This window comes from Somniosus microcephalus, chromosome 20 (genome assembly GCF_052327205.1).
Source record: "Somniosus microcephalus isolate GS21.2 chromosome 20, FLI_Smic_1.0, whole genome shotgun sequence".
NCBI lineage: Eukaryota > Metazoa > Chordata > Chondrichthyes > Squaliformes > Somniosidae > Somniosus > Somniosus microcephalus.
The window spans coordinates 72876605-73020783 of NC_141006.1; the positions used below are offsets into that span (position 1 = coordinate 72876605).

The following is a 144179-nucleotide window of genomic DNA, read 5'->3' on the forward strand; positions in this document are numbered from 1 at the left end:
AATGAGAAAATTAATAAAAATGTACGTTTACTGTATTTTGCTGGCGCTGATTTTCTTTAATCTGACGCGTCTGTGTTGGGCAGCAGCGATCTCTTTTCACCATCCCTCTCTACCCCCCCCCCCCACCCCCCCAACCCCTCCTTTCTCTCTGGAAGTGTTTTCTTTGTGACGGTTGACTATATTTCCTTTTCAGTTAGCGAACAACCGAACAAAAAAAAAACCACACTGGAACTGCGCGCGGGCAATGACTCCGACCTCGACTGGCAGCCCTCGCGCCCCTTTTAAAATAAATAAATAAATAAATAAACGAGAGTCACAGCAAACGGCACTTGTGCAACAGTGCGCGAAAATGATAACAAAGGGGTTTGAGGAATTCGGATGGTATAAGATGCCGCCACTTCATTAGTCCACGTCTACCACAAGGTAAAGAAGAAGACTAAAAGTGGTCCCAGGAGGTCAGAGAGTCCACTTAGCAGTTCCTGGCTTTCATGAGTACAACCCTGCATTTGTCAAAGAGGGAACTGATTTGTAAATCCTTTTGAAAATTGAACCCAAGGAGCTGCACGGGCAGTACATTAGCATGCTTATATTAGATTGATGAATGCCAAGTTAGTTGATTCCTTTTTTTTAACAATATTTTTTTTTTAACATAAATCAATTCTAATTGATGGGAACAGCTCCATTGCAGTCACAGTACATCTTGTTCGACTTGATGCTTGTTTCTGCAGTCCAGGTACTCCTTTTGTTTATAGTTTATTCCTTGGTGTCTGATTCGGTATCTTTCTCCACTGCCTGACCCTCCCAGTCTTCCTGGACTGGGACCACTGAGTGTGCACCTATCTCGCTCTTCATTATTTGGCCTGTTTATGCCGATTCCAGTAAAATCGATCGGTTCCTCACTTGAACAAGTCCAAAGCTGACCCAGCTCCCCCCTCACCATGAAAAGCATTCCAAGTCTGCATGTACAGCGATGTAGAATATTGCCTGAAGACATTGGGTTTTTTGTATTTCAGCACTAATTACTACATACCTTACAAATCTAGAAATGAGCAGCCCAGATTGTTGCACTCCCTTCTTAATAGGGTGAAGGCCCAGCTGTCAAAATTAATCAAAATCTGAGGTGGCTGAATGGGGCAACAGATTGATTTAATGATGACTGACCTTTAATGGATGTTGCTGGAAAGAACCTTTTCATATTGACAGCATGTTGATCGGGGCCCTGAATAATTGTCTCTCAGAATTTAAAAGTGGGTTTGTTTTATGAAGAATAAAGCCGAAAGACACTGTAATATGACTTGCAGTTGACCATTTACACCTACGTAAATGTCCGTGTACTTTGTGCGCAATTTTCCATGTAGGGTAGTGTGTAGTTTTTCTTCTTGCCAACCCTAGGACCTAAGTCTACATTCAAAGCGTAAGCTTCGGTTTAATTCAGACTCGACGCAGAAGAAAATTACAAAAAATAGCATGAGAATAGATTGCCTTGTGGGGGTGGGAGGGATGGGGGGGGGACACGGTGCAAAGTTCAGTAAACACTCAGTACTCGGAGTGAAGCTTACACGACAAGCAATAAATATTAAAGGGGATTTAGATCTGTGTCGTAACAGCTGCATGCTTGGAGTAGCACAGTATCTCTCTACAGGTTTACTGACCCATTTCCATTCGCAATGCCGGTAGTATCTTAGCAACTAGAACAGTCCCTATAGAAAAAAAAACAGACTTGGTACTGTTCATGTGTGAGCATTGTACAGTGGTTGTATCAAGGTTATGCTTATTCAGTAGAGATATGTAAAAGCATATATTTTTTTTTACAGAGTATGCTTCATTGTTAATATTCGAGTATCTGTTAAAGTGAAGACATTTCCCTCGCGTATTGCTCATTTTTTGGGCAGGGAAATATGCGTGGATCTTGTCTTTTGACTCTATGCTCGTAGACGACGGCTGCTCGTGGTGCTGAAGATGTCATCTGGCATGAATTTTGTCTGCGCTGGGCACCAGTTCAATTAAAGCATGTGGATTGGGGAATGAGCGCAATTTATTTGTGACATCACACAGCTCTCTGAACCTGCACTCGGATAATTAACCTTTCTACTTAGATTGTGTGTGTGTGTGTGTGTGTGTGTGTGTGTGTATATAGAGAGAGACTGTTGGTGTGATCTTTTAAAAAGGATGTTCTGGGGAGAAAGAGAGAGAATGTCATTGAGCAGTTGGTGAAATCATTCACTTGAAGCATTGAACACTGAAGAGAAACCCAGGCAGCTTTTTAGTCTTCAGGGCCTGAAACCCTCGTCCACATGACTTGGCATCGAACAACTCCCTCGACTAGAGGGAACATCATTTGGCTGAGTGTTTGTTTATATTTCAGCTTAATATTTGAATTCTGACTGGAGCAGCTGATTTCCCTTTGAGCACTTCGACCCGCGTTGCCATGGAGAAAGGATCCAAAGCAGAGCTTGTGATGTCAGAGGAATAAGAGCTGCATTTACAGAATATTGATTGAAAGGCTGCATACAGTACCACCTTAGAAATAATAACCAAAGTGTCTAGACTTGGGAAATTGAGTTCGCTGCACCATTATTTAGTGTGACATGTCTGTGAAATCTTGCGCCTATTTTTTTTTCCACACACACGTTTTTTGGGTGGGGGGGGGGTTTGTTTCTTTGCTCTGGGAGTGGGTTGATAAATTGCGCGTTGATCATAGTTGGTAGGTTTTTGCTCCCTTGGGTGAAACTCGGGAGGTTCGGGTCACCTTTTATCTTTGCCCGATTTGATTAGTTCACGGCGAGGTGAGCAGTAGTGTTAAATTGCCGGTAGTTCTCTGGAAAATAAAATGATAAAGGAGGGGTTGGGGGGAGAAAATGCAGTTTTACTCGATCGTAACTTCTACATTCACAGCACATAAACAAACCCTGTGTGTGTGTTTTTTTTCCCCCCAACCAACCACAAAATGACATATGTCTCATTTGCACTGGCAGCTGCAATACCCCAACAGAAGCAAGATTTAAAACGCTTGCCGGATCAGAGTGCCTTATGATCAGCGTCGATGTAGACCTCTTGTCTGTCTATTTGAATTTTCTCTTTCTTGTTCGCACATTTACATGTATGTGGTAATTCTGAATCAACCCTTGGAGGAATGTGGTCGCATTTTTTTTTTGCAGCTAAATTGTAATTTAGTTTCCCCCGCTCCGATCTTAAGACTCAGCATCAGAAATTTACAGAAATGTGGTTTTTTTTTGGAGGTTGGGGGTGGGGTGGGTTCTGTGTGGGAGGAGAGAGGAGCATGTATTGAAAGCTGGAAAGGGTTTTCATTCTCCAAAGGGTTAAAAGCATAGGCAGTCGGAACACCTGAGGTTGAGTTAAGATGTTATTACTGCACCAATAGTTAAAGACAATCGTTCCCATTGTTTACGTGCACCTTGAGTGTCCCAGAGCACAGCAGGTGCCCCGTTTCTGTAGCTCTCCCATCCAGTGCGGAGTGTGATCGGCAGGTTGGTACTTGTTCTTCATTTTTACAATAGGCATTTCACAGGAATCGATTTATTTTCTTTCCCCCCTCCAGTTCCCTCCCCTCCTCTCCTGAAGGCATTGATGCCCGCTTGGCGTTTGATTCAACGGATGCCAGCACCTGGCCCAGTGGTCTTTTTTTCTCGTGAGTGTTGGCAGGCTATTTGCGGCTGTGGGCGTCACGGTTAAGCTCCGGTCTGTTCTCTCCTCGGTGGGGTGGGGGAGGGGGAATTCAGTATCGCCTCGTTTGGGGCGCCGTTATCGGCCGTGCGCAAAGTTTAGCGCCTGGCGCTAATTATCGCCTCCGACGGCAAACGTGGCTTTTATCGCCCCTGGAGGTGATTGGAGCGCTAAATCAGGCGCTTCACACCTGTCTTAAGGCGCAAAGGCCGAGGAGCGAGGCGCTACCTCAGAGCGCTGGTGAAGCAAGGAAGGGCAAATCAAAATGAACCTGCAAAGTGCTGCTCAGTACCCAAAACTCCTTCACACAGCGTTGAATCTCTCCAGAAGTGTGTGTGTGTGTCTCTCTCTCTCTCTCTCTCTCTCTCTCTCTCAATGCGTGGTGCAAAAATGTCACCGACAAAAAAAGGGCAGGAAGCAGTCGCCTTTAAATAGCGCTCCCCCAGTCCCTTGCTGACTGCAAAACGCTCCCCTCAACCTGTCGTTGCTAGCGGCAGGCGGTAAGGCAGGGGGTGCCACTCAATATCCAGTCCAGGGCGTTGCGCACTCGACTAACGTCACGATCTGCCGGCGCAGGAGATCGTGGCGGTAGTGTTTAGCGCCACCGCAAAATGTCTAGTTAATTTCGCGAGCGGCGCAAACATCGCCGTGCCCGGGCGCTAGTTGCTTTGCGCCCCATTAGCGCCCTCTTAAGGCGCTAACGGGAGGCGCAAACAACTGAATTTTCCCCCCCTAATGTCCATGTGCACGTGTATTCCAGCAGACAGGGGTCGTTGATTAGGAATGGAAACCTGGCTCATTTTTACACTAGAGTCAGTTGGATTGCCTCTGTACTGATTAGTGATTTGGCTCTGAATAATTATGCGTATGTAGTCATGCCCAATCAAGATTCTTTGGAGAGAAAATAAATCAGTCATCTAGGTTCCTTTGCTGGGTTCATTTTGCCAATGTGGTATCATCTAATATTTGATCAAGCCCTACTGGGTGGAGTCTCTCTCTCTCTTAGGCTGTCCCTCGGAACCGAGGATGACTTGCTTCCACATTAAAAATGAGTTCTCAGGTGACTGATGAGTCCAATGTGGGACCTACAGTCTCTGTCACAGGTGGGGCAGACGGTGGTTGAAGGGGCGGGTGGGTGGGGGGCTTGGGTTGACGTGCGCTGCCTGCGCTTGGCTTCCGCTTGCTCCCGGCAAAGAGACTCGAGGTGTTCGGCGCCTTCCCGGATGCTTCTCCTCCACTTTGTGCGGTCTTGGGCCAGGGATTCCTAGGTATCAGTGGGGATGTTGCACTTTTTCACGGAGGCTTTGAGGGTGTCCTTGAAGCGTTTCCTCTGCCCACCTGGGGCTCTCTTGCCGTGCCGGAGCTCCGAGTAGAGCGCTTGTTTTGGGAGTCTCGTGTTGGGCATGCGGACAATGTGACCCATCCATCGGAGCTGATCGAGCGTGGTCAAAGCTTCAATGCTGGGGATGTTGGCCTGAGCGAGAACACTGACGTTGGTGCGCCTATCCTGCCAATGGATTTGCAGGATCTTGCGGAGGCAGCGTTGGTGGTACCTCACTCGGAGGTTGAACTCCAAACCATCGTCAACACCTTCACCGAAGGTTCCCGGATACGGTAGTCATTACGACTGACATTCTTCCAGCTTGTTGATTCCATTGCGCCCTCATTTCAGTTTTTAATCACATTGCTGATCCCAGTAACAGACTTGTTTATTCCAAGTTTTGAAATTAAAATTTAACTTCTCTCCCGATGACTCGCGTTGCTACTCCCATTTGATTTTGTCGGCACGTTGTCCTCTTGCAGCCAAATCACTGGTGCAAACTGACTTAAATCAGGACATTCTGCTCAAAGTGTGGAAGACGAAGTGCACCAGCATGAATGGAAATGCTAAGAAAACAAAACCAGCACCTTCCCCAAAAACTCAGCAAGTTTACTAAGCGAGTAGCTGAGGCGTCCCGATCTCCGGTCTGCAGTGAGTTGACTGATCGATCGCGGCCAAGCGATGGGGCGGTACAATTAGCATCAATGCCAATAGATTAAAGGGGGCTGGGTGAGTGGGGTGGGGGGAGATTGGCTAGCTTTTCCCATTCCTGATCTTCAGTGACCCCCTGCTGGAAGATGTGAGCAGGATAGGATCTCCACGATCTCCATCCCCTCCATCTCAACAGCTCCGAAAGTTCTCCATCAGGGTTCAGACATGAATAATGGCCACTTGGGTGAAGTACTGAAGGGTGTGAAGAACGGTATGCAAGCAAGGAGATGGTGCCGTCAGGAGAGGAACGGAGGGAGAAGTTGGCTTGGTTGGTTGAAGAGCTATATGGATGGAATATAGTCTCTCTTATTCAGCGATTGACAGCAGAAAGAAAGAAAGACTTGCATTTATATAGCGCCTTTCACGACCACCAGACGTCTCAAAGCGCTTTACAGCCAATGAAGTATTTTTGAAGTGTAGTCATTGTTGTAATGTAGGAAATGCGATGGCCAATTTGTGCACAGCAAGCTCCCACAAACAGCAATGTGATGATGACCAGATAATCTGTTTTTTAGTGAATTTGATTGAGGGATAAATATTGGCCCCAGGACACCAGGGAGAACTCCCCTGCTCTTCTTCAAAATAGTGCCACGGGATCTTTTACATCCACCTGAGAGAGCAGACGGGGCCTCGGTTTAATGTCTCATCTGAAAGACGGCACTTCCGACAGTGCAGCACTCCCTCAGTACCGCGCTGGAGTGTCTGCCTAGATTTATGTGCTCAAGTCTCATGGAGTGAGACTTGAACCCACAAACTTCTGACTCAGAGGTGAGAGTGTTAACCACTGAGCCACGCCTGACACAGGGCAGTGTTCTGCCGAGAGCGAGATTAAGCACTAAAATATTATGCAAATTGTAAAATATTGGCTTCAGCTTGTCCCAAAGCTGTAACAGTTTTCTTGTTTAAAATGAATTTAGCTCTGAGATGTACCAAAAACCAAAACTGACTAGTTCAGAGGCTATAATCGGGGAACTATTGTTCCTTGGGCAACAGGAGTGTCCTTCAATGTGTAATATTATCATTCAGATTTTATTAGACAATCAAACATTATTTTCGTCGCTTTTCTCACTTTGCAATTTTTTGTTCAATTGCTTACGTTACATTTAAAAGTAAACAGACCTTCACTATGAAAGGGGAGGGGTAAGAGTTTAACGGCCTCACTGATGATCTTTTGTTACGCTGTGCAATTCTGAAAGTTCTCACTTGCAAAGGATTTCCATTTTCACATTTTCATAATGACCTCATTGTGAGAATATATCCACAAGCACAGTGTCAGCTTCTACACGTACTGGGAGGACATCCAGTTCTATCTGTCAACCTCCTTCATTGACTCCGAAGCTGACACTGTACTCCCTGTATGGCAAAGTTCTGCGCAACCATTACACCATCCTCTCCAAGCTCCATTGATTTTTCGTGTCCCAGTGAATTGGTTTCACATTTTTCTTTCAGACCCCTCCATGGCCTCACTCCACCCTATCTCAGTGAGCTCCTCCTGCAAGGGCCCGCTTTCCCCCTGACGCCACATTACTGCTAATTCTCTGCTCGCTCGACTCCGTCATTGGAGGCTGTTCTTTCAGCCATTAGGCTCTTGCTTGCTGGAGTGCCACTCCAGAGACTTGAGCACAAAAACCCAGGCTGACACTCCCAGTGCAGTACCGAGGGAGTTCTACACTGCCGGAGGTGCCGTCTTTCGGATGAGATGTTAAAACGAGGCCCCATCTGCTCTCTCGGGTGGATGTAAAAGATCCCGTGGCACTATTTTGAAGAAGAGCAGGGGAGTTCTCCCCGGTGTCCTGGCCAATATTTATCCCTCAATCTACATCACTAAAACAGATTATCTGGTCATTGTCACATCGCTGTTTGTGGGAGCTTGCTGTGTGCAAATTGGCTGCCGCATTTCCCACATTACAACAGTGACTACACTTCAAAAAGTGCTTCATTGGCTGTAAAGCGCTTTGGGACGTCCTGAGGTCATGAAAGGCGCTATAGAAATGCAAGTCTTTTTTCTCTGGAATTCTTTCCCACCATCGCACCAGCTCAGCCTTTAAAAGTCTCCTAACCACCTTGCCCTTTGACTGTTTCTTGGCCACTTGACCCTCAAATTGAGTTTTTCCTTTCTGTTCTGCTCAGTGTGCTTGTAAAGCACTCAGCTGTTTTCTTTAAGCAAGGAATGTTCTAAAAGGGAGAGTTGTTATGCTTTGGGGAGGAGGGGTAAAAATAATCAGCCGGCGGTTCTGACTCCTGCCCGGTATCTCTGCTGGAAGGTGTTGTGCTTCAAGGATGGGGTAGGACAAGATTGGGCTTGAGTGCGACGGCCTCCTCAGTCAGTGCTTGGGATGGAAAATGGTAGAGTTAAAATGGCAATAAAAAAATTGCAGATGTTGTAACTGCACATCAGGTCAAGTTAGTATGTGAAAGAGAAAAAGTTATTCAGGTGGAGAACTGTCAAGCCAGGAAGTTATGCTACACTGATATAAAAAACATTGGTTCGGCCCCAGCTGGAGTATTGTGTCCAATTTTGGGCACCTCACCTTTAGGAAGGACATGAAGGGTACAGTAGATATTTACTAGAATGGTTCCAGGGATGAGGAATTCAATTTACGTGGATTTACTGGGGAAGCTGGTGGTGTTCTCCTTAGAGCAGTGAAGGCTAAGAGGAGATTTGATGGAGGTGTTTAAAATCATAAGAGTTTAGATCGAGTAAATAAAGAGAAACTGTTTTCAATGGCTGAAGGGTCAATAACGCAGTGGGCACAGATTTCAGGTGGTTGGCAAAAGAACCAGAGGCGACATGAGGAAAAACTTCTTCTTTACGCAGCGAGTGGTTAGGATTTGGAATGCGCTGCCTGATAGGGCGGTGGATACAGATTCAATAGCAGCCTTCAAAAGGGAATTGGATAAATACTTGAAGGAGAAAAAATTGCTGGGATATGGGGAAAGAGCGGGGGGAGCAGGACTAACTGGATTGCTCTCCGAAAGAGCCGGCGCAGACTCGATGGGCCGAATGGCCTCCTCCTGTGCTGTGCTATTCTGTGATTCTATGAGTGAGGAAGGAATAGAAGGATATATTGATAGGGTGAGATGAAGTAGGATGGGAGGAGGCTCGCGTGGAGCATAAACACCGGCACGGACCAGTTGGGCCAAATGGCCTGTTTCTGTGCTGTACTTTCTGTGTAACTCTATCAGAACTGTTAATTGAAAAGATTAGCAGGCCTTTGTAGGATGTGTAAACTTTGTTTTAGTGGACCAATAAAGTCTACACAGAGCCGGCAAAATTTACAGCATAATTCACGAGGATGTTACCAATGATGAGGGGTTCTAGTTATAAGAGAATTTAAGGATTATTTCATGAATGCAGAGAAGGTTAAGGAATGATCTAATAGAGGTCTTCAGGGTTTTGAAGGGTTCTGATAAGGTAAATAGATTATTTCTGCTGGTCAGTGAGATGGTAACAAGGGGCCATAAATTTAAGGCAACCACCAAAAGAATTAAAAGGAAGGTTATTTTATTTTAGCGAGGCGGTAGTCAGACTGCGGCATTCTCCGCCGCAAATCACTGCGAAAAACACAGTGTGGATTCTTTTAAAGGGGAATTATCTATTTGCTGGAAAATTGGGAATATTAAAGGGTGGAGAGAATGAGGATGAGTGTTGGCGTTAGACGAGGTGGCTTGTGCGGTGCAGTTTTCAGTGGGCCACGTGCCTGTTCTGTGCTGCATCGTTCTACAAATAAATCTGGTCTACCTTGTCGGATTTTGTTACAGAATAGATTGTGGGATTTGGCAGCTTGATATGTGAAATATATTCTCGATAGTGATGCGTTGTATGTTTGAGAGTTTTTGTTGTGTGTTTAACCTGAAAATATTATAACGAAGGCTATTTTACTCCGTTGCATTTTAAATTTATGTTGCTATAAAAAAAGAAAGACTTGCATTTCTATAGCGCCTTTCACGACCACCGGATGTCTCAAAGTGCTTTACAGCCAATTAAGTACTTTTTGAAGTGTAGTCGCTGTTGTAATGTGGGAAACGCGGCAGCGAATTTGCACACAGCAAGCTCCCACAAGCAGCAGTGTGATAATGACCTGATAATCTGTTTTAGTGATGTTGGTTGAGGGATAAATATTGGCCTCAGGACACCGGGGATAACTCCCCTGCTCTTCTTCGAAATAGTGCCATGGGATCTCTTACGTTTGCCTGAGAGAGCAGACGGGGCCTCGGTTTAACGTCTCATCCGAAAGACGGCACCTCTGACAGTGCGGCACTCCCTCAGCACTGCACTGGAGTGTCAGCCTAGCTTTTTGTGCTCAAGTTCCCGGAGTGGGACTTCAACCCACAAGCTTCTGACTCCGAGGCGAGTGTACTACCCACTAAGCCACAGCTGACACTATGTGCAAGTATGACATAGTTACGTGGCTGATAGAACCTTACTACGAAGGGATTACATCATTACAACAGATCTTTGTTGGATCAAAAATTTCCCTATAAAAAGATTGCTTGAACTGCGTACGAGATCAACTTTACAAAGCAAACATAGCAGTTAGATAGGGCACTTTAAAATGTGTAGAGCGCTGTTGTTTATTTTATCCAGAGGATTCAATATTCAACTCGGTAGTTTACTGAAAAATAAACCATTGGGTTATGTGGGTGTAGAGCATGAAGCCCAATTCACTGATGGTTTATTTTTCAGTAAACTGTGACATTTCGCCATGCATCTCTTTTAGCCCACTCATAACGTGCATAGTTTAGTTTAGTGGTTTTCAAACTTTCCTGCAATGAATAATCCCTTTTAAAAAATATTGACACTTTCAAAGACCCTTTCCAAAAGGCCGTGTCAATATCTAAAGCAAACAGTGCTCATTGTAGAAAATATTTAATTAGTATATAGCAAATAGCCAGTAAATATTTTTAAAAATACAGAAATCTGATGACCTCACAGACAATGTTCCCTTTTATTCACCGCCCCCCCCCCCCCGCCAGCGCACGGACTCTTTAACCGGCTGCACAGCCCGTTCAAATTTTCGCGCGCGCTCGGTTATTTCCGTTGAAGAGCCGGTGAGCGGCCTGCGTGGGACCTCCAGACCGCTGCGTGGCCGTGCAGCTTAGCGGGAACGTTGCTCCAAAGACCGCCTGGAGGTACAGGGTTCTCCGCTTGAAAATAGTCTAAGGTAAGTCGTTGCATAATTACAGGACTGTGTGTATATGCAAAGACAGCCCTATGCACGCCAAGTACACAATGGGAAGCACAGGGTGCCGTGCGCAGCTGCATAAAGTCAGCAACTGCAGAGAAAAAGGATGGCAGGCCAAATAGCGGATGATCCCGGTCGTAGGAAAAATATAGGCTGGCAGGAGAGATGGAGAGGTAACGAGGGTTGGGGAGGTGGAAAGGATTTTAAATAAATCAAGCTAAGGAGCAAACAAAACAAAAGGAATCATTGTTACAGGAGATATTTGGGATTTTCTTTCCCCCCCGTCCCAATCTTCAGTTTATTGTAGCAGGTGAGGCTGCTTGAGGGGGATGCATCTCTCTCGGGCTGTCGTGAATATTTTTGCAGTCAGACTCCAGCTGAGGGTTGACTGCTGTAGCTGGGCTTCATGAACTGCAGAAAGTCGTGCTGGATCCTGAAACAACCAACCAGACACCTGGTGTGACTTAATTACATTTAATGCACCTCCCACAAGACCCTGAAGTTGGAAAAAGAAAATTGGCTCTGATTCCTTTCAGCTCACGGGATGTAGGAATGTAAAATGAGTTGCACAGAATATGTTTATATTTTAAAACCGTCAGACAGCCGTGATAAGATCAGCATCCCGGCCCAAGACAGAATCAACAAAGCCATTAAGGGCATAACTCAACACATCCATTGATGGATTTGTATATTTTCTTCATTATGATTTCATCCCATTCTGTATCTCCTGACTTTTTGTATCTGTGCAACTTGGGTGACTGTCTGTGTGGAGTTTGCACATTCTCCCCGTGTGTGTGTGGGTTTCCTCCGGGTGCTCCGGTTTCCTCCCACAGTCCAAAGATGTGCGGGTTAGGTTGATTGGCCATGATTTAAAAAAAAAAAAAATTGGCCCTTAGTGTTAGGGGGGATTAAATATGTGGGGTTACGGGGATAGGGCTTGGGTGGGATGGCTGTCGGTGTAGGGACCGGGTGCTAGGGTTTGGATGATCAGCCATGATCTCGTTGAATGGCGGAGCAGGCTCGAATGGCCTACTCCTGCTCCTAGTTTCTATGTAACATGTAGTATTCTTAAAATCCGTGTCAATGCTATTCTTGAACTGGCCAGTAGGCAATGCAGAAATACGAGTTGACTTGACTATTCCAACGCACTCCTGGCCAGCCTCCCATGTTGGACCCTTTGTAAACTTGAGGTCATCCAAAACTGCCTGTGTCCTAACTTGCACCAAGTCCCGTTCACCAATCAGCCCTGTGCTCGCTGACCTACATTGGCCCCCGGTAAAACAACGCCTCAGTTTAAAAATTCTCATCCTTGTTTTCAAATGCCTCCATGGCCTTGCCCCTCCCTGTCTCTGTAACCTCTTCCAGCCCCACAACCCTCCGAGATCTCTGCGCTCCTCCAATTCTGGTTCTTGAGCATCTCTGATTATAATCGCTCCACCATTGGCAGCCGTGCCTTCAGCTGCCTGGGCCCTAAGCTCTGGAATTCTCTCCCTAAACCTCTCCGACTCTCTTTCTCCCTTTAAGACACTCCTTAAAACCTATCTCTTTGCCCTGGTATCTCCTTATGTGGCTCAGTGTCAAATGTTGTTAACGCTCCTGTGAAATGCCTTGGGAGGTTTTACTCCTTTAAAGGCGCTGTGTAAATACAAGTTGTTGTTATTAGGTTGATGCGTCATGCATTCCCTTCCCTCTATGCGGGGAAGCGCCTGCTTGTCTCCTTCAGCATGGTTGAGACCAAGAACTCTTACGGTAAAGATCAGTGGCGACCCATCGTGTTGCACACCTTGTCCTGCACTAACTTTCATTGATGTGCGAAGGATGCACGTTCCAGAAGAACAGGACTTGGATTGACACTGGAGTAATCAATTTGTAACTGTTTAGTAAGTGAATCGAAACATCACAATTCATTAAAAAGCAAAGCTCCTTTTATTCAAGTTCAATCTCATTGAAACTTATAACATTCTAACAGGACTAGACAGACTAGATGCAGGAAGGATGTTCCCGATGGCCGGGAGTCCAGAACCAGGGGTCACAGTCTAAGGATAAGGGGTAAGCCATTTAGGACAGAGATGAGGAGGAATTTCTTCACCCAGAGAGTGGTGAACCTGTGGAATTCTCTACCACAGAAGGCAGTGGCGGCCAATTAATTAAATATATTCAAGAAGGAGTTGGATATATTTCTTACGGCTAAAGGGATCAAGGGAGATGGGGAGAAAGCAGGGACAGGGTACTGAATTTTGATGATCAGCCATGATCTCCTTAAATGGCGGAGCAGGTTCGAGGGGCCGAATGGCCTACTCCTGCTCCTATCTTCTATGTTTCTATGAGCTTGACTGTATTTAGAAGCAACATCAATTTTTCCATTTTTGTAATTAAAATCAGACATTCGGGAAAAAAAGTAATGGTCACCGTAGGATCTTTTATGAAGCAATTACTTCCTACAGAGAGCTTCACGCAACCTCTCTTACCACAATAAAATACAGATTAATGAACACTAGAATTTAAGAATTAGCAAAGCTAATACACTGATCCAAAAGCAAAACAGTGCGGATGCTGGAAGTCTGAAATAAAAAACAGAAAATGCTGGGGATACTCAGCTGGTCAGGCAGCATCTGTGGAAAGAGAAACGGAGTTAACGTTTCAAGTCTGCACAGAGCGGTATTAAACAGAGTGGACTTAAACAAAATGTTTTATTTGGGAATTTGGAAAGAGTGCGAATTCGGAGAAGAGGGTGGTAGGAGTAGCTGCTATTTGCCGACACTTATTGTAGTGCCTTGTGTTACAGGTAGATATTTAATTTCATAACCCATAAATCAGGAAATTAGAGGCGCATGTAACAAGGGTAATACAGGAATCCCGCCCCAACTACGGTTTTGCCATACGCGGATTTCAAGTGTACACGGTCTCCTCTCTGCGACAACTTTTGCCAACTTCGGCAGTGAATTTTGTGTATACGCGGTTTTTAATTTAGGATTAAGGTAAATAACATGATTTTATTGCTTTTATATTTTTATTGTGATATTTGAACATTTATACTGTATCTGCCAACCGCGGTTTTACTAACCACGGGGGTTTTCAGGGACGTATTCCCCCGGTTGGGGAGGGATTACTGTACAGTAATCATGGGGGACTTTAATCTACATATAGACTGGGCAAACTAAATTTGCAGTAATAGTTTGGAGGACGAATTCATGGAATGTATACAAGATAGTTTTCTAGATCAGTATGTTGAAGAGCCAACTAGGGAACAGGCTATTTTAGATCTAGTATTGTGCAGTGAGAAAGGGTTAATTAATAACTTTGCAGTAAAGGGGCCTTTAGGGAAGAGTGACCATAATATGATAGAATTTTATAATAAGTTTGAAAGTGATTTAGTTAAATCTGAAACTAGGGTCTTAAATCTAAACAAAGCAAACTACGTAGGTATGAGGGGTGAGTTGGCTCAGGTAGATTGGGAAACTACATTAAAAGGTGTGATGGTAAACGAGCAATGGCTAGCATTTAAAGAATTAATACATAATTTACAACAAATATACATTCCTTTAAGGCACAAAAGCCCCACAGGAAAAGTGGTCCAACCGTGGCTAACAAGAGAAGTTAAAGATAGTATTAGATCAAAGGAAGAGGCTTATAATGCTACCAAAAAGAGCAGTAAGCCTGAGGATTGGGAGAATTTTAGAATTCAGCAAAGGAGGACCGAGAAATTGATAAAGAAATAGAAAATAGAATAAACTAGCTAGAAACACAAAAACAGACTGCAAAAGCTTCTATAGATATGTAAAAAGGAAAAGATTAGCGAGAGTAAACGTGGGTCCCTTACAGGCTGAGGCAGGAGAAATTATAATGGGGAATAAGGAAATGGCAGAGAAATTAAACAAATACTTTGCGTCTGTCTTCACGGAAGAAGACGCAAAAAACCTCTCAGAAATAGTGGAAAACCAAGGGGCTAGCAAGAATGAGGAACTGGAAGTAATTAGTATTAGTAAAAAAAATAGTACTGGTGAAATTAATGGGACTGAAAGCCGATAAATCCCCTGGACCTGACGGCACACACCCTAGGGTTTTGAAAGAGGTGGCGATAGAGATAGTAGATGCATTGGTTGTCATCTTCCAAAATTCCATAGATTATAGAACGGTTCTGTGGTAAACCACTTTTATCGTTCACTATCGTTACACTATAGTTATCACTGTTGTATTGTTCTCACTGTTCTCACTGTTGTATCACTATACGAGGTCGCCTCTTGTCGCGCTGTTATACCTGGGCTGACCACCTCCGACTCCGCCCATGGCTCCACCTACCTGCCCAGGTATAAAGGTAGTCGACTGGCTGGTATTCCTCCTTGTTGGACCCGATCACCCACGAGGGTGGGCTCTGTTATTTAGTCAATAAAAACCTTTAGTTACGTTCCTAACTCGTCGCTTTTTATTGGACGAATTGATAGGTATATCAATTTTATTGACTAAATTTTAAAGATGTCTACTACTGGCCAGCCAGAAGCCCTCCCAGAAGCACAGCCACAGCAGCTTTCAGACACCGGGCTACACCAGCCACACCAGCCGGCTTGGCTGCAAGCCCTCAAACCACCGTACCTGGATCTAAACCCACAGGCAGCAAACTCAGCCCTCGACTTCAAACACTGGCTGGGCTGCTTCGAATCCTACCTGGAAGAATCCGGCGTCCCTCAGAGATCCAAACTAAGAGTTCTGAACGCCCAAGCGAGCCCGAGAGTATACGCACTCATCCAGGACACGACTACATACGAGGCCGCTATCAACCTACTGAAACAGCAGTACCGGAGCCCGGTAAATTACATGTACACCAGGCACCTCCTAAGATCCCGCCCGCAACAGCCAGGAGAGTCTGTAGCTGAATTTTTACGGGCGCTAAGAGCACTCGGCAGGAACTGTGACTTTAAAGCGGTGACGGCTGTTGAAAATACGGAAGATAATATCCGCGATGCCTTTGTGAAAGGCCTACGGTCCGACCACTCACGGCAAAGACTGCTTGAAGCTAAAGACCTCGACCTGGACAAAGCTGAAGCCCTCGCTCTCTCCCTAGAGGTGGCCCATCAGGACCAGGAGGCGTTTTCCAGGTACTGCTCGCGACCCTGGGACTCGGGCCCGACCCCTACCGCAATACCCTTCGCAGCGCCGCCCCCGGGACCTACCTCAGCGTCGGCGTCCCGGACCCGACCGGGACCGCCACCCCCGGTACCGGCTCCGACATCGGGCACCCGCGATCGGGCCGCCGGCTGCTTCTTTTGCGGCCAGGAGAAGCACCCGAGGTCGCGTTGCCCAGCCAGGAACTCTACCTGCTCAACCTGCAGGAAGAAAGGCCACTTCTCTAAGGCCTGCAGGAGCGGATCTTCAGAGGCCAGCAGTGCCTCATGCGAACTGTGGGGGCGGCCATCTTCTTTCAAGGCAACTGAGGCCAGCATCCCCACACGTGAGTCATGGGGGCGGCCATCTTTGATCAAGGCAACCGACCCCAATAGTGCCTCATGTGAGTTATGGGAGCAGCCATCTTCTCCGCCATTTTGTCCTACCTCGTGGGAGACGCCATTTTACCCACCACGCCCGACTGCCACCGGGCCTCCGGACCCGACGACCGCCTCGCCCGCAGACGACAACGACTCGCTTACCTACACACTAGCCTCCGTCACTCTGGATCAAGCCCGCCCACACCACCTGTCCAAGTCGATGATGGACATCAAAGTAAACGGCCACGCCACGACCTGCCTGTTCGACAGCGGAAGCACGGAGAGCTTCATCCACCCAGACACGGTGAGCCACTACTCCCTCCCTGTCCTGCCAACGCGCAACCGAATCTCGATGGCATCGAGGTCCCACGCCACGGACATTAGCGGCTACTGTGTTGTGACCTTGTCGGTTAAGGGTACGGAGTATAAAAATTTTAAACTCCTCGTCCTCCCCCAGCTCTGCGCTGCCGTCCTACTAGGGCTGGACTTCCAATCCCACCTCCAAAGTGTAACCCTAGCATACGGTGGACCCCTCCCCCCACTCACAGTCGACAACCAGCGAATGTTAAATCGCCCACCGCGTAACACCTGCAGCCTATCCACCCTCAAGGTGCCGCCACCTTCCCTGTTCGCTAACCTCACCCCCGACTGCAAACCCGTCGCTACCAAGAGCAGGCGGTACAGCGCTGGGGACAGAGCCTTCATTAGCTCTGAGGTGCGGCGCCTCCTGAAAGAGGGCATTATCGAGGGGAGCAACAGCCCCTGGCGTGCCCAGGTCGTGGTCGTTAAGACCGGCGATAAAAATCGCCTGGTCATCGACTACAGCCAGACCATAAACAGATACACCCAGCTGGACGCATACCCCCTTCCCCGCATATCTGACATGGTCAATCAGATTGCACAATACCGCGTATTCTCGACCATCGACCTTAAGTCGGCCTACCACCAACTCCCTATCCACCCTGAGGACCGCCAGTACACCGCCTTCGAGGCGAATGGGCGCCTATACCACTTCCTTAGGGTCCCCTTCGGTGTCACCAACGGGGTCTCGGTCTTCCAAAGGGAGATGGACCGGATGGTTGACCAGAACGGACTGCAGGCCACATTCCCCTATCTAGATAACGTCACCATCTGCGGCCGCGACCGGCAGGACCATGACGTGAATCTGGAGAAATTCCTCCGTACGGCCCAACGGCTGAACCTCACCAACAATAAGGAGAAATGTGTGTTTAACACCTCGCGCCTTGCCATCCTTGGCTGTGTAGTAGAGAACGGACTCATCGGCCCCGACCCCGAAAGAATGCGCCCCCTCATGGAGCTACCCCTCCCCCACTGCCCTAAGGCACTTAAGAGAACCCTGGGGCTCTTCGCCTACTATGCCCAATGGGTGCCCAATTATGCGGACAAAGCCAGACCCCTCATGAAGTCCACATCCTTCCCCCTCACGGAGGAAGCGTGCGCGGCCTTCTCCCTCATCAAGGGAGACATAGCCAAGGCCACAATGCACGCAGTGGATGAGTCCATCCCCTTCCAAGTGGAGAGCGATGCATCCGACTTCGCCCTAGCCGCTACCCTTAACCAGGAGGTGAGGCCGGTGGCCTTCTTCTCAAGGACCCTACAGGGCCCCGAGATCCGACACTCGTCGGTCGAGAAGGAAGCCCAGGCAATTGTGGAGGCGGTACGGCGCTGGAGGCATTACCTGGCAGGCAAACGATTCACCCTCCTCACCGGCCAACGTTCGGTTGCTTTCATGTTTAATAACAAGCTGAGGGGCAAAATCAAGAATGACAAGATCTTGAGGTGGAGAATCGAGCTATCCACCTACGATTATGATATCTTGTACCGGCCAGGTAAGCTGAACGAACCCCCTGATGCTCTTTCACGAATTACATGCGCCAGCGCGCATATTGATAGACTTCAGACCCTCCACAACGACCTCTGCCACCCCGGGGTCACCAGACTTTACCATTTCATTAAGGCCCGCAACCTGACCTACTCCATCGAGGAGGTCAGGACCATGACCAGGAACTGCCAGACCGGCGCCGAGTGCAAACCGCACTTCTATAGGCCGGACAGAGCAAGCCTGTTCAAGGCCACCCGCCCCTTCGAGCGCCTGAGCATCGACTTTAAGGGGCCTCTACCGTCATCTGACCGCAATGTGTACTTCCTCAACATCGTTGATGAGTACTCCCGTTTCCCTTTTGCCTTCCCCTGCCCAGACATGACCAGTACCACGGTCATCAAGTGCCTGAACGACCTCTTCGCCTTGTTCGGGTTCCCGAACTATATACATAGTGACCGGGGCTCCTCCTTCATGAGCGAGGAACTCCGTCAGTTCCTACTAGCGAGAGGTATTGCAGCAAGTAGGACCACCAGCTACAACCCCCGAGGGAACGGCCAGGTGGAAAGAGAGAACGCGACGGTATGGAAGGCCGTCCTCTTAGCCTTAAAGTCTAAGGGCCTCCCAACCTCCCGCTGGCAGGAAGTCCTCCCGACAGCGCTGCACTCCATCCGGTCACTACTTTGCACTGCCGTTAACGCCACCCCCCATGAACGAATGTTTGTTTTCCTCAGGAAGTCGACTACGGGAACCACTCTACCAACCTGGCTGACCTCTCCGGGGCCCGTCTTGCTGCGAAAGCACGTGAGGGCCCATAAAACGGACCCCCTGGTCGAGAGGGTGAACCTCCTGCACGCCAACCCCCAGTACGCCTACGTGGCTTACCCAGACGGGCGGGAGGACACTGTCTCCTTACGAGACCTCGCACCCTCGGGCACTCCGGAGACACCACCTTTACCCCCCCCCCCACCACCCCCCCAATTCCAGCCCAGGTAGACGGCATGCCGGAACCCCACGAGCCTTCGCCGACCACGGAGACACCAGCATTAACACCGGATAATGCAGCACCGCCGCTGCGACGATCGGAGAGGCTTACGAGGCCTCCGGACAGACTGACGTACCAGAACTGGTAGTACACTTCACCCCGCCGGACTCAAATCTAAACAAGCGGTGAATGTGGTAAACCACTTTTATCGTTCACTATCGTTACACTATAGTTATCACTGTTGTATTGTTATCACTGTTCTCACTGTTGTATCACTATACGAGGTCGCCTCTTGTCGCGCTGTCATACCTGGCTGACCACCTCCGACTCCGCCCATGGCTCCACCTACCTGCCCAGGTATAAAGGTAGTCGACTGGCTGGTATTCCTCCTTGTTGGACCCGATCACCCACGAGGGTGGGCTCTGTTATTTAGTCAATAAAAACCTTTAGTTACGTTCCTAACTCGTCGCTTTTTATTGGACGAATTGATAGGTATATCAGGTTCCTATGGATTGGAAGGTAGCAAATGTAACCCCACTATTTAAGAAAGGAGGGAGAGAGAAAATAGGGAGCTACAGACCAGTTAACCTTACATCAGTAGTAGGGAAAATGCTAGAATCTATTATTGAGGATGTGGTAACAGGGCACTTAGAAAATAATGATAGGATTGGGCAGAGTCAACACGGATTTATGAAAGGGAAATCGTGTTTGACGAATCTGTTGAGTTTTTTGAGATTATAACTAGCAGAATAGATAAGGGGGAACCAGTGGATGTGGTGTATTTAGATTTTCAGAAGGCATTTGATAAGGTGCCAGACAAGAGTTTATTAAACAAAATTAGGGCTCATGGGATTGGGGGTAATATACTAGCATGGATTAAGGATTGGTTAACGGACAGAAAACAGAGAGTAGTAATAAATGAGTCATTTTTGGGTTGGCAGGCTGTAACTAGTGGGGTGCCGCAAGGATCAGTGCCTAGGCCTCAGCTATTCACATTCTATGTCAATGATTTGGATGATGGGACCAAATGTAATATATCCAAGTTTGCTGGTACAAAGCTGGATGGGAATGTATGTTGTGAGGAGGATGCAAGGAGGCTTCAAGGGGCTATAGACAGGCTAAGTGAGTGGGCAAGAACATGGCAAGTGGAATATAATGTGGAGAAATGTGAAGTTATCCATGCTGGTAGGAAAAATAGAAAAGCAGAGTATTTTTTAAATGGTGAGAGATTGGGAAATGCTGGTGTTCAGAGGGACCTGGGTGTCCTTGTACACGAATCACTGAAAGTTAACATGCAGGTACAGCAAGCAATTAGGAAAGCAAATGGTATGTTGGCCTTTATTACAAGAGGATTTGAGTATAAGAGTAAAGACGCCTTACTAAAAATATAAAGGGCTTTGGTGAGACCACACCTGGAGTATTGTGTACAGTTTTGGTCTCCTTATCTAAGGAAGGATATACTTGCCATAGAGGGAGTGCAACGAAGGTTCACCAGACTGATTCCTGGGATGGGGGGATTGTCCTGTGAGGAGAGATTGAGTAGACTAGGCCTATATTATCTAGAGTTTAGAAGAATGAGAGGTGATCTCATTGAAACATACAACATTCTTACAGGGCTCGACAGGGTAGATGCAGGGAAGATGTTTCCCTTGACTGGAACCAGGGGTCACAGTCTCAGAATAAGGGGTCGGCCATTTAGGACTGAGATGAGGAGAAATTTCGTCACTCAGAGGGTGGTGAATCTTTGGAATTCTCTACCTCAGAGGGCTGTGGAGGCTCAGTCATTGAGTATATTCAAGACTGAGATCGATAGAATTTTTGGATATTAAGGGAATCAAGGGATATGGGGATAGTGCAGGAAAGTGGAGTTGAGGTAGAAGATCAGCCACAATCTTATTGAATGGCGGAGCAGGCTCGAGGGGCTGAATGGCCGACTCCTGCTCCTATTTCTTATGTTCTTATGGTCGATGCCCTTTCATTAGAACACTTCCAGCTCAGAAGCAGCATTGTTAGACTTCTTGGCAGAAATGCATGGGACAGAGACAGACATAGAAAGGCAGGGAATTAAAAAGGGCGATAGAATAAGTAAGTATGTATTGGAGGATGATATCAAAAGAAACATCTCCCAAGTTTATAGATGATACTAAAATTGAAGGCAGCGCAAATTGTTAACCGTGTTGCAAACAGGGTGCCCATCTTTAAAGGACAAAAGAATCAGGAGCCTGCTCCACCATTCAATACGATCATGTCCGATCATCGACCTCAACTCTACTTCCCACCCGATCCCCATATCGCTTGATGCCCCTAGAGTCCAGAAATCTATCTATCTCAGCCTTGAATGCACTCAACGACTGAGCCTCCACAGCCCTCTGGGGTAGAGAATTCCAAAGATTCACCGCCCTCTGAGTGAAGAAACTCCTCCTCGTCTCAGTCTTAAATGGCCGGCCCCTTATCCTGAGATTATGACCCCTAGGGTCTCCAGCCAGGGGAAACAACCTCCCAAACGTAACAAATGTAAAATAATTAATGTGGGAGCAATGAACCAAAATGGGACAGTGTTCAACAGAAGAGTCACACAGTGAACGGATCAAGAAAGAGTTATGATGGAACAATCGTTGAAACCATCAGCCCAGTGTATGGCCGCAGTGAAAAAGTGATCAAGGTATTGGGTAAACAGAAAAAAAAAAAAATCAGGGAGTTCAGACAGAATTATTTCAAACACGGCGTAATAGAAATCTGCAATAAATTATGAGGGAAAGCCATTGAAGCAATATGGCTTCAGGAGACAGTCGGATGTGTTTTGGAGAAAGAGGTGATTGATGGATATGCTGAGAAGGCAACAAAGTGAGGTGGAGACCCGACAGAATAGAGTGGGCATGTTGTTCACGTGAGTTGCTGTTCCGAGAAGTTCTGTGCCCCAATGGCAGTAGCAGCTTTGCAGAAATCTGCAACCAGGTGAGCTCCCTGGCTATTTCCCAGGCTCGTCACCCCCCAGGATATTTGATTCTTCAGTTGCAATAAATTTTCAGCAGAATATCCACGTGATAAATAGGAATCCTTCACTCCTATTTTTCCAAAAGATTTTAGTTTCCCGAGCAATATCCAGCATGGTGGAGTAACGGAAGCAGTATTGCAAACACAGAATCATTGAAATCGCAGCACGGAAGCAGTTTGTGGGTGGTAGCTCCACATTCGAGCCACCTGCCATAATCCCACTTCCATATCCTTTCCCTGTACTCGCTTAATATTTTTCTTTAATACTCTGTTAAATGTTGTGATTGACTCAGCTTCAGTAGCTGCTTGTAAAAGCAAAGGGAGGACTTACAATCGTATAATGCTCGATCACATCCTCCGTACGTCCTGAAGCGAAAACCAATGATTTGTTTTTGAAATTCGGTCAATGCTGTTGTGTTGACAAACTGGACAACCAATTCGCAAGCAGCGAGAACATGAGCAGGAGCAGGAGTCGGCCCCTCGAGCCTGCTCCGCCATTCAATAAGATCATGGCTGATCCAATCTTGGCCTCAACACCACTTTCCCGCTCTCTCCCCATACCCCTCGACTCCCTCGTAGTTCAAAGGTCTGTCTATCTCCGCCTTGAATATATTCACTGACTCCGCCTCCACAGCTCTCTGGGGTAGAGAATTCCAAAGATTCACGACCCTCTGAGAGAAGAAATTCCTCCTCATCTCCATCTTAAATGGGCGACCCCTTATTCTGAAACTATGCCCCCTAGTTCTGGATTCCCCCACGAGGGGAAACATCCTCTCAGCATCCACCCTGTCAATCCCCCTCAGAATCTTATATGTTTCAATAAGATCACTTCTCATTCTTCTAAACTCCAATGAGTGTAGGCCCAACCTGCTCAACCTTTCGTCATACGTCAACCCCTTCATCCCAGGAATCAACCTAGTGAACCTTCTCTGCACTTAAATAAGGAAACCAAAACTGTACGCAGTACTCCAGGTGCGGTCTCACCAGCGCCCTGTAAAGTTGCATTAAATCTTCCCTACTTGTACACTCCATCCCCCTTGCAATAAAGGCCAACATTCCATTAGCCTTCCTAATTACTTGCTGTACCTGCATGCTAACTTATTGTGTTTCATGTACTAGGACCCCCCGATCCCTCTGTACTGCAGCATTTTGTAGTCTCATTGCATTTGCTTTTTCATTCTTCCTTCCAAAGTGGTTAACCTCAGATTTTCCCACATTATACTCCGTCTGCCAAATTTTTGCCCACTCACTTAACCTATCTATATCTCTTGCAGACTCTTTGGGCAGGATTTTCATTGGGCCATGGAGGCGGGATTGGAGGCGTGTGGGGGTTAAAATCACGAAATCGGGGGGCACGAACCCATCCCGCCTCCATGCCAGTTTCAAAGGAGGCAGATACCCGACCTGTGCTGGGAGCCGCCTCCCCGAGGCGGGAAGGGGATTAGTGCCAATTAACTGCCTGTTAACAGGTAGTTAACGGGCAGTTTTTAGCCTAATCCCTATTTTTATTCCTGAAGTGTGGGATTCCCGATGGCTCCAAACCACGGCAAGTTAGCGAGGCGGACCGTCGGGCTGAAGGGCTTGGAGGTTTCGAGATGCCCGGTGTTCAGGTGAGTGATGGGTGCATGAGTGCAGAGGTAAGTGTGTTTGGTGTGTGTAAAGTGTTTAAAGAAGTTTTACTAACCTTTACAGCCTTCCTTCCTTCAGGTCTAGGGAGTCCCTCATCTCACCGGCACAGAAAGCAGAATGGCCGCGAGCTGTCAAAAGTTGCAATATTCAGCTTTCTGTTCTGGAGAGATTTCTAAATCAGCCTGAGAGGAAGGAATTAACTTAGTGTACAGATTGTCAGTGTTTGACGGCTTCAAAGTCACCTGTTGCTGGGTGGCCCTTAATTGGCCTGCTGAGCCCGCTGGGCGGGCTCAACAAGGTCAATCAAGTGAAAATCGAGTGGGTTGGCCACAACTGGATGAAGGCGGGGCTACAACCCCAAAAGTTGTAGTTCCGCCTCCTACACGCCTCCAGTATCAAAATCCAGCCAGAGTGTCCTCCTCGCAACTTGCTAACCCACCTATCTTTGTACGGCAACTGGTATGAGTGACCAGTTGATCTGATTTTGGTGGTGCTGGTTGAGAGAGGAATGTTGGTGAGGAACCCAGACGGGCTCCTTGCCCCTCTCCAAGTAGTGCCACAGGATTTGTTATTTTTTAACGTTCGTCTGAGCAGGTTTGATGTCCCATCTGAATGACACATTTGACTCTGAATCATTCCCCTCTGCACTTCAGCGAAGTGACAGCCTGGATTATCTGTTCCAGTCCTGACTCGAAGGCGGGAGTGCACCTCAGCGCTATTTATCCCCTTGCTCCATATCCCTTGATAACCTTAACTAAAAAAAAATGTATCTATCTGTCTTGAAAATTTCAATTGACCGAGCATCCATAAACTTTTGGGGGTGAGTTCCAGACCTTTTATGTGGAAAAAGTGCTTTCCTATTTCACTAGCTCTAATTTTAAGATTATGCTCTCTTGTTCTGGATTCCCCCACCAGTTTCTCTCCATCTACCCTGTCAAATCCCTTTATCATTTTAAATACCTCGATTAGATCACTCCTCAATCGTGCAAACTCAAGACAATGCAAACCAAGCTTACGCAACCTGCCCTCATAATTTAGCCTGTTTAGCCCCGGTCTCACTCTGGTGAATCTGCGCTGCACCCCCTCCAAGGGCAATATACCTTTCCTGAGGTGCGGGGCCCAGAACTGAACACAGTTACTCCAGGTGGGGTCTGACCAAGGCTTTGTACAACTGAAGCATTGCTTCCTCACTTTTGAATTCCGACCCCCTTTGAGATAAAGGCCAACATCCCATTAGTCTTTCTGATTACCTTTTGTACCCGTACACTAACTTTCAGTGATCTGTGCGCACGGGGACCCAAATCCCTTTGCTCGTTCACAGCTCGTAGCCTCTCGCCGTTGAGAAAATATTCTTATTTGTTTTTCTCGTATCCAAACTGGATGACCTCATGCTTCTCCACATTGAACTCCCACCTGCCCACACACTTAGTCTGCCTTATGTCCCTTTGTAGCTTCCTGTTCCCACCTACACAACTTACTGTGCCTCCTAACTTAGTGTAATCTGCAAGCTTGTATAGACAACGCTCTATCCCTTCACCCAAGTCATAAATATATACAGGAAACTCTCGTTTAAATGGCACCTAAATATCCGGAATTCTCTATTAACCGGCAAAATTCATACTCCGAAAACAACACCTCAATAACCGGCAATGTTGCCGAGTCCGAGTCTCCCGCAGTGGCTGAGTTAGTCAGTGGGAGTAGTTCTCCAAACTGCCAATAATCGGCTTCTTGGTGCTGTCGGAAGTCCAAACACCTCAACAACAGGAATCTGACTCTCCTGCGCTGCCGGTAGTCTCTTCCGATCTGCCATTTTTCTGTTTACTTTATAAGTTTTGTTTTACTGTTAAGTAATTAAAGAGTTATGGATTACCCTCAACTGGCAGTACTGTACTTAATCAAGCATCTTCCACCATCCATTTAACACAACATTCTGTAGGTGAGTGCCCAATTACTGTATACTGCACATTTCTTGATTTTTTTAAATTTTTGTTTGTTAAAAATAGCCTCGGTAGATAACCCTCTCCGTCATCCGGAATTTTTAATCAACTGGCAACACGCCGGTCCCGTCAGTGCCGGATACCGAAGAGTTTCCTGTATGGTGAAAAGCTGAGGCCCCTGTATAGAGATATAGATTCCTGGGGAGCACAACTTGTCACATCCTACCAATAAGAAAATGCTCCCTTGATCTCTCTGTCTCCCACTCCCAACCAGTTACCAACCCATGTTACAAAGTTATTTCCAATTCGGTGCGCTTTCATTTTTGCTCATAATCCCTTGTGTGAAACCTTATCAAATGCCTTCTGGAAGTTCATATAGACAACATCCATAGACACTCCCCTATCCAGCATGCTCGTGACCTCCTCCAAAAAAAAAAAAAAAAAAAATGCAACTAGATTAGTTGGACGTGGCCTACCCTTCACAAATCCATGTTGACTCTCTCTGATCAACTTATACTTATCCAAGTGCTCAGTCACTCTGTCTCTGATGATGGGTTCCACTGATGTTAAACGGATGGGTCTGTAGTTACCTGGTTTCTGCCTCCCTATTTCCAATCTAAAGGAACAATTCCTGAATCTAGAGAGCTTTGGAAAATTATGACTAACACATCTGCAATTTCCTTACCTATTTCTCATAATACTCGGTTTAACGTCTCATCCGAAAAAAACAGAGACTCCTGTCTGCTCTCTCGGGTGGACGTAAAAGATCCCACGGCACTATCTTGAAGAAGAGCAGGGGGGCTATCCCCGGTGTCCTGGGGCCAATATTTATCCCTCAATCAACATCACTAAAAACAGATGATCTGGGTCATTATCACGTTGCTGTTTGTGGGATCTTGCTGTGCGTAAATTGGCTGCCGCGTTTCTACATTACAACAGTGACTGCACTTCAAAAATGCAAGTCTTTCTGGGGTGGAAATCATCAGGTTCTGGAGAATGATCTATCTTAAGTTGCATTATTTTCTCCATGACCATTTTTTAACTTGTATTAAATTCATTAATGACCTCCCCATGGCTTATTTTCAAGTACCCTTACCGCTGGTCGTTTGTAATCTTCTTCCACTTTAAAAACGGATATAAAGTACTCATTTAACAACATTTCTTTATTGTCCATTATAGTCGCGCCTGCATCTGTCTTTAATAGGTGCACATTCCCTTTTTACCACTCGCTCTTGATATATTCAGAAAAACTTTTGCTGTTAGCTTTGATATCCCTTGCAAGTTTTTTTTCATACTCCCTTTTCGTACCTCTTATTACTTTGTTTGTGTCCCTTTGTTGCTTTTTATAACTCCCCTCGTCTCCTGGATTTCCCACAAGTGTCAGTCGGTGGCTCGGTGGGTAGCACCCTCGCCTCTGGGTCAGAAGGTTGTGGGTTCAAGTCCCCACTCCAGAGACTTGAGCACAAAAATCTAGGCTGACACTGAGGGAGTGCTGCACTGTCGGAGGCGTCGTCTTTCGGAGGAGACGTTGAACCGAGGCCCCGTCTGCTCTCTCAGGTGGACGTGAATGAACCCATGGCACTATTTCGAAGAAGAGCAAGGGAGTTCTCCCCGGTGTCCTGGGCAAAATTTATCCCTCAATCAAGATGACTAAAAAAGATGATCTGGTCATTATCGCATTGCTATTTGTGGGAGCTTGCTGTGCGCAAATTGGCTGCTGTGTTTTCTACATTACAACAGTGACTCCACTTCAAAAAGTACTTCATTGGCAAGTAAAGTAAAACGCTTTGGGATGTCCTGAGGTCGTGAAAGGCGCCATATAAATGCAAGTCTTTCTTTCTTTCACTTTTCCTTGCATTTGTGTAAGTCTTCTCTTGCAGCTTGATACTGTCTCTGACCTCATTTGTGGACCATGGCTGCTTAACTATGCAACTGGAGCCTTTGGGCCCGATTTTGTGGATTGTGTGGGAAATGGTCGGATTCCACGAATGTGGGGTTCTGACACACAAAAATGTGTCAGCCAGCTGCACGCAATTTTCCCTCAAGTGGCCAATTAATTTCCAGCGTGTGGACAGCCTTGCTAATTGTCCATTTCTAGCGAGAAAGCCCCACAGTATGATGTCATCATTCATGGTGCTTTCAAGGTCCATAGCAAGCATTGCTTCCTCTGTTGGCTTCCAAACGAACCATACAGGATGGCAGAGGAGCCTGCAGCAGCTGTGGCCAGTGCCAGACCCCGAGCTGCCTCCAAATTCGACAAAGCTTCACTGCAAGCATTATTGGATGGGGTTAGGGCCCACAGGGAGGTCCTCTTCCCTAGGTCAGGCAGGAAGAGGCCTCCCACTGAGACCAAGGCTGCATGGATGCAGGTGTCAGCAGATGTCAACTCGAATGTGCTGTAACCTTGGCATCACATCTCTAACTCCTTCCTCTACTCCCCCACAGGACCATCCAGAGCCCCCGTCCCCACTGTGGAGGAGGAAGAGGCTGTGCAGCCAGACTCCTCAGAGGAAGCTCCAACCTCTGAGGGCGCAGCGTCAGCAGAAGTAAGCGCACCCAGCACCAGCGCAGACACTCTCACCTCGGGGGGACCTTTGGGACATAGAGTAGTGTTGTCACCTGGTGTTTCACAGCTCACAAGTGAGCCTCAGCAGATTCTGGAGACAGGGACAGCAGTGGAGAGTCCTCGTCGGAGGGCGCAGGACTCTGCCAGCTCAGCTGCGCTGCATGTCGACCCTCTGCCTCTGGGTCCATCCGCAAGAGAAGAGGTGATGGATCTCCATGCACAGATGCAGGAGTCTCTGGCAGGTTTTGTCTCCAGGGTCGCTGCGAGTGTGGAGCGAATGGAGGAGTCCATAGCAACCATGAGCTGAGCCTTTGTGGAGTCATTGGCGCATGAACGCATCACCATGGAAAGGTTGGCAACCTCCATGGAGGAGATAACTCGCCAGGGTACGGAAAACATGGTGAGTGCTCATAAAAGAATGACATCTCTTGAGGAGCGTTGGCCATCTATTGAACAAAGAAACCAGACCTTCATGGAAGTCCTTCTGAGCAGGACTGCCAGTGCAGAAACGGGTCCCCATGGCCCCCTGAAGCGCAGCAAGGTGCTCTCAAGCCACTTCCAAGCGCTGGCCCCTTCTGGCCTGTGCAGCTTCAGGTGAGTGAGCAACAGCCTGGTGCTCCTGGTGCTCATCCTGCTGTTCCTGGTTCTGCTACTGCTGCCTCTGCTGCTGGAGATCCTCTAATGGCAAGAAGGGAAGGAAAAAAAGGTGTCCCATGCTTCTCGTAGATGCCTCTGCTGAGGAAGCGCTGAGTGAGGGTGGCGAGAGGGGCTTCCCAGGAGATCACATTGGAGAAGTGTGTGAGGCTCCAACCTTCCACAGCTGTGCCTAAGCCTTGAAGAAGTAGCCCCAAGCCTGCAACAACAAGGTCCTTCAACATACAAATGCTCTCCGATTAAATCGCAGCTTTCCCGAATGACCTGCAGCTGAGAGCAAGCAAGCCGGCAAGCTTCACGCCAGGTTTCATCAGCGGGGTTCCCCGCAGGCGTGTTTAGCGTGGGGAACCCCACAAAATCGCAACGGCCCCTGAAAATAGGTTTAAAGATGGTAATAATTGTTGATTAGTGTTCTGACGGCCAGTCCCGCCAGCGGCGGGCGGGACTGATTCGGGTCGCAGAGAAACGGCGGTCCGAAAGTCGGACGGGGGATGGGGTTTGCGACCCTCTATTTCTGCGATTTTCGGCCCCCGCCCGCCTGAAAACCCGCCCGACGGCTGGCAGAAAATCGGGGCCTTTGTCTTTTAGGTGTATGTACTGTATTGTGGCAAATACTTGTTTGAATACTTCCCACAGTTAACAGTTCAGCCCAGTTTATTGTGGGCAATTCATTTCTCATCCCTTCAAAGTTTGCCTTTTTTAAATTTAAAACCTTGGTTTGAGACTCTCCCGTCTCGCATTCAAGCACAATATCAGATTCGATTATATTATGATCACTATTTGCAAGATGTTCCCTTCCCGCTAGATGGTTAACTATTTCTGGTTCATTACTCATCACTAGGTCTAGTGTGGCCTGTTCCCTTGTCAGTTCTAAATCATATTGGCCTGGATTTTGCGGTGCTGATGACTGCGTGCGCCGTCGTAAGCCGTCAGAAATGCCCCACGAATTCCGGGATTCTACCTGCGCCACGCATGCGCGAAAACCCAGAGCTCGCGATCTGTCAAGGTGAACCTTGACAGATAAGAAAGAAAGACTTGCATTTCTCCAGCGCCTTTCACGACCACCAGACGCCTCAAAGCGCTTTACAGCCAATGAAGTACTTCGGGAGTGTAGTCACTGTTGGAATGTGGGAAACGCGGCAGCCAATTTGTTACCAACCCACCAACCAGGAGAAATAATCTTTCACAATTTACTCTCTAAAATCTTTGAATGCTTTTATTAGTTTGCAACCCCCCTCCCCTCAACCTTCTGTATTCCACCAAATGCAGGGTTGGCTTTTCAAATGTCTCATGATAACTTTATCTTCTGAATCATCCTGGTCAAGCTGCTTTGCATTGTTTTGAGACTCCAATATCCTCTTTGGAGAACTGTGCTCAAAACTGCACACATCACTGCAGATGTGGTCTAAATAACGGCAGATTCAGCAGCAGCAGCACCTTGCTTTTGTATTCAATTTGCCTATGTTTATTTTTTTGTGTGTGTACTTCCGGTTGTGCAAATATGTGTGTGTGTGGATGTGTATATTACGGTGTAAAATGATGTCTAGAATCCAATTTGCATTTCTGGATCCACATACTTTCCATATAAACTGTGTGAGGTTGTTGAAGATGCTGTTGAAACGTATAAGATTCTGAGGGGGATTGACAGGGTAGATGCTGAGAGACTGTTTCCCCTGGCTGTAGAGTCTAGAACTAGAGGCACAGTCTCAGGATAAGAGGTCGGCCATTTAAGACTGAGATGAGGAGGAATTTCTTCACTCAGAGGGCGGTGAATCTTTGGAATTCTCTACCCCAAAGGGCTGTGGATGCTGAATGGTTGAGTATATTCAAGGCTGAGATCGATAAATTTTTGGACTCGAGGGGAAATCAAGGAATATGCGGATCGGGCGGGAAAGTGGAGTTGAGGTTGAAGATCAGCCATGATCTTATTGAATGGCGGAGCAGGCTCGAGGGGGAATGGCCGACTCCTGCTCCTAATTCTTATGTTCTTATGCAAGTGTCTTTTTATAAGGGATGTTAAATATTCATTAGTTAGAGTCCAAACACTCTGTTCAGGATCTGACACTGTGATCATTATTACAGTATTTTGCTCCCTACACGCATATATATGAATGAATGTTTTATGATACTCATAAACACAAACATAATCATTGGGCTTTTGTGAATAAAATACATTATCCGAGCTCATAATAATTACAAAGACAGTTTGTTCTTGACGTGTCATACTGTAATATTCCAACACTTTTAAACGCAGAAAATTATTGAATCTTTAAGGCAAAATATCCACCCCAAAATTCTGATTCATGTTTTTACAATCTGCCATTTCAGTACTGGATGCAAGAGTTTGGTAAAATAATTGTTGAAAACATTATAGTTGGCAACTATTTAAAGAAGCATGCCAATGTATCCATGCCCCCAAAGTGGTTAATACTGTACAGCACTCTGAAAGTAGCAACGACATTCACAGCGCAACTTCAGCTTTACTTTCAACTTCTTGTTCCAGATTTTAATTTTTTTTTTAAATAGAGTGGCATATGGTTCCGAGCGGGGAGGCACCCTGAGACTGTGTCATAGAAACATCGAAGATCGGAGCAGGAGTAGGCCATTCGGCCCCTCGAGCCTGCTCTGCCATTCAATGAGATCATGGCTGATCATCCAAACTCAGTACCCTGGCCCTGCCTTCTCCCCATATCCCTTGATCCCCTTAGCCTTAAGAAATATATCCAACTCCTTCTTGAATATATTTAATTAATTGGCCTCAACTGTCTTCTGTGGTAGAGAATTCCACAGGTTCACCACTCTCTGGGTGAAGAAATTCCTCCTCATCTCAGTCCTAAATGGCTTACCCCTTATCCTTAGACTGTGACACCTGGTTCTGGACTCCCCCGCCATCGGGAACATCCTTCCTGCATCTAGTCTGTCTAGTTCTGTTAGAATTTTATAAGTTTCAATGAGATCCCCTCTCATTCTTCTAAACTCTAGCGAATATAAGCCTAATCAACCCAATCTCTCCTCATAAGTCATTCCTGCCATCCCAGGTATCAGTCTGGTGAATCTTCGCTGCACTCCCTCCATGGCAAGAACATCCTTCCTCAGATAAGGCGACCAAAACTGCACACAATACTCGAGGTGTGGTCTCACCAAGGCGCTGTACAACTGCAGCAAGACATCCTTGCTCCTGTACTCGAATCCTCTCGCTATGAAGGCCAGCATACCAATTGCCTTCTTAACTGCCTGCTGCACCTGCATGCTTACCTTCAGCGACTGGTGCACAAGGTTCACCCAGGTCTCGTTGCACTTCCCCTTTTCCCAATCTATTGCCGTTCAGATAATAATCTGCCTTCCTGTTTTTGCCACCGAAGTGGATAACCTCACATTTATCCACATATGGCAGATGCAGTATAATCACCCAACCTGTTCAAATCGTACTGGAGTTTCTCAGCATCCTCCTCACAGCACACACGCCCACCCAGCTTTGTGTCCTCTGCAAACTTGGAGGTATTACATCTAGTTCCCTCGTCTAGATCATTAATGTATATTGTGACTAGCTGGGGTCCATGGACTGATCCCTGCGGTACCCCACTAGTCACTGCCTTCCACTCGAAAAAAGACCCGTTTATTCCAACTCTTTGCTTCCTGTCTGCCAACCAGTTTTCTATCTAAATCAGTACCTTACCCGCAATCCCATGTGCTTTAACTTTGCACGCTAGTCTCTTATGCGGGACCTTATCGAAAGCCTTCTGAAAGTCCAAATACACCACATCCACTGGTTCTCCCTTATCTATTCTACCAGTTACATCCTCAAAAAATTCCAGTAGATTAGTCAAGCATGATTTACCTTTTGTAAATCCATGTTGACTTTGTCTGATCCTGTCACTGTTTTCCAAGTGCTCTGCTATTACATCTTTTATAATGGACTGTAGCGTTTTCCCCACTACCGATGTCACATCTACTGCACTGCTCGCCTTATCTGAGGAAGGACGTTCTTGCCATGGAGGGAGCGCAGCGAAGATTCACCAGACTGATACCTGGGATGGCAGGAATGACTTGAGGGGAGATTGGGTCGATTAGGCTTATACTCGCTAGAGTTTCGAAGAATGAGAGGGGATCTCATTGAAATTTATAAAATTGTAACAGGACTAGACAGACTAGATGCAGGAAGGATGTTCCCGATGGCGGGAGAGTCCAGAACCAGGGGTCACAGTCTGAAGATAAGGGGTAAGCCATTTAGGACAGAGATGAGGAGGAATTTCTTCACCCAGAGAGTGGTGAACCTGTGGAATTCTCTACCACAGAAGGCAGTTGAGGCCAATTAATTAAATATATTCAAGAAGGAGTTAGATATATTTCTTAAGGCTAAAGGGATCAAGGGACATGGGGAGAAGGCAGGGACAGGGTACTGAATTTGGATGATCAGCCATGATCTCATTGAATGGCGGAGCAGGCTCGAGGGGCCGAATGGCCTACTCCTGCTCCTATCTTCGATGTTTCTGTGCTCGTTCTTTGAATCCTGCCCCCCCCCCCCGCAAGATTAATGAACAACGCTGCAAAGATTGATCTTCTGCCTTCCAAAAATCCTAAATAAATGATCAGATTTAAACAGTCAGTCGCACGAAAAAGCAACGTGACTCTTTCAGTACTGTGTGGTTCCAGATTTTGATGAAGTGCTTGCAGAAAATCCGGGTCTGGGCAACGTGTCGCTTCGAGTTTGCACGGCGGGGCGGCGGCGGGGGGGGGGTGCCAGGTTCATGTGTGAAAATGATAGATTCATAATTTGTTTTATTTGCTGGTGCTCCACGCTAAATGTTGATATATGTGATAAATATACACTTTCAGTCATGGATCTTTTGAAGTTAAGGAAATGAGACAGAAAATAATATTTTTTTTTAATGTTTGGGAATCTGGAAACGATCACAAGTCTTTTCAGCCCAGCTAACCGAGGATTGGGGCAGCGAGTCCTCACCTGATGATGTCCCCTGACAGCCCCACTGAACTGGAGCCATTTATATGCTCCGTCAACACCTCCAGCTTTTCACAAAGTGGTTTATACCGGATTCTAAAAGCGGTTTATACCGGATTCTATCAGCCCGCTGCTGCTTCTGTCTCTTTTTCTCTCTCTGGTGGCCCATTGCTGGCTTGTGAAGGCACCTGTCGGAGTGAGACTGTGGGTTTGAGGCCCACGATACATTGTGTATTCCGCAATTACGCAGGATCATCCGACTATCAGCGGGGTGGCCCACGCTGCCTGCTGTGCCCTGTGCAGCTCTCTGCCTGCAAGCTTGTGAAAGCTTCAGCTATTTCTTACAGGCGTCTCCGTCGCATCTTTGCAGCGATTGATCAGCAGCCGCCACCAAGATACGGAAACGTCTCCCGACTGACGCTCTTAAATGCCAGTGTAGCTCGAGATTTTTCCTTTCAACGATAATGCGATCGGTAAATAAAAATGCGCGGGGCGCTGGCACAAGTGCTTAACTTCACATCGCCGCAGCATTCCACGAGCAGCGCGGGGAATACAAGCTGGGAAAACCAATCGTACGGTTTGAGGATCCGAACGTGTAAACATAGAAACATAGAAGATAGGAGCAGGAGTCGGCCATTCGGCCCCTCGAGCCTGCTCCGCCATTCAATGAGATCATGGCTCATCATCCAAATTCAGTACCCTGTCCCTGCTTTCTCCCCCTATCCCTTGATCCCTTTAGCCTTAAGAAATATATCTAACTCCTTCTTGAATATATTTAATGAATTGGCCTCAACTGCCTTCTGTGGTAGAGAATTCCACAGGTTCACCACTCTCTGGGTGAAGAAATTCCTCCTCATCTCTGTCCTAAATGGCTTACCCCTTATCCTTAGACTGTGACCCCTGGTTCTGGACTCCCCCGCCATCAGGAACATCCTTCCTGCATCTAGTCTGTCCAGTCCTGTTAGAATTTTATAACTTTCAATGAGAACAACCAGCATTTTCTAAAAATGCGGTTGAATAAATTAACTGCCAAATGACACTGAATCTGAACAGCAATCATTATTCTGTCGTGTTTTTTTTTAAGCTGCTGATTTTCAGCCTGAGTTTTCAGTGTACCGCGAAACTAGGAGCAATCTAAACAAGTTCGGGGCCAGTGAGAGTGCTGCAAATTCTGCCCAGTGCTTTGGGTAAACTGGGTGGGACCAGTTTCTCCCAGGTCATCCGCTCCTGTACACACTCTACTAAGCGCCAAGCACTATCATATAAAAAAAAAATCTATTGATTTCTCTTCTGTAAGATTATAGACCCTGCGTTTGCTGTGTGCGAGTTAATAACCCCCCCCTTGCTGGTCTGGGGCCTCAGCCCTTGCTGAAAATGCACAGGATGCGCTGCGTGGTAGTCGGAGGCGCCGACGCCATCTCCCGTGACTGCGTTACTGGGCCTCCTCCACACTGCCAGCCAGAACTTGCTGAGGCGCTCGGAGGTGCTGCCTTGCTCAGCACCGTTGACATTTCTGGCCGTCTGCTTTTTCAATCCGACCAAAACCTAAAAGGAACATATGGGGTTGTTCTCCTTAGAAAGACAGACTTGCATTTATACAGCACCTTTCACGACCACCGGACGTCTCAAAGTACTTTACAGCCAATGAAGCACTTTTTTGGAGCGTAGTCGCTGTTGTAATGTAGGAAACGCGGCAGCCAATTGCGCACAGCAAGTTCCCACAAACAGCAATGTGATAATGACCAGATAATCTGTTTTTGTTATGTTGATAAATATTGGCCCCAGGACACCGGGGATAACTCCCCTGCTCTTGCCATGGGATCTTTTACGTCCACCTGAGAGAGCAGACGGGGCCTCGGTTTAACATCTCCTCTGAAAGACGGCACCTCCGACAGTGCAGCGCTCCCTCAGCACCGCACTGGGAGTGCCAGCCTAGATTTTTGTGCTCCAGTCTCCTCGAGTGAAACTTGAACCCACAACCTTCTGACTCAGGCGAGGGTGCTGCCCACTGAGCCATGGCTGACACTGCAAAGAAGGGATGAGGAACTACAGTTACGTGGATTTACTAGAGAAGCTGATGTTGTGCTCCTTAGAGCAGAGAAGGCTAAGAGGAAATTTGATGGAGGTGTTTAAAATCATGAAGGGTTTAGACAGAGTAAATAAAGAGAGACTGTTTCAAATGGCTGAAGGGTTGATAACGTGAGGGCACAGATTTAAGGTGATTGGCAAAAGAACCAGAGGCGACGTGAGGAAAATCTGTTTTACGCAGCGAGTGGTTAGGATTTGGAATGCGCTGCCTGATAGGGTGGTGGATACAGATTCAATAGTAGCCTTCAAAAGGGAGTTGCTCTTCGAAAGAGCCATCACCGACTCGATGGGCTGAATGGTCTCCTTTTATGCTGTACTATTCTATGATTCTATCCCAACTTTCATTTAATTAATGGCTACTTACTTTGAAAACCTCTATCTTTTGTCCTACAATGTTGATTAATTTCATAGAATTTGTCAAGCTTCCACTTTATCTGTTCCGCTAATTATTTTTAAGCCCAGTGTTAAATCTCTCGCTTGTTTTGTTAAATAAAAACAATCTGCAGTCTGACCTCATTATCTAAGTGGGGTCACCCTGTCCAGTGAACTGATAAATAATACATTTATATAACTCCTTATCACATAACATTTGCACAGATCTTGACACAATCTCGGTTAACCGGCAAAATTCAGGAGTAGGTTGAGTTAAGTTTTACTTCATATTAGTGGCCGTTCCTCAATCTGTGGCTGTGCAATCGGGGTTCCTGCACTTGTTGCTAAGCAACAGGGACGCTTGGTCTGTGGCCGGGGTTCCTGCAGCTGTTGCTAAGCAACAGGGAAGCCTGGATTTGTTGCTGTGTACGGAGCTCTCGTACCTTTTAACTATACCTCTCTGTAATCCGGACTTCTTGATAAACCGGCACCACGCCGGTCCCGTCGGTGCCAGATAATAGAGTTTCCTGTAGTTTGTAGGCAGATAGGGTAGTCATTCTGCATCAGCAATGATCTCTTCCGCCCCCCGCCCCCCCCCCCCCACTCCACCACTAACATTAATGAGGTAACTGGCCAGTTAATGGGCTTGGCGATATTTCTTGAGGAGGGAATGATGACCACGACACCAAGTAAAAGTCCTTTCTCTTTGAATCGTGATCTCTAACACCCACCTGAGGCCCCGCAACCGGCGAGGATTCAATCTGATGTTGCATCTGGAGGACGCTGTCTCTGCCAATTAAACATTTTCTCCCTCCTGCACAGGAGTTTATGGACTCGAGCCCATCACCTTCTGACCCGTAAGCAAGAGTGCCTCCAACTGAGACAAGCTGACACTCCTTTGGTTGCAGTGACCGCATTTGAACACAAAACTGTGCTCTCATTGACGCATTCTAGAGTTAGTGCGCCATCCCTGGGTGCCACTTTTCCAACAACATGCCCTGTTTAGATACCTGATAGACACGGCTGCATTGCACAAGCGAAGGTGATCTCTAATTAACAACATTTAGTGGGGGGAATTTTGCCAGCCCTGGTGAGGCGAGTATGGAAGGGTGACTGCCGGGGAAAATGGCAGAAACTGGGAGCGGGTACCGACCCTACTCCCAACCCGCCTCCGGGCCATCTTCCCGGGAGGTGGGTTCCTGAGTTACGCAGGGGCCTGTCTCCTCGAGGCGGGAAGGGGATTAGAGCCAATTAACTGCCTGTTAATGGGCAGTTTTGAGGCTTTTCCCCATTTTACGCCTGCAATTGCGGGCTTCCTGATGGCAGCGAACCTCGCCAGGGTCAGCGAGGCGAGCAGTGGGTCTGCTGGGGTGAGAGGGGTCGAAATATCAGCTGTAGAGGTGAGTGATGGGTGCAAGTGTGGACAGGTAAGTATGAGAGGCGAGTGTAAAGTGTTGGAAAAAGTTTCCTTACCTTCGCTTCTTTCTGCAGGCTTCAACTCTTGGGGATCTGGAGGTGCCTCATCTCAACGGCAGAGATGACAGAACGGCTGCTGCATTCTCAGATGCTGCAGCCATCTGCTTTCTGCTGAGGAGAGAGGTCTTGGTGAGCCTTTGTGCAAGGGCTCACCTTAGAACAGAGATTGTCAGTGTTTGACAGCTTCTCAAAGCTCAAACACTGACAATTCACCTGTCAAAAATTTTTTGGACAGATGAAGCGTCATGCGCTGACGTCTTCTGTCACCGGCCTTCCCTTAATTGGCTGGTAAGCCCGCTTAACAATGTCAATCAAGGGAAAATAGCGTGGGTTGGTCAGACATTGCTGGGGGCGGGACTGAAACCCGGAAACCAGAAGTCCCGCCTCCAGCATGCCTCCATTGAGAAAATCCAGTCCACCGTCTCCATAAACAGTGTATCCAACTATTTCATGTCAAGTGTTTCTGAATCTCTCGTTCTACAATGTAACATTTAAAATAAGTGATCTCTTCAGAAGGAATTTTGTCTCTTTTTTTCTTGCTTTGAACAGAATACTGTGATTTGGGGGTCTAGAATGCTCGGTGACTGCTGTTCGGTGTGTGGCTAGTCTTTGATTCTAAATTTGGTTATTAAACGCTTAAAATGTGCAAGTTTGTTCTCCGGAGGTCCTGGTCTTAGCCCAGTGTTGGATTCGCAGTTTTTGTCTTCTTTCTGCCTCTTGACTTAAGAATATTTCTAAAGAACCTTTTTTTTTAGAGCGGTCGCTCGCATTAAAGTATGGTCTGCAAACTGAAGCAAAAAATAGTTAAACTCTTTCACTCGGGTTACAGTTCTGTGGTTTGATGTCCTATAAAATGCTTCATGCATTTTTGCTCTGATTTCTCTTGAAATGGCTAAAGAGCCCTGTGCAACACATGTTTTCAATGATAACAGGTCGCAACATTAAGGAGGTTTTCGAGCAGGCTGTGTTCCTGGAACAGCATGCTCCAAAAAAAAACCTCTGCTGGCAGCTGAGGCAGGTTCACGCCGCTGCAGACGCTTCATCCGCAGCACCATGAGCTTTTACAGTGTGCGTCTCTTTAAAGGGTTTCTCTCAAGTTTTAAAACCTACCTCTGCGGATCTGGTTCGATAGCATCCCGTGCGGGTTGTGTGGCAACGCGCGCACTTTGGACCTACAAATGCAGCGAAATATTGCGAGGTACCTCATCGGACAGCAATACGGTGGTGTGAAGTCACCTCTCTAGAAGGAGCCGGTGATGTGGAAACCTAAGCGAGCAGGGCGAGGTCCCACCACCGACTGCTGAGCACCGGGAATGAGTTTGTTTTGGCGTGAGTTTCTGCCAGTCAGTAACAATCTAAATGCACGTGAGGCGGTCATTGTGTTTAACTGTTTAGATTTAGATAAAGAGAAAGTAAGATATCTCCCATTCATAACATCTTTTCATACATTACAAATTGTTGTTCAAAGTTAGTGTTCTCCAATATAAGAAGCTGGGGATTAGACAACTCTCCGTTTTATTAAAAAAAATAATCCTAAACAGCTGTGACTAGTGAAAAGGCTGTTCAAAGTTTGTCTTTCATCAGCCATGGAGAGGGCCTTGTGTCTCTCGGGTGGGCAACCTAGTACACAAATTATACTGATAAAACAAAGAAATCTACTGTGTGTTGCGTGATGAACAAAGTGACATCATTCCTGGTTCTTCATGGTCACAAAAAGCAAACTGGTATGCGGAGACATGGAAAAAAATTGTTTCTGTTTAAATTCTGGTTCACGCTTTAATCTGTCGTATGCCACGAGAACTTGCACTGAAGCCTGAAATGTTTCAACCAGTGTCTTTCGTGCCACATTATTTGCAAGTTTTAGGCTTGTTTTTTTGCTGATCTGTTTCACAGCAAAAATAACCAGGCATATAATGTAATTTTTTTTTAAATTCGTAAACACTGTCCGTTGTGTTCCTGTGATTTACAGTGGTTTTCAACTGTTTATACCCCTTGCAAATATTGACACACTCCTTGGGACTCCCTAACGTTTGACAGAAGAAGACATGTGGCCAAAGGAACCATTGCAGAAAGCATTTTAATTAATGTGCAGCAACATCAATAACAACAAATACAGAAAAATATAGAAATCTGAAAGTAGATGGACAAAGATCCGATGGTCTTATGGGTCCCCTCACGGACTCCCTAGAATCAAGTCCCCAGTTTGAAAATCTATGGTTTACAGGGGCTTAATTCTATATCAGCGAGTGCGGTCTACCCTTCTACAAGTGAGGCGCTTTTTTTTTTAGCTTACAAGTCTTTTTAATCATACGCCTATGCAGAATGAGTTAACTACCTTTTCTAATGCTTGGTATTTTTAAAGTAAATTTAGAGAAATGCACATACACACTCGTTTGACGATTGAAAAATCAACCGAGAGTACAGTCGCCTGCGCGCACACCCTTGCCTAGCTGCCCATTCCTCCTGTTCAACAGCAGAGAATGGTTTACAGGAGTTAAAAAGCCTCTTAGAGAATTGCAGTTTTGAGAAAATGTAAGCATGAATTTTGGCCAGACTGTCGCGGTGGATTTGGTTACGTGAGGTGCTTTTTGTGTTCTTTAGTGGCCACACCCACCCAATTCAGATTTTTAGGGAGAAGTAGGTGCAAATTTTGATGTCCTGTGTCCTCAATTTCCCTAGTACAATACATGGATACATACATTATTGTTTAGTTCACTAATAGGAATATCAACACTGGTCAGCCATTAGAATGTTTAAAACCTCTTGTATTTTCAATGTGAACATCAATATTAGAATTTTAATTAAGCCTGCTTTACACCGCTGCATAAAGATTCTGCCCACTTCTGGTAGGACTAGCGGTCAGTATAATTTTAAAATCCATTTAATTGCTATACTTAGTTTTTTTTTTAAAGCACTTACTGGATTTTATGGCAGTAATGAGCTCTCTGGTATACTGGGTATTTGTCATACTAGGGTCACTGTTGGGATTTTCACCCTTGACAGATGCGAGCCTTCCTTTAGTCTTCCTAACTAAGTGTCCTTTCAACTGTTCTGGGACTGAGATGAGGAATTTCTTCACCCAGAGAGTGGTGAACCTGTGGAATTCTCTGCCACAGAAGACAGTTGAGGCCAATTCATTAAATATATTCAAGAAGGAGTTAGATATATTTCTTAAGGCTAAGGGGATCAAGGGATATGGGGCGAAAGCAGGGACAGGATACTGAATTTGGGTGATCAGCCATGATCTCATTAAATGGCGGAGCAGGCTCGAGGGGCCGAATGGCCTACTCCTGCTCCTATCTTCTATGTTTCTATGAATAACCTACAATGCTGTGGTCCTAGTATGGAAAGAGCAATACTAAGCTTAAAAAATAAGTACGACTTCACCAAAAAATAGTGCAAGGTTCTTCGGTGCCGCCTCCTTCCCCGGAATTAAGAGCAGTTCTTCCTCACCTTGTGACGGGGGGGGGGGGGGGGGCGGGAGAGAGACTGCAACATCATTTTTAACACACCAAACTGAGAACTCCCCCTTTGACACAATTTGTCATCACTTCGAGTGTTCAGCAAACTGAACAAAGAACTCAGATGCATTGTGTATGAAGTTGGTGCCTTATTACAGGAATATTTCATCTAGTGAGGAATCGGGCCCTATTGAAACAATATGTTGGGAACATTTTTAATACTTTCCTTATCTTTTGAGAAATGAATTTTTTTAAATCAAAAATATCGTTGAAATTTAGTTCTGTTTGTGAAGCCGTATTTTCATGTCTCTTCTACTTCAGTTGTCATTCTCGCGTATGATTATAAGCGCTAAAATTTTGCTATGGTTAATGAATGTTTCGGTGTGTTTGATGCTGGAATAGGGACAGAACGCCTCGTGCTTTGAGATCGGCTTGAGTTTCTTCAGCCGAGCATAAAACGGGCTTTAAAGTTTATTATGACCATTAGTTAGACACATGGTTTAAATCATAACCACGTTCTGATACAGAGAGCCTGTCATGAGGACTGAGTAGCGCAGTGGATTGCCGCACTGTTGGTTCTACAGTGGGACCTGGACTCTGTCTCCTCCCAGCGCCGGCAAGGTGCATCCCGAGATGAGTTTGGATGGTCGCAGGCCATTTGCTAGAGAGCATCAGTTCACAGCACAAAGCCTCCCAAACTTTGGTCCCAACTTTATTCAGCGTGTGGGAAGTGGTTTAAGTGTAAATGATTACACTGGTCGACTGCTATTCTGAGTTGAAAAAGACTTGCATTTCTATAGTGCCTTTCACAACCACCGGACGTCTCAAAGCGCTTTACAGCCAATGAAGTACTTTTTGAAGTGTAGTCACTGTTGTAATGTAGGAAACGCGGCAGCCAATTTGCGCACAGCAAGCTCCCACAGACAGCAGTATGATAATGACCAGATAATCTGTTTTTAGTGATGTTGATTGAGGGATAAATATTGGCCCCAGGACACCGGGGATAACTCCCCTGCGCATCTTCAAAATAGTGCCACGGGATCTTTTACGTCTGCCTGAGAGAGCAGACGGGGCCTCGGTTTAACGTCTCAACCTCCGACAGTGCAGCACTCCCTCAGCACTGCACTGGAGTGTCAGCCTAGATTTATGTGCTCGAGTCTCTGGAGTGGGACTTGAACCCACAACCTTCTGACTCGGGGGCGAGAGTGCCGCCCACTGAGCCATGGCCGACACACATCAGTTATGTTCTGGAATGTTCCACATTATGATTTTGACAAACCTTATTTAGTCAAAAAAAGAGTTGTCAAAATCCTTTCTCCAAAATTAAAAACTCTAGATGTGTATAATAAGGAGGGTGGCTCAGTACACTGGGAGTCCATACGTGGTATTCGGCAGGTTCCCACTCCAATGTCCTCACATGATGGATGCAACAGTACCATCAGTGGAGGAGCAAAGCTTGAATAACTTGAGGGATAAATATTGACCAGGACACCGGGGAGAACTCCCCTGCTCTTCTTCAAAATAGCGCCATGGGATCTTTTACATCCACCCGAGAGAGCAGACGGGGCCTCGGTTTAATGTCTCATCCGAAAGACGGCACCTCCGACAGTGCGGCACTCCCTCAGCACTGCACTGGGAGTGTCAGCCTGGATTTTTGCGCACAAGTCTCTGGAGTGGGACTTGAACCCACAACCTTCTAACTCGGAGGCGAGGGTGCTGCCCACTGGGCCACTGACTGACACTACTGACAGTTGAGATTAAGACACCTCGTTGGAGCAGAGAACCGTGAGCCTTGCACAGTATCTGACCTATGCTATGTTTGACAGACACTGGGTGGAAAAAGAAGATGGCTGTTCCATTGCCCATTCTGATGGCCTTCATTTGACGGCCAAACTATAAGGGAAGCTCAGCATTTCCATTCTCCAATTCAATCCATAAAAGATGCCTGCAATTTTACCAAATACCCCTTCCTCTCCCCACGGATGTTGCCTGGCCGGCTGAGTTTTTCCAGCATTTTCTGTTGTTGTATCCCCTTGTACATTGTAGTTGGGCCCGTATCAAACTGTGGAGGTTCAAAATCATCTCTTTAAATGGTGTTTGTGGGGTTATTTTAGTTACTCATAGAAGCACATTTTTGAGTTAAATTCACACACAACAACCTGAATTTTTTTTTTTCCTGAAAGATTTTGTTCCTGTGCAGTCTTGCTCGTTAGTGAGTTGTCACGACAATTATTTGTGGGATCACAACAAGCGAGAGCAGTCGGCTAGCTAACCCTGCTCTCGGAATGCGAGCCTTCACCATGCATTAGTGCCTAAACTCCCAGCCAGTCGCACCTCTCGCGAGTTAATCCCAGGTATATTGCATCTTGCCTGCATAGTGGGCTCTCGGTTTAAAGCCATGTCGCCCTGGAATTTTTTTTTAAAACTTTTTTTCTCTCTCTCGGTTTCTTATTTAAACCAAATGTATATTGCAAGTTCTTTTGAAGTAATGGGGTGGGGGGGGGAGGGTTATCCTGCTTGTCATGGGCTCAGCATGCCGGAGCGAAGAGCTCGAGTAGAAAGCAGTCTGTGTATACAGATTAATGCATCATAACTCATTGTCACACATGAATGCATCCGTGTGTGTCATTACTGTTCGGTCACTGGGAGAAGGGAAAGGGAGGAGGAGGCGGGTGTGGATCTTGCTGAAATGGCCCTTTTTTTTTTGGTGGAAGGTGCGGGGAGCGGGGGGGTGGTGCGGTGGTGGGGGGTGAGGTGGAAATGTTTCCAAGATTGTAGAAGCCGATCACGCAGCTGCGAATCTCGACTGTGCCCAAAGCAAGAAGAAAAAAAAAGGAAAGCGTGTGCAGTTTTGGTATTCATTACAACATTCTTTTCAGCAAACGACTGTAGGCAGACAGCACATATGGCAGAGCAGGCTTGAGCTGCGAGCTGAATTATTTATTCATGTTTGACTGTATCTTCTTGTAGTCAATGTGGAGAATTGGGTGGAAAAGGGGTGGGGGGGGAGAAAAAAGGGGGGTGCTGGTTGAGTCTGTTTAAAGCTGAATCTTAATAGAATACAGATGCCACCTAAAAGTGTGCTGCGTGTTGTACAATAGAAAGATTAGAATTAAAATAATGTCATAAAAAGGCTAAGCTGCTCAGCTTACCATAATTATATTTCAGATTAGTTTATGGGTGGTTAATTTTTTATTAAATATTAACAATAATTCTACTTTCATTCACAGCCCCCCCTCCCCCCAATAAAAAAGTAGGGATAAAAGAGTTGAGTTGGAAGAATTATATATTTCAATTTGAAGAGCCTTTGCCAGTCTCGGATGCCAGCCCCTCCATTGTAATTTGTGAGAATTGGGGCAAAAGCTGTGCTTTAATCCGATGTAGATTGCCATGGTTACAGTCAGACCTTTACAGGAACACATTATTTGGGACTGAAAGAGACTGTGACTATTTACATATTGCTGCTTTTCAAAGTTGCAATTGATCCTAAATTGAGTTTTCGCAAGCATAATACTAACTTGATGGGTAACTACACGGTCACAGAGTCAGAACATAAGAACGTAGGAATTAGGAGCAGGAGGAGGCCATTTGGCCCCTCGAGCCTATACCGCCATTTCAAGAGGTCATGGCTGATCTGATCTTGGGCTCCGCTCCATTTCGCTGCCCGCTCCCGATAACCCTTCACTCCCTTATTGTTCAAATACCTGTCTATCTCCACCTTAAATGTATTTAATGACCCAGCCTCCACAGCTCTCTGGGGCAGAGAATTCCACAGATTTATGACCCTCTGAGAGAAGAAATTCCTCCTCATCTCAGTTTTAAATGGGCGACCCCTTATTCTGAAACTATGCCCCCTAGTTCTAGATGCCCCCATGAGGGGAAATGTCTTCTCTGCATCTACCTTGTCGAGCCCCCTCAGTATCTCTCATGTTTCAATAAGCTCACCTCTCATTCTTCTAAACTCCAATGAGTATAGGCCCAACCTGCTCAACCTTTCTTCATAAGTTAACCCCCTCATCTCAGGAATCAACCTCGTGAACCTTCTCTCAACTGCCTCCAATGTAAGTATATCCCTCCTTGAATAACAGCACAGAAGAGGCCATTCGGCCCATTGAGTCCATGCCGGCTCTCTGTGGACCAATCCAGTCAGTCCCATTCCCCCGCTCTATCCCCGTAGCCCTGCAAGTTTATTTCCCTCAAATGCCGATCCGGTCTCCCCTTGAAAACATTGTCTCCGCTTCCACCACTTCCATCGGCAGCGAGTTCCAGGTTCTCCTCACTCGCTGTGTGGAAAAAGTTTTTCCCTCGTGTCCCTCCCGTATCTCTTGCCCAAAACCTTAAATCTGTGTCCCCTAGTCCTTGTACAGTCAACGAGTGGGAACAGCCTTTCCCTGTCTAGCCTATCCACGGTTTGGTGTGGTACTCAACCAGTCAGAACAGAAAGGTCTCCAGCTTGACACCTGGTCTGTGCTAAGTTACCCTAGGGCACTGGGGGCAGGAGCTTACGTTTCAGAAAACCTTGAATGGGAAGGGGAAAATTAGTAATGTGTGCCCATGGTCGAAAAATCCATCGGGTTCACTAATGTCCTTTAGGGAAGGAAATTTGCCGTCCTTACCTGGCCTGGCCTATTTATGCTGACTCCAGGCACACAACAATGTGGTTGACTCACAACTGCTCTCTGAACTGGCCCAGCCACTCACTCGGTTGTCAAGAAGGCGGCTCACCACCACCACCTCGAGGGCAATTAGGAATGGGCAATAAATGCTGGCCTTGCCAGTGACGCCCACATCCCGTGAATGAATTAAAAAAAAAAAAAAAAAAAAATCACCACCAGAGAATGTTGAGGAAGTCGTTGAAGTTTTATTAATGAACTCTTCAGCAATTCATTTTTGCATTAGTACAGATATTTTGAATGCAAACTCTATAGGCTGGATTTTGATACTGGAGGCGTGTAGGAGGCGGGACTACAACTTTCGGGGTTGTAGTCCCGCCTCCATCGAGTTGTGGCCAACCCGTGCGATTTTCACTTGATTGACCTTGTTAAGCCCGCCCAGCAGGCTCAGCAGGCCAATTAAGGGCCACCCGCCAACAGGTGACGTCACAGATTGACATTTCATCTGTCGAGCTTTTGACAGATGAAATATCAGCATTTCACAGCTCTTTGAAACCGTCAAACACTGACAATCTGTACTCCAAGTTAATTCCTTCCTCTCAGGCTGATTTAGAGACCTCTCCAGAACAGAAAGCTGAATGCTGCAAGTTTTGACAGCTCGCGGCCATTCTGCTTTCTGTGCCGGTGAGATGAGGGACTCCGAGACTTGAAGGAAGGAAGGCTGTAAAGGTAAGTAAAACTTCTTTAAACACTTTATACACACCAAACACACTTACCTCTGCACTCATGCACCCATCACTCACCTGAACACCGGACATCTCGAACCCTCCAAGTCCTTCAGCCCGACGGTCTGCCTCGCTAACTTGGCGTGGTTTGGAGCCGTCGGGAATCCCACACTTCAGCAATAAAAATAGGGATTAGGCTAAAAACAGCCTGTTAACTACCTGTTAACAGGCAGTTAATTGGCACTAATCCCCTTCCCGCCTCGGGGAGGCGGCTCCCAGCACAGGTCAGGTATCCGCCTCCTTTGAAACTGGCATGGAGGTGGGTTGGGGGCGGGATGGGTTTGTGCCCCCCGATTTTGGGATTTTAACCCCCCACATGCCTCCAATCCTGCCTCCACGGCCCAATGAAAATCCTGCCCTATATATCTCAGCCTGTTGAAATAATGTCACTACACAGAACGAGGTGGTGTCTATCAATGAATTTTTTTTAAATGTGCAATCACTTGGTTACCACAGTTTTCCGGTGACATTTCCTTGGTCTGAGTGGGCTCTCCGATCGAACGTCGACCGAATTAGCAGCTCATGGCTTGGCCAGGGGTGGGTAGAGCTGATGAGAGTGATGTCAGCCTGTGATGACAGAGGGCCTCTGAGTTTGTGGCTCAAACCACTATATATATCTTTTTTAAACACTTTACACATTGACATTTAACGTATGAGGCTGAGCGATATTTTGTGCAATGGTTTTACATGAAAGAGTTCCTGTCGTTTGCTTCCCCCACCTGAATGATGCCACAGCCGTGTACAAGCTGACCTCTGTTGGGGGTTGGACCTGTCCCAGTTTCATGACGCACTTCCTATTTATTAATTAAAAGCATATTTTTCCCCCTGTCCTGTCTCTTGGTTTCGCTTTCTTTCTGTGTTGTTTTCTTTTTGCTTTCTAACCTTTTATGTGTCTCTTTCTTCCAGTCCATTGTCGTTTCCTAGAATGGTTTCTCTTCTCTCCCCCCCCCCCCCCCCCCCCCCCCCCACCTTGACTCCATTTCCTCTTCCTGTTTTCTTCCCCTTACACGGGATCCTTAATACTCAAGGGCATCTGACTGCTATAAATTAGATGATGTTAACTCGATATAAAAAAAGAAACACTGAACTCAGCTCAGTTTAGGTAGGGTCAGAAACAATCTTGGAAGTCGAAACAAGAGCTGGCAGGGCAGCTCCGGAATAAAGGAAGACACTGACCCAGTGACGATTGTTCCGAAAGTGGCAGAAGCTAGCAAGTACGTGGCGGTACACTGGATTCAGACCTCTTTGTAAATAATGAAGGGCTTGCCATTGTTTCTGAATTCGTCCCATTTACAATGAGGGAGGGATTTGGCGACTGACGACAATAATGGAATAACGTGGTTGCACAAGTCTTGCCCATGCGCAGTTGCTTTATGACTTTACTATTCTGTGGCATCACACTGCTGCCCCGTAAAGGCGGGCTGAGAGCTCAGCTTGCCTCCCCAACAGGTCACGGAGCCACCAATGACTCGTGTTGTCAATGCCATTTTGCCTTTGGAGGCAGAGAACAAACCCAGGTTGTGAGGTGCTGTCCCCTACTTCCTGTGGCATGTACACAACCCTCAGTGCCAGTGTTATACACAGGGGTATCAGACCACAAAGAACATTGTACTACAGGGAACTCTTTATTATCCGGGACCGGCGTGGTGCCGGTTTATCAAAAAGTCCGGATTACAGAGAGGTATAGTAAAAGGTACGAGAGCTCCGTACACAGCAACAAATCCAGGCTTCCCTGTTGCTTAGCAACATGTGCAGGAACTCCGGCCACAGACCAAGCGTCCCCGTTGCTTAGCAACAAGTGCACAAACCCCAGTTACACAGCCACAGATCCAGGAACTGCCACTAATATGAAGTAAAACTTACCTGAACCTACTCCTGAATTTTGCCGGTTAACAGAGATTTCCGGTTATTTAGGTGCCAGTTAAAAGATAGTTTCCTGTATGTCCCCAGAATACAAGCCACTTACAATATAGCAAGAGATTTTTTTTTTTATCACTCACAGCGCCAGCCTTCCCTAATGTAAATCTTACATTAGAGACTCGGTGATATTTGCATCGCCAAGTAGTCACGAAGGTGTGTCTGTGGAAACATAACTCTTTTAATTGTGTAACTAAACAAGAGATCCTTAGACTGTCTGTCTGTAGTCGATACCCTTTTTAAAAAAAAAAAAAAAATGCAAATACAGAAAATCAAACAAAAACCAGGAATATGGGACGCACACTTCAGCATCTACGGAGAGAGCAGACAAGTTATTGTTTCGAGTGTAACTTTTCATCAGGCGTGATTTTGTGTTGAACAAGCTCGAGGAGCAATATCTCGCCTTTATCTTGGGCAATCTGCAGCCCTCTGGCCTTAACATCGACTTCAATAACCTCACCTCTTTGAAGCCTCCATTTTCTTTACAACAGGAGATACTGACTGTGTGGGATGGATGTGTTGATGGGAGGGTGAGGTGGGTTAGCACTTGGGATGGGGACCCTCCACTGGAACACCATACTGGTGGAGAAGTCCGCACCCCTTGGTGTTGGTCTGCATTTCTCCTCTTCAGCCCCCTGGATCCTGCCCTTTTTGTCAGTTTCTCTTATTTTTAGGCTCCAGTGCAGTACTGAGGGAGCGCTGCACTGTCAGAGGTGCCGTCATTTAGATGAGCTGTTAAACCGAGGCCCCGTCTGCTCTCTCAGGTGGACGTAACAGATCCCATGCCGCTATTTTGAAGAGCAGGGATAATTCTCCCCGATGTCCTGGCCAATATTTATCCCTCAATCAACATCACTAAAACAGATTATCTGGTCAATATCACATTGCTGTTTGTGGGAGCTTGCTGTGCGCAAACTGGTGCTGCGTTTCCCACATTACAACAGTGACTACACTTCAAAAAATACTTAATTGGCTGTAAAGTGCTTCGGGACGTCCGGTGGTCGTGAAAGGCGCTATAGAAATGCAAGTCTTTCTTTTACCTGACTGGCCCCTCACGGCCACAGCTATTCACAGATTCTTTGTCTCTTTTGTATCTTCAGTTTCTGTTATTATCTTCTTTCCATCTTCTTAAGTTACTGTCATCTTATCCATTTAATCACCTCCCTGTTTTTATTTGAAGTGTTTAACACTAATTTTCCTGTTTTTCCTTCCCTTTGCCTTTGTTCTGATCCCATTTAGATTTTTTTTTAGCCTAATAGAGTTGCACTCAAAATGATAACTTGGCTATTTTCTCCACAGATTTACACCGCTGACTGTGTGTTTCCAACACTTTCAGTTTTTTGCTTCTTTAATCTGTGTGTTTGTTTGAAAGGAAATTGTATCTTTCTCCTTTTGACCGAGGATCTTTGATCTCCTTTAATTGCGGTGGGTTATAAGAAAAAGTCTTTTATTTGTGTCATTGTTCAGTGCAAAACACATGTTCACGTCAGTCAGAAACCAGGGCTGCAAATTAGCATGATTATAATTTTAAAAATAATCTTGGATAGTATGTTTAATATTTTTTTTTTTTAATTCTGGGAGTGAACTAAAGGCTGTAACCGAATCTCAGGCTTCAGATACTGTTCATAAACTGCTAGACCTTCACTGTCCTAGTTTATGACATTATCTGAATGTCTCGATTGGGTTACTGCCTTTAAATTGCTTCTAGGTATCTGTTATTCTTTCTGTAATCATCAAAACATTGGCTTTATGACAGGTGATGCCTTCAGGATGCGTACAGCTGCACTATATATTACCTGCCTAACCCACTCTGGCATGAAGCTATATTTGGGTCTCGACAAAATGGTTTTTAAGATCACTTGCAGTTTAAAGTACTTGCATATGTTGATGACCACCTTGTTAATTTTGTGTGATTGTTGTGTTGCACTGCAATGTTGGAGTTAGGTACGTGCGGCGTTCTCTATTTGCTTTGCAAAGATTCTGGATTATGGTGTACGATTCAGAAATCACACTGCCAAAGGCTCCTCCCCATCTGCTAAGCTTGCATTTGCCTTTGCAATAGAGAACGCATCACTGTTCCTCTGCCATCACCATCGCAGATTGCTTCGGTGTAGCACCTGCGATGGCTCTCTCCATCAGCCGAATAATGGAATTAAACAAATTCAAAATTTGCGAGAGTTTGAATTTGATTTAAGCGGTTTTCAACTTCAAATGAATATTTCTCTGCAATTGACCTCTTGAGTACTTGCAGTTAGTGCGACCATTTGGATCTAAATCCCGAGCGTAATTTAGCAATGCATTTTTGGCCTAAAGAGCATCTAAATTGCTTGATCATCCAGACCGCCCGTCGCAAAGCAGTCCGTGTCCTCCGTCCTGATCTGTGACTGACAGGATAGTCGCAAGATCCTCTCCCAGCCATCGCACACTTCCCAGTCTTTGTCAGGAAGCCCTCCAAAATTATGTTTAAAAAAAAAAAAAAAAAAATTATTGATTTCGGGGTGTGCTACTTTAAATATCATCTATTATTTTTAAACAAAACAAGTGAAAACTTTTCATTGTTAGCTCTTCACAAGTGTCTGTTGAATGTGGGATATTCAGCTCTTTCAAACACAGGCTTAACCCACAAATTGGCAGGCCACTTGAAATGTATGTATTCCAATAACCTTCCTCAATGTATTGTATTTGTGAAGTATTTTGTATTCATTACCTTCGCGCTGAAAATTAAACTGGGTCCCTTTTGCGAGGTTAGAATCGTAGAAATTTACGGCACAGAAGGAGGCCATTCGGCCCATCGTGTCCGTGCCGACCGAAAAAGAGCTCTCCAGCCTAATCCCACTTCCCAGCTCTCGGTCCGTAGCCCTGTAGGTTCCGGCACTTCAAGTGCACATCCAAGTACTTTTTAAATGTGATGAGGGTTTCTGCCTCTACCACCCTTTCAGGCAGTGAGTTCCAGACACCCACGACCCTCTGGGTGAAAACGTTCTCCTCAACTCCCCTCTAATCCTTCTACCAATTACTTTAAATCTATGCCCCCTGGTTATTGACCTCTCTGCTAAGGGAAATAGGTCCTTCCTATCCACTCTATCTAGGCCCCTCATAATTTTATACACTTAACAGTTATAGCATACTTCTGTCGAAATCCAATATTTCCTATGATTGTTTAACACAGACCAACAACAACTTGTATTTATAGAGCACCTTTAACATAGTAAAACATCCAAAGGCGCTTCACAGGAGTATCATAAGACAAAAAATTTGACACCGAGCAACATAAGGAGAAATTAGGGCAGGTGACCAAAAGCTTGGTCAAAGAGGTAGGTTTTAAGGAGCATCGTAAAGGAGGAGAGAGAGGTAGCGAGGCGGAGAGGTTTAGGCAGGGAATTCCAGAGCTTAGGGCCCAGGCAACAGAGGGCACGGCCACCAATGGTTGAGCGATTATAATCAGGAATGCTCAAGAGGGCAGAATTAGAGGAGCGCAGATATCTTGGGGGCTGGAGTAGATTACAGAGATAGGGAGGGGCGAGGCCATGGAGGGATTTGAAAACAAGGATGAGAATTTTGAAATCGATGCGTTGCTTAACCGGGAGCCAATGTAGGTCAGCGAGCACAGGGCTGATGGGTGAAAGGGACTTGGTGCGAGTTAGGACACGGGCAGCCGAGTTTTGGATGATCTCAAGTTTACGTAGGGTAGAATGTGGGAGGCCAGCCAGGAGTGCACTGGAATAGTCAAGTCTAGAGGTAACAAAGGCATGGATGAGGGTTTCAGCAGCAGATGAGCTGAGGCAAGGGCGGAGACGGGCGATGTTATGGAGGTGGAGATAGGCGGTCTTAGTTATGCTGCGGATATGTGGTCGGAAGCTCATTTGAGGGTCAAATATGACACCAAGGTTGCAAACCGTGTGGTTCAGCCTCGGACAGATGTTAGGGAGAGGGATGGAGTCGGTGGCTAGGGAACGGAGTTTGTGGCGGGGACCGAAAACAATGGCTTCGGTCTTCCCAATATTTAATTGAAGAAAATTTCTGCTCATCCAGAACTGTGTGTCGGACAAGCAGTCTGACAATTTAGACACTGTGGAGGGGTCGAGAGAAGTGGTGGTGGGGTAGAGCTGGGTGTCGCCAGCGTACATGAGGAAACTGATGCTGTGTTTTCAGATGATGTTGTCAATTACATAAAATATACGGCACAGAAACAGGCCATTGAGCCCAACCGGTCCATGCAGGCATTGATGCTCCACACAGACCACCTCCCGTCTTTCCTCATCTAAATCTATCAGCGTAACCCTCTATTCTGTAGAAAAGGGGGAAGGTGGGGTGTGGTTTTGGTTGCCCCTGGGGTTTGTCTCTGGCCAGTCAGAAGTATCTGAGCTGCTCCAGGCCCTGTGCGGTTTCAAATCACTCCCCTTTCTGGTTCTGACCACTGGACTTATTTCAGTAGCGATGTAGACAAAACGAGACTTGCCGTTGGGTGCAAAGAAGACCAGTATTTATTGAAATAAAAAAAAAATGAATTGAAAATAATGAATACAGCACACTTGCTTAATACAGCACACCTTTACTTAATACAGCACACTTTTACTTAATACAGCACACTTTTACTTAATACAGCACACTTTTACTTAACGGGGAGGAGAAACGGACACATCGAGAGAAAATTGACTAAAATTACAATTTAACAAAATTCCCCTTTTTAATTCCCACCCCTTATACCTATCTAGGTTGCCTTGTAATGGGCCAGAAAGCTTATGCTCACCAGTGAACGCCTGCTCCGTGCCCCTGCGGTCTGTCTTAGATTCTTCACCGCCCCGAAGTAGAGATACCCCAGTAATTCAAAAGTAACTGCTGGTATTCCACTTCTTTGGGCGGGCTGCTGAGCTGTTCCTCTTGTAGGCAGGGCATCGGAGGCAAGGCGGCAGAGAGAGAGAGAATGGCTTCCTGAGGGGCTATCTTTATACCCCATTGGGAGCCGTTATCTTCGCACCCAAATCTGGATGTATCTGGGCTATACAAAAGGGACCGATCTGTCCCCATTGACTGTAATGGGTTTGAATGTGTTTCCCATTCGTTCAACTGGTTTGTGCTCAGTTTAAAATGTCCCACTGATTTCTCAAGTGCTGGACAAACAAATCCTTAAGTGTTCAGTCAACAGCGCTCAAGTGCTTTGTAACCAATCCATTGTCCTGTGGTCACCGCCCAACCGCAACTGATTGACAGCTTCACGTGCTTAAGCTCTTGAGTCAACACTGTTGAGAGCTTTGTAAACAAACAATCCTTTGTTCGATGTTGAACTTCCTAAACCGCAGTTGATTGACAGTTTAAGTACCTCAAGTACTTCAACCAGTGATGGGAGATGTTCAGACAGGCAGTCTTTCTCTTTGCCACGAGGCCTGGCAGCCATCTTTGATGCCTTTTAAGGTACATTCCAATCAAGTTTTCTTTAATCAAATAATCTTCGGGGGCTGTCGAAATTTTGCGAACTTTACAATTCCCTTCTCCCTCATATGCTTGTCTAGCCTCCCGTCAAATGCATCTATACTATTCGCTTCAACCACTCCCTGTGGCAGCGAGTTCCACATTCTCACCACTCTCTGGGTAAAGAAGTTCCTTCTGCATTCCCTGTTGGATTTCTTGGTGACTATCTTCCATTGATGGCCTCTAGTTTTGCTCTTTCCCACAGGTGGAAACATTCTCTCTGTATCCACTCTATCAAAACCTCTCATAATTTTAAAGACCTCTATTAGTCACCCCTCAGCCTTTTTTCAAGAGAAAAGAGACCCAGCCTGTTCATCCTTTCCTGATATGTAGACCATTATCAAAACAGTGAGAGTGCGATATACGTACAATAGCAAAATACTGTGGATAAGTGAAATACATATGTGTGCATACTTAGTTTTTTTTAAATTACTTAAAAATAAATCAGACCACCAAAGTATTGTATCTCAGCATGTCCAGCTCTTTTTCCGAGATGTTGTCTGCCCTCATTGTATCTCATTGAAACATTAAGGGGTTCCCAGCAGCGAGGGATGGAGCCAGGATTTTCTGAAATGGAGGGCGGGTGCAGATACTTGTTTTGTGTCAACTGTGGCTCAGTGGGTAGCACCCTCGCCTCTGAGTCAGAAAGTTGTGGGTTCACAGTCTTACTCCAGAGACTTGAGCACAAAAATCTAGGTCTGACACTCCCAGTGCGGTACTGAGGGAGCGCTGCACTGTCAGAGGTGCCGTCTTTCAGATGAGACGTTAAACCGAGACCCCGTCTGCTCTGTCGGGTGGACGTAAAAGATCCCATGGCGCTATTTCGAAGAAGAGCAGGGGAGTTATCCCCGGTGTCCTGGGGCCAATATTTATCTCTCAATCAACATCACTAAAACAGATGATCTGGTCATTCTCACATTGCTGTTTGTGGGAGCTTGCTGTGCACAAATTGGCTGCCGCATTTCCTACATTACAACAGTGACTACACTTCAAAAGTACTTCATTGACTGTAAAGCGCTTTGAGACGACCGGTGGTCGTGAAAAGCGCTATAGAAATGCAAGTCTGTCTGTCTTTTGTCAGTTCTGCACATGAATTACAGAATCATGTATCTTATGAGCCTGGAACAAACAGCCCTTTTTTTGGTTCATGTACAGGCTTAGAAAGTTACAGGCGTGAAATGAAGAAGCTTTGAACCCTGGCTCATGATTTAGCCATCAATGATTTAGTCAGCCGGGGGTGGGGAGGCGAAACTGTAGCTGCTTTTTGTTTTTTGGCGGGGTGTGTGGGGACGGGGGGGGGGGGGGGCGGCAGAGGGCCACGGTAGGGAGGGAATGAGGGCAGCATCGAGAGAGCTTCAAAGCTGCATTTTTCAACTTCAAACTCAAGTGGAACTAACCAACGCCTTGAGGCTTCAAGATTAAATTTTGAAGTTTACCATCAAACTACAAAAGAAGTTGTCCTACCACGAACTGCAAAAAAAAAACAAGTCTCCTTTTCCTGTTCAAGAACAAGGCAAAGCCCTGTCCAAGATAAAAATAAATAAATCCTGCACTGCATTCTCAAATGTGTGAGGAATAACGTACTTACTCACAAGTAGTGTGCAGATATTAAACTATTAATGAACATGTAGTATTTTTGCCTACTTCGTACAAGAGAGCAGAGATCTTGTGTGTACTGTGTGCTCTCTGTCATTTTCAATAGCATCAACTCACCCATGCTTTCAGCCAGGCAGTGGGGATTTGAGATGTCCAATGGTAAGTGGCATAGCATTACTGCCACTTCATGTCCTTCCCCTCCCTTGGAGGCTGGAGGATGAGAAGCCACCAATCATTGCTGCTTCAAGCTCTGGCATGTGATCGTGCGGCGACGGCAGTGAATTTTAATTCGGCTGCGCAAATTGATGCGCTGGGTCCCTGAATTATTGTAACAAGGAGCAGAAGAGTTGTGTGAATCATGCAATCGCCTATCTTGGGAACATCACAGCAGTATCTGCGGTCAACATCTCCAGCCTCCCTATTACAGGGTTGACATGATGGAAGGTTTTGACAGTACATTGATTGTCCACTGTGTACACAGTATCATAAATCTTTAAAAATTGCCTTTTGAATTTAGCTTCCTCTGCTTAAAAAAAAAACCTTGTGGTCATTTTGACCCTTTTTCTGTTGATGTATTATTGAATTGATCGGTCAAAAGTTATACAGTATACTGAAAAATTATATTATGTGCCGCCGGAGTACATCTCCGACCCGCTTAAACATACAAACTTACCTTCAAGCTTCGGAGACTTCGGGTCCCGGGCCTGCGGGCGTGCGCCTGCATAAAGGCCCACGGATCCCAGGGGTTCGGGAGTGTCCCAGGGATCACGTGGGTCAGGTCCTCCAATCAGAAAGGAGGATTCCATTGCCGTCATTTCCGAACAGAATCCCCTAATGACATACAATGGAATCCCCCAAATAATTAAACAGTTTACACCATTCTAATAAAAATAAATGTTCTCATTTTCAATTCCTTTTCAATGCGTCAAATACAATAAAAACATTAAATTTTTTGAAAAATAATTTCAAAGATTTAAATCCGGGCCAAAATATGCATAAAGTAATTTTAAATGCGCATCATTTTTTAAATTCCATTTTTAATTTAAGATTTATATTACCCCTTACACTGGTGAAGGCAGGGCCGCAGCCTGCTTTTACCAGTCGTAAGGGTTTCGTGGGTGTAGTGTATGTGCCTTTAAGAGCCCCAGGTGTGCTGTAATGCCGGTAATTGCCACTCGGGCTATATAAGCCTGTATATTGTGTATATCCGTTGGAACCCCCCCCAGACTTTGCTTAGTAAACACCTATGAACCAACTCCTGTCTTCAGTGTCTTTATCAACACACGGACACTACAGTGGGCAATTGCTGGGCAGTAGTTTGGCAAATAGCCCAAACACTGCGCCAGCGAAAGTGAATTTACTTTCGGTGCAGAGGAGATGTCGAGGCGAAGCTTGACAGATCGCAAGTTCCAGGTTTTCGCGCATACCTGAAACATGCGGGGCCTTTTCCAAGGCTTACGACGGTGTACGCCATTGAGGCCACTGCAAAATCCGGCCCATTATTTATCATTAATAGATACCCGAGAGGAATTGTAAGCTGTTTCCTTCAGTTAAAGAACGTACAGAACTCTGAATGTTATAGTTGCTCAGAACCTTGTGATTGAACCATAGCCTTTAACTCCTTTCCAAATATTTGTTATTTTAAATAGAACACATTTTTCTGCAGTTTCTTGTTCGGCTGTGTATCTTCCACTGTTGCCACACAGAGGTTTGCCATTCGGGCTCATATCTTGGATCAACTCACTTTGTATTATGTTTGGCAAGACGATCAAGCCTGTAAAATAAACAGTGTAAGTCAGAGGTGCGTTGACGTTTTGGCTGAATGTGTATAGGATCATGTCACCAATAGCGTAATAACGAAGGGATGTCACCCACGCACTGAGCCGCTATAGGTTTCTGTATTGCATTGCATGTTAAGTATTGGGGTTTAATCACAGTTATGTGAAAGAAAGGAAGACTTGCATTTATACAGCACATTTCACAAACTCAAGCTGTTCCAAAGCGCTTTACAGGTACACTTGTCGCTGTTGTAATGTAGGAAACACGGCAACCAATTTGCGCACAGCAAGCTCCCACAAAATAGCAATGTGATAATGACCAGATAATCTGTTTTTAGTGATGTTGATTGAGGGATAAATATTGGCCAGGACACCGGGGATATCTCCCTGCTCTTCTTCAAAATAGTGCCGTGGGATCTTTTACGTCCACCCGGGAGAGCAGACGGGACCTCGGTTTAACGTCTCATTCGAAAAACGGCACCTCCGACGGTGCAGCGCTCCCTCAGCACCGCACTGGAGCGTCGGCCTAGATTTTGTGCTCGAGTCTCTAGAGTGGGGTTTGGACCCACAACCTTCTGACTCCGAGGCAAAGTGTTACCAGCTGAGCCACAGCTGACGTGTGATTTTTCTACCGTGGGTGATCTATATGTAAACAGATTGCCTCAGAGAGGAAAAAAAATTGCAAGACAGAAACTTCATGGGGCCGATTTGGGGCTTGGACTGTGGCGAAGATGAAGTTCGCTGTGATTGTCACCGTGAGGTTCTGGAAATGAGATGTGACATGGATCATAACTTTGAAACTATTCATAAACATTCTGAAAACTACCAAACCAAGCTTCCAAACCAGCTGCTACCCTCGCTAATTTCAGCAGGCCCGTGGAGTTTAGTGTCTGTGTTATGTATGTTGCGAGACGAGCAGCCTCCTTTCAGAGCTTGGAGCTGCCGTACTTCAAGTGAGTCATTGAAAAACAGATAATTAAGTGCGACTGTCTTAACCACATCCATTTTTGTTATGCTCATTTTAAGTGTTAATGCTCTTCCAATTATTGGCTAAGGGAAGAAATTGTGTAACCCTCTCCCACCCATTGACTTTTGAGAAGGGCTGCAGTACTGTGGCTCTGAGTGTCCAGGGATCTCCGTCTCGCACCACATCACTTCACTGCAAACATCAAGTAAATCAAAGTGTCTAATTTTTAAATAACTCCATCACTCAGCTCTTTGTTATTAATAAATATTTTATTACAAATTGTAGTTGATTTATTATTTAGAAGGTATTTGATCCCAAAAAGCACTGTCAGCATTCCCCCCGCCCCCCCCTCCCACCAGCTTTCCAGGGTAAAATGGAGGAATGGTTAAGTGCCGAAGGAATGTGGTGTAGATTGGCAGTCCATGCACTGTCTGTGTGGTCTGTTTTAACCGTGTATGCATTTTAATGCCTGTGTCTGAGGACAATAACAGGAAAATTGCGGTGTTTAAAATGCTGGCAGTGTTCTGAGACTTAAATTAAAAGCATGCTGTACCTCTGGGAGACTGAGGGGGGAGGAGAGAAAGATGAGGCAAACTTAATTGTATAGTCTTTTCTGGTGTCTGGCTACAGATCACACACGAATTACAAATGTGTATGTATAATATATATTGTGTGTGTGTGTAAATGTGTGCGTGTGTAAATGAGCGTATGTGTAAATGAGTGTGAGTATGTGTAAGTGAGTGTATGTGTGTGTGTGTGTGTGTGTAAATGTGTGTGTGTGTATGCATATATATCTCCCTCTCTCTCCCCCTCTCTCATTCCCTGGTTTGTACTAACTGAAGGAACCGATAAATGTTATACTCCAGCTGAAAAGTGGGACTGCAGTGCGATTCATTTGTTTACACTGCACACACAATTTATATTTGTAGAGGACTGGTCTTTTTAAGCACACGATTCAATGTGTTGAGTCTTGCTGTTCTACAGAAAGGGCTGAAACAATGACCTACAGTAACAGAAAACTGGCTGTTCCCGTCTGTATCATATATACTTTTTTTTACAGAATTCTCCTTCGTAACACAGCACTTAGAGACTTAGAGCCAGATGGCTTCAAGCTTAATGAGCATCTTTTTGTGCCAGTTTTGAGAACAAATGGTACTGGGGCTGAAGGTAATGAAACCTTTATTTTTTACAATATCTTTGTTAATGGGCCGAGTTCATTATTATTGCAGTGTGGTGATGTGTCTGTAAAGAGGGTTTGGTCATTTAAAGATTGTTATTTTAGAGTGTGAGGGGGGGAAAAGTGAAAAGGGAAAAAAAAACAGGCACTACAGTATGTAGATGAATAATGAATTTTATTCTACATTTGGTGAGTGAGTCAATGCAGGAAATTGATCTCAGATGTCACACTGATGTGCTTCAAATTAATGTTTTTCGTCCCAAGTTTTTTTTTAAGCCAAGCTCTGTGTGTTTTTTCTCCTTAATTTCCCTTTGTTTCTCCCTCGAGGGGTCTCTCTGTGTATAGCCCCCTTCATCCAGGAGATTTTCACCAACACACTTGCCAATTAATCCTCGAGCTGTTTTTTTTTTTAATTGCTCCCCTGCAATATAATTTTTTTTAAATCCACTCGCCTTTTTTTTTTGCTCTGTGGGATTCTATGCTATTCGTAAAGGAGATAATAGTCCAGGGGAAGGTGTCATTCTGCTGCGGTGGAGGATGGAGTGCATTAGCGATCGGTTGTACACCAGCAGCGCACCCATGCTAGAGCAGACCAAATGTTGCAGGGCAGGGGGCTTTACCTCGCACAACAAATGGATCGGGAGGAGGTAATAGCAACCGGAGCAAGCTCGACAGCAAAAAGAAGGCTCTTGCATTCTGTGAAAAAAATGTCTGCAACGTGCAGTGACCAGACTTGCATAACAGGAGCCAGCCACAGTACACCAGCGGACAAAGAGAGATTACATAAAAACCTGCAATAAAAAATGGATAAAACAGGGGAGGAGGGGGGAGAGAAAAAAGCAAAATATTGGGTGCAAAAAATTCCCCAGCTCCCAGCTCTCAAAATCGCGCATGTGTGTCCTTCCTGCCAGATTATTTTCCCAGCAGGTTTTTAAATGTAATCAACTGAGAAAAGGTTAGTAACACTTGCTTTATTTAGTAGGTTTTCCACACCTGTAGTTTTTCTACCTAATTGCATAATGTATATATGTGTGTGTGTGTGTGTGTGTGTGTGTGTGTGTGTAATACGTTGCGCCTGGAATATTTTGTTTAAAAGCTTAAATGTTGCTGAGTTTTTAAATAAGTCCTTGTCTCAAGTTGAGGTTTTGATTTTTGGGTCGAGAGCAGCCTGGAAGTTGGAATCCTCTCCTCCACCCAGACACTTTTGAAGATGTTGACTAATCTGTTTATGAAAGTACCTGCAATTAACCCTTTGCCTGCCAAATTTCCTTTTGCAGTTTTCCAAAGGCACAGTTTTTGCCATCCTACACATTGTGGGCTGCATGATGCTGTGCAGTTATTGCAAGGTGGAAGCCCAGAGCACCTGTTTGTTGGCCATATTCAGTAAAAATAATCTAATGCTTTGGAGGAAGGATGGGTTGATGTATAGGGGGGTGGGGGTGGGGGGAGGTGTCTTTCGTCTTGGTGTCTGCTGCAGAATTGCCCAAAAGCATCAATGTTGTGCCTTTAGGAATATGGGAAGCATTTATCAATTGTAATAAATGTCTCAATCTGATTACACACGAGGAGCCACCTTAGGGGTTTACGACAAATTTTCTTTGCCGAAGAAGCATTTGATGTTCGAGCAGGTGTACAGCGAAATGTTTTTCACGTTGAAGTCATCTTAAAAGAAAGATAACTCGCAGATCATTTGAAGCTAAGCTCCTAAACCTTTTTGTGCTTTAAAAAAAAAAAAATATTAATGTGGCAGAGCTTCAACGGTGCCAGGGCTGAGCACCGAGTGCCCGATGGCAGAAAGAAAGATACCCCTCTCTCTCAATCATCAGGTATTGTCCAGAGGTGTCGGCAGCATTGCTTAATGTTCTAGCATTGTTCAGGCAAAACAACACAAGTTTAACCCTCCTCTCCTCCCCTCCCCTCCTCCAGGTGATATCCTCTTTCAATTTCCATGTTTTTTTCCCCCATAATTTGGGTATCTCGGGAGATTTTGTGAAGGAGCTTTGGGAGTATTATGGCAGTTTTTGTCACGGTGATGCTGTTTTGAGGGGGATTATGGCCATAGCTCCTCGAAGCTACACTTAAAAACTGCCAGGATTCAGCCATTTGGTGATGCTTAAGACTTCAGCTGCTTCATCCATCTTTAGACTTCATTTGACTTGAGTTTCTTGGCTGTGTTTTAAAAAAAAAATGTTTGCGACTTGAAATATTCCAACTGTTAAAATAAATAAGATTACAATGCTTTGTGCCAAGGTTGCAGTCTGGAAAGGTTCAAATAACCATGGCAACCGTCATTTCAGTACCTGTCTTTGCACAGCTTGTCCTTTGAAGTTTGAGGAAATATTTCAACGTATTGGTTGAAACAGGCCTGCTGAGAATTAAATATCTTAAAGCCTTGCTGCTCTCTGTTTGTATCGTGCCCGCACTCTTTTTGGAGTTGTATTAATGCCTGTAGAATGACATATCTGTCAGCGCTACTATTTCATGTTTCCAGTGGAGCCACCCCACAAGTCTGTGATATGATTATTGTTCCTCAATGTAACTCCGCAGATCACGTTACCAGGCCCTGATTTGGCCCCTTCCTTGCAAGGCCTGGCCTTGCTCTCGGGCCTCTTTGACCTCTTCCAACCTAGCTCAACTCATTGACTACATACCTTGGATTGAAATCTTAAAAGCTATCAGTAAAAGACAAGTAATGGACTCTGCTTTGCCTGCCTTACAGTTTAAGAGCAAGATATAATTTTTTTTTAGAATTATCCTGAATCTGCGAGACGTTTATAAGGATAAATAGTGAAAATCCACAGTTCCTCAATTAAAGTATTATACTATTCATGTCCCAGAGAATAAAAAGCAGCCATAAAGACCAGCGTTATCATCCTTTAAGCTTAACTCCACGAGATTAAATCCTGTGACAGAAATCACCTGCAGCACTGATAGTTTGTGAAAATAATACAGATACGTCTAAAAATATCAAGCAGCTGTGAAGTTCCTGAAGGGGATTGACAGGGTAGATGCTGAGAGGTTGTTTCCCCTGGCTGGAGTGTCTAGAACTAGGGGGCACAGTCTCAGGATAAGAGGTCGGCCATTTAGGACTGAGAAGAGGAGGAATTGTTTCACTCAGAGGGTTGTGAATCTTTGGAATTCTCTGCCCCAGAGGACTCTGGATGCTGAATCGTTGAGCATATTCAAGGCTGAGATCGATAGATTTTTGGACTCTAGGGGAATCGAGGGATATGGAGATCGGGCGGGAAAGTGGAGTTGAGGTCTAAGATCAGCCATGATCTTATTGAATGGCGGAGCAGGCTCGAATGGCCGACTCCTGCTCCTATTTCTTATGTTCTGTTCACCTCCAGCCTATCGTTGATTCACGATAGCTGTACTATTCAAAATTGAATTGTTAACTGATGCGAATAAACACTAATTAAACTACTAGAGATGTTGAACTGTTTAAGATGTGATATTTAGGTAAAGGGTCCTTTTAAAAGTTTCATGTGCAAATTATATTAATTGTCACCCATGTCCTCTTCATACCCTTCAGGTGGTTCTTGTGTGTTTAGCAGATTTACAGCTTGCCTGTTAGTAATTCCTTAACTCAGAGAGCTGCAAGGCTTTTTCTACTTCTGGTACTGTGGCTTGGAGCTCAGAGATGAGCCGATGTACTGTAATAATGCATCATTTGGTCATCCTATCTGAGGGCCGAATCTCATCAAAAAAATGATGGCGCTTCTCAAATGTCCAGGATCATTTGTTGTCCTGCTGTAGGTACTTCTATAAGTCCTGCACCTTGGTTGTGCTGTGACCAATACATTACCAGGCTGCTCAGAATATACTAGTACGATAGCAAAATACTGCGGATGCTGGAAATCCAAAATAACAACAGAAAATGCTGGAAAAACTCAGCAGGCCAGGCAACGTTCGTGGAGAGAACGTCTTGACAAAGAGTTTGACTCGAAATGTTGACTCTATTTTCTCTCCACGGATGTTGCCTGGCCTGCTGAGTTTTTCCAGCATTTTCTGTTGTTGCTCCGAATAACTGTGTTGTCATTGGAGGAGGTCATCATGCTGCAAGGCTTGAAGTTCCTTTAAAAAGAGCAGCAGTGAGCATTGGGTGATTGGTACATAAGGAAGCAGTAAGATCTGGGTGTTATGACCAAACACCGCGGCTTTGTCTCCTTGTTTGCACACACTTTGAAGTTTTTATCTTACGCAGCCACTCTGCAGTGAACGTTCTTGACCAATGCCCGTATGTGAAGACATTACCCTATTAAAGTGACCACAAGATTAGAGGGGATGTTTAGGGAAAGATGACATGAGGTGGAGTAAGAAAAGCAGTTGAGGTTTAAAAAAAGATGTTGTCGTTAAACTGGTGAGTTCAGAGATGTTTATTCAATGTGTAAATGATCAGGAATAGTAATTGATGGACTTTTCCAGATGTGCCAGTAGATGGAGAATTGGACCTAATTTTGTAGTTACTGTGGTATAAATTATGTAAAATTATTTCCAGGCGCAATCTCAGCTGAAGATTGCAGGGGTTGGGTCGGCAGGGTGGGGTGAGGTGAGGGGGGGTTTGCAGTTCCTTATTTTCTACCGGTTCGAATCTGCTTGAAACTGTAAAATAATAAAGGGACTTGTGGACAGGTGATGATGCCCACCTTTTATTTGCTTAATAGAATAGTCTATTATGAAGTTCAGGAACAGGGATTTGCAAGTTGTGTGATTGCTTGTGTTGTTGAGATTGAAGGATGATGGTGTTGGATGTTGGGGCTGCTTTGCGGGCTTTTCTGTAGAGTTTATTTCCTGGGACATCAATAATGGATTCTAGTTTAACTCAACGAAGTGAATTTATTCCACTTTCCCCGGTGGTTACCTGTGGACAGCCTGTGCGTTCATGCACTGTGGCCATAATTGGTCACTTGGATCTTTTAAGAATGTATGCTGTCCCACTTTTGTAGGTTCTTAGCGTGGAGAACTTCACTACTTGTCAGTCACTGAGACAGTAAAATTACACAATCTTCCAATGTAAAGACATTGCCTTTTATTTAGATGCAATTTGCCCAAAGAGCAATGCAATCGGATAACATTTATTTAGCGTTTGACTTGTGTAGCCTCCTGAGATTTTAAACTTCTACATACTAAAACTGTCTCCCCTACATGTTTTTTTTCTTCATTCCTTAGGAGTGTACTGAATAAGAGGAGCAATGTCACAGTTAAAGGTAAGTGTCTCTTCACTCTTTTTATGCAAGTCTTGAAACAATGCTAATTTTCCTGATTTAGTTGTCCAGTGCCACATTGGAGTTTTCTTAACATTAGAAAATAAATTGAAGCTCTTTGTAATAGTTATTTATTTAGATCTGCCAATTGATTTTGAATTGTAATTTGAAGCTCTCTACAGAATTGATAAAAAATGGCAAATTATGATACAAAAAAACGATTGAAATTGTCGGTTTATATCACACAAAATCTCCTGGCACCTGGGAGTATCTGTAAAATAAATTCTACGTCGACATCAGGCAAAGGTGTTCATCGGCCAATTTCTAAGGATTTTAATCCAGGAACATTCTCAAGACACCCTTGCTGTTTAAATTGTTTTCTTTTAACCTGACACAATTATTAAAATTGTGCTTAGTCTGATTGAGTGAACCTATTTTAACACTGCTTTCATTTATCGTGTGCTCAGCTTCTGCCATATTAGTGGTGAAATCGGACAAGAAATGTTTCTGACAAAGACAACAGCCCAACGTAGGAGGCTGTATTTGGCAAAATATTGGGTTGGATACCAAAATACAGATCGAGTGTTCATAGTGTGCCAAATACAGTCCTTTCATTCAGCCATAAGAGTCATCACTATTAATGGTTCATTCAAGAAGTTTTCAAACAATTACACTTGGAGTGTTTCTATTAAAAAACACTGACATTTCCAGTCAGGAAGGAGGGACTTAGTGTATTCTCTTCCCTCTAAAAGCAAATTAATAAATAACTGAAATGTGAGCTTCAAACAATTAAAAAGAATAAATCTCTTGATTGTCAGCTCTTTATTCTGACAGTAATATTGCAACTGGGTTGGGATAGCTGGTGATTATAGGCTTTAATCAGTCAGAGAACCTTTTAATTGCAGAATGAAAAATGCCCTTGTGGCCAAAATTGATGACTTGTGCAAAAGACTCGGGGCGCAAGATTGATACAGTGTGCATCATACATGCTCAGTCACATTCGCAGGCTATTAGTAAAAATAAAATTAAGTAAAATCACATTGAAATTAATTTGGTGTCCCTTACATGGGCAGCAGCCAGGCACGGTAGCCTTATTCATCTCTCGGGCCTCGCTTCGTGCCTGCCGTCAGATCAGCCTTGAATGACTGCTTCAAGACAAGGCACTATGAGCATCGCTGTGTGATGAGCACTCGGTCCTACCCAGGCCGCTCAGCACCTCTGCCTGACCTTGGTCCTTATCCAAACTTTCTGCCTGATGGTAGCCCTCCTGCTGCTCCTCCTTGTTCCCAGCCCATGTCTCTCTTCTGCCCTCCCTGTCCTGTCTGCAGAACGGGACTGTAGTTCTGTTCTTTTCCTCGTGTTTCCCTGGCGTAATAGCAGCTCTGCAGTCAGGAATGGGGAAGGAGGAGACGAGAGTTCCTGATTAAGGTTGGACCGAAAGCTATGCAGAGAGGTGGTTTGCCATGAAATGATTTGCATTTTATCTGAAACAAGGAATTAAAAACGTGTTTTGTTTCTTTAAAAAGAAAGTCGCGTTTCAAAAACGATCACACCATCAGCAGCAATGGCCCAATCTGCGCATGTTGATTTATCTCTGCAACAGCTCATTCCAGTTACCTCATTTTAATTTTGATTCCAAACATCCCACACAGTAAACCAGTCGATCCAGATTATTGAGGGAATATATTACCATTGGGCAACCGTTCGTCCCCTGCTCACCTTCAAAGTCTATGCTTGTGGCATGTCTCCTGTAGTTTGTTCAGCATATGATTCTAAGTCACGGTATAACTCGTGTGGCAGGTATAAGCAAATGCAACAGAGTACAAAGTGTCTTCACTCTCTTTGACATTACGTATCAACACTTTACATTATGAAGGCCCCCTCCCCCCCATTATATAAACAACATTTAGTCTCCCTTTATTAGGTATTGACACCCCAGTAGCTTAGTATATAAATAGACTGAACGATGGTGATGGGCTAAAGAGGGGGGGGAACACCCAGCCAGAGGTTCTCATTTCCTCTTGCCGTCCACCGACTTCTACTGAAAAGTGTGTGTGATTGGGCACAGAGTTTCTCTCGGTCTCTCTGACCGATCTTACGCACTCCTGGCTGAGTACAGGGGTCGGTTGGGCCTGGCTGTGGTGCCCACCCATGTTTGAATGCCTGCCAGTATTTGCTGCCTAAAACCCGCAGATGGAAAGTGGTCCCTTGCGACGCGTGCCCTCGGAACTGTACCCCGGCACGAGCCTCAGCCGTCAGGAGAGGAAAGGAGAATATTGAGATGCGGGAAGGAAAATGTCCTGTTAATTCCTAAATATTTTTCATTCATAAATCGTTTTATGTATTTATTGGATCAGCTGTAGTTAGTCTCACTTAAATGATCAAGAAACTGAAAATAAAAGAACAAATGTTCTAGCATTTAATCTTCACCAGCTATAAACACTACATTCAATAGAATTCAATACAAGTATAACAGGTTACACATTATTTGTTCAGTTTGAGTTTTGCCTTTAATGCAGAATGTTTAATTTACAAAAATACATCAAATAATACTGGAAATAAACTGGGACAATGTCTTCAAAAGCACTTACATTTAAAGTAAATTTTAAAAAATATGTATTTTACCTTGAGCAACCCCTCGTGCAGGACGATGCAACATTCTAAACTTATCAATGAATGTGTCCTGTATTATCCTAATTTACAGGATGCGATATTTAACTACATTTTGGCCAGGGTCTCTCTCTTTGAGATGGCAGTAGATTCGTTTTGTGGCAAGATGGGTATTCTTGTTTGATCACCACAATAATCCCTTTCTTCTCTGACCCTCCATTCATTATTAGCTACACCAGTGGGAGAATGAAGTGGGGACAGTCTGCTGTGCTTCAGTTTGAACATTGGTGTCTCACAGGCCTCTGCCTGCCAACATGAATAATACCACTTTGGCGTTGCTGGTGACGACACACTCTACATAGGTTCCCATCCCAACTACTATGGTTTTTACCTACAGTGTGTTTCCTCTTGAGCCTCCTTGGTTATTGTTGTTTCTTCTCACGATTTGAGGAATGTTGACAAGTCTGTATTTATTGCCCACCTCTAGTTGCTTGGAGAAGATGGTGCTGTGCTGCCTTTTTGAGCTGCTGGTCGCCATTGTTTTTACAATGCTGTGGCTGCTAAGCTATTTCAGAGGCACCGACATGGATTTTGGACTTGAGTTGCATGAAGGCCAGACCTGTGCCGTACTGTGCATTGCCCCTGGTAAAGAGGGCAAAAAAAGGCCACCTGCCAATGATCCACCAATGCCAGTCTGAAAGTGGCCACTAGAAGGCACACAGCAATTCCATGGGATGACTCTCCCTTTGGAGAAGGGGCAAGTGCCCGGCCTCCACTGGGCACCTCCTTGTATCACCATGGCAGAGAATGGGAGCTTGACGTGGAGGAGCATGAACACAAACATATATCTTTCCACACTGCCTCTGGGAGGTAACAGATTATTTTTTAGTGCTAAGGTACTTTAATTTATTTTGTACTAAATTATGATTTCCCTCATTACAAGTTGTAGCTTTATAAAGCACAATTAAATATGGTTTTGAATTACTCGGATCTAAATATTCTAGGTGTAAGAACCATTGTTCATAATTTAATATTTAATTGTAATAAATGTAAAACAATCTATATCTATTTGCTATAAGATATAAAGGCGATTTCAAAGAATAAGCTGGGTTGTCCTTCACTTCAGATCTCCTTCACATGTTGTTGGTCTGTTACCAAGTTATCTGTGCATTTGACTCTTTAGTTTATGCTTTAAAGCGCAAAAACCTTGCTCCTGTAAAGGGCATGTGACTCTCCCCCGTCTGTGTATAACCGAAGCTCTCCCTCCCACATGGCAGCTGTCCCTCATTCTGCCAGTGTAATTCACGCTTCATCTAAAGCCATCCTTTGTTCCTTAACCTGTCCCATTACCATCTCCTCTTCCCTTGAATATCTCTTAATGTCTCTTAATCTCTCCTGCTTTCTATCCTATCATTGACCTTCCCTGTTGTACTTTCATCCCCTCCCCCTTTTCCCAGCCCCTAAACTTGCTTTCCATTTCCTGCTTTTTTTCCAGTTCTGACGAAAGGTCTTCGACCTGAAACGCTGACTCTGTTTCTCTCTCCACGGATGCTGCCCTGACCTGCTGAGTTTTTCCAGCATTTTCTGTTGTTATTTCTTCCTAAACCATCTCAGTTTTACTTCTCCCATAATCATCTATGGCTATCTGCCTATTCTGCTGTTGTCCCATAATACCAGCAGTAAAGAAAGCTTGAAATTCTCATCATCTCGCTCGTTGGCTGTAAGCCTTGTGATGACGTGAGCTCGCCCACCATTTCTTAGAAGAGTTTCAGCTCTTCTTAACTAGGCCCCCTAATTGATGCATTTAATTATGACGGGTCCCTTTTTATTTCTTCTCTGTTGAGAGAGTTCAGAAAAGATATGAGCGAAACAGCACATTTGACTTGCACTGATACAGTTACCCCTTCTGTTGGTTAACCATGGAGTGGCAAAACGTGAAGTACTCTGGCCTTTTGGCCTGAAACGGGTTGTAAAAGATTGAGTTCGGGAAGTTGCAAAAGGAGCACAAATATAAAACTATCCAAGCTGCTGGATAATAAGGGCTTCAGACGCTAATTCTACATTGACTACAGTCGTCCTGATCCATGTGTAAATAGCAACATGACATTGGAAAATGTGAGTACTTATTCTTATTCGTTCGCGGGATGTGGGCGTCGCAGGCATGGCCAGCATTTATTGCCCATCCCTAATTAGAGTTATACAGCACAGAAAGAGGCCCCTCGGCCCATCATGTCCGCGCCGGCCATCAAGCCCTGTCTATTCTAATCCCATTTTCCAGCATTTGGTCCGTAGCCTTGAATGCTATGGCGTTTCAAGTGCTCATCTAAATGCTTCTTGAATGTTGTGAGGGCTCCTGCCTCTACCACCCTTTCAGGCAGTGAGTTCCAGATTCCAACCACCCTCTGGGTGAAAAAGTTTTTCCTCAAATCCCCTCTAAACCTCCAGCCCCTTACCTTGAAACTATGCCCCCTAGTTATTGACCCCTCTACTAAGGGGAAACGTTCCTTTCTATCGACCCTATCTATGCCCCTCATAATTTTGTACACTTCAATCAGGTCCCCCCTCAGCCTTCTCTGCTCTAAGGAAAACAACCCCAGCCTGTTCAGTCTCTCTTCATAGCTGAAGCGCTCCAGCCCAGGTAACATCCTGGTGAATCTCCTCTGCACCCTCTCCGAAGCAATCACATCCTTCCTATAGTGTGGTGACCAGAACTGCACACAGTATTCCAGCTGTGGCCTAACCAGCGTTTTGTACAGCTCCATCATAACCTCCCTGCTCTTACGTTCTGTGCCTCGGCTAATGAAGGCAAGTAGCCTTTTTAACCACCTTACCTACCTGTCCTGCTGCCTTCAGGGATCTATGTACACCAATTACCCTCGGTGAGCCACCTTATACAACGGAGTGGCTGGCTCGGCCATTTCAGAGGGCAGTTAAGAGTCAACCACATTGCTGAGAGTCTGGAGTCACATATAGGCCAGACCGGGTAAGGACAGCAGATTTCCTTCCCTAAAGGACCTTAATGAACCAGATGAGTTTTTACATGCATTACTGATACTAGCTTTCTATTCCAGATTTATTTAATTAACTGAATTTAAATTCCCCAGCTGCCGTGAGTGGGATTTGAACTCATGTCTCTGGATCATTAGTCCAGGCCTCTGGATTACTGGTCCAGTACCCTAACCACTCTGCTACTGTACTGTACTTGTACTTGTACTTGTACTCGTACTCGGAGAAATGGTCCTAAAGTTATGCGAACAATGCAGAACAGATGTCCGTATCCCTCTCCTTCCTGGCTTTACATTACCTAGCAAGGGCACTCCAGTGTCCTTCCGCGAACGTGAGAGAACAAACTGAAATAGCTAACTTGTGGTGCTGCTTGTCACTAGACATTAGTAGATGAAGTCTGATCCCAAATGATGAGTTCATGTTTTACAGTGAACAACCTTCATGTTGTTTTACCAAAAAGCAAAAGAAATCTTCAGATTCTGGAAATCCGAAACAAAAACAGAAAATGGTGGAAAGACTCAGCAAGTCAGTCGGCGTCTGTGGCACTGAGCAGATGCAGTGCAGACCCTTCTTCTGAACTATAACTTCGTGTTGATTTCCTTGCTTCTCTACACAACCCCAACTAGTTACGTAAGATATGAGCAAAGCAGTCAGCGGCTCTGGCCAACTATCCGAATCACACCAGAGATCTCCAGAGCTTAGCTTGAGATTGGGCCTAAAACTACAGGGTCAGTTGTTGCTAGCATTCAAAATATCGGAATGATCTATTAACGTTATTGGTATTCTTGCACTATTGTGGCACAAGTTCCACGCCGAAACTTCTGCCTTCTTTGGTAGAACTAAATACACATCAACTTCATGACCAAAAATTAGACAGCTGAGTGCTGGTGAAAAATTGAGATTTTCCTTCACAAAGTGACAATCTTCTGCATTCCCAATACAGAAATATCTATTCAGGTCAAATAAAAGCTAAGCCCATGATCAAACCACAATCCTTGGTCGGAGATAATGTGACATCACTGATACGGTAGTAAATAACTATGTTGCCCTCCTGGTTCTAAGTCCTTACAGTTTCATCCCAAGGAGGATATGCTCAGAGTCACTCAGACACTTTCTGCCCCCTCTCTGCCAGCCCTCCCCTCACATAGAAGACGTTATATAAAATGTAAAGCAGTCTGGGATCCTTGTCCTTATTCTTTGGAGAAATGGAAAAAAAAACAATGTGCTGCAGTTAGATTTTATGTAACCTTCTATTATTGACTTGCACAGTAGATTGTATAGAATACTCAAAGGAGGATTCTCAGCCCATTCCGACAATTGACAAAACTAGACATTCAAGGTCACAATGAATGCCTTGCATGCATCCTCAACATCATTATTAAGCCTGATCAGTCACCTGATTTTAACTCTTTAATCGAGAGACAATACTATGATGTGCTGCATTCATTTTACAAAGGTCAAGTTTGGAGTAGGATGTTGAGGATTCGGAGAAGCTAGAGCTACTGTTAAGAGCTGCGTGATGCCACGAGCACATCAGCTATATAAGCTGAAGAATAGGTGTTTGGGTAGATGGCTGTAGCTCTTGTTGTCTGTACTCAACCGGGACCTACTGTATGAGGAAGATTAACTATTTGGACTGCAACAAAAGAGTATAATTTATTAGTTCAAAGAATTTCCTCAGAACAGAAAGCCCATACTGAGGTACTCCATCCACAATAAAGCTAACAGAGTTGAAGGGTTCATAAGAACATAAGAGTATAAGAATTAGGAGCAGGAATAGGCCACACGGCCCCTCAAACCTGCTCCGCCATTCAATAACAACATGGCTGATCTTCACTCAACTCCACTTTCCCATCCGATCCCCATATCCCTTGATTTCCCTCGAGTCCAAAAATCTATTGATCTCAGTCTTGAATATACTCAATGACTGAGCCTCCACAGCCCTTTGGGGTGGAGAATTCCAAAGATTCACAACCCTCTGAGTGAAGAAATTCCTCCTCATCTCAGTCTTAACTGGCCAGACATAAGAACATAAGAAATAGGAGCAGGAGTAGGCCAATCAGCCCCTCGAGCCTGCTCCACCATTCAATAAGATCATGGCTGATCTGATCCTAACCGCCAATCTACTATCACAGAACCATCTCCTGAATCTAACAGAATTAGACACATGAAATAGGAGCAGGATCAGGCTACATGGCCCCTGGGCCCGCTCTGCTACCCACAGGGCCATGACCGATCCGAACCTAGACTCATGTCCAAATTCCTGCCCACTCCCCGTAACCCTTAATTCCCTTTACTTCTAGGAAACTGTCTCTTTCTGTTTTAAATTTATGTAATGATGTAGCTTCCACAGCTTTTTGGGGCAGCATATTCCATGGACCTACCACCCTCTGAGTGAAGTAGTTCCTCCTCATCTCAGTTTTGAAAGAGCAGCCCCTTATTCTAAGACTATGCCCCCTAGTTCTAGTTTCACCCATCATCGGGAACATCCTCCCCGCATCCACCCTTATCCTGAGACTATGCCCCCTAGTTCTAGAGTCTCCAGCCAGGGGGGAAACAGCCTCTCGGCATCTACCTTGTCAATCCCCCTCAGAATCTTATATGTTTCAATGAGATCACTTCTCATTATTCTACACTCCAGAGATTCTCTCTATTGCACAGTGTGGTTGGCCAACAGAAGTAAATCTCAGTCAATTGTAAAGTTTTGCCCTCCAGTATCTCCATGCAGTACGAAAAAGCCTCATAATTACACTATTTTGTGTGGTCTACCTTAACTTGGCAATCCTTCTGTAAGATAGGTAGTTGGCTGGCTCCTTGAAAGAATTTAGGGAAAATGGATGTATGTAGTCTTGGATATATAGGCTCTTGTAGATGAGAAAATGAATATGCTGGGGATTGATTGCCACAATGGGTTAGCACATCATCCTTACAATTCTAAAATCTGGGATTGGAGCCCAGCCCAAACTGTTATTGTGACAGTCTCTCTCTGACTGTAAGATTTAATATGTAACGAGTTTGGCCAGTCAGAACTAAGTTCGTACTGGGTACAGTCCACATAATGCTGCTGTGAACCTCAGATATAGTTTGAGGAGTTCCTGAAACTAGGTGTAATTTAAACTGAATGTTAAAAAAAATTGACCTCCCGCTTTTAATCCTCTTGCTATGTCCTCTAATGTTAGATAACATGTTAGAAATTGCAGAGTGAATGATGTAGATTAATGTCATGTAACTCCTAGTGGTTGTTTACAGCTCCCTGGGAGAAGGTCATCAGCCTGCTTTCTGACATAACCAGTGTCAGCTGGGGCTCAGTGGAAAGCTCTCTTGCCTCTGAATCATAGATACTTAGATACATAGAAGATAGGAGCAGGAGTAGGCCATTCGGCCCCTCGAGCCTGCTCCGCCATTCAATGAGATCATGGCTGATCATCCAAATTCAGTACCCTGTCCCTGCTTTCTCCCCATATCCCTTGACCCCTTTAGCCTTAATAAATATATCTAACTCCGTCTTGAATATATTTAATGAATTGGCCTCTACTGCCTTCTGTGGTAGAGAATTCCACAGGTTCACCACTCTCTGGGTGAAGAAATTCCTCCTCATCTCTCCTAAATGGCTTACCCCTTATCCTTAGACTGTGACCCCTGGTTCTGGACTCCCCCGCCATCGGGAACATCCTTCCTGCATCTAGTCTGTCCAGTCCTGTTAGAATTTTATAAGTTTCAATGAGATCCTCTCTCATCTAAACTCCAGCGAGTACAAGCCCAATCGACCCAATCTCTCCTCATACGTCATTCCTGCCATCCCAGGTATCAGGCTGGTGAATCTTCGCTGCACTCCCTCCATGGCAAGAACATCCTTCCTCAGGTTGTGGGTTCAAGTCCCACCCCAGAGACTTGAGCACAAAAAATCTGAGGGAGTGCTGCACTGTCGGAGGTGCCGCCTTTCGGCTGAGACGTTAAACCGAAGCCCCGTCTGCCCCCTTGGGTGGACGTAAAAGATCCCGTGGCAGGGGAGTTATCCCAGGCATCCTGGGGCCAATATTTATCCCTCAATCAACATCACTAAAACAGATAATCTGGTCATTATCACATTGCGGTTTGTGGGAGCTTGCTGTGCGCAAATTGGCTGCTGCATTTCCTACATTACAACAGTGACTATACTTTGAAAATACTTCATTGGTTGTAAAGCGCTTTGGGGCGTCCTGAGGTGGTGAAAGGCGCTATAGAAATGCAAGTCTTTTTTATTTAAAAATGGGGAGTGAAGCAATGGTTAGTTTAAGTGGCACCTAGTTTTAGATTTCCAACAGGAAACTCCTCAGATAATTTGAGGGTCACAGAAGATAAAGTATAGTACAAGTACAACCCATTTCTGGCAGTGGTGGCCTTTGAAGAGTAACAGTAAGGGCTTCACGAATATCCCGTTTTGAGCAATTTGGTACGGCATTTTGCAGTGAACCATCTTCGATCCCTTCAGGTGATTTGGTCTCCAGAGGATCCTGATTTAGATCTTTTTCTGTATTTGACATGCTTAAGAACCCAGTATGAAACAGAAGCTTTTAGAGCAATTATTTTTCAGCCTACACATGGTTATTCTCTTTGAAGGTGGAGGTACCGCCATTAGATATCTTTACCATGAGTTATGCCAGACTGTCCATATCACCCAGTTAGATCCATTCTATCCAATGCCTCACAGATGCTTCTCCTTTTTAGAAAAGGGTTTGAAGCCAGCCAGGAAACTATGGGTAAATCAAGATAATGTGATGTTGGAAATCTTAACTGCAGAAGGATTGCTGGGCTGGAATGCAGACGTGGGAATGTTGGCACACAGACCTACTGGAGTTAGGATCAGTGTAAGTAAAATAAAAGTATTTCTAACACCTGGGGAAAGGGAGCGTGTCCCCAAAGTGCAAGGATGTGTGGTAAATTTAAAATACACTCTTGTGATCAGGATTTTTTTTTTTGATCACCCGTTATGTGCCCCAACAAAACTGTTCCTTTGAGACAATCCCGCTTGTGTCATATTGAATCTGCGACATTTCAACTATCTCTTCCCTTTCTCAGTCCCCCTGCATGTCTGTTCACCTTATTTTCTTACTGACTGATATCAAAGTCTGCCTGCCCTTCAAGAAACTTTCTTCAGTTTCTGAGTCTCGGCTGCTTTTTCCTGATGGCTACTAAGAGAGAAATGAGACGGAAGAGACAGAAACTCGATAGGAAAGAAATGAAAATCAGGTTCCAAATGCACACTCGAGAGTGAAGGAATATAAAAAATTGAAGGTGGAAAAAAGCAAATAAATAATGAAAAAATAAACTTTTATTTTTTCTGGTGCATCATTTTCTCTCCTCCAGTTGTTGCCTTTGACAATTGACCCTCTTTCAAGAGAATGGGAAGTCTATTCCCTTTGTCTCTAAGTATGCTTAGATCAGGGAGTGTCTAAGATGAGAAGGCCTGGACATTTGGCACGGTGCAGATGTCAAGCAGAACACTCAGCCTGCCATATAGCTGGGAAGATAGTGGTCTGCTTGGTTTCTGCAACAGGAATGTGGCACACCCATTTGCACTGAAACTTCTGCCCAGGTCCCCAAGGAAATGGGGATATCTAATGCTGGATTTCTTGACGACAGGAGTAGAATAAAGCTAGCTGCACGGTTTCTGCTGCAGCTGCCAAGACCTCGGACTGAAAGCCCGGAGATGACGTTGGAAACTGCCTTCTACGTTTCACTTCCTCCTCTCAATCTTGGACCAGCTGTGAGCCTTTTCTGATAGAGCATGGTGTGACATTAGATCCTCCAACCTCCTTATTAGGACTCCTTTGGGATAACCAATTGTTTGTAAAGGAAACTTGAAGTGAAGGAAAAAGGCAGAATGCTTACCAAAGGCATTGTAATGTTTCTTTGAACAATAGTCTCCTTAATGTAGGTCCCACCTTTTTCCAATTTTACGACCCTTCGAAGTTTAAATCGGCATGAAACGTTTGTGTAAAAATATGACGTAAGGCCAAATTATACACTGTGTCAATGGAGAATGTTGGAGGCCTTTAATGAGAATATTAATTTACACTAAAATGAAAAAGTTGAAGACACATATCTTCCCTATTGGCAGAATCAAAAATAGACCCATCTATGAAATGGAGACAATCATTTGGAGAATCAGCATTGCTATGCCTGGGGTAGTCAACCTTCTGACAATATCATACTTTATTTTAAATTGTTCTACTAAATTAAAGTTTTCAAATGGAAGCTCTAATCACATCAAATTAACACCGGGGGTTATTTTGATATATTAACTAAAATATCATCATATTGGATCAAACATACTGCACTTTCTCCTAACACTAATAACTTAATTAATTCCAGGATTCAAACCTTAAATTAAGTAGAACAACAGAATGCTTTATTTTAAAATGTGCTCTTGGCTAACCTGACCAAATATTTTTTTTGTTTCTCCGATTACAAAGTGTTTATATGCCACTATAATCTGCAACATTTTATATTCTCTGCGGAGACCTGTTGAACATATATAAATAGCAAGATCATATGTAGGCAGTTTAAAATAAACCAGCATGTGTTTTTTTTATTTTTTTATTTTTTTAAATTTGTTTTAACTATAGGTGCTTCCATAAACTGTAGGAGTTCACAAACCAACACCTATTCCAATGCTGCTAACATTTTCATTCAAAGAGTAAACCATTTCAACTGTATTAAAGGAGAACATACACCTCACCAAATCACCAACCACAATAAAAAAAAATGTCCGCTTCTAAGGAACCTTCTAAGGGCTCTGAAGAAACAGAAGGTGTTGCTTTACTCAATGGGTCTCTAGATGTAAAAGATGGTCAGTATTCAAATGCATACACTTATAATGAACCAGACACTGTGGCTCAAGTGGATTCGGTTGGTATTTGTCAGACTAGGAATACAAAAAGCTGTTATAACGAGGAAAGTCTTAAGTCAGACATAAGATCAGACCAAGCCAGCATGGGTAAAGCTGAAAAAAATGAAGTTGCAGATGAAAAAATATCCACTGATACACTCCATAGAAGTTTTCCAAATGCTACATTGGGAACTGGGAAAAGAAACATAGGCAACATTGTGACATTGCTGAAAAACACATGTGGCAGTGGCAAACATAATTTGTACCCTGTGGTAACGTTAAGAGATATCATGAAAGACTTAAAGCTCTTGTCTGATGACATGCAAAGTAATGGCATCAAACTCAGTTGTGGTGCACTTAAAATTGACTCCAGCACCTTGCAAAGTAATGGAAGCAAAGTAGCAAACAATGAAAAGACAGGATTACAGTATCGTTTCTTTTCTTCAGTTGTGCTTGCTAGCAGTATTAGAAGCCCGGAGGAAAGCCTGCGTATGAGATCTAAATCGCAGATGGCAAGCAGAAGGCAAGCAATGGATAGAACGCAAAGAAAGGAGAGCGCAGACCATTGTGACCACAGGCGTGTTGAGTTTGAAAAGTTTGATCCAGCCAACACCGACTCTAAAATCGAAGCTCTGATCTCGTCTGCGGTATCGCCTGCCAATAGCTTCTTTGAAAACATGTCCTCATTGTACAGTGTGCCGGAACATAGGCACCACGTAAACTGTGAAAGCTCCAAAGCTGGTATTCTGAAACACAACAGCCAGAATGAAGAGGAGATAAAGGCTGGGCTGCTTTTAGCCGAGACAACGTGTAAAAAGTACGCCCTGAGAAAAAAGACAATGATCCAGTATAATCGAGAAAACAGCTTGGAACAAATTGAGTTTGAAAAATACTGCAAGAATATTTCTATTCCTTCAGCTTCAGCAGAAGGATGTCAAGATTATGGAGCGGTCTCTCGGTTGCCTCTTAAAAGGACACTTTTCAATAAGAATCCAAAATCTAAATGCAAAGGGAGTCGCAAGATGTTAGTTAAGATAACAAAAGTCAATATTCAGAAGTACCTGATGCATACAGAAAGAAAAGCAAAAATGTGCCAAAAGCTTTTAACGCAGAACAATTTGAGTGCAGGAGTCAAAATGCATTTCATTACTGTGCCAGAGGAGAACACGGCTGCAGTACCAGCGGTGAAGAAAGGTAGGAAAAACAAGATTGCGGTGCTGCCTACAGGTGATGTTCCTGTAGTCATTAAAAGGAAAAGAGGAAGGCCAAGAAAAGTGTTACCAGAAGGTAGCAGTGAAACTGCCAATCACGTGAAAAGAAAGCCAAGGCACCATAAACTTTCTCCACCGCAGCCTACGTATATTGCTGGATCCAATGACAGTACAACAGACTATGCAGATGTTTTGTCCAAATTGGCCTTTTTAACTAAACAGAGTCTGATCTTGGGTCGATGCTCGCCACCCAGGTGTTGGTCCCCTAGTGACCCTGGATCATTTCAGAGATCGGCTTCTGTGCATCAGGACATGTCTCAGTTTTATCGTACGTTAGCAGGCACTCGAAGGAGAGGTGGAAAAGCAGGTTGCTCACGAGGAAGGCACGTAGGACAATCTGCAGAATCGTCCTCTACTTTTAGCGATTTCTTTGAAGGTATTGGAAAGCGAAAACGGATATTCTTGGGTGAAACAAAATTGTATGCAAGAAAATGCAAATGGGGCACAGAAATGAAAGAGAAGCCAGTTCAAAGGAGGAAACCATACAAGCGGGCACTTCCATTTCCAGAACATGGCATTTTTCAGAACATGAATGCTGAAAATTCAGAATGGGCAAGACAAAATGAAAATTGTTGGACTGTGAGTCAAAGTTATCCTTCAAAGCAACCAATCAGAAATGGTTTGTATCCGTCTTACCCAGGTATGTCAACACAGTCATTTCCCAACACTATTTGGGAATCAAGTTCTGTGTCCAGGAATGGATACTTGATGGGTCGTCTTTCCTCCAGCCAAAGCAATGTTGCTCAACAGAGTCCCGGTTGCATTGCTGGTTATTTCCGTTCTCTACTTGATTCAGATGATTCTTCAGATTTGATGGATTTATCATTTTCACAGGCTGGGCAAGAATCATGTAATATAACTGGAAGTTTTGGAGTCAGTAATTCAACACAACCATCAAGACACTTGACACATTACCAAGAAGGTTTTGATAAAACCAGTTCTCCGAATTGTGTTGGCAGCCAGCAGCATGTAAATCCAACAGGACAGGCTTATCCACAAATGATCGCAGATAATTCTGATAGTGTTGATTATGGCTCCTCATATCATACTTCTGATACAGAAACTTTCCAAAGAATTGCTCCTCAGCCACCTCTCTCTAGACAGGCTGGACTTTCATGTCAACAGGCTCCAGATAACTACGGTCATTATAGTAATTACAGACCGAAAGCTCAAAGTTTCAACAATTCAGATGTATTGCAGCAACCTAGAGAGTTCTCTGGTCTCGACTTTCTAGGCAACAGAGATTGTACATTTGGCTATGACACCAGCAATAATGTTACTTCTTCTCAAGCCACCTCGACTGATGCATACAGTCAACATGCAATTGGTTCAAACCTACACTTTAATAAGGCTTCTTCATTTAATTCTTTTAGGCCAGACCGCAGCCCACTGACTTTACAAGCATCCTTAACTTCTGAAAGTCAATCAGATGCAGCTTGTTCTATGGACCACACATCTCAGAAATATTTTAATTCGTTGCAGTTATCAGCTGATACCTCCAGGATGGCATTTTCTAGAGGACTTCAGTTGAGCTGTAAATCCAGTTTTAATCTTTGTGATGGGAACATGGCATATTTTAATCACCATTACACCCCAGTGTTGGAATGCAACCTGAACGAATCAAAAGATATCTTGGATATTTCAAACTATACACCTCAGAAAGTAAAGCCAAGGCCATTCCCCGAGACTTTCACAGAATTGTCATCCCACTTCAGCACACCATTTGAAAATTCTGAAGGAAGTATTAATATTTGCAGTAATATAGCGAGCGAAGAAAAATCCAGTCTCTCCAGTCTAGAAAAATTAATGATGGACTGGGATGAAACAACGCCTGTTGAAAGAGCTGGACCAAAAGTTGGTTCCAAACGTCAGTGGAACCATCATGTACCTTTCCCCAGTGATTCAAAAGCTGTGTATGGAAGACGTAAACGAATTGATATGCCCAGCCCTTCTCCGTTGGTTTTTCCAGCATCTCCCCCATTTCCTTCTAGAAAGAATACAATACCAAGACAGACGAGGAATACCAGAAGTCCTTGTACTTCAAATAAAAAAGAACAATCTGTCCGCAAATCAAAACTATTACATAAAGCTCAAGGAACAAATCCTGTATTCTCCGAAAGCACAGACTGTGGTTTAGATTATGCCTATAGTGGAGATAGCAGTATGCCCCCAACTCTTTCAAATGCCCAAAACTTTCAAGTACAAAAAAGTGATCAGAAAGAGTATTGTAGCTTATATTCCTCAGGCTGTTCTACACCAATGCCTGATGAAAATTTCCCCCCAAGGTTTCCTGGTAATGATATGCAAGAGACTGTCTCTCTCTATTCAGACCTAAAGCAATCTGCCTTGGAAGCGGAACCCTTTCCAAGCCCTCAACAACAGCTCTCTGCCCAAGCACTGCAACATGCAAGCAACCAAGATCATGAAAGACTACTGTCCGATAACCAAGACATTTTTAGCTTGCATACCCCAGGATATGTAGACAATCTAGAGTCAAATGAAGGGAAAAAACATCCCGCTTTTTACGACACATTGGAAAACAGCACAGGAGCAGATGTTGCTCACAGCACTATAGCAGCCAACAGAGATTTGCCAGTGTCGCGGCTCCGGTTTGGAGCTGATCATTCAGTTGTATTGGAAACAAACACCAGATATTTGCAGAATTCTACTACTTACAGCTCATTCGATGAGAGCAAGAAAGAAGCTGAAATGTCCCTGTTTGGGATGCAGGGAAGAAACAATGTACCCAGTACTGGACCTCAAATAATCCCTCTAAACACAGTAGCACAAATCGACAAAGAGACACACAAGCTTGCTATCGGTTACAGCAGTTCTGCTTACGCTAGTGCTACAATAAGTACAGCCAATGCGTCGCCTGCATCAAGTGATTCTTCTATACACGTGGACAATAATTACACTGACAAACCAGGAAATCGTAGACAGGCAGCAATGGGCTTACTACTCGACCAAAATCAGGATGAGGTGTACACAGGAAATGCTTCACAATGACTTCTGATAACGTTACAAGAAAATCTGTGCAATTAGGTAAGAACATGTTATTCATTGATTTCCTAGCTTTAGCCAGTGCTGACTGACTTGTTTCTCAGTATGACGTATATTGTTTGTTCATAGGCTCCACGACCATTAACAAATATATTATGTATGATGTGATATATTATTGGTAGATATTGATGCAGATCATGTTTTGTGAACAACATTTGAAAAGCTGAAGAACTGTGTTTCTATATTGCAATTCAGGATAAAAAGCTTTTTCTTAAAAAAAAAAAAAAAAAAAAATCCTAATGTGTGTATAATGTTTTGATTATAATCTAATTTTTTTTTTACTCATGGGTGAGAGCAGCATACCTTTATGGTTCTGGATGAAAAAGTCTTTATATGATCAAGCACCCATCACGCACCCTCCCGCCAGAAAAAAAAACCAACCATCTTTTAGTTATTAAGTCTTCCATAACCATTATCGGCCACATTACTGTTGCTTCTATTAATGAGGGGAAAGGCTGTGCCTCATTTTTTCTATTCATGGGATGTTGGCGTCGCTGGCAAGGCCAGCATTTATTGCCCATCCCTAATTGCCCTTGAGAAGGTGGTGGTGAGCTGCCGCCGTGAACCGCTGCAGTCCCTGTGGTGTGTCAGAGAGGTTTGGTACAACTGAGTGGCTTGCTAGGCTATTTAAGGGCAGTTAAGAGTCACATGGAGGCCAGACCAGGTAAGGACGGCAGATTTCCTTCCCGAAAGATGTGTTTTTACAACAATCCGTAAGTTTCATGGTCACCATTACCGATACTAGCTTTTTATTCCGGATTTATTTAATTAACTGAATTTAAATTCCCCAGCTGCCGTGGTGGGATTTGAACTTGTGTCTCCCGATCATTAGTCTAGACCTCTGGTTACATTACTGTACTAGTAATCCATTCTGCTACCACTCCCTCCCCCCATTGATCTATGCCTTTGTGTATTAGTTATTCAGGTGAGTTTGACTTGATGTTCAATCCAAAATAACAACTTGTATTGCATTCTGGCTACAAAACCAGGGTCAGTTGCAGGAAACCCTTGCATACAATCAATCAGGACTATGATTTTTCATCTGAGTGTTGTCTACTATCTTAACTTTTAAAATGAATTACAAGGAAGATGCCAAGTTGGATCACAGCTCTACTCTTCCCACACTCATCCCCGCAAGAAGAAACTGCCCCTCCCCCTCAAAAAACAAATGTCAGGAAGGAAAGGAATTCCATTAAAATCCTCTTCCTCAGAGTCGAGAGTGTGAGATTGCGCTTTTGTGGCCCTGATTAAGTTTAATTTCACCTCCCAAGGTCTCCATTGATTTGAAAGACAACATTGGGTCAATGCCTAGTTTTTTGTAAGTCAACCGACCTGTGACCACCCCCCCCCCCCCCCCCCCCAAGGCCCTGAAGTTAACCATCTAGTCTAATCTCACCAAATCAAAATTCTACCCGATCCTGGCCACCTTTCAGGTGAAGGATTCGTTAATGAAAGAAATGTGCTGAATACACGGGGCGAGGGCGGGTGGAATCCCAGTTCAGGCGACTCATGTCATTGTCACTTTGGAGAAGTCAACAGCGCAGACAGTAAACATTAGCAAATGAACTAATTTTTGCAATTAGGTGTGAGGGTTTGGGCAAAGAGATTCCAAAGTCCTCTGTGTATTTTCAGTGCCATTCTAATGGAAGATGATCTGATGGTCAAACAATTCATCATATCATAGAATCATAGAAATTTACAGCACAGAAGGAGGCCATTCGGCCCATCTTGCCCGTGCCAGCCGACAAAGAGCTCTCCACCCTGATCCCACTTTCCAGCTCTTGATCCGTAGCCCTGTAGGGTACGGCACTCCAAGTGCGTATCCAAGTACTTTTTAAATGTGATGAGGGTTTCTGCCTCTACCACCCTTTCAGGCAGTGAGTTCCAGACCCCCACCACCCTCTGGGTGAAAGACTTTCTCCTCAAATCCCCTCTAATCCTTCTACCAATTACTTTAAATCTATGCCCCCTGGTTGTTGACCCTTCTACTAAGGGAAATAGGTCCTTCCTATCCACTCTATCTCGGCCCCTCATCATTCTATACACCTCAATTAGGTCTCCCCTCAGCCTCCTCTGTTCCAAGAAAAACAACCCCAGCCTATCCAACCTTTCCTCATAGCTAAAATTCCCCAGCCCAGGCAACATACTCGTAAATCTCCTCTGCACCCTCTTTAGTGCAATCACATCCTTCCTGTAATGCGGTGACCAGAACTGCACGCAGTACTCTAGCTGCGGCCTAACTAGTTTTTTTATACAGCTTAAACGTAACCTTCCTGCTCTTATATTCTATGCCTCGGCTAATAAAGGCAAGTATCCCGTATGCCGTCTTAACCGCCTTATCTACCTGTCCTGCTACCTTCAGGGATCTGTGGACATGCACTCCAAGGTCCCTCTGATCCTCTGCACTTCTCAGTGTCCTACCATTTAATGTGTATTCTCTTGCCTTGTTAGCCCTCCCCAAATGCATTACCTCACACTTCTCTGGATTGAATTCCATTTGCCACTGTTCTGCCCACCTGACCAGTCCATTGATATCTTCCTGTAGTCTACAGCTTTCTTCTTCATTATCAACCACACGGCCAATTTTTGTATCATCTGCAAACTTCTTAATCATACTTCCTACAGTCGAGTCCAAATCATTGATATAGACCGCAAAAAGCCAAGGACCCAGTACTGAGCCCTGCGGAACCACACTGGAAACCGCCTTCCAGTCACAAAAACACCCTTCGACCATTGCCCTTTGTTTCCTGCCTCTGAGCCAATTTTGGATCCAACTTGCCACATTGCCCTGGATCCCATGGGCTTTTACTTTCATGACCAGTCTGCCATGTGGGACCTTATCAAAAGCCTTGCTAAAATCCATATAGACTACATCAAACGCACTACCCTCACCGACCCTCCTTGTTACCTCCTCAAAAAATTCAATCAAGTTAGTCAGACACGACCTTCCCTTAACAAATCCATGCTGACTGTCAATTCAATTCAATTCAATTCAATTTTATTTGTCATACATGCAGCAGACGTGTGTACTGCACAATGAAATGTTGATTTTTACGAGTCCTCCCAACATTGGAATAAATATGGCATAACAATTATAAAAATACTAATAGAAATACAGTGTTAATAAATAAAACAACAGTAATAAATAATAAATTATTCGCTCATGAGTACCTGCTGGTACGAGACCGTATGCCCTGATTAATCCGTGTCTTTCTAAATGAAGATTTATCCTGTCCCTCAGAATTTTTTCTAATAATTTTCCCACCACTGAGGTTAGGCTGACTGGCCGGTAATTACTCGGTCTATCCTTTTCTCTCTTTTTAAACAAGGGTACCACGTTAGCAGTCCTCCAGTCCTCTGGCACCACACCTGTAGCCAGAGAGGATTGGAAAATGATGGTCAGAGCCTCTGCTATTTCCTCTCTTACTTCTGTTAACACCCTGGGATACATTTCATCCGGGCCTGGGGATTTATCCACTTTCAAAGATGCAAAGCCTCTTAATACTTCGTCTTTCACTGTTTATTTCATCTAACATTTCACACTCCTCCTCCCTGATTGCAATGTCTGCATCGCCCCTCTCTTTTGTGAAAACAGACGCAAAGTATTCATTAAGAACCATACCCATGTCTTCCGCCTCCACACACAGGTTACCTTTATGGTCCCTAATAGGCCGTACTCTTACATTATGAGCAAGAGGATAACTAAAGTATTTATAAATCATCTTTGGCTTTTCCTTGATTTTACTTGCCAATATTTTTTCATGCCTTCTCTTTGCTTTCCTAATTTCCTTTTTAATTTCACCCCTGCACTTTCTATACTCCTGTAGGGTTTCAGCAGTATTGAGTCCTTGGTATCTGTCATAAGCTTCCCTTTTTTTCTTTATCCTAATTGATAGACTTTAAACTGGTACAAAAGTAGCAAGGAATAGCCTGGAACTGATCCAGAACCAGAAAATAATTGAATCTGTGCCATGGGGGATACCAGATTGCTGAAGAAAACGCTTAGTTTTATTGCTGGAAAAGGTGAAGAATTTAAACCGAGTAAAATTTGAGACCAGGGTAGGGCTCGTTGTACTATTTCTGGAATAAAATGTAGGAATATAATGGGAGAAAGCACATGGTTCCAGCTGGGATAAACCATTCTAAAGGACATTGGCCATTGTTAATTCTCTCGCCCCACATCTCTTTTCCCCCCCTCCCCTCCCCCCGCAGCCCCCACTGCCCAGTCTGCTGGCTTTAGGCATGCAATGAGGAGGGTGATTCATTCAGCAGCTGAAGAATATTACACCAGTAGTATTACACTGGTGTTTCAGCCAGTGGCTCAGTAGGTCACACTCTCGCCTCTGAGTCAGAAGGTTGTGGGTTCCAGTCCCACCTCAGAAACTTGAGCGCAAAAATCCAGGCTGACACTCCACTGCAGTGCTGAGGGAGTGCTGCACTGCCGGAGGTGCCGTCTTTCGGATGAGACGTTAAACCGAGGCCCCGTCTGCTCCCTCAGGTGGACGTAAAAGATCCCACGGCCACTATTTCGAAGAGGAGCAGGGGAGTTATCCCCGGTGTCCTGGGGCCAATATTTATCCCTCAATCAACATCACTAAAAACAGATTATCTGATCATTGTCACATTGCTGTTTGTGGGAGCTTGCTGTGTGCAAACTGGCTGCTGTGTTTTTTACATTACAACAGTGACTACACTTCAAAAGTACTTCATTGGCTGTAAAGCGCTTTGTGATGTCCAGCAGATGTGAAAGGCACTATATAAATGCAAGTCTTTCTTTAAAAAAGTGAATAAATCTCCCATTTCAAGATGTGCACGAAAAATGACTTAAAAGTGACATTGATAGATTTTGTGTCAAATAGAACAAAAATAGACGTCCATTCTTTGGCACTGAACATTTGTGCTTTTTAAACTCCTTTTTTTGGAGGGTGGGAATCATAAATTTAGTGCTTTATTCTCTTTTCTGAATTGTGTGAACTTTCCTTTTTTTTAATGGCTCAAATCAAAATGACATAAGCATGATTTTTGCTGGGGATGACTTTGTGCTCGGCTAATTCGTTACGGCCACGAAAACGTACCAGCCAAGTGGAGCACACGTGTAATAACTTTGGTTTCACACTTCTCTGGCACTATAGCTGTCCGCTGTGGCTCAGCGGGTGGCGCGCTCTCTCTCGTCTCTGAGTCAGAAGGCCGGGTGGGGTTCAAGTCCCGCTCCAGAGACTTGAGCACAAAAGTCCAGGCTGACACTCCAGTTGCAGTGCTGAGGGAGCGCCGCACTGTCGGAGCTGAGGTAAGATGTTAAAACAAGGCCCCAGCCACTCGCCCAGGATGACGTAAAAAGCCCCATGGCACTATTCACAGCAGAGCAGAGGAACTCTGTAATAACAACAGAAAACGCTGGGAAAAACTCAGCAGGCCAGGGCAACATCCGTGGAGAGAGAAACAGTGTCAACGTTTCAGGTTGAAACCCTTCGTCAGAACTGAGGAAAAAAGCAGGAAATGAAACAGATTAAAAAGCAAGTTTGGGGGCTGGGAAATGGGGGAGGGGATGAAAGAACAAAAGGAAAGGTCTGTGAGAGGTGAGGAGACATTCAGAGATATTCAAGGTGAGACGAGATGGTAATAGGACAGGTAAAGAGACAAAGGATGGCTCTCGATGAAGTGTGAAATGCGCTGGCAGAGTGAGAGACAGCTGCCATGTGGGAGAGAGAAAAGGCAAAGGCACAAACCAAAAGTGTGGAACTTTGTGTCCTGCCAAAATTACTAAAACAGCTTATCTCATTGCTGCATTTCTCTACTTTACAACAGTTTCCTTCCTCAACTGGTATCAACGACACGTATTTGGTTTAGCAAACTGAAGTGTGCAAATCTTCTGAAAAACGATTCACTGACGTGGACCTCGAGGTCCTGAATAACCGCTTTTTCAAGAAAAGCAGAGAACCGTTTGAGCCATGCGGGGGCTGGGTTGGGCCGTGCGGGGGCTGGGTTGAGCCGTGCGGGGGCTGGGTTGAGCCGTGCGGGGGCTGGGTTGGGCCGTGCGGGGGCTGGGTTGGGCCGTGCGGGGGCAGGGTTGGGCCGTGCGGGGGCTGGGTTGGGCCGTGCGGGGGCTGGGTTGGGCCGTGCGGGGGCTGGGTTGGGCCGTGCGGGGGCTGGGTTGCCTCTCACCAATTTTTACGAGACGCAAACAGCATGGCACGACATCACCGACTGGGCCAACTCAAACCTGACCGCCGTGAAGATCTGGAGGAAAACCCAGGCAAAGTGTGATGACTTGTGGAGAGGAGCAGCAAAGTAAAACGAAGCTATAATGCACCCTAATACGGAGATAAAGAATACACTTGGCTATATTTGAATATGAAGGGGACCCTGAGTCCGAGACTTCCTCCCCCCGCCCCCCCAACCCCCCACTACTTTCCACCCAAGTTGGTGATTTTTATTTTTCAATAGCAGAAGCAACTCTGCCCTCTGACTGGACGAGCGCCACCTTCAAACTGCAGCAAATTCACAATTCCCGTGGGCCGGGGAGCGACCCCTCAGGCACTGCGATCGCACCCCACCTCCACACCAGAAATTTGATTTAATGTGAAACAGAGCATGTATGGGCAGCTGGGTGAGTACTTCATACGGCAAGTTCCCCCCCCCCCCCCACCACTGCCCCCACTCCCCTCCCCCTCACCACAGTTGCCATTTCTTCTCGATTTCAGTTTGCGCTTGCTCTAAAAGGAACAAGAAGTCTGTGGAAGTGCTTTATTTGCACTGTAGGCGGAATTCCCTCGGTGCCCAGCCCCCTCAATGCACGTTAACTACTGTACTTGCTTGTGCTGTGGCTGGCACAGAGTAAGTCCCAGTCCAAGGACATGTACGGCACTAAAACGATCAGTTCTGTCGTTCCCCTATCTTCAGTCCTTAGGTTTCATGCTCACATACGAAATGTCAGCCTCCCCGCCCCCATTGCTGTTTTGGCTGTTTTCCCAACATTATTATTTTGCCTTCATGGCAAAGATGTAGGTTCCATAAGCAGACAACAACAACAACTTGTATTTATATAGCGCCGTTAACGTAGAAAAACGTCCCAAGGCGCTTCACAGGAGCGTCATCAAACTAAATCTGACACCAAGCCACATAAGGATGACTTGGGGCAGATGACCAAAAGCCTGGTCAAAGAGCTAGGTTTTAAGGAGCATCTTAAAGAAGGAGAGAGGTGTAGCGAGGTGGAGAGTTTTAGGGTGGGAATTCCAGGGCTTAGGACCTCGGCAGCTGAAGGCACAGCCGCCAATGGTGGAACGATTAAAATCGGGGATGCACAAGAGGCTAGAATTTGAGGAGCGCAGGGATCTCAGAGGTTTGGAGGGCTGGAGGAGATTACATAGATAGGGAGGGGCGAGGCCGTGGAGGGATTTGAAAACAAGGATGAGTTGCTTATGATCTGAAACCTGTGCCTTTCTAGTTAGCGGCCCTTGTTTAAACTTAACCCCTAATTCTATATGTAGTTCACTGGAGGTGATGTTCTGCTGGCTTTCCTAAAAGATGATAAGATTAATGAGTACAAACAGAAACTATGGGCAGGATTTTCATTGGGCTGTGGAGGCAGGATTGGAGTGGTGTGGGGGGGTTAAAATCCCGAAATCGGGGGGGCACGAATCCATCCCGCCTCCATGCCAGTTTCAAAGGAGGCGGATACGCGACCTGTGCTGGGAGCCGCCTCCCCGAGGCGGGAAGGGGATTAGTGCCAATTAACTGCCTGTTAACAGGTAGTTAACAGGCAGTTTTTAGCCTAATCCCTATTTTCATTCCTGAAGTGTGGGATTCCCGACGGCTCCAAACCACGCCAAGTTAGAGGAGGTGGACCGTCGGGCTGAAGGGCTTGGAGGGGTCGAGATGTCCGGTGTTCAGGTGAGTGATGGGTGCATGAGTGCAGAGGTAAGTGTGTTTGGTGTGTGTAAAGTGTTTAAAGAAGTTCTACTAACCTTTACTTACCTTTACAGCCTTCCTTCCTTCGGGTCTCGGGAGTCCCTCATCTCACCGGCACAGAAAGCAGAATGGCCGCGAGCTGTCAAAAGTTGCAGCATTCAGCTTTCTGTTCTGGAGAGATCTCTAAATCAGCCTGAGAGGAAGGAATTAACTTGGAGTACAGATTGTCAGTGTTTGACAGCTTCAAAAGCTCTTGACAGATGAAATGTCAATCTGTGACATCACCTGTTGCCGGGTGGCCCTTAATTGGCCTGCTGAGCCAGCTGGGCGGGCTCAACAAGGTCAATCAGGGGAAAATCGCGTGGGTTGGCCACAACTCGATGGAGGCGGGACTACAACCCCGAAAGTTGTAGTCCCACCTTGCACACGCCTCCAGTATCAAAATCCAGCCCTGTGACCCAGAAATCCATCTCGGGCGGTATCGGATTGGCCGCCCGTTATATGCAATGCCTGATACTCGGTTTCATCGCAGTCGATAGAGCTGACCATCAGGCGCTGCGTATAACGGGCGGCCGATCCGATACGCCTGCACTGAACCACCGCCCGAGACGGATTTCTAGGCCTAAGTGTCAGATTTATGTACAAGTTAATTCAAAGACAGAAGCCAAATAATACAGCAAGATGCTGAATCAGGACAATAGATTAACGCGCTTTCAATAAATAGTTTTTACGTAAATGCGGTACTAAGCTGCAAGTCTTAAACGCCTGCTTCACAGCTCAGTGCTGCAACCGTGCTGGAGGCTCGGGCGAGAAAGTGGAAGGATGTGTTGGGAGAGGATACGGGGCAACTGCCCCTCACAATCAGATTGCCCCGCCCCCCCCCCCCCTCCAAACTCAGTGTCCTCTCTCCTCTGTGATTACAGGTTCCCACCTCTGTCATTGTCATCCTGCTCTGCTCTGCTCTGCACTGCTGGTGATTGGAGAATACGTGAGTGCATGAGATTGGGGCGGGTGGGGGGGGAGGTGAAGAATGGGAGGGCACCCTCTGTCTGGGTCCCCACTGTGTTATCAAATCTCAAGACGACCCCCAAACCCACCCTCCGTACTGTCTGACCCTGGACCCCTACTCCCCAAAGTTGCCACAGCCCGGGCCCGACTGACCACTGCTGAGACCTCCAAATGCATAGTTCTGCTATATCCTGCCACTCTCCATCATACCGCTGTACTTCCAAGTCACAGGAACCCCTCCGGTCAGTTAAACCACACATTAGTCCTGCCTAACTCCTGAACAACTGCCACGTTGCTGATAACACCCCCTGACGAGGATATCCCAACCCCAGGATCACCACCTCTGTGTTATTAAATCTTGGGACTCTACCAAATCCCAGTACCACTCCTTCAATACTATGGCACTCTCTCAGATGTTCAAAACTCCCATTCACCCCTCTGCTCTGAACTCCTGCCAGACTTCAGGCCCACCCGCCTTATTGCTGCCAGGCTCCAGAGCCACCCCTTGTGCTGCAAAGTCTCCGCATCGCAATCACAGACCTGCCAAACTGCAAAACACAGTCTTGAGTTAAGCATCTAGTCACAGGGGAAGGGGTAATCTTCAGTCGCAGTGGGGGGAGCGGCAGGGGGAGGGGGGCTGAGCAGAGAAGAGAGGTTGAGTTGCGTTGGGTGTTGGATTTGCTGAAAGGTTTTCCTTCTCCTCTCACCACTACTGGGACACCTGCCCCTCCTCCTGCAATTGGACTGGAGCCCTCAAACCCACTCTAAACCCGAAGACTCCTGTCCCCAGCGGCGATATAGAATCTTCGCTTACCTCGCTATTCACGCCTTCAGCATCAGCCTAACTCTCTCGTTCCTACTTGCATCTCATCTCACAGTCTCACTGCCAAGCCCTCTCGAGCTGCGAACTTTACTTCTCCTTTTCTCCTCTAACCTTTCATTGCTCACCCGTCACTCAATCCAAACTCTCAATTTACCGCCCATTCACCATTACCATTGTTTCCCATTCCCAACCACCAACAGTCCCGTTCTTTCCATCTCCCTCCTACCTCAATGTTCCTTAACCCCCTCCATTTGTCACACATGTAACTTCACATAACAATCTGCAACACTCCAATCTCCTTTGAAAACAACAGAAAACGCTGGAAAAACTCAGCAGGCAAGGCAACATCCGTGGAGAGAGAAATCGAGTCAACGTTTCGGGTCTGAGAGAAAGGCAGGAAATGAAACAAAAGGCAAGTTTGGGGGCTTTTCCCAACCCCCAAACTGCCCTTTCTCTCAGTCCTGACGAAGGGTTTCGACCCGAAACGCTGACTCTGTTTCTCTCCCCACGGATGTTGCCGGGCCTGCTGAGTTTTTCCAGCGTTTTCTGTTATTTCGGATTTCCAGCATCCGCAGTATTTTGCTATCCCCTTTGAGAACAAATCTCCCACTTAAACGCCGGACCCTAACTTCTTGCTTTAGGATTCATCTTCTGTCAGGTACACGTGACGTAAACATAATCTTCCCCAGCACACACATTCTATGCATATTTTTTATTATATCATATAAAAGATATTTCATATAAATTATCTGTACAAATTACTGTGCACAAGCGATGTATACACTATGGCCCCGATTTTCGGGCAGCTGTCGGGCGACTTTTCATGCGGCCGTGGTCCGAAAATCGCGGAAAAAGCGGGTCGGGACCCCCCCCCCCCCCCGCCTGATTCCCCGCCCCGTCCGACTTTCGGACTGCCGTTTTCACGCGCCCCGCTTCAGTCCCACCCGCCGCTGGCGGGACTGGTCGTCGGAGCACTAACGAGCAATTATCTGCTTGTTGAAGTGGATTTTCCCGTGCCGTTGTGACTTTGGGGCTTTACCCGCCTGCGGGGAACCCCGCCGATGAGAGCTGGTGTGAAAACAGCTGGCTTGCTTGCTTGCAGCAGCAGGTCGCTGAAGGCTGAAGATATTTAAAGAGGCAGCATTTGCAGGCTGCAGGACCTTGTTGATCAAGGCTTGGGGGAACTATTTGAAGCCTTAGGAGCAGCTGCAGAAAGTTGGAGCCTCACACACTTCTTCAGTGTGAGCTCCTGGGAAGCCCCTCTCGCCACCCTAACTCAGGACCTCCTCAACCGAGGCATCTGCTAGAAGCATGGGAGGCCTTTGGCACCTTCCCTTCCTGGCATTAGAGGATCTCCAACAGCAGAGGTGGCAGCAGCAGAACCAGGAACAGCAGGATGATTACCAGGAGCACCAGGCTGCTGCTCACTCACCTGAAGCTGCACAAGCCAGAAGGGGCCAGCGCTTGGAAGTGGCTTGAGAGCACCTTGCTGCGCTTTAGGGGGCCAGTGGGACCCGTTTCTGCACTGGCAGTCCTACTCAGAAGGACTTCCATGAAGATCTGGTTTCTCTGTTCAACAGATGGCCAACGCTCCTCAAGAGATGTCATTCTCTTATGAGCACTCACCATGTTTTCCGTATGCTGGCGAGTTATCTCCTCCATGGAGGTTGCCAACCTTTCCATGGTGCTGCGTTCATGCACCAATGACTCCACAAAGGCTCTGCTCATGGTCGCTATGGACTCCTCCATTCGCTCCACACTCGCAGCGACCCTGGAGACAAAACCTGCCGGAGACTCCTGCATCTGTGCATGGAGATCCATCACCTCTTCTCTTGCGGATGGACCCAGAGGCAGAGGGTCGAGATGCAGCGCAGCTGAGCTGAGCTGGCAGAGCCCTGCGCCCTCCGACGAGGACTCTCCACTGCTGTCCCTGTCTCCAGAATCTGCTGAGGCTCACTTGCCAGCTGTGAAACACCAGGTGACAACACTACTCTATGTCCCAAAGGTCCCCCCGAGGTGTGAGTGTCTGCGCTGGTGCTGGGTGCGCTTACTTCTGCTGACGCTGCACCCTCAGAGGTTGGAGCTTCCTCTGAGGAGTCTGGCTGCACAGCCTCTTCCTCCTCCACAGTGAGGACGGGGGCTCTGGATGGTACTGTGGGGGAGTAAAGGAAGGAGTTAGAGATATAATGCCAAGGTTCCTCTGGTGACTCCCAGCGAGTTGGCATCTGCTGACACCTGCATCCATGCAGCATTGGTCTCAGTGGGAGGCCTCTTCCTCCCTGACCTAGGGAAGAGGACCTCCCTGTGGGCCCTAACCCCATCCAATAATGCCTGCAGTGAAGCCTCGTCGAATTTGAAGGCAGCTCGGGGTCTGGCACTGGCCACAGCTGCTGCAGGCTCCTTATGCCATCCTGTATGGTTCATTTGGAAGCCTTCAGAGGATGCAGTGCTTGCTATGGACCTTGAAAGCACCACGAATGATGACATCATACTGTGGGGATTTCTGACTCGATTTAGACAATTAGCAAGGCTTCCCACATGCTGGGAATTAATTGGCCAATTGAGGGAAAATTGCGTGGGGCTGGCTGACACTTTTTTATGTGTGTCAGAAACCCCACATTCGGGGAAATCCGACCAATTCCCACACAAGCTGAAAATCGGGCCCTATATGTACATAACATACATATAAAAATACATTAAAAAATATTTCACATTACACACCAGTTTCTTTTAAATCCCATTCCATTTGTTCATAAACAATTAATGTAAAAGAACTATATGATTTCATTTTTTTTAAATTGCATTAATTTCGTGTCAATATCTATAATTTCTCTCTACCATTTTCTCTGTTTTACCTACATTTTGTTTCTTCTAAAATGTACTTAAAATACAGCAAGCTAATAATACGTTCTCCTCCTTATCAAACAACACATCCAGTCAGATTTTCCTCCGCCCTGAAGCCACTTCTCTGGCAGTACTGGGGTGACCGGGGGGGCACCAAACGGATCGGGAAACTGCTATTCCAGGTCCCCGCTCATGTTTGCATCGATGGGAATATCTGCCAAAAGTGACAGCAGCCTCCATAATTATGCACTGATGTCACACATTTCCATTTTCCATCATTACCCCCCCTCAGCAATGCTGGATGATCGTCACGCCAGCATTTTACTGGTGTCAAGCCTTGCTTGGGCTGGTACGGAGGGTTTACAGGCTGAAGGGCCCGGCCCAGCGAGTGTGGCCGACTTGACTTGATTCCCAGATGCTCCACTCTTGCTTGTGTATGGGAGAGGCGGCCCCTTTTGAGCTACTGCAGTCTCCCATCTGTAGCAGCTGTGATTTTCCACCCGCAGCTCTTCCCCGCCCCCCCACCCACCACCTCCCCCCACTATCCACCTCAGTGAAGCAGTGAACACTACTAAGAGCTCACCAAGAAAATTAGCGTTCTGAACAACAACGACTCGCATTTATATAGCGCCTTTAACATAGTAAAACACCCAAGGCGTTTCACAGGAGTATTATAAGACAAGAAATTTGACACCGAGCCACGTAAGGAGAAATTAGGACAGATGACCAAAAGCTTGGTCAAAGGGGTAGGTTTTAAGGAGGAAAGAGAGGTTTAGGGGGGGAATTCCAGAGCTTAAGGCCTTGGCAGCTGAAGTCACGGCCGCCAATGGTGGAGCGATTAAAATCAAGGATGCTCAAGAGGCCAGAGTTAGCGGAGCGCAGATACCTCGGAGGGTTGTGGGGCTGGAGGAGATTGCAGAGATAGGGAGGGGCGAGGCTACGGAGGGATTTGAAAACGAGGATGAGCCACTCGGGTGGATGGAAATCCCGCCCGTCAAACTTCCCATCCGCATTGTTACCAGAGTGGAAAATCTCAATAAATACGCAGTCACAGAATTCAAAACTAAAAATCTTACCAACGCATCCACAATACACTGTAATAAAAAGGCTATTTGATTTCTTTTGAACCTCCATAATCAGTGCCCTGATGATCTATCTGCACCATCACTAAGACCGCCTATTTCCACCTCCGTAACATCGCCTGGTACCGCCCCTGCCTCAGCTCATCCGCTGCTGAAACCCTCAGCCATGCCTTTGTTGCCTCTAGACTTGACTATTCCAATACACCACTAGCCGGCCTCCCACATTCCACCCTCCATAAACGTAATCGTCCAAAACTCTGCTGCCCGTGTCCTAACTCGCACCAAGTCCCATTCACCCATAACCCTTGTGCTCGCTGACCTACGTTGGTTCCCGATTAAGCAATGCCTCAATTTTAAAATTCTCATCCTTGTTTTCAAATCCCTCCATGGCATTGCCCCTCCCTATCTCTGTAATCTCCTCTATCCCTACAACAACCCCCCCCCCCACCCCCGAGATATCTGCGCTCCTCTAATTCTGCCCTCTTGCGCATCCCCAATTTTAATCGCTCCACCAGCAACTCGCCAAGGCTTCTTCGACAACACCTCCCAAACCCGCGACCTCTACCACCTAGAAGGACAAGGGGCAGCGGGTGCGTGGGAGCACCACCACCTCCAAGTTCCCCTCCAAGTCACACACCATCCCGACTTGGAAATATATCGCCGTTTCTTCATCGTCGCTGGGTCAAAATCCTGGAACTCCTTCCCTAACAGCACTGTGGGAGTCCCTTCACCACGCGGACTGCAGCGGTTCAAGAAGGCGGCTCACCACCACCTTCTCAAGGGCAATTAGGGATGGGCAATAAATGCTGGCCTTGCCAGCGATGTCCACATCCCATGAAGCAATAAAAAAAAATTATTGGTGGCCTGCCTTCAGCTGTCGAGGCCCTAAGCTCTGGAATTCCCTCCCTAAACCTCTCCGCCTCTTTACCTCTCTTTCCTCCTTTTAAGACGCTCCTTAAAACCTACCTCTTTGACCAAGCTTTTCGTCATCCACCCTAATATCTCCTTATGTGGCTCGGTGTCAAATTTTGTTTGATAATCACTCCTGTGAAGCACCTTGGGATGTTTTACTACGTTAAAGGAGCTATATAAATACAAGTTGTTGTTGTTTATGTAGGTTAGTACAAAGTATCCACTGACTTAACATATGCAATGCTACTGAAGCTCACTACTAATCTATTGCCTATAGCATAGATTGTCAGACCTACTTCCTGTAACGCTTTTCGACCACCTCACTTGTGTACTTTACTTGCCTCCTGATCAGTCCTCTCAGTTGTTTCCAACACACGTGGCATTGTTCGACAGTGCCACCCACCGCAAGTTTACTGTCAGATGTGTTGCTGGATGGTTCTCCTGCTACCTGAGCACTTCTCTCAGATACTTTGAAGGTGGCAGGACAAGCTGAGAAGGCTGTTTAAAAAAAAAAGCATACGGGATCCTGGGCTTTATAAATAGAGGCACCGAGTACAAACGCAAGGAGGTTTTGCTAAACTTCTACAAATCACTGGTTAGGCTTCAGCTAGAGTATTGTGCTCAATTCTGGGCACTGCACATTAGGGTAGATGTGAAGGTCTTGGAAGGTGCAGAGGAGATTTATAGAATCATAGCATGGTTACAGCACAGAAGGAGGCCATTCGGCCCGTCGAGCCCGTGCCGGCTCTCTGCAGGAGCACTTCAGTTAGTCCCCCTCTCCCGCCCTTTCCCCGTAGCTCTGCAATTTTTTTTCCTTCAGGTACTTATCCAACTCCCTTTTGAAAGCCATGATTGAATCTGCCTCCACCACCCTTTCAGGCAGTGTATTCCAGATCCCAACCACTCGCTGTGTAAAAAAGTTTTTCCTCATGTCGCCTTTGGCTCTTTTGCCAATCACCTTAAATCTGTGTCCTCTGGTTCTCGACCCTTCCGCCAATGGGAACAGTTTCTCTCTCTCTATTCTGCCTAGACCCCTCTTGATTTTGAACACCTCTATCAAATCTCCTCTCAACCTTCTCTGCTCTAAGGAGAACAACCCCAGCTTCTCCAGTCTATCCACGTAACTGAAGTCTCTCATCCCTGGAATCATTCTCGTAAATCTTTTCTGCACCCTCTCTAAGGCCTTCACATCCTTCCTAAAGTGCTGTGCCCAGAATTGGACACAATACTCCAGTTGAGGCTGAACCAGTGTTTTATAAAGGTTCATCATAATTTTCATGCTTTTGTACTCTATACCTCTTCATGAAGCCCAGGATCCCGTAAGCTTTTTTAACGCTTTCTCAACCTGCCCTGCCACCTTCAACGACTTGTGCACACATACCCCATGGTCTCTCTGTTCATTTATTAGAATGGTACCAGGGGTGAGGGACTTCAGTTATGTGGAGCGACTAAAGAAGCTGGGGTTGTTCTCCTTGGAGCAGAGAAGGTTAAGGGGAGATTTAGTAGAGGTGTTCAAAGTTTTGAATGGTTCTGATAGAGTAAATAAGGAAAAACTGTTTCCACTGGCGGGGGGTGGGGGGGGGGGTCGAAAACCAGAGGACACAGATTTAAGATAATTGGTAAAAGAACCAGAGGGGAGATCAGGAGAATTTTTTTTTATGCACTGAGTTATGATCTGAAATGCGCTGCCTGAAAGGGCAGTGGAAGCAGATTCAATAGTAACTTTCAAAAGGGAATTGGATAAATACTTTATGATAAATAAAAAATTGCAGGGCTACGGGGAAAGAGTGGGGGAGTGGGACTAATAGGACAGCTCCTTCAAAGAGGCACAATGGGCTGAATGGCCTCTTTCTGTGCTGTATGAAACTATGAAAAGTGAAAGCGCAGATTATATGCAGTTCCCAGTCATAATCGCAGGCATGGCTGTCCCACTTTACACAGCACTACCCCGCAACCTCCCTCCACTGTTTGCACCCACCAGAATCTGCTTTCCACTCCTCCCACTCTTACCAACTCTCACCCTCCGCCACCACCATTCCAATGCTTCCAGTTAAGCAGTGCCTTGATTTTAAAATTCTCATCCTTCTTTTCAAATCCCTCCAAGGCCTCGCCCCTCCCTATCTCTGTAATCTCCTACAGCCCTCCGAGATCTCTGTGCTCATCCAGTTCTGGCCTCTTGCGCATCCCCGATGTTAATCGCTCCACCATTGGCGGCCGTGCCTTCAGTTGCCTGGGCCCTGAGCTCTGGAATTCCCTCCCTAAACACCTCCGCCTCTCTTTCCTCCTTTAAGACGCTCCTTAAAACTTATCTGTTTTGCCCTGATATCTCCTTATGTGGCTCAGCATCAATTTTTGTTTGATAATCGCTCCAGTGTAGCGCCTTGGGACGTTTTACTACTTTAAAGACGCTGTATAACTACAAGTAGTTGTTGTTCTCGTCTCCTAATATGACTTATACCCCTGATCCTTTAACCTCCACTACTCTGATACCCACTCCCTCCTCGATACCTTCACACCCCACAACTCCTACACCACCCTACCAGCAGACCTATAACCACATCACCTCCCCTCAGTACTTGCCAGAAAATATTTATTTTCACAGTCATTGCTGTCTGAGACTTGCTGTCAAGAAATGTGGTAGCTATGAAGTGAATACCGCCTTTTAAGAGAGAGCTGAACAAGTTCCTGAGAGAAGGCGACGGTTCCAATAATATAAGCTGTTGTTTAATTGTGATTTTCATGATTCATAAGCAACTTTGAAATCGGTGGCTTTGATAATGCATGACATAAAACAGCTTATGATTTGACTCCTGGGGAGCAATGCCACGAGAGGTCTGCTAGTATTTGGGGGTGGGGTGGGTGGAAATCACACAATGTTAAGAAACATAAAAGTACAATTTAAAAGGGGCCAATGACAATTGCACTATGCTACCAGAAAGGCAGCGAATGTACTGCTGGAAGAAGTTTACGCGGTTCCACTCACTTCTGAATTTAACCGCTCTTATGTTTAAAGGCAAAGCTTGCACACAGCAGGAGGGCAAGGAAGGGAACAGGTGGCGGGCCCTTGGAGCAGCAGCCTTTAACTGCACCAATATGGCGGCAATAATAGGGAGGGAGGCTGTAGAAGACGCTGATACACAGGGAGTAGGAGGTCCACCAGAACAAGGTATGTACTGTCTTAATCTTGTGTTCCACGCTTGTGCGAGTGTGCCCCTACACACTGTACACAAGTTTTCCATTGTGCATGTATTGAAAACGCCTGAATGCATAATTGTGCTTCAGTACTAGTAACGTCCCATCTGCTCTCTCTTTACAGAGCGTGGGGAATCTCATTCTCCGGGCTGCGGCCCCAAGCACCGTTGCCCACACGTGCGTCGAGCAGCATCTCGGATAGATATTTAGCAATGAAGATCAGGCTGCACAGAGTGAAGCATGAGTCGCTGGCGTTGTAGGCTGAGTAGAGATGTTAGTCGTTAAGGGGGGGGCCAGCACGCCCAGGGCAGAAGCCTGGTGTACCAAAAGCTCCTTGTGAGTTGCCCCAGTTTATAGACCAAAGTTGAAAGTGCCACAGCTGCTTCCCCGCTCACACCCCAGTTACATTTGCAGCAGGGTAATATTGGTGCACTAGGACCCCACTTGCTTTAGGCGGGCACCTCTTCTGCTTGCATCCTGCAGCTTAGCGTTGCAATTGGTCGGGTATTTTACTTGCTCACTTTTAATTGCCACTGTGCCCAGTTTTCGCTGGGCGGGCAGAGTTAAAATCAATCCTACTGCATCCAATCCAACTCCCTGCCCTTTCACAGGGGCAACTCCTTCTCCTTTGTCCCTCCCAATTCATACTGGCACTATTCTCCCTCTCAGTTCAACCCGGATCTCCTCTTCCCCTCCAACCTAGTTCAAGTTTCTACTTGTACTTTATTCAAGGTGACGCTCTTCGCCAGCCCCCAGTTAAAGATGGCACTCTTCTTCCCTCATTTACATCAACACTCTCGCCCCTGCAAGACCTCAGTTCTAGCTGGCACTCTTTTTCTCCCCTTAATTCACGCTCGCACTTCCTCCCTCCCCTCCCTTTCCCAGTTCATGCTGGAGCTCCTCTTCATCCCCACCCCAGAGTGCTGCTGCTAGAATCTTCACTTTCCCCTTTACCTTCCATTGCCCCCCTTCTCTCCCCCTCGGCACTGCTCCCAAGTCCTACTGTGAAGTGATTCAACCACTGCATATTGTAGCTGGAAACTCCTGTTCTCACGAGAATTCCCACCTACAATATGCAGGGGCCAGGCTTATTTTCATGAGTTGTCGGACTCCAGTGGTGAGAGGCGTAGAAAGGGAGGGGTGGTGGTATTTGGCTTTGGGATTATTGTCTGGCCAGTCAGGCGTACCTGAGCTGCTCCAGGCCCCGTGTGGTTTCGAATCGCTTCCCTTTCTGGTTCTGACCGCTGGACTTATTTCAGTAGCGATATAGACAAAACGAGACTCGTGGTTGGGTGCAAAGAAGACCAACGTTTATTAAAAATAAAGAATAAATTGCTATACAGTGAAAATAATTATGAATACAGCACACTTTACTTAACGGGGAGGAGAGAAAACGGACACATCGAGGGAAAATTGACTAAAAATGATAATTTAACAAAATTCCCCTATAATTCTCACCCCTTCTACCTATCTAGGTTGCCTTGTAATGGGCCAGAAAGTCTATGCTCACCAGTAAACGCCTGCTCCATGCCCCTGCGACCTACCTTGAATTCTTCACCGTCCCGAAGTAGAGAGACCCCAGTAATTCAAAAGTAACTGCTGGTATTCCACTTCTTTGGGCGGGCTGCTGAGCTGTTCCTCTGGTAAGCAGGGCACTGGAGGTGAGGCGGCAGAGAGAGAGAGAGAATGGCTTCCTGAGGGGCTATCTTTATACCCCATTTGGGAGCCCTTATCTTCACGCCCAAATCTGGACGTATCCGGGGTACACAAAAGGGACCGATTTGTCCCCATTGACCGTAATGGGTTTGAATGCGTTTCCCATTCGTTTAACTGGTTTGTGCTCAGTTTAAAATATCCCACTGATTTCTCAAGTGCTGGACAAACAAATCCTTAAGTGTTCAGTAAACAGTCCTTTGTCCTGCGGTTACATTCCAACCGCAATTGATTGACAGCTTCAAGTGCTTAAGCCCTTGAGTCAACACTGTTGAGAGCTTGTAAACAAACAATCCTTTGTTCGATGTTGAACTTCCTAAACCGCAGTTGATTGACAGTTTAAGTACCTCAAGTACTTCAGCCAGTGATGGGAGATATTCAGTCAGGCTGTCTTTCTCTTTTGCCACGAGGCCTGGCAGCCATCTTTGATGCCCTGGGTTTTTAAGGTACATTCCAACCAGGTTTTCTTTAATCAACTAATCTTCGGGGGCTGTTGAAATTTTCCGATATTTTGCGAACCTTACAGAGGGGTACATGCTGACATTCAGATAGGATCCACAGATCTCTTGACTGCCAGCGTAGAGCGTTGATGGTTGTCATGTATTGAAACATAGAAGATAGGAGCAGGAGTAGGCCATTCGGCCCCTCGAACCTGCTCCGCCATTTAATGAGATCATGGCTGATCATCCAAATTCAATACCTTGTCCCTGCTTTCTCCCCATATCCCTTGATCCCTTTAGCCTTAATAAATATATCTAACTCCTTCTTGAATATATTTAATTAATTGGTCTCAACTGCCTTCTGTGGTGGAGAATTCCACAGGTTCACCACTCTCTGGGTGAAGAAATTCCTCCTCATCTCTGTCCGAAATGGCTTACCCCTTATCTTTAGACTGTGACCCCTGGTTCTGGACTCCCCCCAATCGGGAACATCCTTCCTGCATCTAGTCTGTCTAGTCCTGTTAGAATTTTATAAGTTTCAATGAGATCCCCTCTCATTCTTCTAAACTCCAGCGAGCATAAGCCCAATCGACCCAATCTCTCCTCATATGTCATTCCTGCCATCCCAGGTATCAGTCTGGTGAATCTTCGCTGCACTCCCTCCATGACAAGAACATCCTTCCTCAGGTAAGGTGACCAAAACTGCACACAATACTCAAGGTGTGGTCTCACCAAGGCCCTGTACAACTGCAGCAAGACATCCTTGCTCCTGTACTCGAATCCTCTCGCTACGAAGGCCAACATACCATTTGCCTTCTTAACCGCCTGCTGCACCTGCATGCTTACCTTCAGCGACTGGTGCACAAGGATACCCAGGTCTCGTTGCACTTCCCCTTCTCCCAATCTATTGCCGTTCAGATAATCTGCCTTCCTGTTTTTGCCACCAAAGTGGATAACCTTGCATTTATCCACATTATACTGCATCTGCCCAATCGCCCAACATGTCCAAATCATACTGGAGTTTCTCTGCATCCTCCTCACAGCACACAAGCCCACCCAGCGTTGTGTTGTCTGCAAACTTGGAGATATTACATCTAGTTCCCTCGTCTAGATCAGTATGAGCGAGGGATTTGAAGAGTCTCACTGCTAAACGTTCCGATACATCAGCAACGTGCGAGGAGGAGCAGGGCGATAATTACAGCGTTTCTGGGCCACCACCTGCAGAAATGGCTCCAGGCATTTCCTCAGAAAGCTGTGAATCCCCAGCAACATTTCTGGCACTGTGGTAGACACCTCGAGTTATTCCACGATCCAAGTAATGGGTCTTCTGAATCGCAGGCAGTTCATCAATTGGCTCAGCAATCGGCCACCACCATTACACCTTCAGCTGCAGGACATGTGTAAGAGTGGTATAGAGAAGGATATGAACCAGAAGGTGAAAACATCCTAGAAAACACATCACAGATTTACAGCATGTGCACTTTTTCACTGAATAAAATTATATTTCTTGTATATCTCTTGGTGTTTGTCATTCGTAGTACTTGTATTAACTGGGATTGAATCAGTGTAAAAGGTATAGAAGGCACAGAATTCTTAAAATGCATTCCGGAGAATTTTTTTAACCAGTACGTAACAAGCCCAACAAGAGACGGGGCGGTTCTGGACTTAGGTTTAGGGAATGAAGCTGGGCAGGTGGAAGGGGTATCAGTGGGAGAGCATTTTGGTGGTAGTGATCATAATTCAGTTAGATTTGGCGTAGTTACGGACAAGGACAATGATAGACCAGGAGTAAAAGTTTTCAATTGGGGAAATGCCATTTTTACTAAGCTGAGATGTGATTTAGCAAAAGTGGACTGGAAACAGCTACTTGAAGGTAAATCAGTGTCCGAGCAGTGGGAGGCATTCAAGGAGGAGATAGTGAGGGTTCAGAGCAAATGTGTTCCCACAAAGAAAAAGGATGGGACTCCCAAATCTAGAGCCCCCTGGATGTCGAGGAACATACAGGGTAGGATAATGAAAAAAGGGAAGCTTTTGTCAGATACCGAGAGCTCAATACTACAGAAACCCTAGAGGAATATAGAAAGTGCAGGGGTGAAATTTAAAAGGAAATTAGGAAAGCAAAGAGAGGGGATGAAAAAATATTGGCAAGTAAAATCAGGGAAAACCCAAGGATGTTTTATAAATACATAAAGAGCAAGAGTATAACTAAACAAAGAGTAGGGCCTACTAGAGACCAAAAAGGTAACCTGTGTGTGGAGGCGGAAGACGTAGATGTGGTTCTTAATGAATACTTTGCCTCTGTCTTCACAACAGAGAGGGATGATGCAGACATTGCAGTTGAGGAGGAGTGTGAATAATTTGATGAGATAAACATAGTGAGAAAGGAAATATTAAGGGGTTTGACATCTTTGAAAGTAGATAAATCACCAGGCCCAGATGAAATGTATCCCAGGCCATTAAGAGAAGCAATGGAGCAAAAGCGGAGACTCTGACCATCATTTCCCAATCCTCTCTGGCTACAGGCGTGGGACTGGAGAACTGCTCATGTTGTTTAAAAAGGAAGAAAGGGATAGACTGAGTAATTACAGCCAGTCAGCCTAACCTCGGTGGTGGGCAAATCATTGGAAAAAATTCTGAGCTACAGTATTAATCGTCATTTAGAAAGGCACAGATTAATCAAGGACAGTCAGCATGGATTTGTTACGGGAAGGTCGAGTCTGACTAACTTGATTGAGGTGGTAACAGGGAGGGTTGATGTGGGTAGTGCGTTTGATGTAGTCTACATGGATTTTAGCAAGGCTTTTGACAAGATCCCACATGGCAGACTGGTCAGAAAAGTAAAAGCCCATGGGATCCGAGGGAAAGTGGCAAGTTGGATCCAAAATTGGCTCAGTGGCAGGGTAATGATTGGTGGTTTTGTGACCGGAAGGCTGTTTCCAGTGGGGTTCTGCAGGGCTCAGTACTAGGTCCCTTGCTTTTTGTGGTATATATCAATGATTTAGACTTCAATGTAGGGGGCATGATTAAGAAGTTTGCAGATGATAGTTGATAGTGAGGAAGAAAGCTGTAGACTGCAGGAAAATATCAATGGACTGGTTAGCTGGTCAGAAAAGTGGCAAATGGAATTCAATCCGGAGAAGTGCGAAGTAATGCATTTGGGGGCAGCTAACAAGGCAAGGGAATACACATTAAATGGTAGGACACTGAGAAGTGTAGAGGAACAGAGGGACCTTGGAGTATATGCCTACAGGTCCCTGAAAGTAAAGCAGGAGAGGTAGATAACGTGTTTAAGATGGCATGCAGGATACTTTCCTTTATTAGCCAAGGCATACAATGTAAGAGCAGGGAGGTTATGCTAGAACTGTATAAAACACTAGTTAGGCCACAGCTAGAATACTGTGTACAGTTCTGGTCACCACATTACAGGAAAGATGTGATTGCTCTAGAGAGGGTAGAGAGGAGATTTACAAGGATGTTGCCAGCATTGGAGAATTTTAGCTATGAGGAAAGATTGGATAGACTGGGGTTGTTTTCTTTGGAAAAGAGGAGGCTGAGGGGAGATTTAATTGAGGTGTATAAAATTATGAGGGACTTAGAGTGGAAAGGAAGGACCTATTTCCCTTAGTAGAGAGGTCAATAACCAGGGGACATAGATTTAAAGTAATTGGTCGGAGGATTAGAGGGGAGTTGAGGAGAACTTTTTTCACCCAGAGGGTGGTGGGGGTCTGGAACTCACTGCCTGAAAGGGTGGTAGAGGCAAAAACCCTCATCGCATTTAAAAAGTAGTTGGATATGCACTTGAAGTGCCGTAACCTACAGGGCTACGGACCAAGAGCTGGAAAGTGGGATTAGGCTGGAGAGCTCTTTTTCGGTAATGGACGAAATGGCCTCCTCCTGTTCCGTAAACTTCTGTAATTCTATGATTAACCAAAATTAAACAGGCACATTAGCTACCAGTTTGCGGTTTATCAATATACCCAGTATAGTGGCAGCTTTCAGAGCCCACGGAGTTCTGGGAAATGAGTTCCATTTCCTGCTGCTCACGTCTCCTTCAGCTCATCATCGGCTGCTGCTGCTGGTGGTTCCTGCACAATATTGCCCTCCTGGCTTTCCACGCCGGAGTTCTGCGCCTCATCCAGGTCTGCGGTGAGGCCTCCATGCATGTACGGTATTGTGCAGCATACCTGCACTGTTATAAATCTCATCATCAAGAAACTACTCGTGAAATAACACTGGACGGCCAGCTGGTGGCGCCGTCCAAGGAGTATAAATACTCGGGCGTGGGCCCAGCTTTCCAGGGACATTTTGTGAGACAAGGAACTAGTGAAGTACAACTAGACCTCCATGTTTTGAAACAAGTTGATTAAAGCCTTGCTTTATACTCAAACCAAGTGCGTAGTGAGTTTTATTACGTCATGCACTATGACAGTTTTGCGCAGCTTCAGCGGAACAACTCGCCCCCACAAGCGATGCAGGCATCTGAAGCGTTGCTCATTGTTGCACCTGACCTCTGTGGGGGAGGGGTGGCTGTGTAAAAGCCCATGGTTGCACTGCGTAGCTCCTATTTCCAGGGAGCAAGGCCATCTTGCCGGGGAGTCTAGAACCAGGGAGGGTCACAGTCTCGGAATAAGGGGTCGGCCATTTAGGACTGAGATGAGGAGAAATTAGCGGAAATAACAACAGAAAATGCTGGAAAATCTCAGCAGGCCAGGCAACATCCATGGAGAGAGAAATAGAGTCAACGTTTCGGGTCGAAACCCTTCATCAGGACTGAAAAAACACAGGAAATGAAACAGATTAAAAGGCCAGTTTGGAGGGTGGGAAATGGGGATGAAAGAACAAAAGAGAAGTCAAGAGACATTAAGAGGTATTCAAAACCAGACGAGATGGTGATCGGACTAGTGGAGACAAAAGACGGCTCCAGATTAGGTGTGAAATGCGCTGGGAGAATGGGAGACAGCTGCCATGTGGGAGAGAAAAAAAAAGGGGGAAGGGCACAAAATAAAGGTGTGGATAAAAAATATATATAAAAATGTAATAGGGGCCGAGGTTATTGAATGGCGGAGCAGGCTCGAGGGGCCGAATGGCCGACTCCTGCTCCTATTTCTTATGTTCTTACCTTCTGGGTCAAAAACGTTTGTCACATTTGATTGCCTCAGTGGGAAAGCATCATACGTACATCCCCCAGGAAGTGTGTCTTGATGTGTGTTATTTTCTGGAGGTGGTGGTCACATGTTTGCATATTGAAATAATATGCTGCTTTATTAAAGGATGCTGCACAATTGTTGATTGGTGCAGGCGTGGCTACATTCATACAGTCAGTGTGGTAGCGAGCATTGGAGTAACTCCACTGCCGGCCCTTGCTGAAGGATTAGGTAGGTGGGTGTATGGAGCAACACAACTTCAGCTCCTCTCTTTATGCAGCAGTGGATATGGAATTTCAGGTAATTTTGCAAATACATTTTTGCACGGGAGCAAGACTCAACCTTAGCGAAACAATCGAAGAATAAATCCATTGCTATGTTGCACCCATCTTGTTTCCTGCTCGCTCGGGGTATATTTTTTTTATTGAACTTCACACAAAAGAGGAAAATGTGACCCTTGATGTTTTTTTTCCCATAAGTCAGTATAAAGCTCTGTTGTTTCATTGCTTTGTGGCAACTACAGAAAATGGCACTTGAAATTCTTCCATTTTTGTTCATTTTTTCGCCCATTTGTTACTGAGCCATCTGTCTGTTGAACTGTGTTTTTTTTTGATTATCATGGCACTTTCTAACTAAACTTTTGCTATGTTACATTTGGTACATTGGTAAAGGTGGAACGGAAACCCAGGTTAAAAACGACAGCAGAGCTTAACTTGCCCGTGATGCAGAGAATTAATCTCTTATTACAAAGTCACAATGATGATGAGAATCCTGCCATTTATTGAAAAAAGACTAAGGAGGGAAAATTCGCTAGTGACCATTTTTGGGTCGCTAACATCGCCTGGGCGCTAAATTTAGCGCCTGGCGGAAAAATAGCGCCGCGATCAGTAATTTCAGTTTTAGCGCCAGAAGAGGGAGGTGGAGCGCTAATTAATCCAAGCTCCACTTCCTTCTTAGAGCACTAACCCTGAATATCGGGGCGGTGTGTTCTGCAGCGCTACGCACTGGGTCACGTAGCATTGCAGCATGGAAGGGCTCCTCCCCAAGCCCACAACTCTGCGGGGCCCTGCCTGGACCACCGGGGAGCGGGCTGCCGTGCCTGCAGCCCTGTCACTCAAGAGGAGCGCCGGCCTGCCGGATCGCGGCATGGACCCTGCATTCAAAGACGATAATACGTTGGCCGATTTTTTTTTTTTTTCCCCCGGCCCGCCAGCTCCCTTTTAGTTAGCGCCCCGCGAGCCTTCTGCCGCTCCGTTCCCGCCCCCCCTGAATCGGTCGCTGTCATCGCCCGGCGCAGATTCAGGGGGCGCGCGGACCACTTTTGCAGGCTGGGTGAAAACGGGCTCTGCGCGCGCTAATTGTCATTACCTGTGGAGCGGGGCACGACCGGTTACCGCCGCCGCTAAAGTTCCGCTGAATTTAGCGGGAGGAGTTAGCGGCACTGCACCCGGGCTAAAAGTTGTTAGCGCCCCGTTAGCGCCCAATGCACTGCATTTCGAGCATTTTAAAATCAGGATTTATGATTGTATTTGTTTTGAAGATAAAAATGATTAAATTAATGAACAACTAGACACCCATTATTAAAAATAACACAGTATTACTGTCCATAATACCGTCTTAACATGGCAAGCATTCTCACAAATACAATGCCCGATTGTGGCTTAGAAAGAAGGCAAGATTCGCGTTTCTGTAGCACCTTTCACGACCACCAGATGTCTCAAAGCGCTTTACAGCCAATGAAGTGTAGTCACTGTTGTAACGGAGGACAGGACAGCAAGCTCCCACAAACAGCAATGTGATAATGACCAGATAATCTGTTTGAGTGATGTTGATGAGGGATAAATATTGGCCCCAGGACACCGGGGAGAACTCCCCTGCTCTTCTTCGAAAGAGTGGCCATGGGATCTTTTACGTCCACCTGAGAGAGCAGGTTTAACGACTCATTCTGAAGACACCACCTCCGACAGTGCGGCACTCCCTCAGCACTGCACTGGGAGTGTCAGCCTAGATTTTTGCGCTCAAGTCTCTGGAGTGGGACTTGAACCCACGACCTTCTGACTCAGAGGCGAGAGAGAGCTGCCCACTGAGCCACGGCTGACACTAACTGTTGGTGCTACCAACTGAGACAGCAAGATGTCTCACAAGTGAAATGCCTGATTGTGCCTTGATGAGGTAATGCATGGTTATCAAAATGCTTAATTGATGAAGGAAGACTGACCATTTGATGTTACTGTGGCAATGAAATATATTATGTATCTGTGTGGTATGAAACTACGTATTCTAAAAGTATTATCATCATTGATGGAAAGCTGAAACTGCTTAATAATTCAGCATTAAAGAGTGGCAGGACATGACTACCAGTAATTGTCCACACAATGAGTTCCTAGTTTTTGCTGGGCGATTAGAGGGGGCACTTAGTGTAGACAAGAGACTGAATCAACCTGTATATTGTTAAAGACATAGGATCAGGCTGCATGTCTTTCTTGTAGCCAGTATTGGTGTTTTATTAAGGCTAATATATTGGTCCTTGTAAGTGCAAGAAAGTTAATTCAAACAGATATAACTGGAACCTAAGTTACTAAATGCATTGTAACAACATTGACCAGGCCAATAGTACCGAATCTCATTGAGGCACTAAATCACGATGCTAAACTCAAAACGTAATGCTTCCATATTTATCATTGACGTGTGATATCACTGCAAGGAATTGTACTGCTGTTTTTATGTTTTTTTTTACATTCTGATATCTGTCACTTCATAGTGTATTTTTATTTAAGTTGACGTGCCCATTTCAGAGCCTATACAGGAGAAACTTTTCAAGAAGTGATAATTAGCTATGCCACCATATTCTGGTTACTTGAATGAGCTTTCTGCCACTCTAAGGAGCCAAAAACAACTTTAACCGAGTTTCCAAAGTGCTCGAATCAATTACACAGCAATTTCAGTTTTACATCATGATAAAGTGCAGCTTTGTTGCTGATTGTTAACATTGAGCATTTTGGGAACTGTTTAACTTGATGTTGGCAGTGATGCTGGGCTCTATAGAGCTCGGGGTATATTCTTGGAACTAAGGAAATGTTATTGGAAAATTACTGCGTCGATGCGATTGTAAGTTAACATGTCTTTAATCTTGGTGGGGGGTGGGGAGAGAAAGAAATTAACTCTATGACTAAATATAAGTCATGAGAGTGTTGACTTGTAACTTGAAGCCAGAAATGGTTCCAGACCATTTGCACTGAACAGTTCACATTTATACAGATTTTTTTTAAAGGACTGCAGTGGTCAAACATTTTGAATTAATTCTGTCAATATATTTACCCTGTCCTATCATTGTTAAAGTAGCATGCAACATTCAATTTTTGCAAACTGTGTAAGCTTTTGCTGTTTTTTTGCTGCTAATGGGACTCCGTGCTATACAGTAAAAATCCTTCACTTTTTCAGGATGATTGGATCAAGGGTTTTGTGGAGCAATTAGGAACGCACATAGTCTGCATGAATTCATTGGCAAGTTTTGTTGTGAACACTGACTTATTCAGGAAAAAAAAAACTGCATTTCGGCTTTAAAGAGTAAAGTAAAATGGACTGCTGCAGAGACAATCACATCGAATTGTGGGACGGCTGAGCGGACAGAAGCAGACCCAGGATTGCACTTTGAGAACTGCAGTGAAGAAGCTGTTGCGACATTCACATTTGAAAAAAAAAATACGTAAAACTGGCTGCAAAATGCTGACTCTTCTCTCATACACAATCCATCTTTTAGACAGCTACAGAAATGAGGTACTTGGATGCACTTGTTCAGCCGGTAGGTATAATGTTTGTACAGTGTAAATATAATTTCTGATTTTTTTTGTGAGCTTTTCATTTTAACGCTTTCGAAAGAGCTATGGTTCCTCTTTCACAATTTAAAAGTGGACTGTATAAAGCTTTCTAACATGTATTCCATTACTGTAAAATTGCCATCGACGCATTTGCTAAAATGCCATTCCTCGTTGTCTCTAGAACCTATTTTTTAACCATGAAATATCGGTGAGCTTGCTGTCTCTAAGCTAGAAGTTCTAAATGCCACTTAAAAGAAGCTTTGTGCTTACCTGGGTCGTTGATGAGGGTGGAGGCGGGGAGGTGGGAGGGGGAAATGCACAGTACATTTTTGGAGACAGCAGTGGCAAATTAGGGAAAAGAATCACACTAATTCTTCACTCATTTTTTCTTCAGAGTACAAGAACCGCACAAGAAACATGGCTACTGATATGCCATACAGTGTGTATTTTGGCAGCTCCATAATTGCTTGGAGTCAGCAAAGATCGCTGAAATTGCAATGCTGTCAACAACTCTTTGATCCATTTTTTTTTGTCACCTCATTATGCAGTGACAATACATGTTGTCCTATTATAAATACATATGTTTTTTTTTAAAAAGACTGAAATGTACAGTTTTTATAAACAGTATTTAATCAAGGACGGAGTAGATGTGTCATCAGGGCACCGGCAGTTCATGTTACTGTACAAATGTATCTGTAAATTCTTTATATCGATATAGCTAGTGCTTCAAATATGCACTGAAATGTTTGCCTGGGGAATGACAGATAAGGTTATAACGTATTTAATGTATATAATGTTTTATTTAAGATGTGTTTTTATTGTACTCTGTACCTACCTGTAGTGATTGTTGTGCGGTTGCAAGGTCGGTTTTTAGCACATTTTTTTGCCTACATGCAGTGTGCACCCAAAGATATATCTTTGTAAAACAATTTCGTATGGACTTTTTATTTGTAAGATGCAGTATTATATGATGAATTTCGGAGTACAGATGATAATAAGCTCAGGGTGTCATTTCTGTTGACTTGCCTGATTTGATCTGTTTATTGAGTGGTTTGTGTGGGGGGGGGAAAAAATATGAACATTTTTAACCATTTTCTAAACAAATCGTCTTCACATTATGTGTTCTTGAAGTTGTAACTCAGTGACTGCCTGATTGTGTTTAGTTCAAGTTCACATAAAATACAGACCAGCATTACCGTAGATGAGCTTTTCGCCTTGCTTCTCCCCTTCTTCCCTCGTCTTGACAAGATTTACATTTCTGCTTGCATACACGATAAACCACTATTGACGGTCTCCAAGACAAGAATTGCACCTTCCTCCAGTGATAGGGGCCTAACTTGTTTTTATTTATATTACAATCATCGAATGCGGAATGTAAGGCCTGGACAATCACTGCCGTTCACTGAGTGTATGCAGTGGTCTTTCATCACTTAAACCATTGCAGCAGTCGTGGCCTACTTAAGGGGAAGGGAAGAGTGTGGATGCTGGCGCCCGTAAGTCATTGAATCCATCTGCAATTCGAAACAAAGCCTAAATTCTCGAGAGTCCCACCAAAACATTTGCAGGAGTCAAATGATTTCTTTCAGGACGTTTTACAGGGTTGGCGGGTAGATATTCTGCAGCTGATTTGGTAAGAACATCAGGAGCAGGAGTCGGCCATTCAATAAGATCATGGCTGATCCAATCTTGGCCTCAACACCACTTTCCCGCTCTCTCCCCGTACCCCTTGACTCCCCTGTAGTTCAAATGTCTGTCAATCTCCACCTTGAATATATTCAATGACTCCGCCTCCACAGCTCTCCGGGGTAGAGAATTCCAAAGATTCACGACCCTCTGAGAGAAGAAATTCCTCCTCATTTCATCTTAAATGGGTGACCCCTTATTCTGAAACTATGCCCCCTAGTTCTAGATACCTCCACGAGGGGAAACATCCTCTCAGCATCTACCCTGTCAATCCCCCGCAGAATCTTATATGTTTCAATAAGATCACTTCTCATTCTTCTAAACTCCAATGAGTTTCGGCCCAACCTGCTCAACCTTTCGTCATACGTCAACCCCTTCATCCCAGGAATCAACCTAGTGAACCTTCTCTGCACTGCCTTCAATGCAAGTATATCCTTCCTTAAATATGGAGACCAAAACTGTACGCACCAATGCCCTGTAAAGTTGCATCAAAACTTCCCTACTTTTATACTCCATACCCCTTGCAATAAAGGCTAACATTCCATTAGCCTTCCTAATTACTTGCTGTACCTGCATGCTAACGTTTTGTTTCATGCTAACTTTTTGTGTTTCTGCTTTAATTTTGGAGATTGGTGGCCCCATTGTCAGATTCTGAGCTGAAAATCCGGAGTCCTGGGGCCCTGAGCCTTGTGATGGCAGAGGCTGCTGGATTATTTTCTAGGTTGATTTTTTTTTCTCTCGATATTGCTGATCTATAAATTACAGCACCCTCGAGCCACTCCTGGTGACTGTTTCTACTTCAGTAGGAATGAATTCCTGCTGATTAATAAGGATGGTAACTATTGCTTGATCTTGTTATATAGCACGAGTACAGCTCGGACCGCAGGTGTTTCCCAAGGCAATTATGCATTGACATGTAGAAAGCTCCATCATAGCCATTCTCCAGACATGGATGATGTATCTCTTTCGAATGAGCTAATGTTTCTCAACAATATAAGATGGGCAAGGTGCTCTTTTCCTCGGTTCTGCCAGAGTCGCGACTCTGATATGCCCATAGTTTGTAAGCAGTACCTCATCAGCAGATTAAAAAATGAGTAGAAATTAGTAATTTGCCATCTGAGCTAATTGGACAATAATTTAAAAAGGGTGAAAAATCTGACCCAGATAATTACAGGTCCATTAACCCCAAATCACTAACATGGCAGGGGGTTGGGAACCTGAGCAGGGAGACAGAGGAAAGGGAAGCAAGGATAGAAACAAAAGACAGGAAGGAGAAAAGCAAAAGAAGGCAGAGAAATCAAGGGTGTAAATCAAACAGGGCCACAGTAAATAATAATTCTCAAAGGATTATGAGTGTTAAAAAATCAAGCCTGAAGGCTTTGTGTCTTAATGCGAGGAGCATTCGTAATAAGGTGGATGAATTAGCTGCGCAAATAGATGTAAACGGGTATGATATAATTGGGATTACGGAGACATGGCTCCAGGGTGACCAAGACTGGGAATTTAACATCCAGGAATATTCAATATTCAGGAAGGACAGGAAAAAAGGAAAAGAAGGTGGGGTAGCATTGCTGGTTAAAGAGGAGATTAACACAATAGTAAGGAAGCATATTAGCTCTGGTGATGTGGAATCTGTATGGGCAGAGCTGAGAAATACCATGGGGCAGAAAACATTGGTGGGAGTTGTATACAGACCCCCAAACAGTAATGCTGAGTTTGGGGATGGCATTAAATGGGAAATTAGAGACGCGTGCAATAAGAGCACAGCAGTTATCATGACTGACTTTAATCTACATATAGATTGGGCTAACCAAATTAGTAATAATACTGTGGAGGAGGAATTCCTAGAGTGTATACGGGATGGTTTCCTGGGCCAATATGTCGAGGAACCAACTAGAGATCAGGCCATCTTAGACTGGGTATTATGTAATGAGAAAGGAGTCATTAGCAATCTTGTTGTGTGAGCCCCCTTGGGGAGGAACGATCATAATATCATAGAATTCTTCATTAAAATGGAGAGTGAAGTAGTTGACTCAGAGACTAGGGTCCTGAATTTAAATAAAGGAAATTACGATGGTATGAGGCACGAGTTGGCTAGGATGGATTGGGGAATGTTACTTAAAGGGTTGACGGTGGATAGGCAATGGCAAACATTCAAAGACCGCATGGATGAACTACAGAATTTGTTCATCCCTGTTTGGCATAAAAATAAAACAAAAAAGGTGACTTAACCGTGGCTAACAAGAGAAATTAGGGATAGCATAAGATCCAAGGAGAGGACATATAATTTGGCCAGAAAAAGCAGCAAACCTGAGGATTGGAAGCAGTTTAGGATTCAGCAAAGGAGGACAAAGGGATTAATTAAGAGGGGGAAAATAGATTATGAGAGCAAGCTTGCAGGGAACATAAAAACTGACTAAAAGCTTCTATAGATATGTGAAGAGAAAATGATTGGTGAAGTCAAGCGTAGGTCCCTTGTAGTCAGAATCGGGGGAATTTATAATGGGGAACAAAGAAATGGCAGACCAATTAAATACATACTTTGGTTCTGTCTTCACAAGGGAGGACACAAATAACCTCCCAGAGATGTCAGGGAACATAGGGTCTAATGAGAGGGAGTAATTGAATGAAATCAGTATTTGTAGGGAAATGGTGTTAGGGAAATTGACAGGATTGAAGGCCGATAAATCCCCAGGGCCTGATAATCTACATTCTAAGGTACTTAAGGAAGTGGCCCTAGAAATAGTAGATGCATTGCTGGTCATCTTCCAGAATCTATAGAATTTTGGAACAGTTCCCATGGATTGGAGGATAGCTAATGTAACCCCACTATTTAAAAAAGGTGGTAGAGAGAAAACGGGGAATTATAGATCGGTAAGTCTGACATCGGTAGTGGGGAAAATGCTAGAGTCCATTATAAAAGATGTAATAGCAGAGCACTTGGAAAACAGTGACAGGATCGGACAAAGTCAACATGGATTTACAAAAGATAAATCTGCTTGACTAATCTACTGGAATTTTTTGAGGATGTAACTGGTAGAATAGATCAGGGAGAACCAGTGGATGTGGTGTATTTGGACTTTCAGAAGGCTTTCGATAAGGTCCCGCATAAGAGATTAGCGTGCAAAGTTAAAGCACACGGGATTGGGGGTAAGGTACTGTCTTGGATAGAGAACTGGTTGGCAAACAGGAAGCAAAGAGTTGGAATAAATGGGTCTTTTTCCGAGTGGCAGGCAGTGACTAGTGGGGTACCGCAGGGATCGGTGCTGGGACCCCAGCTAGTCACAATATATATTAATGATCTAGACGAGGGAACCAGATAATATCTCCCAAGTTTGCAGACGACACAAAGCTGGGTGGGCGTGTGTGCTGTGAGGAGGATGCAGAGAAACTCCAGTATGATTTGGACAGGTTGGGTGATTGGGCAGATGCATGGCAAATGCAGTATAATGTGGATAAATGCGAGGTTATCCACTTTGGTGGCAAAAAACAGGAAGACAGATTATTATCTGAATGGCAATAGATTCGGAAAAGGGGAAGTGCAACGAGACCTGGGTGTCCTTGTGCACCAGCCGCTGAAGGTAAGCATGCAGATGCAGCAGGCGGTTAAGAAGCCAAATGGTATGTTGGCCTTCATAGCGAGAGGTTTCGAGTACAGGAGCAAGGATGTCTTGCTGCAGTTGTACAGGGCCTTGGTGAGACCACACCTTGAGTATTGTGTGCAGTTTTGGTCACCTTATCAGAAGGAGGATGTTCTTGCCATGGAGGGAGTGCAGCGAAGATTCACCAGACTGATGCCTGGGATGGCAGGAATGACATATGAGGAGAGATTGGGTCGATTAGACTTATATTCGCTGGAGTTTAGAAGAATGAGAGGGGATCTCATTGAAACTTATAATATTCTAACAGGACTAGATACAGGAAGGGTGTTCCCGATGGCCGGGGAGTCCAGAACCAGGGGTCACAGTCTAAGGATAAGCGGTAAACCATTTAGGACAGAGATGAGGAGGAATTTCTTCACCCAGAGAGTGGTGAACCTGTGGAACTCTCTACCACACAAGGCAGTTGAGGCCAATTCATTAAATATATTCAAGAAGGAGTTAGATATATTTCTTAAGGCTAAGGGGATCAAGGGATATGGGGAGAAGGCAGGGACAGGGTACTGAATTTGGATGATCAGCCATGATCTCATTAAATGGCGGAACAGACTCGAGGGCCCGAATGGCCTACTCCTGCTCCTATCTTCTATGTTTCTATGTAACAGATAACCAGGTGTCAGCCTTGGCTCAGTGGTAGCACACTCGCCTCTATATCAGAAGGTCGTGGGTTCAAACCCAATCCAGAGATTTGAGCACATAATCTAGTGCGGCAGTGCAGTGCCTTACTGAGGGAGTGCTGCACTATCAGAGGTGCCGTCTTTGGGATGAGATCTTAAGCCGAGGTCCTGTCTGCTCTCTCAGGTGGACTTAAAAGATCCCACAGCCACTATTTGGGGGGAAAAAGCTGGGCAGTTCTCCGTGTTCTGACCAACATTTATTCCTGAACCAATGCTCAGAACCGAAAATCTGGACATTTATTTAATTTCTCTTTGTGGAACCTTGGCAAGTTGGCTGCCACGTTTCCTTACATTACAACAGCCGTTACACTGGATTTAAAAGGCTTTGGGACTTTCCGAGATTGCGAAAGGCGCTTTGTAAAAGCCAGTTCTTCCTAGATAAAATAATGGAACCCATTTTATTGAGCAGGTTGGATGAGCAATTGTAAAAAGAAAGACTTGCATTTCTATATCGCCTTTCACAACCACCGGACGTCTCAAAGTGCTTTACAACCAATGAAATACTTTTGAAGTGTAGTCACTGTTGTAATGTGGGAAACACGGCATCCAATTTGCGCACAGCAAGCTCCCACAAACAGCAATGTGATAATGATCAGATAATCTGTTTTTGTTATGTTGGTTGAAGGATAAATATTGGCCCCAGGACACCGGGGAGAACTCCCCTGCTCCTCTTCGAAGTAGTGCCATGGGATCCTTTACGCCCACCTGAGAGAGCAGACAGGGCCTCCGTTTAACGTCATATCCGAAAGACGGCAGCTCCGACAGTGCAGCACTCCCTCAGCACTGCACTGGAGTGTCAGTCTAACTTTTTTTATGTGCTCAAGTCCCTGGAGTGGGACTTGAAACCCACCGCCTTCTGACTCAGAGGCGAGAGTGCTGCCCACTGAGCCACGGCTGACACCTAAAGGAAAAACTGAAACTGTGTGAATTTAAAAACACAGCGAAAAAGGAAAATCTTGCCCGGCAAACCTCCTCGGCGACTTTTGAAGATGTCACAAATAAAGTAGATAATAGAACACCCTGTGATATCATTTAGTTTGACTTTCAGAAAGTTTTTGACCAAGTTCCACTTGAAAGGCTTTCAATTCAACTAAAATTCACAGGGATGTCATGCTCGATAACCGCCCCGATGCCACCAATTTCCATTTATAGAGCGCCTTTCATGTAGCAGAACATCCCAAGACGTAGTGAGCTAGGTGCTGTGTCACACTGAGGAAGGGTGTTGAGTGATATCCCAATGCTTGGACCTCTGTTTCTTATCTACATACATGACCTGGATATCAAACCCAATTGTAAGTTTGCCGAATTGGTTGAAAAGTACTAAACATGCAGAGCATTGGACGTGAAAGATGCATTTTACGGCATTTGCAGAAGAACTTAGAACAAACATGCATTGGGGCAAACAATTACATTTAATACTGACATGTTAAAGTGTTGCACGTTGGGTGCGGTAAAAATGCGCGTCATAAATATTTGGAGTTGCAAAGTATTTTCCTCGGCTTTCTTTTCCGCTGTTAATGAACCAAATTTTTTTTTCCCCGCCCTTTTAAATTGCCACAAGTTTCAATTCCTGAACGAGACGAGTTTTATCATTTATGACGCTTTTGTCAGGATTTTTTTCCCCAAATAATGTAATGTGAGTGTCCGGAAGAGATTTGCTTGAACCTGTTACCTCACCGAATGGTGCTTGCATCTGGGAGCATTGTGGGATGTAGGAGGAAGAGGTATGCCCGCCCTGGCGTTGCTTTAGGGTGTAAAGTAAAGCTTCCCTCCCATTAAAATTCCAATTTTTTTTATTAAGCATTTCTCGGAGTCACTCCCTCCAATTTTGATGAATGATTTATACTAAATAATTGCTTCAAGTGCAGATTTAGGAAATTGCTCATCCGTATGCAGATCTGTCTAAACATGGCTTGTCTTTTAATGCCAATATAAAGATTAAAGGCACAGAATTATTCTAATAAATATACATAAGGTGCAAAAAATAAATCTTCCAGTAAAGTATTTCCAATCCCTTTGCCTAATTTTGAAATTGTGGAAAATAATTTTAATCAACAATTTACCCATACTCTTAAATGGTTATTTAAAAAGATGATTTTAAGTACTTATTAAAACTCGTTGTAAAGTCTCAGACATGTAGAACTTTTTTAAATTATTCGTTCCTGGGATGTGGGCGTCGCTGTCAAGGCCAGCATTTATTGCCCATCCCCTAATTGCCCTCGAGAAGGTGGTGGTGAGCCACCTTCTTGAACCGCTGCAGTCCGTGTGGTGAAGGTGCTCCCACAGTGCTGTTAGGGAGGGAGTTCCAGGATTTTGACCCAGCGACGATGAAGGATCGGCCGATATATTTCCAAGTCAGGATGGTGTGTGACTTGAAGGGGAACTTGGAGGTGGTGGTGTTCCCATGCTCCTGCTGCCCTTGTCCTTCTAGGTGGTCGAGGTCGTGGGTTTGGGAGGTGCCACCGAATATTATGTGTGCGGTTTTTTTTTGGCTTGGAGATGATAGAAATTTCATATCATGACCATAAATTGATAAATGAAGGAACTGCCTCCTTCTGGATATCAGTGCAATGAAGTAAATTTCCCTACTAAAAGCCATAAATTAAATATTTAAGTTTTATATCTGATCAAGGAAAAATGGATGTATTTGGATTTCTCAATATAATGTGCTTCTGTTAAGGATTTATCTTTTTTTTGCCCCCATTTTATTTGGTCACCAAGCATGAACCTTTAAGTACATTCAAGGCTGAGATCGATAGATTTTTCGATTCTAGGGGAATCGAGGGATATGGAGATCGGGCAGGAAAGTGGAGTTGAGGTCGAAGATCAGCCATGATCTTATTGAATGGCGTAGCAGGCTCAAGGGGCCATATGGCCTACTCCTGCTCCTAATTCTTATGTTCTTAACAGGAGTACCGTGTAAAAGCTTTGAAATGCAGCTCTTCAGATTTTGGTGTTTACAATTTTTATTTAACAGAGCCACATATTTTACACGGGACAGTTGCTACAGTTCAGACTCCACTCAACGCTTTTTTGCTCAAGTAAATGATTAGACTAACGGCGTCCAGAAGCAGTCACATCTGAAGGGTGGAGCTGAGTTTAACCCCCCATCCCATGCTCTGCGGGCACACTGTGGGTGGGGCGGGGGTTAAAGATGGAGCAGCGAGGGTTCGTGCCGCGTTCTCAACGTGTTCCTTTCCCAACCCCTCTCCATTTATACTTGCCTGGATTCAGGCACGGGAAGGCCACCGGTCCCAGAGGAGCGGGGACCTGATTTAAATGGCAGTGCCGCATCCCAATGACATCACTTGGACGCGCACGCCTTTTTAACCGGGGCGGGCCGGACTGAGAGACGCACTGTCTGCAACCTGCCAGCATAAGCTGGTGGCGGCGAGGATCCTGGTCACAGTTCACCCAGGTACGTGTTCTTTTTAATTTTCAAAGGATTCTTGTGGGCCAGGAGGAGCAGGATTGCACCTTCTGGTCCCACAAGGATACCTCGGGCCACCCTTGCCCTGGACTTCCCCACCCCCCCCCCTTACCCCCCACAAATCGGTACCTTGCTGGATCCGTTTCCACGGGATGGGTCCCGGCAGCAGCAGTGTTCTGACATCCCCCCCTCAACCCCCCGCCAATTGAGACTCCCAGCTTCAGGTGGGAGTCGGAATCGGGGCACCTAAATGAGGCCCAAGGGTTAAAATCTCCCAGGCCTCATGCTCCATGGGGGGTAGGATGATGGATCAGCCCCCACAACCTCGATTCCTGCCTGAGTTAAAATCGGCCCTTGTGTCTTTATACTTTGCTGAAATTGGGTTAGGCACAATCCAAACACAATAACTTACTGGAGAATACATAGGAGGGCACGGATTTCAGGTGATTGGCAAAAGAACCAGAGGTGACATGAGGAAAAACTTTTTTACACGAGTGGTTAGGATTTGGAATGCGCTGCCTGATAGGGCGGTGGATACAGATTCAATAGTAGCCCTCAAAAGGGAATTGGATAAATACTTGAAGGAGAACAATTGCTGGGATCTGGGGAAAGAGCGGGGGGAGCAGGACTAACGGGATTGTTCTTCAAAAGAGCCGGCGCAGACTTGATGGGCCGAATGGCCTCCTTCTGTGCTGTACTATTGTGTGATTCTATAAGATGCCCACCGTGTCTCAGATGGGAGAAAAGCCCATACCACTAGATCACTTTATGTAGGGTAAGCCACTTTTCTGAATTTTTTATAACAGGTAAACTGATACAGAGAAGCAAAAGTACTACACAGCCCTATCAGATGTACATGACATACAAACTAGCATCCCTAACTCTTCCAGCTTATCTCAACAAATAGTTTAAAAAGACAAGACTTCTGCTGCTGCAGACATGAGTACTGCTCCAAAACTCAGTCCACTCCACCTCATCGCAGTAAGATGAAGAGAGAACTGAGCGACGCATGATGGCCCCCGGGTGATGAGGATGGTTTGCCCTTCAAAGTTCAAGCAAGTTCCTTGAAGTCGGCATCGCCCATCAACTTGATTACACGTTCTGTGGATACTGTTGCAGAGTTTCACCCCACTTCAGCCAGATGCACCATAATTTCGCCAAGGAAAATCAACGTGGAATGTTCGCGCAGCCTCTTAAGTGGAGTAAAGGTATGTTAATGCAGAAAATGTGCTGGCACATCCTCTGTGTCTGGGCACACAGACTAAACAGTTAAAGATGGCTAGAAGATTTTCTGTACTTGCACTCGCTAAACTCTAGTTGATAAAAGAATTGCCTTTTCCAATGGTGCAAATGGTACCCTGGGTTGCAAAACTACACTTCACAGAAAACCGTTGTTTTTGATGACAGGATAAGCTTCGGTGGAAATAAATATGGGAACTGTTTTGGGCTTAAAAACAGCTGTATCTATATATATATTTTTTTAAGTTTAAATTCTTAAGGTTTAAAAATAAACCCCATATTTCGAAAACAATCCAGGGCTTGGCGTGAAAATGCTTTCGGTGATGAGGTTCAAGTTAATACAGAAACAGAATATCTCTCAAAGAACATGGTTGTTCTTATAGCGAGCAAGCAAATGTTAACGTGGGGTTTGGAATTGTAAATATTTATTCGTGTGGTCACAACTCTGGTTTTTGCATTGATGCACATAAAGGAACAATGCAGCTACAATATGACCTCTTTTTGAACAGACACATGCTTTAAGGCACCAAAAGACAAAGGAAGTCGATGATAGGCTAATCACAGGATGGTTAACTGGTTATCAGCTGTTTGAGAGAGTGACTTCTATGAGAAATATGATCACAAGGTGCTGTACCAGCCAAGAGAGGAATGGGGTTAAGTAGTCTGCTTGAAAAAAAAGTGATTCCTTGCTATAACAGCTTACGCTTTGACAATCAAGTAAAAAATAAAATAAAAAGGGCAATAAGATGCTCTTGGTCAAAAACGTTCCATTTAGCCTTCGTCTATATGTACCTTCTGTCTATTACTTTCACCGTTGTTAATAAAGAAACATATGCGTTGAATGTTTTGTCTTCTGTCTATTGCCGGGCCAACTGATAATGACTAAACCACCTAGCCTGCTCCAGCAAGATAAACCTGAGCAGGCTTTACAGTTACACAACACTCAACACCCTCTTGCATCTTTGCTAAACCAAGAGACTAAGGCAAACCTTTAAAAGGATTGGTGTACGTGTTGGGATTGTTGACTGTACCTGATTCTTGGTCTGCCATCGGAATCTTTGTGTCCTTGGTAATGAGGACAACATTGAAATGTTCTGCATGTAATCTCATTTAAATTATTTTGAGTGCTGAATCAAAAAAGGTTTGTGCAGTGTGTACATGAATTAAGTTATAAAATAGATATTCTGTGACTTTGATGCCCATCAGAGGAACAAGATGAAAGTGCAAAAGCCAGACTTGTGTCTTTTCATTTCAAGGCTCTAGATTTGAATCTATTCCAGACTGATGAGTCGCTGTCTCCTGTGTCTTAACATCTGTAAAGGTGCTGAGTAAATTTGGACCTTTTCAGTTTTCAGTCGATGCTTTTTTGTGTCTTCCTGCAGCACTGACATTTTCGAGCATTCCTTAGTCCTTCCAGTAAGTTTTTACATTTCTTTTGAATGCTAACAATCTCCCTTAAAATAGTCACCTGGCTTAGATAGTTTGGTTTCCTCAACAAGTTTACAAATACCACAAGTACCTTTTGACAAAATTAAGACTTTTCCCCTCTTAAGATTTGGTGTAATATTGGCCTCTTCTGTCAAGGTGCATAAGGGGTTTAAAAACCAGCTTCACTCTCAGAAGGTTCTGTGTTAGCTTAACTTTATACATTTGTAATGTCAGTTGAACATAACATAAGAACATAAGAAGTAGGAGCAGGAGTAGGCCATACGGCCCCTCGGGCCTGCTCCGCCATTCAATAGGACCATGGCTGATCCGAATCTAGACTCACGTCCACTTCCCTGCCCTCTCCCTGTAACCCCTAATTCCCTTATCTGCTAGGAAACTGTCTATCTACGTTTTAAATTTATTTAATGTTGCAGCTTCCACAGCTCTCTGGGGTAGCAAATTCCATAGATTTGCTACCCTCTGAGTGAAGAAGTTTCTCCTCATCTCAGTTTTGAAAGGGCAGCCCCTTATTCTAAGATTATGCCCCCTAGTTCTAGTCTCACCCATCAGTGGAAACATCCTCACCGCATCCACCCGATCAAGCCCCCTCACAATCTTATATGTTTCGATAAGATCACCTCTCATTCTTCTGAACTCCAATGAGTAGAGGCTCAACCTTTCCTCATACATCAACCCCCTCATCTCCGGAATCAACCGAGTGAACCTTCTCTGAACCGCCTCGAGAGCAAGTATATCTTTTCTTAAATATGGAAACCAAAACTGCACGCAGTATTCCAGGTGTGGCCTCACCAATACCCTGTATAACTGCAGCAAGACTTCCCTGTTTTTATACTCCATCCCCCTTGCAATAAAAGCTAAGATTCTATTGGCCTTCCTGATCACCTGCTGCACCTGCATACTAACTTTTTGTGTTTCATGCACCAGGACCCCCAGATCCCTTTGTACTGTAGCACTTTGCAGTTTCTCTCCATTTAGATAATAACTTGCTCTTTGATTTTTTCTGCCAAAGTGCATAACCTCACACTTTCCAATATTATATTCCATCTGTCAAATCTCTGCCCACTCACTTAGCCTATGTCCTTTTGCAGGTTTTTTATGTCTTCACTCACTGCTTTCCCTCCCATCTTTGTATCGTCGGCAAACTTGGATATGTTGCACTCGGTCCCTTCCTCCAAATCGTTAATATAGATTGTAAAGAGTTGGGGTCCCAGCACTGACCCCTGCGGAACACCACTAGTTACTGATTGCCAGCCCGAGAACGAACCATTTATCCCAACTCTTTGTTTTCTGTTAGATAGCCAATCTTCCACCCATGCCAGTATATTACCCCCAATCCCGTGATTTTTTATCTTGATCAGTAATCTTTTGTGTGGAACCTTGTCAAATGCCTTTTGGAATTCCAAATACACTACATCCACTGGTTCCCCTTTATCCACCCTGTATGTTACGTCCTCAAAGAATTCGAGCAAATTTGTCAAACATGACTTCCCCTTCATAAAACCATGCTGACTCTGTCCTATTAAATTATGTTTATCCAAATGCTCTGTTACTGTTTCCTTAATAATGGACTCCAACATTTTGCCAACCACAGATGTTAGGCTAACTGGTCTATAGTTTCCAACTTTTTGTCTACTTCCCTTCTTAAATAAGGGTGTTACATTAGCAGTTTTCCAATCTGCTGGGACCTTTCCTGAGTCCAGGGAGTTTTGGAAAATAATCACCAATGCATCCACAATCCCTACCGCCACTTCTCTCAAGACCCTAGGATGTAGGCCATCAGGTCCGGGGGATTTATCCGCCTTAAGTCCCATTATTTTACCGAGTACCATCTCCTTAGTCATTTTAATCGTGTTTAGTTCCTCCCCCCCCCCCCCCATTGCCCCCTGTTTGTCCAGTGTTGGGATATTTTTAGTGTCCTCTACTGTAAAGACTGATACAAAATATTTGTTCAGCATCTTTGCCATCTCCATGTTCCCCACCACTAGTTTCCCGGTCTCATCCTCTAAGGGACCAACGTTCACTTTAGCCACCCTTTTTCTTTTTATATAGCTGTAGAAACTCTTGCTATCTGTTTTTATATTTTTTGCTAGTTTACTTTCATAATCTATCTTCCCTTTCTTAATTCATCTTTTAGTTATTCTTTGCTGGCCTTTAAATGCTTCCCAATCTTCTATCCTCCCACTAGATTTGGCTACTTTATATGCCCTTGTTTTCAGTCGGATACTATCCTTTATTACTTTACTAAGCCACGGATGGCTGTCTTTTCTTTTACTCCCCTCTGCACCCATGGGAGGAGACGAGCCCTTCAATTCGAATACAAACATCATATGTCATTTGTTGAAGTATGTTATTGAATGATCGCTCTTTTTGAATTTAAAAGACAGTTGTTTAACATCAATAGTTCCCCTTCATTATCTTGAAATTATTCATTAGCCTGTCTATTTCAGATCAATTAGTCTGGAACTTTCAAAGAGAGTTGGTTAGACCAGATAGTTTCTGTATTTGGCGGGGGGGGGGGGGCAAAAAAAACACACTACGTAAGAAAATTACTTCTAGTTCAGCATAGTAGTTGTGAACTATTATTTTCTGTTACAAGCCTAAAAAAACCTGCTGTAAATGTGTGTGTTTTGTTACTGCTACCATTCACTTGTTCTTTCATTGTTTAATTAACTTGCTCGGCTGTTAACGCCTAAGGCAACGTCTCGTGTAATGTTATACTGCAGTCTAACGAAGAACAGAAGGGAATCCATGAACACACCGGATAACACCATTGGCTAAAATAATCCGAAGCAGGATGTTTATTCATTACTCAGATGCGTTATTAATTTTACCAAATGAAGCCCTTTCTGGGAACGACAGCTCACCTGGGAGAGCAGCCTGAAAAGACAGAAGCCAAAAATATCTGGAATCTAAAAGGTAAAAGGAACCCAACCGTGTAACAAGAGCCTCCTCCTCCATGTTGTTTATGGGTAGTGAAAACAGCAGATGTGCTACTTTATGAAATGTCTTCTGAAAAAAAGCAAGTTCAAACTGAAGCAGTCAAACAGTGGGCTTGACTCCTAGCCACAGGATGATCAGTTTGCCCCAGGGATCTGTGTTGCTCACTCACAGAGTTTAATTAGTTCCTGGTTAGATGCCAAGATTGAAAATCAGACATAAATCAAGTTTTTAAAAAAAATATATATATATATATATCTAGTTGGGAAGGGGAAGAAAACGTTTATCCTCCTCCACCATTCCTAATGGGAACTGTTTCTCATACTGGCTGATCATTTTGCAGTTAGGAGATTCCCTCAGTCTACTCTGTCTTGGATGAAGGCATGGAGCAGGAAGCTGGCTGCCATTGGAGGATGGGCGGGGGGAAGCGAATAACATTGTAAAAAAAAATCAAAATTGATGGTTTGTTTTTCAAAATAAAATAAAATTAAGAATATGAAAGGAAACTCTGGTTGGTATTAATTTTCTCTTGATTAGCATTTGCATCTGGCGATGATGTTTATTGACCTTGATTAAGATGTGCAGTGGTGACATCTATTGGTAGGTAAAGGCACTACATCCCAAAATAACAACAGTAATCAATGTGCCAATTTCAAGTGTACTTAACATCAGTATGTGAAGAATATATTTTTTTAAAATAGTTGGTTCTTACCCTCAGGTTTTTGGCATCCTTTACCACTGGTTGAGAAAAGCTAATGCGATAAGTTCAAGTAAATCCACAACTGAGATGACTAACAATAAATGTCTTAAATGAATGTTTTAATGAATCCTTCATATGTTCAGAGATTTTAATTCCTCCATGTATAATGTAATTTTTTTTGCCCAATTTTACAGGCCTCCCCTTTCTGAATGGACTGTTCTTTCGATGATGCCGGATGCTGCCGCTTCGATCTCTGCGCTCCTCTTGAGCAGCCCTGATTTTAATCGCTCCACCATTGGCGGCCGTGCTTCCAGCTACCGAGGCAGCGTTATACCCAATAACTCTGGAATTCTCCCCCTAAACCTCTCTACCTCTCTCTCCTATAAGACGCTCCTTAAAACCTACCTCTTTGACCAAGCTTTTGGTCAAATGCCCTAATATCTCCTTATGTGGCTCGGTGTCAAATTTTGTTTGATAATCGCTCCTGTGAAGCGCCTTGGGACGTTTTACCATGTTAAAGGCGCCGTGTAAATCCAAGGTGTTGTTGTTAGCCGTAGACTTTATATGTGCATATTTCTTGTTCTTTGCCGTTGTCGAGTGAACTGGAAGGAAGCACTGTCCTTTTGAGAAGTAGAATTGTGGTCTTCACCTTCCTGCACTATATGCGATTGCCTCTAATTCAGAAGCCCTGGGTCTTTTTCCTCTTGCTGATGAATGAAATCACGAGATAGATACAGATGAGGAAGTCCTCTTGACCCATTTTAGTTCATCCAACAGTTTTCCCCGTCACAGATTCCGGCTATTTAAAAAATAATTCCGAGGTCTTTGCCTCCCACACGCTGTACTGAGGTCCAGGCCACGTGTTGATCACTCTGTGAGGAAGAGCTTCCATTGGGGAAAGTTTTAGACATTAATCCGGGGTAAAATTAATTAGTACTTGGATAAATATGGGTTAATAAATGAAAGTCAGCATGGATTTGTTAAAGGAAAATCATCTTTGACTAACTTGATTGAGTTCTTTGATGAAGTAATGGAGAGGGTTGATGAGGATAGTGTGGATCAGCCATGATCTTATTGAATGGTGGAGCAGGCTCGAAGGGCCGATTGGCCTACTCCTGCTCCTAGTTCTTATGTTCTTGTTAATCTATATTGATGATTTGGATCAGGGGACCAAATGTAATATATCCAAGTTTGCTGATGATGCAATGCTAGATGGGAATGTAATAAGAACATAAGAAATAGGAGCAGGAGTAGACCAATCGGCCCCTCGAGCCTGCTCTGCCGTTCAATGAGATCATGGCTGATCTGATCCTAACCGCCAATCCACTATCACAGAACCATCTCCTGAATCTAACAGAATTAGACACACGAAATAGGAGCAGGATCAGGCTACACGGCCCCAGGGCCCGCTCCGCTACCCACAGGGCCATGACCGATCCGAACCTAGACTCATGTCCAAATTCCTGCCCGCTCCCCGTAACCCTTAATTCCCTTTACTTCTAGGAAACTGTCTATTTCTGTTTTAAATTTATGTAATGATGTAGCTTCTACAGCTTTTTGGGGCAGCATATTCCATGGACCTACCACCTTCTGAGTGAAGTAGTTCCTCCTCATCTCAGTTTTGAATGTAAGTTGTGAGGAGGATGCAAAGAGGCTTCAAGGGGATATAGATAGGCTAAGTGAGTGGGCAAGAACATGGCAAATGAAATGTAATGTGGAGAAATGTGAAGTTATCCACGTTGGTAGGAAAAATAGAAAAGCAGAGTATTTTATTAAATGGTGAGAGATTGGAAAAATGTTGGTGTTCAGAGGGACCTGGGTGTCCTTGTACACGAATCACTGAAAGTTAACATGCAGGTACAGCAAGCAATTAAGAAAACAAATGGTATGTTGGCCTTTATTACAAGAGGATTTGAGTATAAGAGTAAAGATTTCTTACTGCAATTATATAGGGCCCTGGTGAGACCACACCTGGAGTATTGTGTACAGTTTTGGTCTCCTTACCTAAGGAAGGATGCACTTGCCATAGAGGGAGTGCAACAAAGGTTCACCAGACTGATTCCTGGGATGGGGGGATTGTCCTATGAGGAGAGATTGAGTAGACTAGGCCTATATTTTCTGGAGTTTAGAAGAATGAGAGGTGATCTCATTGAAACATACAAAATTCTTACAGGGCTTGACAGGGTAGATGCAGGGAGGATGTTTCCCCTGGCTGGAGAGTCTAGAACCAGGGGTCACAGTCTCAGGATAAGGGGTCGGCCATTTAGGACTGAGATGAGGAGAAATTTCTTCACACAGAGGGTGGTGAATCTTTGGAATTCTCTACCCCAGAGGGCTGTGGAGGCTCATTCATTGAGTATATTCAAGACAGAGATCGATAGATTTTTGGATATTAAGGGAATCAAGGGATATGGGGGATAGTGCAGGAAAGTGGAGTTGAGGTCGAAGATCAGCCATGATCTTATTGAATGGCGGAGCAGGCTCGAGGGGCCAAATGGCCGACTCCTGCTCCTATTTCTTATGTTCTTAAATCTTTATAAAATACTGTTTTGGCCCTAGCTGGAGTATTGTGGCCAGTTCTGGGCACCACACTTTAGGAAGGATGTCAAGGCCTTGGAGAGGGTGCTGAGGAGATTTACTAGACTGGTACCAGGAAGGAAAGGCTTTAGTTACATGGAGAGACTAGAGAAACTGGGGTTGTTCTTCTTAGAGCAGAGAAGATTAAAGAGAGATTTGATTGAGGTGTTCAAAATCTTGAAGGGTTTTGAAAGAGTAAATAAGGAGGACCTGTTTCCAGTGGCAGAAGGGTTGGTAGAGGACACCGATTTAAGATAAATAGCAAAAGAACCAGAGGCGACATGAGGAAACATTTTTTGAGCAGCGAGTTGTTATGATCTACAATGCGCTGCCTGAACGGGTGGTGGAAGCAGATTCGATAATTTTGAAAGGGAAATTGGATAAATATTTGAAAAGGAAAAATTTGCAGGGCTATGGGGGAAGAGCAGGAGAGTGGGACTACTTGGAGAGCTCTTTCAAAGAGCCGGCACAGGCGCGAAGGGCCGAATAGCCTCCTGTGCTGTAGGATTCTATGATTCCTGATCTCAGTTATAAATTTACATATTGTTAGTTTGAGTTTATCCTACTCTTACTACAATTTGAATAGTGTCCTAGATCTACCTTTCTATAGCATATATCACCCCATAAACCTTTATAAGGTCTCCAGAATTCAAAGGTGATAAGACCAAGTTTTCACAATCTTTCCTCATAACTCTGTCCTGTGAATCTAGGGATCAGTCTCCTAGTCTTTCGCTGTGCAGCCTCAAGGATTTACATATCTCCGTTGTCCTCCTTCTTAGGCAGTCCCTCGGAACCGAGGTTGACTTACTTCCACATTAAAAATGAGTTCGCAGGTGACTGATGAGTCCAATGCGGGACCTACAGTCTTTGTCACAGGTGGGGCAGACGGTGGTTGAAGGGGCGGGTGGGTGGGGTGCTTGGGTTGACGTGCGCTCCTTGCGCTTGGCTTCCGCTTGCTCCCTGCGATGAGACTCGAGGTGTTCGGTGCCTTCCCGGATGCTTCTCCCTTGTATGTTAGTGGTCACAGGTCGTTCCTGCTCCCAACCTTCATCCAGTGACTCCCCACTACCAGACGGACAACATATGTGGACACCAAGTGAGGGCAAGATCAGCTCTGACTATAATATACCCAACTGGAGCATTGACACACAGCACTATGGAGTAGCAGGTGCTGTGGGGAGAAGTTGAATGAATAGTGTCTATTGTATTGCTGAAAAAGGTATTCTGAACCGATACTGATCAGTTTGTTGGTATTACATCCCTATTTTATTTATTGCCACAAACCTGTATTTTTAATTTCAAAAATTCAGTACAATCCAGTCTGCTTAAAGGAACTACTTTGGTTGTGGTGAAGGGATAATTACAGTCCTAGCCCTTTCGGGCTATCCCAGATCAGGCGTATTCCCCAGACGTTCACCCTCAACTTAAGTTAGAGATAGCCGAATTCCATAAGACGCTTAAATGGGTCTAAAGGTTCAGGCTATCTCTCCCTAAAGGAAAGGAATGACTGAAGGTGTTACTGTCCTCCAGATAGTACTTTTAATAGGTTGAACTAGACTGTAACCTTCCGGATATTATGAGGGTCCGGAATAACCCCCAGATTTCTGCAACTCCTTACAAGAGTGTACAGAATCAGTTGCAACATTAACAATTCAAAATACAGATAGCTTACATTTCTTATTTTTCTGAGATCCTTATTCTCAAATCTTTACTTCGTTACATTTCTTATTTCTTACTTATTTCTAAATCCAGAACATCCACCAAAATCAATTACTTTGACTTCCCGAGACTCATAGTTAAAGACTTACAGAGCTGCCTCTGAAGAGTTGAGAAACGCTTTGCCCGTTCAGCGAGTTCTGCCTTTCTGTTGGAAAGGTCTATGTTTTATACTCTTTTTGCATTGGTTTCTTCTTTGATGTTCTCTGCTGATGTCAGCTAATTGCCTTTATTGATACCTCTGTTTGAATGCTTTCTATCTTACGATCAATTCAACCATTACATGCATAATTATTTCTCTACCTTTAGGTGTTCCAAAAACCATCATAAAAACAATGACAGCTATGGTTTCTGTTTCATGCCATTCTTATCGAAGATTCTTCATTCAATTCTTAATATTGGCTTTACTGGTTTTTAGCAGACATTGTGACTCTCCTTACTGCTCCAAGTTTAATACAAACACAGTGTAATTGCTTGGTGCTTCTATTGAAGCCATGGTGTGGAGATGCCGGTGTTGGACTGGGGTGGACAAATGTAAGAAATCACACAACACCAGGTTATAGTCCAACAGCTTTATTTGAAATCACAAGCTTTTGGAGCGCTGCTCCTTCGTCAGGTGAAGTGGAGAGATGCATAAAAACACAGCTTATATAGTCAGAGAATAATGTCAGATGTTTACAGGTAATCTTTCTAACTGCCATTTATCACACCTCGGCAGAGATAATCACAGCAATCAAAGGTGTAAATGGTCAGTCAGGAAAACATTACATCAAAGAACAATGAGGTGGGGTCACAAGGGGTCAACCCGGACGTCCTATCGTATCAGGCAACGGAACCCTGTGTGAGAACCTCTCTGGATACGTCGAGGGCATCCTGAAACCCATCGTACAGGGAACCCCCAGCTTCTGTCGTGACACGACAGACTTCTTACAGAAACTCAGCACCCACAGACCAGTTGAACCAGGAACACTCCTCGCCACGATGGACGTCTCGGCACTCTACACCAGTATCCCCCACGATGACGGCATCGCTGCGACAGCCTCAGTACTCAACACCAACAACAGCCAATCTCCAGATGCCATCCTACAACTCATCCACTTCATCCTTGACCACAATGTCTTCACCTTCGACAACCAGTTCTTTACCCAAACACACGGAACAGCCATGGGGACCAAATTCGCACCCCACTACGCCAACATCTTCATGCACAAGTTCGAGCAAGACTTCTTCGCTGCACAGGACCTCCAACCAACGCTATACACCAGATACATTGATGACATTTTCTTCCTATGGACCCACGGCGAAGAATCACTGAAAAGACTACACGATAACATCAACAAGTTCCATCCCACCATCAAACTCACCATGGACTACTCCTCAGAATCGGTTTCATTCTTGGACACACGAATCTCCATCAAAGACGGACACCTCAGCACTTCACTCTACCGCAAGCCCACGGACAACCTCAGGATGCTCCACTTCTCCAGCTTCCACCCTAACCACGTTAAAGAAGCCATCCCCTATGGACAAGCCCTGCGAATACACAAGATCTGTTCAGATGAGGAGGAACGTGATGGACACCTACAGACGCTGAAAGATGCCCTCATAAGAACGGGATATGACGCTCGACTCGTCGATCGACAGTTCCGACGGGCCACAGCAAAAAATCGCATAGACCTCCTCAGAAGACAAACACGGGACACAACCAACAGAGTACCCTTCGTCGTCCAGTACTTCCCCGGAGCGGAGAAACTACGCCATGTTCTTCGCAGCCTTCAACATGTCATCGATGACGACGAACACCTCGCTAAGGCCACCCCCAAGCCTCCACTACTCGCCTTCAAACAGCCGCCTAACCTCAAACAGACCATCGTTCGCAGCAAATTACCCAGCTTTCAGGAGAACAGCGACCACGACACCACACAACCCTGCCACAGCAACCTCTGCAAGACATGCCAGATCATCAACGCAGATACCATCATCACACGTGAGGACACCACCCACCAGGTACATGGTACATACTCATGTGACTCAGCCAACGTTGTCTACCTCATACGTTGCAGGAAAGGATGCCCCGGAGCATGGTACATCGGTGAGACCATGCAGACACTGCGACAACGGATGAACGGACACCGCGCAACAATCGCCAGGCAGGAGTGTTCCCTCCCAGTCGGGGAACACTTCAGCAGTCAAGGACATTCAGCCTCCGATCTTTGGGTAAGCATTCTCCAAGGCGGCCTTCGAGACACATGACAACACAAAATCGTCGAGCAGAAACTGATAGCCAAGTTCCACACCCATGAGGACGGCCTCAACCGGGATCTTGGGTTCATGTCACGCTACATGTAACCCCACCTGATGTAGGGTCATCCAGACTCGAGTCGTCGTTGGCTTGTTCTCTCCACACAGATGCGGCCGGACCTGCTGTGATTTCCAGCAAAAAAAATGTTTTTTGTGTTTTTTTGTTTTTCATACAGACCCCAGCATCTGCAACATTTGACCCCTTGTGACCCCACCTCATTGTTCTTTGATGTAATGTTTTCCTGACTGACCTGTTTGGACACCATTTACACCTTTGATTGCTGTGATTATCTCTCTGCTGAGGTGTGATAAATGGCAGTTAGAAAGATTACCTGTAAACATCTGACATTATTCTCTGACTATATAAGCTGTGTTTTTATGCATCTCTCCACTTCACCTGACGAAGGAGCAGCGCTCCGAAAGCTTGTGATTTCAAATAAAGCTGTTGGACTATAACCTGGTGTTGTGTGATTTCTTACTTCTATTGAAGTCATATCTTCAAAGTGTCCTTGTTAGTAACATATTTACTATGTCTATAAATTAAAGACACTTTGACCAGAGTGGTTCATGCATTTCTAGTTATCTCAATTGGTTGCATATTTAATCGTGTTTCCTGTCATCCAAGTTTAACATAAAACTATTTGACCAGCAGGTGTTTCTTTTACTTGATGTCATGTTTTCAAAGGCACATGCCTGTCTTAATGTTTGTGTTTCTGTTTTACGTGTTAGCTTCTTAACACTTTAAACTGGGCATTCTCATTGTGTTGGTTGCAAACCGTAGACCTTTCTGAAGCACCAATTGTTTGCTTCAATCTTTCATTGTTTTAGTATTTTTAACTAATTCCCATTTCAAAGCTTGTTTACAACTTTGTTATCAACTGATCTTTATCTCAGGAGCCTGTATTCTGTTTACAGCCTGCGTCTCCAAAGCTTTAGATTTTTAAACCCAGTATATCCTGTATTAATAATATCAGTATTCTGTTCATATTATGGTGTATCTGTCTGAAATATGGCTTATTCCCTCACAGTGGATCCTTTGGTACCTGCAAGCACACGACTCCCGTTGCTCTGCTGTCTTTTACCAGTACCAGTGCTTTAATTAAAGACTGTTGCGATGCAATGCAGGTTGGTTGAATGTTGCAGCTTTTTGTCACTGCATAAAGAAGTGCAGGGAGTGAAGTGACTGCCAACCCTGTCTGACTGATGAGAATACAGTGAATTCTGCTGTGCCCTGCCAAGGAAACCTGCCAGCATGCCGCTGCTATGAGCCCTGCAGTCCCCTGTGCACTGTTGCCTGACTCACAAAAGGCAAAAAATAACATCCACAAAGTCTGCATTGAATAAATCAGGACCGACAGTTCTCTTTCTTTCACGCGCTCTCTCTCTCTTTTCTCTCCCCTCTCTTTTCTCTTCCCTGTGTATATATGTATGTGTGTGTTGGGAGTTAAATTCCCAGTACATAATGGTGGGGGGCGGGGGGGAGCTGATTAGCTTTGCAAATTAAATAGAAAAATAACATTGCAGTCTATTGGAGTAGATAATTGGTTTCTCTTTTTGATTCCCTTAAGTTAAAATGTGATTCTCTTAAAAAACAGATTTCATTACATAAGATTCTGAGGGGGATTGACAGGGTAGATGCTGAGAGGTTGTTTCCCCGGGTCTCCTTAGCTAAGGAAGGATATACTTGCCATAGAGGGAGTGCAACGAAGGTTCACCAGACTGGTTCCTGGGATGGGGGGATTGTCCTATGAGGAGAGATTGAGTAGATTGGGCCGATACTCTCTGGAGTTTAGGAGAATGAGAGGTGATCTCATTGAAACATACAAGATTCTGCGGGGGATTGACAGGGTCGATGCTGAGAGGTTGTTTCCCCTGGCTGGAGAGTCTAGAACAAGGGGCACAGTCTCAGGATAAGGGGTCGGCCATTTAAGACCGAGACGAGGAGGAATTTCTTCACTTGGGGTTGTGAATCTTTGGAATTCTCTATACCAGAGGGCTGTGGAGGCTGAATATGCAAGGCTGAGATAGATAGGTTTTTGGAATCGAGGGATATAGAGAGTGGAAGTGGAGTTGAGGTCAAAGTTCAGCCATGACCTTATTGAATGGCGGAGCAGGCTCGAGGGGCCGAATGGCCGACTCCTGCTCCTAATTCTTATGTCCTTATTAGGTTTCTAATTCTGTGTCACCTGCAAAAAAAACTCTTATTCTGTTGTTGACAGTCCTGCAGATTTCTTGCATTGGCACTGTGATAAATCCATGTAGTGAGACAAGGAACTTGAAGAGGCGAGGTATGAGGATTAATACGAGTGCTTTATTGAACGACTGCGAGACAACCAGGCAGGCCTGCTTCCAGGCATTGCACCTTTGCTGACCTTAGCAGGAAGCTAAACCCTGACCTTAACAGGAAGCAACCCCTGACCTTAGCAGCAGCATTGGCTATAGCACCACCTGGTGGATAACCTTAATCATAACATCCCAGATTACTATATCCCTCCCCCCTTAAGATTTCAGTATGAATTTCTTAACAAACAACCATTCCTAAGGGTCACATAAGAAGTCTCCATTCACCATGTTCCATACTTGACGAATCAAACAGGTCAGTATCAATCTCTCTGGTGGCTTGTGAGCCCTTTGTGAACGTCTGACAGTAAAGTCCCTGCTCGTTTGTGGTGAAGCCACCAGCTGCTCCTGAGCAGTGCTCGGAGTACCTGACTGCAACGATGGTTTCCTCTTGACGAATGGGTTCTTTTGGAATGGTCTCTGTCCCTGGTGGTGGCACCAAAGATGCACTTGGATAACTGGGGGCAAACCTGTCCTCAAGCCATTGCATCCGGAACCTTCATTTCAATTTCCCCTTGTCTGGTAAGTATCTGATCTACATGTCTGCGTACTACCCTATCATCACCCAACATGACCTTGTATGATACGGGACCGGTCATTGAGTCTATGAAGCCAGGGATCCACTTGGGTCCATAACTGAAATTCCTGGTAAGGACCGCATCTCCTCCAAAACTTCGGCTCTTTGTTCTTTTGTCATGGTTCTCTTTTTGTTTGTTTTGTCTGTTTTCCATTTTCCTTTTTAGGTCTGGGTGGACAAGGTCAAGAGTGGAGCGTAGTCTACTACCTAATAACATCTCAGCAGGAGAGAGTCCTGTGGTGGATTGAGGTGTTATTCTGTAGCTGAACAGAACCCGCGACACTTTGGCTGCTAAACTCCCTTCTGCACTTTTTTTCATCATCTCTTTAAATGTTTGTACGGCTCCCTCCGCAGGTCCATTTGAGGATGGATGATATGGGGCCGAGGTCACCTGCACTATGCCATTTTTTCTCAAGAACTCTTTTGTCTCTGTACTCACAAAACAAGTGGCATTGTCACTTACCACGATCTCCGGTAGCCCTTAATTACTGAAGCTCCGACGCAGGCAGTCTGTAGTAGTCGTGGTGGAAGCAGAATTTACAGGATAAACATCCATCCATTTGGAATGTGCATCAATGATTATGAGGAACATCTTCCCCATGAATGGACCTGCATAATCTAAGTGCAATCTTCTCCATGGTTTATCCGGCCACTCCCAGGGGTGGAGAGGAGCCGCTGCTGGTGCCTTCTGGTGTTCCTGACATGTGCTGCATGTCTTGATTAGATTTTCTATCTCCTCATCTAGCTTTGGCCACCACAAGTAACTCCTAGCCAAGGCTTTCATATGCGAGACCCCAGGATGACACTGATGTAGTTGCTCTAGGATAGACTGCCGTGCTGGCTGTGGAATAATCACTCGTGCTCCCCACAACACGCAGCCATCCTGCACACTCAGCTCTCTTTTCCTGACACTGTAGGGTGTGAAGTCAGCCCCTTCCAGATGCTGTGGCCATCCCCTCACCACATATTCTCGAACTCTAGACAGTACTGGATCTTTACCTGTCCATGTTCTTACTTGCTCTGCAGTCACAAGTGCCATGTCAGTGTCCTCCAACATCAAAACTCTGTCCTCTGGAGCTGCACGGATAGGTGTGCCTGGCAGTGGAAGACGGCTCGAGGCATCTGCGTTCCCATGGTACTTGCCCTCCTTGTAGACGATGACATACTCATATGCCCTCAATGTCACGGCCCACCTCTGGATCCGGGGTGACATCATCTGTGGAACTGCTTTCATTTCATTGAACAGAGAGAGAAGAGGTTTATGATTGGTGCATATGGTGAACTTCCTGCCATATATGTACTTGTGGAACCTCTGTAACCCAAACATTACTGCTAACCCCTCCTTGTCTAACTTGGAATAGTTTTTTTCCGCTGGTGTTAGAGTTCGGGACATAAACCCTATTGGTCTTTCAGTTCCATCTTCCATGCAGTGTGAAAGAACTGCCCCCACCCCATAAGGTGAAGCGTCACAAGAGAGAATGATGCCTTTCTCTGCATTGTAGTGAACCAGCACATCCGACGACAGCATCAGTTTCTTGGACTGTTCAAATGAAACCCCCTGCTCCTCTCCCCACTGCCACTGTGTCTCCTTGTGCAGTAGTTTGTGAAGAGGTGCTAACACAGTTGACAAGTTTGGTAAAAACCTGTTATAATAGTTCAGCAGTCCCAGGTAAGCTTTCAACTCAGCCACATTTGTAGGAGCAGGGGCGTCCTGCAGTGCTTGTACCTTCTCCTTGAGTGGATGGAGCCCGGTGGCATCCACTCTGTGTCCCAGGAACACTGCCTCATTCCCCAGGAAAGTGCACTTACTCCTCTTGAGCCGGAACCCTGCCCTCTCCAATCTCTGTAGTACCTCTCTCAGCATGCTCAGATGCTCCTGGTCGGTTCTTCCTGTCACCAGAATGTCATCCAGATAGATGGAAACATGTGGAATCCCTTGCAGTACACCTTCGATTGTCCTCTGGAAGATAGCTGGACTAGATGAGACACCAAACGGTAAGTGGTTATATGTAAACAAGCCCTTGTGTGTATTTATGGTGACATACTTCTTTGATTCGTCATCCAGTGTAATCTGCAAGTAGGCATGACTCATATCCAACTTTGTGAATTTCTTTCCACCAGCCAGGTTTGCAAAGAGATCCTCTGTTTTGGGAATAGGATACTGCTCTAGTTTGGACACCCGATTGACTGTCAATTTATAGTCTCCACAGAGTCTTACCGAATTGTCCGGTTTTAAAACAGGTACTATGGGAGCTGCCCATTCTGAACATTTCACTGGCTCCAGTATGTACTCTCTCTCAATAGATGGTCAAGCTCAGCCTCTACCTTTGGCTTCATGGCATAAGGCACAGGTCGTTGTTTAAAAAACCTTGGCGGTGCCTCCTTGTCTACATAAATCTTAGCTGGGGGGCCATTAAATGTGCCAGGTTCCTCCTTGAACACATTCTCATGTTCACTCAACACTTCTTACAAAGTCAACTGTTTGCCCGCATCTATTTGATGTACTGCTCCCCAGTCTAATTTAAGTTCTTTTATCCAGCCCCGACCTAACAGGTTTGGTCCGGTACCCAATACTATAACTACAGGTAGCTGTTCCACTGTGTCCCTGTGTTGCACAGTTACCTTAGCTGTACCTAATGTCGCTACTCGTTCACCTGTATATGTTTTAAGATGCAGGGAGCAAGGCTTTAACTCTGGAACCTTTGCACGGTTCCACAATTTTGAGTACTCTGCCTTGTTCATTATGGTCACGCCGCACCCTGTATCCACTTCAAAGTTCACCTTAGAGTCATTTACTATCAGTTGCAATGTGATAGGAGCCACTTTTGGAATGTTCTCTAACATGCCATACATTATGAACATGTCCTCTTCCTCAGCTTCCCCGCTGATGTGTTGTGCTCCATGTTTTTTCACTTCTCTCCCTTGGTTTTGCTGTCCTCCCCCTTTTGGTTTGGATTCCTCCACAGGTGATTTCGCCCTGCCAGCTCGTTTTATGTGTCCTTGTTTCCCACACTTGTAGCACTTTTCCTCCAGAAACCGGCATTCACTCGCCAGGTGATCGTCCTTGCATCTATAACATGCCTTCACATGCTCACGTTGTGGTTTCTGACGCATGTTCAACTTGTGCACAACAACCTGACCTGCAACTTGCATAGCATTAGCCCCGTCTGAACCCTGTATTTCTTTTACATCTCGGTTCGCTGTCTCTATGGCTTGAGCAAGTTCCAATGCTTTTTCATAAGTAAGCCCAGTCTCGGATAATAATCTGCGCTGCATTCGGTCGTCCATTATTGCAGGATCTACTGGGGAAAGCTCGAGAAGAACACAACTTGTTGGAGTCTACGTGGATTCAGGAAGGAGAGGTCAAGCCTAGCTAACTTGCCAGTGTTTTTTTTCCCCCAAGATATCACTGGCGAAGACAAGGAATTGCAGTTGATATTATACACTTGGATTTCAAGAAGGCTTTTGATAAGGTTACGCATCAGCAATGAATGGCCGCCGTGAGAAGTCACTGACTGCTATGTCGATTGTTAATCGTAGGAATTCTCCCAAGCTTTTAGTCTCACGCTGAATTGGAAAGTTGTGCTTTCACTTTTTAAACAAGCAGTCAGATACATTAATTGATGGGCTATGTTGCCCCAATAAAGTCAGAAATCATTCTTCTGGACCACTGTCATGTCAGCATTGAATACCTGCGTTGACTGCATGCATCAATCGGCACTCATTCATTAAGCATTGTTGTCTCAACTTGGTTGCTGAACAATTTGGCACAGCTATGCTAAAATTACCTCGTCCTACAAGTCAAGCTGCTCCAGATTTCCCACCAGAAACACTATTTTGTATGGGCCACCCATTGAATGCAAAAGATAAAAGTCGATGACACATTTTTAGGTATTACAGTAATTCTTCAAATAAAGCTGCACTTCTTACCCTGTTACCCTCAGGAGTTACAGGATTGTGAATGCTTCATGTTTGCGGTGTGTCTCTTGGTTTGAAAATGTATGAATTCCATTTTTAAAGTAAAAACAACATTTAGTTTATTTACGGCCTTCTGGACTCAACATTGAGTTCAACAATTTCAGACCATCCCCTATTTTTCAGGCTGTATAATTTTGCCATCCCCATTTGCAACATTTTACCTCTCCTGTCTCCGACCCTAGCACAGAATATTCCTTCCTCCCCTCTTTCCCCTCTTTCCCCGCCTCTGCACCTGCTTAATATCTGTTACATCTCTAGCCTTTTCCAGTTCTGATGAAGGGTCCCAGACCTGAAATGTTGAAATTCGGCTCTCCACGGGTGAGTACGCACGGGGTACTCACCCGTAGGCCCAATGGAAGTGCCGGTTTCCTGCATGCACTGTGCATGCGCGGGAAACCGGCACTTTCGTTCCTCTGAACGAAGGGGTTCAGAGTTCGAACGCGTGCGCGGGAGAGGCTGCGCGTGCGCATCGAACTTACGTTTTTTTTGCAGGTTTTCCCGGGAGGGTAAGTCTGCAGAAGTTACACATATAAAAAGCAGTCGCAAGGCCTGCTTTTTACAAGGTAAGTGGTGAATTAATTAAAATTAAAACATTTTTTCCACAGGTTTATTATTTTTAAATACTTTAAAGAAAGGTAAGTTTATTTTTAGCCCCGTTAGAAAATAAAAAAAATTTCAAAAATTTAAATTATTGTTTAAAATAGTTATTTCATGTAATTTATAGTTTATTTTAAAAATGTGATTTTTTTAATTTATTTGAAGATTTAGTGATGTTTTGGGGCTTATAGTATTTATAAGTTTGACAGCCCTTCCTGTCAAACTTATGAATGAAGCATTCCCTGCTCCGATTGGCTCTCCATGGCCCACGTGATCGCAGGGAACGCATCGAACTAACTGCGCCCCGGGATACGCAAGCACTGCGCGCTGGCAGCTGGAGCAGGCCCAGGATCGGAATCCCACGGGGGCCCACAGCTCAACGGCCGGTGCGCTAGGTATGTGCAGGTCGGGGGGGCTTACATCCGCGGGAAGCCCCCGACCCAAATTTCTGGGCCAATTAACTCTTGTTTCTCTCTCCACGGATGCTGCCTGGCCTGCTGAGTGTTTCCCAGCATTTTCTGTTGTTATTTTAGTTTACTTTTGTTTATATGGCAAGTTTTCTGCATTCTGAAGGTTTTTTTTTAAATATAGGATTCCTATGCTGCTGCCTCTGCTGTTGGATAAAAAACCCAAGTTGAACTATTGTATTCCAGGAAAAGACGATTGCACACCGCACCTCCGACGTCTCTGGGGAAAGACAAGTATTGCTGATTTTTTTTTTTCATTTGGCTGCGCTGCTCATTTATGTGCGGAATGCAGATTCATTCAAGGAATACTGATGACAAGCCTCTAAAACTCTTTCAACTTATCACGTCATCCATTCCAGCAGTTCATATGGGGGGAAAAACAATAGGGGAGCAATGACTGCTCGGGAAATTCTTTGTTCGAAGAAAAAGCATTTCATGCCGAAGAAAAATGGGCCTGTGTATTCAAACTGCACAGCGAAGGCTGAGCAAAGTTGCCGTTAGTTAACAAAAAAAAAAAAATCGAAGTGAATGTTAGACATGTAAAACTTGCACCCATAGACTGACATGTTCCAATGAAAAATACTGCAGCAAAATGTCTTTGTACACCGTGTAATGACAGTGAATAAATTGAACGTTTATCTTTCTCGTGCCTTAGTGTTAGAATTTTTCGAACAACTTGAAGGTTTTTACCTTTTACCAATTTAAACGTCCTGCAAAAAAAAAGTGGTGCTTGGGGATGCCAGCTGTATGTTTAACTCAGAAGAATGCCTTACACAGCAGTTTATCTTGAATAACCTATTTCTGGCAAAATTCCATAGTCACAAAAGCTAACTTTCTTGAATTTCAAACTAATTTGAATATTTGTAGACATTAAATGATAAAATATTCAAACTATCACAAAACTAAATCCTCTGAATCCTTTTAAAACTATAAATTGTTTCATTATTTAATGAAGTAATTATTAAACTATTTCTCAATTATTAAACTATTTTTCTTGACCAAGCTAAGGATGTTCTCTCCTTCGTTTTTCTGAAATAATTGTTTCTATTAATTATTCTGGTATGCATATTTAAAAGCCGCTTTTCACATTATGTATTGCAACAGCCATTAATAAAACTACTTACACATAAAAGGGAAGGACATCATTTTGGAAGCAAAATCCAGTACAATGATATAGAATTCTGTTGAATCTGCGATTGATAAAGGCTGAATTTAAAATATCAAAACATTTAGTTGTACTTTGGCGATTGTTTCTCTTTGTCAGAATGTTGAATAATTAACAATATAATCAAGAAGTTGCGTTTTCTCCCAGTTTTTGGAAATAGATGAAAGGCCCAGTTGAATTCTGATCTATGTGACCAGCTTGTCGATGAGCATTAGGTATGGCCACAACTGCTGCTGCACACTGCTTCGGAAATGCAAGAGAGAAAAAAACCTGTACTGCAGCCACTTAAACAAAAAGTGCTGGCTGGGAATTAAAATGAGCACCAATGATGAAGAATGTTTGCTGTGTGCCAAGGGTGCAGTGTTTTAGCTGACTGAAGTTTATTTTTTAAGCCTCTGAAACTTCATTGATGACACCATGTACAAAGTTACGCCTCTCCCCATAGATAAGGTCTCTGCTGTGTATCCTGCTTGGACGGATTGCTACTTCAGACAGTTTGACATTCTCTTCGTATTCTGCCTTTTATTTTACACAAACAGCTTTTATCCAAACGAGTGGATTCATTTTGTCTTGACATTTTCGATGTCTATTTTTCCAATCCCTTCACTAATTAAAATAATACGATGCAAACATTTTTTTTTTTAACAAGAAGTTGACTCCTTGGAAAAGAAACACTTTTAGGTTTAGAGGGGATTTGAGGAAAAACTTTTGCACCCACAGGGTGGTTGGAACCTGGAACTCACTGCCTGAAAGGGTGGTAGAGGCAGGAACCCTCACAACATTCAAGAAGCATTTAGATGAGCACTTGAAACGCCATAGCATACAAGGCTATGGACCAAGTGCTGGAAAATGGGATTAGAATGGACAGGGCTTGATGGCCGGCGGGGACACGATGGGCCGAAGGGCCTCTTTCTGTGATGTATAACTCTATGGGCTGGATTTTATCAATGGAGGCGTATAGGAGGCAGGACTACAACTTTTGGGGTTGTAGTCCCGCCTCCATCGAGTTGTGGCCAACCCACGCGATTTTCACTTGAGTGACCTTGTTGAGCCCACCCAGCGGGCTCAGCAGGCCAATTAAGGGCCACCCGGCAAAAGGTGACGACACAGATTGACTTCATCTGTCAAGAGCTTTTGACCGATGAAATATCAGCATTTGACAGCTCTTTGAAGCTGTCAAACACTGACAATCTGCACTCTAAGTTAATTCCTTCCTCTCAGGATGATTTAGAGATCTCTCCAGAACAGATAGCAGAGGCTGCAGATTTTGATAGCTCGCAGCCATTCTGCTTTCTGTGCCGGTGAAATGAGGGACTCCCGAGACCTGAAGGAAGGAAGGCTGCATTAGTAAGAAAAGGTAAGTGAAACTTATTTAAACACTTTACACACACCAAACATACTTACTTCTGCACTCATGCACCCATCACTCACCTGCACAATGGACATCTCGACCCCTTCAACCCCTGCAGACCGACGGTCCGCCTGGCTAACTTGGCGGGGTTTGGAGCCGTCGGACAGCACACACTTCAGGGCTAAAAATAGGGATTAGGCAAAAAACTGCCTGTTAACAGGCTGTTAATTGGCACTAATCCCCTTCCTGCCTCGGGGAGGCGGCTCCCAGCACAGGTCGGATACCCGCCTCCTGGGTCATTGGCATGGGGGCGGGATGGGTTCCTGCCCCCCGATTCTGCAATTTTCCCACCACTCCCGCCTCCACAAGGCTTGGAAAATCAAGCCCTATGACTCTATGGCCTAGAAATTCAGTGCCCTTAGCACCGATTTTGCGGCGCTAGAGGGCCTAGCGCTGCAATTGGCGCCTGTTCCTAAATTGCCTGGCGCCCTTCCGCGGCGGTAGACCGGTAGCGCTGCGCCGGCACCGATGACGTCATCGGTGTGCGCAGCGTCCCGGTTGCCGTGGTAACCCGGCCCCAAGCCGAAATTCAGTTGCGGCCGCCTCGCCAGTGGCAGCCGCAACTAAGACTCCGGCAAACGAGTGTTGCCGGAGTCTGCGCCGGCGCTTTAAGGAGGCGCGGCGGCCGGCCGGCCGCCTGCCCGCAGCTCCCTCCCCGGACTTCTCCGCCCCCCCCGGAACAGATGCAAGCCCGGCACTTGTCCGAGGTGCCGGGCTC

General features: G+C 45.1%; 1 protein-coding gene across 7 annotated transcripts; it reads left to right on the forward strand.

Annotated features, from left to right (window-relative positions):
* The first annotated feature begins 38842 nt into the window (after positions 1 to 38842).
* ahdc1 (AT hook, DNA binding motif, containing 1) lies at positions 38843 to 111758 on the forward strand. 7 transcript variants are annotated; one of them, XR_015072959.1, is made up of 6 exons: positions 38843 to 39212; positions 59530 to 59636; positions 64819 to 64856; positions 77788 to 81656; positions 110182 to 110542; positions 110953 to 111758. XR_015072959.1 is itself a non-coding variant. In XM_085962998.1 (2 exons), exon 1 carries the CDS (start codon positions 77217 to 77219, stop codon positions 81618 to 81620), a length of 4404 nt encoding a protein of 1467 aa, XP_085819124.1. In that variant the 5' UTR covers positions 77052 to 77216; the 3' UTR covers positions 81621 to 81656; positions 110182 to 111758. The 7 variants fall into 7 exon arrangements, 1 of the variants encoding a protein (XP_085819124.1); XR_015072957.1 differs by lacking the exon at positions 38843 to 39212 and adding an exon at positions 58067 to 58455; XR_015072958.1 differs by lacking the exon at positions 38843 to 39212 and adding an exon at positions 58838 to 58922.
* The last annotated feature ends 32421 nt before the right edge of the window (positions 111759 to 144179 follow it).

Coding starts and splice junctions, on each gene's coding strand:
- ahdc1 (XM_085962998.1), top strand. CDS start 77,217: ATGTCCGCTTCTAAGGAACCTTCTAAGGGCTCTGAAGAAACAGAAGGT.